This window comes from Magnolia sinica, chromosome 10 (genome assembly GCF_029962835.1).
Source record: "Magnolia sinica isolate HGM2019 chromosome 10, MsV1, whole genome shotgun sequence".
Lineage (NCBI taxonomy): Eukaryota > Viridiplantae > Streptophyta > Magnoliopsida > Magnoliales > Magnoliaceae > Magnolia > Magnolia sinica.
Window position 1 is genome coordinate 85,584,868 of NC_080582.1, and position 144,179 is coordinate 85,729,046.

The 144,179-nt window shown below is 40.6% G+C and overlaps 5 protein-coding genes across 11 annotated transcripts in view; all 5 read left to right on the forward strand.

The window, feature by feature from the left end:
- Positions 1 to 26,641: 26,641 nt before the first annotated feature.
- LOC131217662 (heat shock cognate 70 kDa protein 1-like) lies at positions 26,642 to 27,692 on the forward strand. Its single transcript, XM_058212612.1, has 3 exons — positions 26,642 to 26,717; positions 27,294 to 27,416; positions 27,514 to 27,692. The coding sequence occupies exons 1-3, from the start codon at positions 26,642 to 26,644 to the stop codon at positions 27,690 to 27,692; spliced, it is 378 nt and encodes a 125-aa protein (XP_058068595.1).
- A 7,440-nt stretch (positions 27,693 to 35,132) lies between these two features.
- Positions 35,133 to 50,836, forward strand: LOC131217267 (DNA-directed RNA polymerase II subunit RPB2). Of its 4 annotated transcripts, XM_058212152.1 has the most exons (26): positions 35,133 to 35,434; positions 35,658 to 35,952; positions 37,292 to 37,513; positions 37,613 to 37,903; positions 38,022 to 38,219; positions 40,621 to 40,685; positions 40,858 to 40,944; positions 41,023 to 41,143; positions 41,234 to 41,278; positions 41,367 to 41,504; positions 41,666 to 41,738; positions 41,825 to 41,901; positions 42,047 to 42,154; positions 42,249 to 42,365; positions 44,645 to 44,800; positions 44,890 to 44,991; positions 45,288 to 45,413; positions 45,591 to 45,668; positions 45,773 to 45,868; positions 45,993 to 46,108; positions 46,221 to 46,290; positions 46,374 to 46,427; positions 46,845 to 46,988; positions 47,154 to 47,453; positions 49,485 to 49,907; positions 50,057 to 50,836. In XM_058212152.1, exons 2-26 carry the CDS (start codon positions 35,713 to 35,715, stop codon positions 50,174 to 50,176), a joined length of 3,567 nt encoding a protein of 1,188 aa, XP_058068135.1. In that variant the 5' UTR covers positions 35,133 to 35,434; positions 35,658 to 35,712; the 3' UTR covers positions 50,177 to 50,836. The 4 variants fall into 4 exon arrangements, with proteins under 4 accessions (XP_058068135.1, XP_058068134.1, XP_058068136.1 ...); XM_058212151.1 differs by having other exon boundaries at positions 35,133 to 35,952; XM_058212153.1 differs by lacking the exon at positions 35,658 to 35,952.
- Positions 50,837 to 62,467: 11,631 nt separating this feature from the next.
- On the forward strand, positions 62,468 to 79,276 carry LOC131217268 (trans-Golgi network-localized SYP41-interacting protein 1-like). 2 transcript variants are annotated; one of them, XM_058212155.1, is made up of 9 exons: positions 62,468 to 62,797; positions 62,950 to 63,678; positions 63,846 to 69,848; positions 69,978 to 70,866; positions 71,325 to 72,010; positions 73,144 to 73,261; positions 73,375 to 73,456; positions 73,546 to 73,663; positions 78,853 to 79,276. In XM_058212155.1, the coding sequence occupies exons 1-8, from the start codon at positions 62,747 to 62,749 to the stop codon at positions 73,646 to 73,648; spliced, it is 8,661 nt and encodes a 2,886-aa protein (XP_058068138.1). In that variant the 5' UTR covers positions 62,468 to 62,746; the 3' UTR covers positions 73,649 to 73,663; positions 78,853 to 79,276. The 2 variants fall into 2 exon arrangements, with proteins under 2 accessions (XP_058068138.1, XP_058068139.1); XM_058212156.1 differs by lacking the exon at positions 62,468 to 62,797 and having other exon boundaries at positions 63,543 to 63,678; positions 63,835 to 69,848.
- Positions 79,277 to 99,365: 20,089 nt separating this feature from the next.
- LOC131217270 (B-box zinc finger protein 32-like) lies at positions 99,366 to 100,662 on the forward strand. The gene has a single exon (XM_058212157.1). It carries the CDS (start codon positions 99,652 to 99,654, stop codon positions 100,411 to 100,413), a length of 762 nt encoding a protein of 253 aa, XP_058068140.1. The 5' UTR covers positions 99,366 to 99,651; the 3' UTR covers positions 100,414 to 100,662.
- Positions 100,663 to 134,881: 34,219 nt separating this feature from the next.
- The window catches only part of LOC131217271 (5'-3' exoribonuclease 2), a 12,544-nt gene continuing 3,246 nt past the window's right edge, over positions 134,882 to 144,179 (forward strand). Inside the window, exon 1 of one of the 3 annotated variants that reach the window (XM_058212158.1) lies at positions 134,882 to 135,932. In XM_058212158.1, coding sequence (XP_058068141.1) covers positions 134,931 to 135,932 — 1,002 coding nt within the window. In that variant the 5' untranslated portion in view covers positions 134,882 to 134,930. The remainder of the gene's footprint in view (positions 135,933 to 144,179) is intronic. The other 2 variants (XM_058212161.1, XM_058212159.1) reach the window with 2 other exon arrangements.

Sequence of the window (144,179 nt, forward strand, 5' to 3'; positions counted from 1 at the left end):
ATTTTGAAATGCGTTCTAAGTCCTGTTTGGATGGGTGGTATCATTTTTCTGCATTGTAAAAGAAATCATTTTCAACATATGTTACATTTTCCAGTCTTTGTAAAAATGAAAGCACCTATCAAAATCAATTTTCATTAAGAAAAGAGCAATTTTCATTTCCAAAAAAGCTAAATAATATGGGGATTTTCATTTTTTCTAGAGAAAGGTCTTAACTTTCTAATCATTTAACCATCCACATTTCAATGTAAAACATGAATCTCGAAGTAAATGGGTTATTTCAAAATCTTTTTTGTAGATTTCCTTTGATGTGACATTTTCATTCGCAGATCTACTTCTTGGATTTTAAAATTCCCAACATGACTTAAAATTCCAATCCATCTCTTACAAAAAGATATAAACCATACGCAATCATGTATTTAGGTATTGCACCAATCAAAGAGTGGCAGGTAGAGTCTAAAAATTACTTTTGAGATTTTCTTTTACTTTTTCCTTTGAAGTGCAAGACTCATCATGGAGTATCATGTATGGTAAGAGTCAAGTCCACCAAATCATTTCCTTTTTCTTTAGGTAATGTAAAAGAAATGAAATTACAGCTGTGAAGAGGAAGAAAAAATAGACAGAGACAATGAAAGATCACAGTGCTTGGTGGGTTTTCTCAATCACTTTCACATTCTAATGAGGATATTATGTTACAATTTATAGAGATTTGCAATAGATGTTTACATAATGAGAGGAGATGTTTATTGCCAGATTTGTGGCAATTTCTTTAGTTGGTGGTTTAACACCTTTTATATGTAGTAGTCGAAAAGGGAGATGGTGAGGGAGAGAGATTTTCCTTCATTTTCTCTTATTGAATATTTCATTTTCGTTTATTGATAAAAGGACGACCGATGAAATTGGTGAGGATTATCTGATTTACATGTATTTTGAAGAAGCATTGATGAAATAGATGGATCCAATTGAAACATCAATTGTTGTGTATCATAGTGAAATTACTCTATTTTGGCTCGTTGGGGCGAGGCTTGGCTCAGGCTTATGTTGAACAATGCAGGTTGGGTTTAAACAGAGCTTCGTTGGGTCCTATTCAGCCGTTGACACTCCTGGGCAAGATCCAGGTCATTCGATGTGTATCTATCTTCACATAAAAGAAGAAATCTGATGTATCCATAATGTTAGATAAGGTACATCTATCTAAGATTTGAGGCCAGTTGTAAGTGGAACCCACTCCTAAGATATTCTTGCCAGAAAGTCAAGCCCCTTCACTCATGCCCTTGGTCAGTGCTAGGAAAGGCTTGAAAGCTCGGCCCAGTTTCTAGGCTGGGCTGGGCCTCTAGCCCATCCCAATCATCAATCGAGTCATCATTATGGAGAGTTCAAGAAAGAATGGTTCCCTCGTGACTGTTCCTATTTAACATATACATGTATTTTGAAGACACTCGTTGGATAAAGCGTCATGTTTTATTAATTTTAATCATTTGTAAAATGAAACTTATCTTAGATGTGAGTGGATTTCAATAAGGATCCTGAACATATTTCGATACGGGATTTATCTCTGGTAGATCGAGAAAGACTTCCAGCCACGTACGTCTTTCCTCTCCTATAAATAGAGATGTTCCCAAACAATGTAAGGTACGCACACTTAAACTCTAAGACTAGACTGGTGACTCTTTTCCAAAGAGATCCTACCCCTTTAAAGACCGTAGAGATCTGACTTAAGCATCGGAGGGTCTCTTGTGCAAGTTAGGGTCTCTCTTGTTTTTTGTTCTTTTCTGTGCAGGTTCAAACGGGTTAGCTAGGGAGGGTCCGCTAGAAAACTGCATCAACAGAATTCATCTTAGATGGAATATATTAAGAGAAAATTCTTAGATTGAATAAATTCAAATCTTTAACCATTTAACTATTTTCCTTACAATGTAATCCCTAGTCATACTTGGCCTGGTGGAGACCAGGACAGGCCTTGTGAGGCTAATAATGCAAGTGACAAAACTAAGGAAAATACAAATATCAGCTTCATCACAACTTTTGTTGCCCCCAGGAATTTTTTTAACGGTGGGTGTTCAATACCCCCTGTTTCCATTAGCGTGGTCCACCTGATATTTGGATATGCTTCATTTTCTAGCATCAGCTGGCAAACAGATGGATGGCCTCAATGTAAAACAAATACATTCTAGTGGGCCCAAGGTCAAAGATCCACCGAGCTCCGAATCCACATCCCAGGTGTGGTGTGCACATGGGCAGATAGAAATGCAGAATCTATGATTGTATGTCCAAGTCGTTCAATAGGTGGGGCCTACAATGCATGTGTCTCTTCACAGGAAAGAGTAAACACTCAGGCATTCTTTAATCTTAGATGAAGGGAGCATTTTGTATGAGGTTTGAGGCCAGTTATATGTGGGGTCCACTCCTAAGATGATATTACTTGGAAAGTCAAGCAAATTGACTCCTTTAGAGGTCATTAATCTTATTAATGTATTGTGTTGATTTGAATGTGTGTCATTGAATGGTCCACTTAATTTTTGAAAAGTTGTATTTTATTAATCTCAAGTTGTCTTTAACATCTTTTAATTGAATATAAAAACTTTAAACAAACGGAGAAAAATAACAAAAGTGTGGGAGAATATGACTACGCGTCGACACCGGTTCACACGGTAAGACTAGGTAAATACCTCACCTAAGTCATGAGATTCAACTTTTAAACCGTCTAGACATACCTTAGATAAAACCACACTTAGAGCCCGTGGGATATCTGACGAGATTTACAAGCAGAACCCGTAACTCATTTTAAACTAGACTATTGGACCTGATCAAGAGATTTTCAATCCTCGGCCCCTCAATCAGAACCAATAATTGGCACCTACTTAGATCCGTGACCTAGGCAATATTTCAATAAATGTGCACTTATCTACCAAGGGAAGCAGCAAAAACGGATCAGAAATTGCATCTTCGGTAAGCTAAAATCTGTAAATTTGGCTTTGAGGTCAGAGGATTGTAAAATCTTTAGACCTAAATGACTATGATGATTTGGCCTACGACTAATAGGTTTAATAAGGGTTATGGTGACAAAAAAAGCAGGGGTTAAGCACTATTTTCTTCCTACACATCGTGCGGTCTTTACTTTATTGGATATATGACTTTCAAGTGAATTTAAATTTATTGCAAAACAATCAAAACTAATGAACTAGTGGCAACTCCCAAATTCTAAATCACACCCCTTTTTGGCTATCTTTGAAAGATAAGACCAATGAGCAGCCAAAACAAATCATAAACACCTTGCACCATACCAAATAGCGATGTGTGCCCGAATTTCCTCGCACTCTCTTCGTGATAGGGCTACGTCGGTACAAGGGTTGAGCCCATGCGGCATTCCCAAACTCATCGGCTCGAACTCAGCCTATAATTTGATCAAATTACTAGACCATTCAGTTGCATTTCGTTAGGTTTTTGTTTTTTTTTTCTTTTTTTTTTTTTTAAAAAATGCTTGAGAAGAGAGTTTTAAGATTCGGCGAACAACTCGATATGACTCGGCATGGCTAATTTCCAAAACCATAAAGGAGGCAGCTATAATCAACCCATGAAAAAAAGGGGACCCATGCAGCAGAAAAAAGGGCCCACCACAAGCTTGACTCAGACCTATACTTTAGGCCCCTGGGCCAGTCGTGGCTCTTGATTTAAAGCCTGATCTAACCACATTTTATTCTGAGGCCCAATATTAGCCCAGATCCAAGCCCGTTATGATTTCTATAGGTGGGTCTAAGCCCAATTTCAAGCTTGATTATAAAAGGGCTAGGCTCGGGCCGGCTTTCAGACCTTGCAATCCGGCCATTGGTGACGATCTATCACGTGGAAGATCCGAGTCGTCCATCAAGTGGGCCTCATTGCGTACATGCACTGTTCCAAATATCAAGCAGGTCAAGTAGTCGAATGAGAAAAAGCCTATTCGTACAATCCAAATAACCGCGATGTCCATGTTACATCTACTCCGTCAATTTATTTTCCCAACTCATTTCCACACCGTCCAAAAAAAAAAAAAAAGAGGCAGTTTCAAAACACAAGTGGGTCACACCACAGAAACATCAGGGATTGAAATCCCACCGTTGAAACCTTTGTGGGGGCTACTGTGATGCATATTGGCCGCCGTTAGGAACCTCAAATGAGGTCCCCACTCCAAAGGTATATATATATATGTACCACTTGAGTCTTGGATTATCATAATTTTTTAGCCATTTTACTTGATGGACGGCGTGGATTTCATCCAAGCACATCCACTTTGTGCTCGGTTGACATCGTTGTGTCACGGAATTTGGAGAGAGAGAAAAAGATGGAACCTTTTGGTTGTTAAATACTCTGTTAGAGTATGACAATTGATATATACGCCATCACTAATAAATTGTATAGGGATTTTTAAAGCAAAATTCCTCCAAGGAATTGGATTTTGCTAAATAGTGCGTCCAAAAATTAGTTATCCTTAGCAGTGCTTTAAAAGAGAAGAAATTATATTATTATCCTCTTTTACTTTTTCTTATGGATTATGGAAAAATTGAAAGTTATAGAGCTCATGCGATATGTGTTTCACATTCAACCGTCAAATAAATGCACACCAATATTATTATAAGATGAACTAAAAATATGATAGATCCAATCATAAAATGGACTAATTCATAAAAAATAATATACTCAAGTATAGCCCATTTAATGACTTAATTAATCTAATGTTTGATTTGTGTTATCACTAGAGATGTACATGAACCGAGCTAGCTCAGTTAGCTCGCTCGACTCGACTCAAAAAAGCTTGATTCGATTCGGTACGAAGATAAGTTCGAGCAGGGTCGAGCTGATTTTTTTAGCTTGAAAATGAGTTTGAGCTGGCCCCAGCTCGACTCAACTCGGATCGAACCCAGCTCGAATCGAACTCAGATCGAACCAATTCAGTGACTCGGTTACTTTGAGATTGATGTTGCTCACCATGTGTTTGATGAAATGACTCAAAGAAGTGTGGCTGGTGGCAAGGAAGGTATGTATATGAGACCAACACTCTTTTTTTCTTTTTAAAATTTTTTTTTTTTTTATGTTACTTAGAAGGTGTTTGATAAAATACATGTAAATGTAAAGCCCGTATCCTAGCCTGTACCATTCTGTATGCCTCTGCGGTCCTCCCGGTCGAATTCCGGCAACCCGCGACCTGTAGATTTCATTTGCGCTCGACCATGAGTCACACCCTGTACACCCAAGTCGGTTCGACCCGAGACCTGTGCCATTGCGACCATGTCGTCGCTACGATTCCGATGCCGCGTCTCATGCGTCAATCCGACGTCTAAATCCCAAGATATGACCCATGCACGATCATAGCAGTGGACCGCACGTTGCGGGCCATGGTGTATATGTTTCCCCATAATCATAATGAGGATGATGTCATCCTAGGGATGACATCACCCTATTCTACAACCTAACCTACCCCCTCTACCTAGCCTACCCCATAAATGCTCTCTCTTTTTTCAACACTCATTATTGCAAGCTCTTACAACCCATCCTTTCACTCTCTCTATCATCTCACTTTCTCTCTCTTCTTCTTCACTTCCATTGCTAGCCATGGACGTCCCAAGCAAGCTCCATTTTTCAGCCCTCTTACCTTTAGATCCCTCCTAATCTAATCCTTAGAAGCCCATCTCCACCATTGGAAGGGGTCCTAGAAGGCTTATGAACCCATGGGAAGAAGAAGAAGGAGAAGATCATTGTGGGTGCTTCTCTCTCTCTCTCTCTCTCTCTCTCTCTCTCTCTCTCTCTCTCTCTCTCGACTTTATGTATGATTTTAGCCTGAGGAAAGTGGGACAACCTTGCCGTCCATCAAACAGGGCTCACCCTGCTGACCGTCCGACAACACCATTGTTGCCCCTTTTTGGGCAAGCCCTGGTTAAAGGGAAGCCATAAATAGCAGCTTGATTCTAAGCTGGGTGGGCCACCTATGCGGACCCCCCTTTGATGAATGCGTTGTATCCATGCTGTCCCATTATGGGACCCATCTTGTTGACGTCCAGCAGCATTGCTGCCTGGATTGTTTTGGGACAGATCTTGGTGGAGGGAAAGCACAAATATTATCTTGATTCAAAACGAGTGGACTGGCAGGCCACACGACGTGGCCCACCATGATTTATTTATTTATCACCACCGTCCAGATTTCTGGACGGTGGGCTGCACTGTGGGCATGGTGTTTTATCAACACCGTCCATTTGTGGTCCCAACAGCATGTAGCTGACTGTAATTGACGTCAACAAATGTTGTGGGCCCCATCATGCTGTATATGCCTGAAATCCAGACCATCCACCATTTTCAGACAGTGCTGGATGTGGACCCACTTGATGGACGTGTGTATACACACCATCCATCTACCGAACAGATTCAAATCTTTGGTGGAAAACCACCTTGATGCACATGTTTTATCCACGGCCGTTCATCCATTTTGCTGGTGGGTCCTACACGTGTGAACCCACCTGTCACGTGGGACCCACACGTGTATGTGATTTATCCAACCAACTGTCCAGGTGGGTTGCACTGTGATGTACTGTCCACACCGTCCAATCCACTGGACGTTTATTGCTGGACCTTATTTCCTTGAAAGAAAATATTTATATATTTATACAGATAAAATAATACAAATATGATAATAATATATATATTTTTATATGTGATATATGATGGTGGCCCACCCACGTGGTACCCACCTGATGATAGCAGATTGGCTGGTGTGTTTCAACACCAGCTATGTAGCTGCTGGAGACGTCAGCATGTGGGTCCCCTTTTTTTGTATGTACTACACCCACTGTCCACGTGGACGGTAGGGCCTGCATGTGATGTGTGTGGGGTCCACACCATCTAGATGGATAAGATGGTGGGACCCATACAATATGTGTGTATTCGTCCACCCACCTTTCTGCGTATATAATAATAATACTAATAATAATAAATATAAAATATTATTATATATAAGTGGTGGGCCACGTGCATGTGGGACCCACCTTCCTCCACCGTCCAGTCATGAGGCGTGCTGTGTGGGGCCACCTGGACCGTGCAAAGAGGGGGCCACCGAGACGTACTCAACCATCCATCCGTTGGCAGCCGTTGTGGCACCAACGTGATGTATATGTTTTATATACAAACCGTCCTTCCATTTGGAGGTGTGGGCCCACCCCACGTGTGGCACGTGTGGGGGTGGGACCCACCTTGGTGAATGTATTGTATATCCATTACGTCCATCTGACTTGGATGGTGGAATGGATTCCACGGTAATGCACGTGCTTATGCACAGTCTATCCATTTTAATTGACATGGGCCCACCCCACATGTGCTGCACGTGTGGGATGGGACCCACCTTGATGATGTGTTGAATATCCGCTCCGTCCATCGCAGGTGGGACCCACCTTGATGTATATGCTCTATATCCATCCGTCCATCTGAACGAATGGCATGAGGCCACCATAATGTATTGTTATATCCAATTTTCCGTCCACTTGAGGACGTGAACCCCACTTGAATGTATATGGTTCTCCAGCCATCCAGGGTGGTGTGGGAACCCGCCGTGATGTATGTATTCACCACGCCACCCATTGGCATGTGGGGCGCACCATGATGAATATGTTTCAACCACACTTTTCATCTGTTTTGCTAAATCACAGGTTGCCTCATTTGGCTCACTTAATATATATGAGGCCTACCTGTCGTATGAGGCCCATGTGATGGGGCTCACCTGTTTTGTACTTGAGGCTCATATGCGGGGTCCACCTATTGTGTATTTAAAGCCCACTTGATATGTATGAGGCCCATTAGTGTGGCCCATTGGTGAAAGGCCCGTTGTGATATGTATTGGGCCCATTTGATGCATATGAGACCCGTGTGTAGGGCCCACATGTTATGTATGTGAGGCCCATGAGCAGGGTCCACCTGTGGTGTATATATGCCCATTGATGCCACCCACTTATTGTATTTGAGGCCCATGGGTTGCGGCCCATTATATGTTTGGCTCTATGTGAGCCATTCCTTGGGGGTGATGTTGGTTAAATGTCCAAATTGATGGGCAATGATGGTTGAATGTCCGCATTGTGACCTTCCATTAGACCTTGTTATGCCCATTCTTACCGATTTACAGATTTGATTATCGATCGATCTGATTGTCGTGATCGATTTGCCAACTCTGATTATCGATCGATCCCAATTGTCGTGACCGATTTGCCGATTTGATTATCGATCGATCCGATTGTCGTGACTGATTTGCCAACTTTTATTATCGATCGATCCTGATTGTCATGACCGATTTGCCGACTCTGATTATCGATCGATCCCGATTATCGTGACCGATTTGCCGATTTGATTATCGATCGATCCGATTGTCGTGACCGATTTGCCGACTTTTATTATTGATCGATCCCGATTGTCATGACCGATTTGCCGACTCTGATTATCAATCGATCCCGATTGTCGTGACCGATTTGCCTATTTGATTATCGATCGATTCAATTGTCGTAACCGATTTGCCGACTTTGATTATCAATCGATCCCAATTGTCATGACCGATTTGCCGACTCTGATTATTGATCGATCCCGATTGTCGTGACCGATTTGCCGATTTGATTATTGATCGATCCGATTGTCGTGACCGATTTGCCGACTTTAATTATCGATCGATCCCGAATGTCATGACCGATTTGCCGACTCTGATTATCGATCGATCCCGATTGTCATGACCGATTTGCCGATTTTGATTATCAATCGATCCCGATTATCGTGATCGACTTTGCCAATTCTGATTATCGATCGATTTCGATTGTCGTGACTGATTGTCGATTGACATGACCGATTTGTCGATTCTGATTATCGATCGACCCCGATTGTTGTGATTGATTGCCGATTAACATGACTGATTTGCCGATTCTGATTTTCGATCGACCCCGATTGTTGTAACCGACTGCCGATTGACGTGACCGATTTGCCAATTCCGATTATCGATCAATTCCGATTTATCGAGGCCAATTGTATAGGCCGATTCTGATTGCCGAGGTCGAGTATCGAGGCCGGTTTCGAGTGTCGAACCTGATTGTTAAGGCTGATTTCGATTGCCAAGGCCTATTGTTGATGCCTACATAATGCATATGCGACCCATAGTTGAGGCCCATTGTGATGTATTTGAGGCCCATGGGCAAGGCCCATTGTGATGTATTCGTGGCATATGGGCAAGGCCCATTGTAATGTATTCGAGCTCCGTGGGCGTGGCCCATTGTGATACGTTCGAGGCCCTTGTATGGAGCTCGATGTGATGTATGTGAGGCCCATGAGTGAGGCCCATAAGTGATGTGTATTGGGCCATTGTCTGGGACCATGGGCCCATTATATGTTTGGCTCTATGTGAGCTATTCCTTAGGGGCAATGTTGGTTAAATGTCCACATTGTCGAAGCCGATTGTTGAGGCTGATTATTGATACTGATTATGAGTATGTGACAGCATAGCATCATCATACATGCCCATACGCATCATCTGCATGTTTGTTATGAGATGTGGTTGACTATTGCATATGTCATTGGACAGATTGTTATGAGACTCCCTGATAGGCGGGGGTTATCTCACATGAATGCACGGTATGCGTAGGATTGATGCATGACTGTATTGTATGACTCATGCATCTTGCATTGTGTGCCCTAGCGACATTAGGGCCGTAGCCTGCACAGGCATATCGTGGATGGTCAGATGGGACACCGAAAATATTTGGTTCTAACATACAAGAGCCACAGATGTCCCTGGGTGAAAATCCCTAAACCTCCGAGGCCAGGAGACGCCCCAACGTCAAGATCGAGTGGATACATGAGCGCCCGAGTGCCAAATACCAGGAGGCCGCGTCTCCCACTGTGTCATGGTTGGTTGGGAGGGGGTGTGGCCTTACCCACCAGAGGGTAGGGGGCATTACTAGGCTGAGTTTGACCAGCTTGTGAATGGGTCCACTATCGACGTGCCGGATAGGTATTAGCAGACTATTGGCTAGGCAGATAGTGAGGTTTCTTACGCTCACTTAGACTGTGCTGCTGGGAGAGAGACGGTGCCGTTTGGAGTGCACTAAACCCCGGTGATGATCCCAGAGATGAATTATACTGATATGTGGATTTAGTGAGCAGGAGTTGCATACTCATTCATGCATTCATTCATTCACTATCCACTCGGGTTGGTGGTGCGTAACTATTTGTTACGTGTGCCTTCGCAATGGCCAGGATTTCGGTTGGGACGCGCGACTAACCTGAGATCAGGAGTTTACCACTTGAGTCTGACTATCCAAATTTAGGTATGGGACTGGTTTGGATAGAAGTCTCTTGTGATGGACCCCATAGCCTGTGATACTATGTACTACCATCCCGATTTCACACTTCAGCATGTCATTCCATTCGCACCGCATATTGCATTACATCCGCGGCATACGACATCTTGGGTTACTGTGCTTTTGCATTTACATGGTCTAGATATGGCTGACGTATTTGTAAACACATAAGGAATTATATATTACATTGCATTCTCGGCATTTGATATTTAGCTCTTTATGACTCCTCGTTTGAATAGCTGTTATATATTGCGTATTCTGATATTGATTGGCTCATGGACTTGTCCGTATTTTCGCTTACTCTATTATCGCATGATTTATGATCTTGTTAGTATTTCTATTTACTCTGATAATTCCTGCTCTTGTCAGTATTTCTACTTACTCAAATAATTCATAATCCTGCTAGTATCTCTGCTTATTCCGATATTGTACGATTTACGGATTACCAGTATTTCCAGTTTGTATAATAATGGCATTGTATTGAATACTTGGCACTTATCTTGTGCGCACACTTACACCACCCTCTAAGCTTTCTATAAGCTTATGCACGATAGATGCGTGTAGGTGATGTTATGTTGCAGCAGAGTTGAGCTTGAAGCATGCATCGATCTTCTGGAGCTTGGTTTTTATTTATGTATTTCCTTCCAGCATTGTACTCAACTGATTATATTAGTAGATATGTGATGATGATGTTGCCTTTGTGAATTGGGTAATCTTGTGGTTATGCTTATTGCGAGTTAAACGAAGATAAAAAAATAAAAAATAAAAAAATCCTTCTTGTAAGATCCCAGGATCGGAATCTGGCGTATGGACGCTGGAGCCGAGAATGGGGTACTACGGAGGCTGTCGGCACCGAATTCGGCGATCGGGATTCATGTGAATCCGATTTTCGAGTTTGGGGCGTGACATAAAACCATCGTTGCTGTCTCAAATACAATGAGATTTTGAAGGTGCAGTCTAGGTGTTTGTGAAAATGCTGCAACGACGAATTCGGCTGAATCTTGGCTTGAGCTTGGCTCGAATTGGCCTAAGCTACTGACCGAACCGAACTGAGCTGGCCATTCAAGCTCGAGAACCGATCCAAGCTAAGCTTGAGCTGAGGTCAGCTAGTGGCCGAGCCAAGTCGAGCTGAGGCCAGCTCGACTTGATGTACACCCCTAGTTATCACCATGGCGTGGTGCAGATATTTAATGAGTTGACCACGTGGGCCTCACAATTCTTGAGTTTCACTACTTTTTAATGAAAACAATTAAATAAGAGTATTTTTGTAATTTCATCTCCCAAAAAGCACCTCCACATAACTTGTACTTTGGAAGCATTATTTAGTAAAATATAAATTTGTCATAAAGTTTTCAATAAAACCTCCCAAATTTACACATGGCATACATTAACCCAATGGATGAACAACTCTCACAACACACATGAACATTATTTGTTGAAAATTCATTCTCATTTGACAAGCAATTTCATCATTTATAAATTTTTTTTAAAAAAATGTTGCATGCTTATTGTTAGAAAATTTAACTGAAAGTAGCTTAATGAAACTTACCTTATTTTCAAAATACGATCAATCAAACAACTCTATTATCATATACATGAACATTATTTGTTGAAAAGGCATTGTCGACATTGGAAGGGCAATTTCATCATTTTGTAAGAAATTGCCCCTCAGCTCGATGTACCTACCGTTAGAAGAATCTAACAAAAGGTAGCTTAATGAAACTTACTTATTTTAATAAGGTAGTTTAATAAGAACATTTCACAAAAATGTACTAAAGTGTAAATTTCACAAAAGTTAGGTAGTGTGTTATAAAGATTCCCTTATTTTAACCATTCACATTAGATTACACGATGCATGGGTTTCCAATTTTGGCAAGCCATCGTTTCAGTGATCCAGACCATTGATATGTCGGATAATATTGCAGATAGAAAATGCTACTGAACTTTTTCTATGTGGATTTTCTGGGATCCGTGGGGCCCACCATGATGTATGTGTTTCATTCATTCTGTTCATCCATTTATACAGATCATTTTAGGGCTTGATCCCAAAAATGAGAGGGATATAAATATACGGCGGACCACACCACAGGAAAACAATAATGATTGGATATCCACCATTAAAATTCTCCAAAGGCCCAATGTACTTTTTATTTGACATACAATCTATTGATTAGGTCATACATACACAGATGAAGGGAAAAAACAAAGATCAGATTGATCCAAAAATTTTATGGCCCCCAAAAAGTTTCTAATGGTCGACTTCATTCAACACTGTTTCCTGTAGTGTGGTCCACTTGAGATTGGGATATATCTCATTTTTTTATCAGATAACATAAAATGATCTAAAAAAACAGATGGACGGCATGGATGAAACACACACATCATGGTGGGGCCCACAGAGCACCAACCACGTGCCATTGGCTGGTGGCAGGGGGAGTAGCCAATCCGTTTCCATTGGCGGTGGTCTTGGGCTTCCCTGACGTGGCTACCACTGTCGGGATGCGAATACCTTGTGAAACACTTCCGCAGTTCCTGCACACATAACCTAAGTGGGGCCTTACCATGATGCTTTTTGAGAAATCCACTCCATCCATCCGTTTTTACAGATCATTTTCAGGCATTATTGTAAAAATGAAACATATACAATGTCACACCCCGAAATTCAAGTACCCGAATAAGGTCTTCGGGACCCGAATCCCAAGGTTTATGAGTTATAATATAACGATATTTATTACAATCCACGTGATTTAATAAATATTCAACGTCATCTAAAAGAAAGTATAGCTGAAATGTTTATTAAATTCAACTCTCTTGATAGTTTTCCCTTTTTACATCGAAATTTAAAAATAAATTAAAACTAAACCTAATTTTCTAGAAAATAAAACTAATAATAGAGGCCCGATTGCTCGTAGTATTACAGCTTTGCACCTGTACATTTTTTTATAGTAGGGTGAATATAACAGTCCATTAGGGTCATTTCTTCCTCAAAATTTAATATGTTCAGATAAAATCAAAATTTTATAACAATGGAGGAAAATATAATACAGATAATGAATTTAAGTAACAGAATTGTGAAAATACGATGCATGTGGTATTTTCCATGAATACTCATAACATTTATATCATTTCTTACAACACCATACCCAAGTGGATGGTCACATTGCATTAACGCCCACGCACTGGTATCTCATGGTGATGGACCCATTTATATGTTAGCTAGTCAAACTACTGCTCCAGTTGTACCTCTGACGTATGTCCACGCACACAATTGTACTTATATACCGTACACAAAGGAGACTCCAAAGGATCCAGTGGGTTCTAGAGCATTTCACTCAAGGGACACAATTTTCCTACTTGCTTGCTTTAGGGTCTCTCACCCAAGGGACACGATTGCACTACTTGCTAGCTTTAGGGTCTTTCACCCAAGGGACACGATCACCCTACTTGCTGATACAACTATATATTTTTCTCACAATTAAATAATCAATATAGAAGCATAAATAACATGAACAATTCTAAAATTAACAAAAATAAATAGATAATAATTTAATAAATCAAATTTCTATACTATAATGCAGGTTCTATACGAGGTGCATAAATTCGATGTTATTAAAATTTAGTTTCTGAGATTATTGATTTCTGTAATAGTACTGGAAAATTTACAAGAACTCTTAAAAATGCTGAAATACCAATTTTTGTCTCAAAATTTGAATTTTGAATTTATTTACTTATTTACAATGTAAATAATTTATTTTATTTGAAATTTAAATTCTTATTTATTAATTTATAAAAGTTTAGTTGTACCTTATATTTAAATTATTATTATTAATATTATTATTTTATTTTTATAACTTAAACTAGAGTTTAAATTAGAATAATAGTTAAAAGTTTGAATTAATATCATATTAAATTTTGACTTAATTAATTTAAGAAATAATACAAGTCAGAGTTCATAATACTCACCAAATAATTAAAATTTTGAATTATAATTAATTATTTTTAAAACCTTCAAAGTCACCTTAAATTTATATTTACATTAATTTAATTCACAACAACAATAATAATAATAATAATTTTTAATTCCCAATTAGTATAATTAATATTAATTCTCAAACTCTAAAAAAATTTAAAATTTTCATTTAACTGCTTGTTAACAATTTAATTTTAACCACTTTACTTTAAATTAAATTAAGAAATCATTTTAATATTTGAAAATTCACTTGATCTAGATTAATTTAATTAAATTAATTATTACTTATGAAATTCAATACATATCTTAAACAAGGCTTAAAATTTACAATTTAATTTAAGTTATTAATTATATTTTTTTCTAAAAATAATTTTGAGTTAAATTTAACAATTATGATATAAAATAATAAAATCTATCTACATATACTATATTACATCTGACTTAAAAATTCATGACTTAATCTGAACATATTCTATTTTTAATAATTTACCTTTATATAAATGAATTTTAAAATTTAGGAATAACTCATTTTAATTTTAATATTAACAAATATTTTTTATATATAGAATTTCTAAATTAAAATATAAACTTAGATAAATTGTTATTTTATTCTGTAAATTTATTTTATTTATTTACATATAAATATATATATATATATATATATATATATATATATAATTTATTTCAACATTAAATATCATAAATATATAAAATAGAAATTCATAAATGAGTAAGATTTCCTACACAATAATCAACTGACAATAATATTCCTATCAAAATTTTGAAATAAATAAGCATAATAATTAACTGAAAATGATAAACCTTAAGGTATGATCACTTACCTTAAAAGTCTGATGATCCAGCCCCGCTTTAATCTCTCTCTTTTGATCTACTGAGCTCTCTCTCCCTCTATCTATTTTGATTTGATTGTTTCCTTCATTTTTTTCTCTCTTTTTTATTTATTTATATAAATGGGTGCATAATGGAATGGAAGAGAGGGATTGTGAGACAATTTCATTTAGTGGGAGGGTTTGGCGCCGATTACCGTACGAAAAGGAAGGAAGAATGGAGAAAGTGGTTTAGTCGGTATGCGGAAGATATAATTTTTATTTTTATTTTATTATTATTTTTTAAGATATGGTGGGTCCCACTAACGATAATATAAATCTACTCCATCCATCATCTCGGCCTGACCAAGAGAAGATATAAGGCCAAAAATGAGGCTGATCCAAAACTCAAGTGGGCCATACGTAAGCAGACAGTGAAGTTAGTTCTCACAAAAAATGGGTTGTTACATTCTACCCCCCTTAACAAAAATTTTGTACCCGAAATTTAACATACCTATCATATGAAGAGATGAGGGTACTTCTCTCGGATTTCATCCTCTTACTCCCATGAAGCTTCGTCCTCGCCATGATGCTCCCACTGAACCTTCATGAGTAGTACTGATCTTATTCGAAGTACTTGCTCCTTCCTGTCGAGGATGCGAATCGGTTACTCTATGTATGAAACTCCTCCCGGATTTCCAGCAGCTCCCAGTCAATGATATGTGATGCGTTTCTCTCGTACTTCCGAAACATAGATACATGAAATAAGTCGTGAACGCCAAAAAGCTGAGGAGGTAAGGCTAGTCTGTAGGCTACGAGATCTACTCTTTGCAAGATCTTGGTCCAATGTAGCGTGGTGCCAATTTTCCTTTCTTCCTAAATCGCATAACTCCTTTCATCAGGGATACCTTTAAGAACACATGGTCTCCTATGGCGAACTCCAAATTCTTTCGGTGATTGTCGGCGTAGCTCTTCTAGCGACTCTGAGCAGTACGTAAACGTTCTTTAATGATAGCAATCTTCTCATATGTCTCTTGCACTAATTCTGGTCCTAACAATGTTCTTTCACTCACTTCGGTCAAACAACTTGGTGATCTGCAGGGTCTTCCATATAAAGCTTCGAATGGCGCCATGTCAATACTGGACTGGAAACTATTGTTATAGGCGAATTCTACTAAATAGAAGTGGTCATCCCAATTTCCCTTAAAGTCAAGAATGCAGCTGCGAAGCATGTTCTAACGCCCTGGAAATCGGGGGTTGTGCATACGCTCGACTCCCGAGTTCTCGGGGTCACTTCTAACCGGTTTTCATGAATATGTGATTAATCCAGTCTAAATGCGCATTCTGAAATTTCCTGGAACATGAAACACAACCACACAAGTCTATTAAAATGAAAGAAAATCAACTATACCTATATATACATGTCCAAAAGAATATAAACGGGCATACAAGGTGACGCCCAACAAAATCACAAAAAGAATGGCATGTCCAAAAAGAATAAAACTGAGCCGCTGCTTGGCGATAATCTACTAATCCGACGGGGTCCCGCTCATCAACTGGAAGTAAGGGAACTCGTCCTCCTCCTCGAGACTCGCATCACCAGGTTACACATAATCTGTACCTCTTGCATCTACGAGCGGGTCTGGTTGGTGTTTTAAAACACCATCACAGAGTGGGAGTGAGTGATCAACTCAGTGGGTGTTATTAGTCTCAAGTTATCACAGGCATCAATTATAATATGATCTTAATGAAAAGATGAAAAGCAGTCAATCATAAACACCTAACTAGGTGCATGTATGCAGGATGATATGATGCATGCCCTCGCCACAACGCTCCCTCGAGCGACTCCATCTAACGATCGCAAATGACAACACTCCCTCAGTGCGACCTCGACTGCCGAGTCGCCACCCTAACTAGTACGATGCAATGCGATCATGTTAGTCGAGTTATTAGTTAGGTCCATTCATCCAGCAGATTGGGGAATCTGGTACACCCCACGTATCAACGCCCTAATCTGGTTGCGAGGTCAAGACCCCCTAATGCGTGAGGCCGAGACCCTGCGATCCGTGATCCCGTTGGGTTCCTCATCCCCGACTTCAAGCACATGAGGAGTGCCGAGAGAAAGGGGTCGTGTGCGGTCATTACGGGGAGGCGCGGTACCCCAGCATAAGCTGGAACAGTGTCTCATTCCACCATGCTCGGCTTACGAGGCTGTGGACCAATTTCAAGTGGGTTATTGATGGGCTACACGGTTGTAGAGTATTCCAGGTTCCTTACATGTGTGAGCAAACAGGGTTAACAATCAAGGTTGGTCAGACAGTAGGCTAGACCGCACGAGTCAGGCGAGCATGAGGCGAGTGACATTAGACACGAGGGACCCATGTAGTCGAACTACAGCCACCCGAACACACCCGCCCAAACCCATGAGTCCAACCATAGCGTAGTCCTACCGATGGGACTACCGTCTTTCCTCAAGTTCCTGACCAACCCAAGAGGGTGAGGGAACCCATAACATGTCAACTATCCAAGTAATCAACAAGCATAATAATATCATATTCCCAGACATCTTAACCATACAAAAATGGATATTCTCGCAAGCAAGCGAACATTCTCAAGATCAAAGTGAATGTGATAGTGTAGGTTTGTGAGGAAGTTAAACACTTCCTCCATCTTGAGAAATCATATGTACAAGGGAAATAAATCATACATCCTATGAAGCAACAACACATGAGGAAAATCAAATAAGGCATGAACATGTAATCATCCATACACCAAATCATGTGAGAGGCAAGAACAATCATCATAAGAGTCAAACCAACAATTCCTAAGGTTTCTCTAGATTCTCCGAATATGACATCCAAGCAATCAAAATTATTAATCTTGTACTAAAATTGGTGCTAGGCTACCTAAGAACAATAGTCCGCACTTATGGATCGTTGAAGTCTTGGAAAACGACCTAGAAACGCCGAACCCGGTGTCGATCAGCCGGAATTCTAAGACATTTCACTTGCATATTAGAATCTCATGCAAAACATCTCTTACACAAGAGTTTCAAGAAAAAAAGGGTGAGGGTTTACCTATGCAAGCAACGGAAGCGGTTCTTGGTTGTGGTGGAGGGTTTGTTGAGGAAGAGGTGAGGAGTTACAAGAAGCGGACTCCCTTGGGCCCCACTTTGATCTTTGGCCCACTTTCACTCTCTTCACACTCTTTCTTCTCTCTTTACTCTCTTTGCTTCCTCCTTCCCCTTTTTTTTTCTCTCCTCTCTCCCTTTGTTCCACTTAGGGTAAATTCGTATGGAGAGAGGGGTTGCCCAAATAGGGCCTTTAAATAATGCCAGGTTTGGTATAAATGGCCCTAAGGGATGGGTTTTTACCATACTAGCCCTAGGGGATGTTTTTCTACCATTTTGGGGCTATTACAGGGCGTAGGAATCGACACCCACCGTTGGATAATTGACCCTAGCGATGATCTACATGTAGACACGAACGGCCTGTCATTTGGATGCGTCGATCGATGGGTAGGATCAGAATTCAGTTCAACGGTCACCGACTATCGATCAGGGCCGCGGCTATACGGATATGAGCAGAGAAATACCCTCACTCCACGTGTGAAGTTTGGTCGTAAACCGACGGTCCAAAATTCTCAACTTTGCATAAGAGTGGACGACTTAATTCACTTAAGTTCCAACTCCTTCCTTTAGGGTATTTGACTTCTCATGCACTCATCCTTTGGCTTAAGTTGATTGGTTTTGGACAGTACCCTGGTTCGACTCCCGCGATGGGTGTCAAGCCTAGTAAGATGGACATTATTCTATAGTTTTGGAACTAGTGGCCTACCAACGAGCGGTCTAGAGTTTGTTTGGAGAATCGGGGCAGTCCTGGTGGCCCTCTGGCCATGAAACTTATATAATAGGTGCTCCATGGCCCGATGAAGGGCCATGCAAAATTTGAGGACGATCGGATATGGGGTTTGGTCGCACGGGTCCGATTCGTGATCAACGGTCACCGTGCCATGATCAGGACCCAGATTTTGTGAACGGGCGTAGACAAATACATTAGACCTTTATTGTAAATTTGGAAGAAATCTGATGGCTGAAATGATTGAAATCCTAATTTTATTTACCAGTGTCAGATTCTAATTCTGACATTGGTAGGTTGCATTTGGCAAGTGCCGTTGGGACGGCCTGAATAGTTTATTTCTAGGTGTCCACTGGGTCCATGGTCCGCGATGGACCATAAGCCCAGTAAGATCTATATTTTTTCAAATTTTTAGATTTTTTTGACCTTCCTCGGCTGCTGCACGGCCTATGCAAGCTGTCGCTGAGTACAAACCGATCATCTGACTTGATGGCCTGCACATAGTCTGATCATGACCAGACTGGACCACTCGTGTATAAGCTAATGTTGAGTGCTAACGGTCAGTAAGTGATAATATAAGTTAATTAAAAAAAATTTCAAGGATTTTTGAAAATTCAAAACAGTGAAAATTTAGGATGTTACACATATCTTCGAGGATTTAATTTACCCGCTCCGTTTGTCCGTCAGTCTGCGGATGAAAAGTCGTGCTGTAGTTTAGTGTTATTCCCAATGCCTTTTAAAGACTCTTCCAAAAGAGTGATGTAAACCTGAGGTCTCGATCGGATACTATGGACACAGGAATGCCGTAAAGTCTAATGATCTCCTTGATATACCGTTTACTTAACTCGTCTATGGATGAAGAAATAGGTATAGGAAGAAAGTGTGCTGACTTTGTTAGCCTACCCACGATCACCCATATCGCATCATGATGACACCTTGTTTTCGATAGTTCGATAATAAAATCCATCAATATGTGCTCCCACTTCCACTCTGTGACCTGTAACGGTTATAAAAGTCTCGACGGCTTCTGATGCTCCGCTTTAACCTACTGACAAGTAAGACACCTTGCAACGTAGTTGGTTATCTCCCTTTTCATATTACTTCATCAATATTGACGTTGTACATTACGGTACATCTTGGTTCCTCCTAGGTGAATGGTGAATTTTGTACGGTGCGCCTCATTTAAGACTTCTTGCTTCAATTTAGATGTCTGGAACACATAACCTCCCTTGAAATCTCACCCCACCATTAGAGCCCACTCCCCACTCTGAGTTGTCCTTTCCCGTTTCTTCTGTTATTTTCTCTTGTAGCCTTGCATCATTCTTCTGCGCTTCTATTATTCGTCGCACCTAGAAAAAAAAATCATGAATAACTACATCTTAATATAAAAATTAAAAGGCTAATTTAAATGGATAATTAAGAAATTACTAACCAGAGTGGGTTGCACCACTAAATTACTGATATAAGCTCGAGGTTCATCGATACGAAGTCTAACTTTAAAATCTTTAACTACATCAAGCATCTCCCATTCTTTAATCATTAAACTCGCCACCAGCTTGCGCGTCTTCCTGCTTAACGCGTCGGCTACGACATTCGCCTTACCTGGATGATAGCAGATGTTGAAATGATAATCCTTCAAGAATTCCATCCATCTCCTCTGCCGCATATTTAGGTCCTTTTGATCAAAAAGATACTTTAAACTCTTGTGATCCGAGTACAATTCAAATTGCTCAGTATAAAGATAATGCCTCCAAATTTTTAAGGTAAACACTACAGCTGCAAGCTCTAAGTCGTGAGTGGGATAATTCTGCTCATGAGGTTTCAACTGCCTTGACGCGAATGTTATTGCTTTACCACTTTGCATCAGTACGTATCCCAACCCTTGATAAGATGCATCAGATATACCAGAAATCTTTCCCCTTCTGCTGGTAAAGAAAGTACTGGGGCTTCTATTAATCGCTTCTTCAATTTAGATAAAGCCTGCTCACAATTTTCATTCCATTTAAAAGAAGTGCCCTTCTTGGTCAAGTTAGTCAACGGCCTTGCTATCTTAGAGAATCCCTCAATGAACCTTTTATAATAACCAGTTAATCCGAGAAAACTGGGCACTTCTGTCACATTGGTAGGCCACTCCCAATCTAACACTGCTTCGACTTTCGATGGATCTACCGACATTCCTTTTTTCGATACCACGTGCTCCAAAAACTTTATTTCATTCTTCCAAAAGTCACATTTTGAAGCTTTGGCATACAACTGATTATCCTTTAGAGTTTGAAGAGCTATTCGAAAGTGTTTAGCATGATCCTCTTGCGTCTTGGGGTAAATTAAAATATCATATATGAACACTATCATGAATCGACTTAAATACGGTTTGAAGACCCTGTTCATGAGGTTTGGAGCATTCGTTAATCCGAAGGGCATCACTAGAAATTCATAATGGTGGTACCAAGTCCTAAAGGCAGTCTTGGGTACATCTTTATCTCTAATCTTCAACTGATGATATCCAGACCGTAGGTCTATCTTTGAAAAATATTTAGCTCCCTTCAACTGATCGAATAAATCATTTATCCTCGGCAGCGGGTACTTGTTCTTAATAGTCACCTTATTAAGTCGACGGTAATCGATACATAGACTCAATGACCCATTCTTCTTTCTTACAAATAATACTGGTGCACCCCACAGCGATATACTACCCCTAATGAAGTCTTGGTCTTGGAGCTGCTGAAGTTGCTCCCTTAATTCTCTCAATTCAATAGGTGTCATACGGTATGGTGTTGTAGAGATTGACGTAGTCTCAGGTACCAGATTGATTGTGAAATCAACATCTCTCTTTGTCGGTAATCTAGGGATATCTTGAAATACTTCTGAAAATTCATTAACAATCAAAATTTGTTCTACTCCTTGAGGTTCAACTTCCGAGATGGTTGAGAAACTAATCGGTGCTCCCTTCATTCGTGTCCCATGGAATTGTAACGGTGCTCGCCCATCGATATTTAATATGATTATCTTCCTAAAACAATCAATTTTTGCCCAATATAAAGATAACCAATCCATCTCCAATATAATATCATATTCTTGCATCGGCATAACTATAAGATTAACTGGTAAATTTACGTTCTCGATCATGATCGGATGGGATTTACAAATCTGACTTAGGTCCACTGAATTCGAGGCTGATTCCGATTCCAATTGTCGAGGCCGATTATCAAAGCCGATTCCGATTCTGATTGTCGAGGCCGATTATCGAGGTCGTTTTCGATTGTCGATATCGATTCCAATTTCGATTGTCGAAGCAAATTGTCGAGGCCGATTCAGATTGTCGAAGTCGATTGTTGAGGCCGTTTCCGATTATCGATACCAATTCCGATTCTGATTGTTGAAGCCGATTATCGAGGCCGATTCCGATTGTACGTCGAGGCCAACTGTATAGGCCGATTTCAATTGTCGAGGCCGAGTATTGACGTCGATTCTAATTGTCAAGGCCGATTGTATGGGCTGATTCCGATTGTCGAGGCCGTGTTGAGGCCAATTTCGAGTGTCAATTTCGATTGTTGAGGCCGATTTCAATTGCCGAGGTCGATTGTCAAGACCTGTATAATGTATATGCGGCCCGTATTTGAGGCCCATTGTGATGTGTATTCAGCCCGTGTTTAAGGCCCAATGTGATGTATATGAAGCCTATGTGATGAGGCCCATTGTGATGCACTTGAGGGTTAGGCGATGGAGCCTATTGTGATATGTGTTAGGCCCATCGTGATGTGTATTAAGCTCTTGAGTAAGGCCCATGGTATTGTATATCAGGCCCTTTGTGAGGCTATGGGTGCACTATATGTTTGACCCCTATGTGGGCCACCCCTTGGGGGTAATGTTGATTAAATGTCCACATTGTCAAAGTCGAATGTCGATGTCGATTATTGAGGCCGGTTATTGATACCGATTATGAGTATGTGACAACATAGCATCATAATACATGTCCATACGCATCATCTGCATGTTTGTTATGATATATGATCGACCATTGCATATGCTATAAGGCAGGTTGTTCATGGGGCTCCCTGATAAGTGGAGTTGCCCCACATGAGCACACGACATGCACAGGATTGATGCATGATTAGACTATGTGACTCATGTATCTCACATTTGTCTGATATGACCACCATACGCCCTAGCGACATAAGGGTCGTAGCCTCCACATGTATTTCGTAGATGGCTAGATGGGACACCGGAAATTTGTTCTATATGAAGTGCTATAGATATCCCTGGGTGAAAGACCTTAAACCCTCTTAGTTCCAAAGGCTGCTCCAACATCTAGACCGAGTGGATGTATGAGTGCATGTGGGCCATATACTATTAGACCGCGTCTCCCACTGTGTCGTGTTCTGTTGAAAGAGGGTACAACCTTACCTGCCCAAGAGGAGGGGGCAATACTAGGTTGAGTCTAATCAACTCGAGGAATGGGTCCGTTATTGACGAGCCAGGCCCGATATTGGCAGGTGGATAATGAGGTCTCTTCCACTCACCTTGTTGCACGTGATGAGATGACAATCTGGTTTGGAGTGTAATGACCTCGGTGATTTCTCAGGGAGGAACGGTACTGATATGTGGTCTTATTGAGTAGGACTTGCATACTCATGCATTCATTTTATTCACTATCTACTCGGGCTGATGGTGCGCAACTAATTGTTGTGTACCTTCGCATGGCCAGAATTTCGATTGGGCGCGCGACTAACCTGAGATCAGGAGTTTAGCACATTGAGTCTAACTATCTAAATTTAGGTATGCGACTGGTTTGGATAAAAGTCCTTTGTGGTAGACCCTGTAGCCTGAGATACTATGTACTATCATCCCGACTTCACATTCCAGCTTAGTCATTTCATTAGCATCGCATATTGCATTGCATCCTTAGCACATAGTATTTGGCTTACTGTCTCCGCATTGATCTACATTACTTCTTCAGTATATGATAATGGTTTATTATATTTTGCATCGCATAGTCTGGATAAGGCTGATAGTATTTATGGGCCTATTAGCATATTTTTCGCATTATTCTGATATTGTATGACTTATGGGCTTGTCAGTATTTACGCTTACTCTAATTACTTTGATAATGCTTACTTGGCACTTACCTTATGCACACACTCTCACCACCCACTAAGCTTTCTACAAGCTTATGCATGATAGATGCGTACAGGTGGTGTTAGGTTGCAGTAGCGTTGGTCTTGGAGCATGCAGCGGACCTCTGGAGCTTTGATTTTTTGATATATGTATTTTCCTTTCTGCATTGTATTCAAATGATTATTTTAGTGGATATGTGATGATGATGTTGCCTTTGTGATTTGGGTAAACTTGTAGTTATGCTTCTTACGAGATAAATGTACATTAGAAAATTCTCCTTATAGGATTCCAGGATCGGAATCTGGCATATGGGCGCTGGGAGCCGAGAATGGGGGTACTACGGAAGCTATCGGCACCGAATTCAGCGATCGGAATTCCTGTGAGTCCGATCTCCGGGTTTGGGGTGTGATACCAGGCCTACCAGATTTTGGCCCAACAAGTGGCCCAAACTGTCCTGGAATCCATCCATAAACAAGACCTGAACCGGGCCTAGTCTGCTAGGTCCAAAAACAAGCCCAAAGTTGGGCTGGGTTGGTCGTCCCAGGCCCAAAAATGGACAGCCCAACTGGGGCTTCAATGGACCTGGGCTTTGCACAGGCCCAATGTGCTTGATTTTGGCCTGGACTTGGGTCGATTTCAGCCGGTTTCTGGGACTGATTTCGGCCTAGTTTCAGGGCCGATTTCAGCCCAGCAACAAGCCCTTGTGAGGGAAGTTTTTCAGTCCCATATCCACGGCCTACCCGGGGCATTTTACCCACCGTTTTCGACTAAGAATTTCGGCCCATCTGAAGGCCATTTTCAGCTTAACTCATGGCCTAGCTGAGGCCTGTTTTTAGCTCAAATCCAGGCCCTGCTGAGGGACGTTTTCAGCTCCATTCATGACCCAGTTGAAGGCCATTTTTAGTGCACTGCACGGCCCAAATGAAGGCTCGTTTTCAGCCCTCTACACGGCCTGATGAAGGCCCGTCTTCAGCCCCTTTGCAAAGCCTGATGGAGGCCTGTTTTTAGCCCATTCCTGGCCCACTAAGGGACTGTTTTCAGTCCATTTTTCACAGCCTAAATGAGGCCTTCTTCAGCCCAGTTGCAAGGCCTTTCTGGAAGCCATTTTTGGCCCGACCGAGGGACGTTTGCAGCCCACCCTTCTAGATTGATCTCAGCCCAGAACATGGGCTGGTTTCGGCCCACTATCTAGCTCATGCATGGCCTGATGAAGGCCTATATCTCGGCTCTATTCCTGGCCTGATCTTGGCCATGTTTGTGGTCCACAGTACAGGTGTAGGGCGTGGCCCACTGAGCTTGAACTCAGGTGCGGCTCACCCTGTTACATGGTGTGGCCCACTTAGTCGTTCGACTCAGTCATGGACTGCTGAGTTGGGAGAGACAATGGGTTTCCGAGTTGCACCTAATGGTAGAGTGCATCCAACGGCCCAGATTGATCTCCAGCTTGGAGAGTTTGTCAGGGGGCCCTCACTGACCTGACTCAACCCAATACAGGTGGGTTGACTCATTGCAGTGAGTCACGCAGCCACACCCAACTCTCACTCGCACGCTCTCTCCCTCCCTTCTTTCCTTCTCTCCCCCTTTCCTCCTCTCTCTCTCTCTCTCTCTCTCTCTCTCTCTCTCTCTCTCTCTCTCTCTCTCTCTCTCTCTCTCTCTCTCTCTCTCTCTCTCTCTCTCAGCTTTGGTGTGAATCCGAAGAGCAACAGTAGCTCCTTTTATAAGCATGAGAGAGAGCCATCCAACAGTTGGGAAGAAAACAACGTTTGCAACGGCCGTTATCGAAGATCCGTTATGCATGGGGTCCATCTGACCCTGGGGATGGATTTCTGTTGCAATGGCCCACCAGAAAAGTACATTTTTAGCCCTAGTGAGGCCCATTTTATGATCATCCAACGGATGGGTTAACGGAGAAGATGAAGTGGCCATCAATGGCAAATCACCATCTACGGTATTTCAACATGATCTGGTTCGTTTGAGCAGACCAGATGGGACTGCTGATCACTGCAGGGCCCACTTTTTGGGCCATTCAGGTGAGTTTTGGAATATCTCACGAGATATTTCAATACTCGCCGTTTTCTCGTGAGATGAGGTGTTTCTCTTCATCTCGTACCGCCCTACAGGGAGGGACTGAGATTGCTCCACGTGGCCCAGGGAACGGCCAAAACTGCTCGAGCTCCCATTTCCCGAAAGGAAAAAATCCCTTTTTGCTTTTCTTGTTGCAGATGGCTGCCCAGCCGTTTTCAGCAACGGGAGGGCGTGTTCTCTAATGGGCCAGTGGATGGCTGGGATTTCCCGGCCAAACTGATCTTGGATCGCTCGTGTGGCCACACGTTTGCCTACCATCAGATGATCTTGGCCATAAACATCGTTTTGGCTGATCCCGAATCGGCGTCCCGATGCATGGGTCCAGTCAGGCTATAAGATTTTGGTCGGTCGGGCCCCACAAACCCGATGGACGGTCCAGATCAGTCAAGTAGTGGCCGAGGTGGCCCGCCTAGAAAACTGACGTCTGTCTGTTTAAAAATGGCGTTGGCGGGAGAAATTCTTGATTTTTCTTTAAAGGTCGGGTCAGCGCTGGTCAAACCAGCAGCCATAGGGAGTATTCAGTGCACTCGCACTTCGTGTGGGGTCCACCGTGATATTGGTGATAAATCCACTCCGTCCATTCACCTTGTAAGCCCCACTCAAGGGTCCTGGCCCAGTTTGGGTCTGATCTAAGGCCTAGGTGGGCCGTATCACACGTTCCAGGTCCTTTTACAGCCAATACAGCTCAATCCAACGGCTGGATCGGCTTGATACTTTGTTTCAACAGTTAAATGGGAATTTGAGAGGTAGTGAGTGCCTGGTTGGCTATTTACTAGCCCTCGAAGGTCGATCTCTAGTGCATTGTTCCATTTCTTTACGGCTAGCTGATTTGAAAACTGTTTTAACTTGAGGTTTTTGGTTAATCTTACCCTCACGACTGTTGGAGGCTCCAACTCAGCTCTTAGGATCCCTGATGGACGACTTCAATGATGACTAGAAGCCCCATATTGCTGCATTCGTTGAATTTAGGTTATTCATTAGACGAGTTTTGAAATCCCATTGTTACGGGTTCAAATGGTAACACACGCGTATAAGAAGTGCGGGGTGCTACATGCATGCCTGAATTCATGTCTTGTATTTCTGTTTTCAGATGCCAAGCGATTGATTGGAAGGAGATTCAGTGATGCCTCTGTCCAGAGTGACATTAATCACTGGCCCTTCAAGGTCATTCCCATACCTAGTGACAAGGCTATGATGGTCGTCCAACACAAGGGTGAGGATAAGCAGTTTGCCGCTGAGGAGATCTCCTCTATGGTCCTTATAAAGATGCGAGAGATTGCGGAGGCCTATCTTTGCTGGTGTCATTGCAGGCCTCAATGTCATGCGTATCATCAATGAGCCCACTGCTGCTGCCATTGCCTACGGTCTTGACAAGAAAGCCACCAGTTCTGGTAAGAAGAATGTCCTCATCTTTGACCTTGGTGGTGGCACCTTTGATGTCTTCCTGCCGCAACTTCTAGCCCCATTTCTCTATTGCTGTAGAAGTTAAAAAATCCACAGATAGGTGTTTGATTTTTTTTTCCTTCCTTTGTTTCTAGGGTTAGTGTTTTATATGTTTTCTTTTTTTGAAGGATGGAATCCATGTACCAGAGATGATTACATGGATGAAGAATGGTTTAGATGCTCAAATAAACCCCACTCAAATCTGCCTACCCTTCCCTTTTTTCTTTGCTTTACAGGTATGCTTAGATTAATGCAATAGAGAGTAAATCCCTTGTTGACGATATGAAATGGCTCACATATTGGGTTTTGTACTCCCTGATAACCTTCTTCGAGCTTACATTCGTAGATGTCATTGAATTGTAAATTTAGATACTCAAGAATCTGTAGTATTCTAGAATGGTTTGGAAATTTCCTCTTTTTTCGGTCTTGCAAATGTAATTTTTTCCCTTTTGAATTAGAGATAGGATATTGAATTTCTGGTTTTTACTGTTTTTTTATTCTCGAATAATGCAACATGGTGTCAGAATGTGTTTTTGGTTTTTTTTTTTGTTCTTAGTAAAACAGAGTATGTTAATGCATCTTGGGGAACTGTGAGTAACTACCCTGAAGTAAAAAAACAAAAAAAACAGGGCACTTTTGTCATTTTTTAATGGATACTTATAGCACATAAATCACAGAAATAGCTCCAATATCGGCCATGTGATCTTTCAAAACCAATCAAGTCCATTTCACTAAATTGAAATGGAAAGGAGTTCATGACGTCCACATGTAATAAGACATGGAATGGGACTACTTTTCATCACCCAGGTTGTGTTTGGACGTAAGATGAATTGGATTTTGAACATCCATATAATTGCAGTGGAATTGGACATACAGTTCAATATATATACTAAGAAATGCAATCGTGGTTTGATTATTTCAACTTTATAAGGCTAGTTACTGTAGTCAACTGTATGGTGCATAGTTAAGATTGCTTGTGAAATTAGAAGCATAGCATTGTTATCATTAGTTTTACATCCCACATCTTGGTTTTCATATCCCTTGAGACAGAGTTTAAATGGCACTTTAATTTTCTAGCATGCATTGTTATCATTATCCATTCACTTTCTTTTATGCCTGAACCATACAGAGTCTATTATTTATTTCTTAGTGAAATTGTATTGGCAATCCTACTTGCAGGCAAACATACCACTGCAGCACGCATTTGCAAAATCTGGTCCAGTCATCAGGCAGGCCCTACCGTATGCGTCCCTGACTCAAAAAATCAGGTCAGTCTGCTCACCCATGGGTAACACATGACAGAACAGTAGATGGTTAAAATATTTTGACAAATGGTCTTCATTGGATTCAACATACAGGCACGGGCTACTTGACTAGTGACCGAGCCTGATTTTGGGCCAGGGAAGATACTGCAGGGCTCACCTGATGACAAAGCAGGATTTCACATACATTTGCTTGCAAATAGCTTTTGTATTTTATTTTATTTCCCATTCTGACCTCTCAGCCATGGATTCGTCCTCTGATTTTCTATTATGTCGATCAATTACTCCATATCTGAAATTGGAAAAACTCTCAGGGGGTTGTATTGAGACTGGGATTCATATATGGGAAACAAAGAGTAGATGGCTTTGAGATCCCGCTCAACTTGATAGGAGAACCATTGGAGAGGTTCCTGAGTGGAGAGGAAAATTTTACGAGGTGACAATATTCAGGTATTTCTGCACCAATGTTACGAAATAAGTGTGAATGATTGTGTGCTGCACTAGATATGGTAGCTCTACTGCCAGGTTTATGTTATCTTTGACCTATGTTATTAGCTTCTGGTTGTTAGCAATGCATTTGGTATTTTGCAGATTGACACGAAGGATATTCTCTTCACATGCGGCGGTGCTTTTATTGACTTAGAAAAGACAATCTCAGAAAGGTATACGGTTAAAATGAGAAAGCCAACTAATGTGCTTGTGCTAATTGCCTTGCGTTGGTGGTTCATTTATGGAATTTTAAACCTGTTTTTGTCCATGCCCAGGCATCAAGATTCTTCTATAGGGTTTGGAGCCCCGGTACGTGCAAACATGAGTGCTGGTGGTCTAACAAATGCTGCTGTGACATCATCTCTACTAGAATCAGTGAGTTCAAAGCAGTTGCATTTCATCGCTTCTTGCTGCAAGGTTTGTGGCTTTTTTTTTAATTATTTTTTTAGTTCTATTTTCTTTTTATCATTTGTTTGGTATGTATGGCTTTCACACTTCACTGACTTTCTTTTGATGATTGATTGTTGTGGTGTTTACACCATTACTTGTTATTGGATTCTTGATTATTTCTTTCATAAAATTGACACTACCACCTTCCCTAGTACATTGCAATTGTATTCTCTGTAAGTGTAGAGAGAGAGAGAGAGAGAGAGAGAGAGAGAGAGAGAGAGAGAGAGCCATGGGACCAGGTGGGCTCCATCTAACAGTGTCGAGTGTGTACATATTTCTCTAGTGTATTTGTGTATCAACATAAGAAAGACGTATTACTATATTTTTTCTTCTCAGACTAGTTTTTTACTTCCATTAGTGTGTTTTCTGTAAGGATGCTCTTCTTTCCCAATTATCCAACATATGGCATGTCAGCTATTAGATCCAAACTGTTTATTTAGTGGGCCCTAACTCTAGATGCCTCTCTGTAGCAGGATTTTCCTGCCTGTGGCAAGCAGAGGACTAGGCCTTGGACAGATGCATCATGTTTCTGCAATTTGAATAGGTATCAGCTGAGCATCCAACAGATGTGCTTTCATACCAATTTACAACATTTGAACATGACCCCATGGGGCCCAATAGGCAGGATATTGTGGAAAGCTCTTTTAAAGGCAATGTTGTTGTGCATTTGGGCTGAAAGGGACTCACATATTTTTGGTGACAGAAATGCATGTCGTTCTTTTTTTTCGTGCATGTGAATGATATAAAGCATCATAATTCAAGGTCCTTGTAATCTGGATCTGATGAATTAATAATTGGGATTGTGTGATTTGTGGCATTGCTGTGATTCTGTTTTTTTTTTTTTTGGTTTAAAATCGTTACTAAAAGAGGTATTCTGGAAATTGAATATTTGCGACGGCTTTCAACCGTCCCTATTTTTTTGGAATTTGGAACGGTTTTAAACCGTCCCTAATTTTTTGCGACGCCTTCACGAGCCCTGGTTTAAAACCGTTCCTAAATGGTTTAGGAACGGTTTTAAACCGTTTCTAAAGAGGGATTTTGGTCTTCTTTCCCTTGGGCCAGATGACACGAAATTGGTCTTCCTCCTGCCTGTCCACCCTTTTCTGAGTTTTTACTAACACCTTTACTAAGGACACGGACGTAAACACGAAAGTAGGGTTTCTATTTCTCAGAGGATCAAACAGTTGGGGTTTCTTGTTGATCGATTTATCGATTCATAATACGGAGAAATGTATAGTGGGGATGACAACGATCCATTGGTCGATGAGATGGAGGAGATCACGTAGGAAGATGCGTGGGCTGTCATTAGTGCCTACTTTGAAGATAAAGGCCTCGTTAGGCAGCAGCTCGACCCCTTTGACGAATTCATACAGAACACACGATGCAGGAGATTGTTGATGAGTCCGCTGATATCGAGATCCGTCACGAATCGCAGCACAACCCTGGCCGCCAATCGGATTTCCTTGAGGTTCGGTCTTTCCAGCTCCACTCCCTTTTCTTTTGTTTTCTTTCAAGAGCTTGTTTGGCGCGTGGATTTGAATTCCCGTGGAATTGTGTAGATTTGAATTCAGAGCTTTGAGGTGGGACTTCCAAAATAGCTCTTTTGGAGGATTTGGATCCCTCTCAAATCCAATTCCTTCGGATTCCTAGCTACCAAATGCCCCAAAATCAGCTAATCCCCAAAAATCCTTCTGATTCCATGCTGCCAAATGACCCCTAAAATTTAGGTTCTCTTTAATCAAGTGTTTGAACTACTGCTATACCAGATTTTATTTCAGTCCGCTGAATCTGTATTGCATTCGGAATCTTGTGTTGATTCCGTTCCTGATGGAGCAGACAATACTAAATGACATATCTTTTCATCGATTGAGGAAAGATGATCCACGTCCTTCATTGATTTGGATACAGATCGCTTCTCTATAGATAAATCCTATTAGCATGCATTAAGCTTGTCAAAAACACTTTTTTTTTTTTTTGAGAATTCCATTTGGTGGGGAGTTTCAGTTGTCAGGCTGGATTCACTTGTTGAATTTCATTTTTTTCCCCTGGTTAGGATGTTGTAGATGTCAGTTGTAATATTGGTGCTTGACATCACTGCTATTCACTTTCAAACCAATTGAGCGATTCTATGAAAAAAAATTATTGCAAGAGCCTTTTGCAGGGAGTCCCTGCGCTGGGAACCCAGGTGGGGCCCACTGTGATGTTTGTGAGAAATCCTCTCCTTCCATCCATTTTGTGAGTTCATTTCAGGACATGATGCGAAAAATGAACTGTATCCAAAGCTCAAGTGGGCTGTACTAAAGGAAAACGTGGTTAAGGAAATTCCTACCGTTGAAACCTATTTGGGTTCGACAATGATGTTTACATGCCATCCATACCATTAATAACTTCATTCCTACTGGGATGAGCTGAAATCACAAATATTAGTATGATTCAAAACTTCTATGGCCCACGAATATTTCAACTGTGAACATTCAGTTATCACGTTTTCAGCCCACTTAGCTTTGGATACAGTTCATTTTTGACATCATGTCCTAAAATGAACTCGCAAAACGGATGGACAGGGAGGATTTCTCACAAACATCACAGTGGGCCCCACCTGGGTTCCCAGCGTAGGAATTTGCTGAGAAAAAACTTTTGCAGGAAATCCTTGTCTGTGAAATAAACAAGGTAGTGATTCAATGGATCCTATGGGAAGGGCGGAAATTGTCACCGGCGTACTAAAGATCCTGGCCATTCATCAATCATGGTACAATGTGAATTATACCAAAATAAACGTTAGTCTGCTGATCAAGGAGAGCCTATTGCGAACCGACAAACACTGTGGGGTCCATATGGGATGTATATGTCTTATCCACGCCGTCCATCCATTTTCCCATACCATTTTAATCATAATCTCAAAATTGAAGCGTATCCAAAACTCAAGTGGACCACACTAGAGGAAATCTTCTTAGAGCCACTGAAGTTTTGGATCATGCTAGCATTTGTGTTTTTCCTTCATCCATGTCTCTGTGACCTTATCAATAGGTTAGATTACATATAAACATCACTGCGGGCCCTAGCCCTAGGAAACATCACTGTGAGCCTTGGGAAGGTTTCAACGGTGGAAATCATCATCCTCGCGATTTCCTGTGGTGTGATACACTTGAGCATTGGACATTCTTCGATTTTGGGCTCATCCTAAAATAAGTTGTTAAAACGTATGAACGGCGTGGATGAGACATATACATCACTTGTGGGCCCCACAGAGTTTACTCAGTATGCTAAAGCATACAAAGTTATTAATAAGGGATACGCTCTCCTGATCAGGAGCACTTAGGAAGAATCCACTGCCCAAATTGTACGTACATCTGTGGCCCATTTATAAGTGCACCAAACTGATTTTTTATACATGTCACGTTCACGGTGTGAAATACCTAATGGATGGTCCGGATCTCTAACAGGGTTGCCATCTGACGTAGAGACCAGCCCTCGCATGGAGCAGTCATGCGGGTTTTCATCGCAGCTGCCTGTCCCAATTGCCTTCACCCTCGACTGTATAAACCCCCCTCCCATCGCCACATTCACTTTTGCTATCTATCAGGCCAGAAACACACGAAATTCATCTCTCTCGCCTCTCCACCCTCATCAAGGCTTGTATGGGTGCCTGTAAGTTCTTTTAAGTTGTAAGTTACTTATAGATGAAAGTTACTTACAAATAATCTGTTTTGATGTAAGTTATAAGTCACTCACAAGTAAGTTTTTTCTGTTTGGATAACCTGTAAGTTACTTACAGATATAAAGCTGTATATTCACACTGAGCAAAGCTTAAATTAGAGAATTGTTATAAAATGTTATAATTATATAAAAAAGACATGGGATCAATTATGTTATTTTGTTAAGCTCATTAAGATGAATATTTGAGATAATTCTTAAGCTAAACCAATCGTCAAGTGGGTAATAAAAGTGTGCTTATGAGTTCAGAATATCTATAATATAGAGTAATAATTTAATTTAAGCATTGGAAAGAGACTTAAAAACATTAATAGAAAATCTAATAACTGTATAAATTACATTTAAAACTTTTTACTTGGAAATTCATCCCTTCTAACCATTTATTTATTTGAATAGAACTTACATGATTAAGGAATGTAGATGCAAAATGCAGTATTTTCGTAAGAAATGTGTAAGCCCAATATATCATGTCAGTATAAATGATTGTCATATTTTCAAACTTGTCCCACAGTCTTCCTACTGTTTTAGTTTTGGAGGAAACATATTCATCCATTGGTCCTCATCAGATTTGGAACAACTTAATTTTTGGGACCACGTCCTGAAATTCCCCGCTAGCTAAACCGATGGGTGGATTGAATATATCACACATCATTAAGGCGGGCCCACGGCAGGGGTAACACCCACTCTGACTAGGTAATAAGTTGCTGATATGCTTTTATTATACTAACTAAATTTAGTGCACCCACCGTAAATGTTTATGGTTTATCCAATCCGCGCATCCATTTTTTCATGGAAATGTATATGTTGAGTCATAAATTTAAGCGTATCCAGAGCTTTAGTAGACCATACCACAAGAAATAGTAGAAATACTAATTTTGATAGTTGAAACCTTTACAGTGCTCATAGTGATCTTTATTTGTCATCCACCGTGTTCATACAAAAATATAAGCTTGGTCCATAACTTCCGTGGCCCCTTAGAAATTTTCAACGGTATACACTCAATTCACACTATTTCCTGCGGTGTGGTCCACTTGATCTTTGGATATAGTTAATTTTTGGGATCAGGCCTTGAAATTAACTATTAAAATGGATGGACAGTGGGATCAAATACATATATCATGTTGGATCCCAGAGTTTACTCATTACTTGGTACGCAATCCCTTCCCGCGAAATACTCATCTTCAAACCAGTTGGCAACAGCTCTCTTAAGAACTTTTTGAGAACTCATCGTATGTGATTTGAGTCCAAAATCTGAACGGTCCACATGATGCAGAAACCCATGAAACCTCCATGACCCAACTTTTACTTTGATCAAAAACATTAGTGGGCCATGAAAAAAGAAAACAGTTTCCTCCCTTGATTTGTATTTCTCTCTGTTATGACCCAGTAGAGTTTTAAGTCAGGGGGAAAATTAAGCCCTGATAGCTTCATGAGATTCTGCATCACATGGACGGTTCGGATTAGAGTACCATGACACGTGTGAAAAAGTGAGCACGTGCGCAGGTGCGTAGGTGAGCTTACCTTATAGAGTAACGTCCTAAACGACTCCCGTTTTGAAAAGAGAAAAACAAGGGTACATTACGATGAAACCCTACCGTTTTAGGAGGAGACGAGACGGAAGGCGGTAATTTGCAGAGAGATTGCAGGGAGGGAGAGAGAGAGATTGCAGAGAGGGACGAAACCTTCAATCTCCTTTTTATAGAAGCTTATCAATGGTGGTTGTTGGTTTGGTAAATGAAGCTCTGATGCGGTAATAGTGTTGTAGCGTGTGGATTGGCTGCACTGCTGCAAGGCTTGCTGGAGTTCCTTCAATGGCTAGTGCTTCTTCTTCATTGTCTGGAGCTTCATGGCTGTAATGGTGGTTGGTGGGTTGGTGCGTTTCTCCCTCTTCCCCCATCCCCCTGCAGTTTTTTGGTAGATTTGCCTGTAAGTGACTTACAGGTGATTTTTCTCCCCCAAACACCACCTGTAAGTCACTTCCCACTTACCCAACTTACAGGCATCCAAACAGGCTCGGAGGTTTATCCTAACACACGCACCTTTACAGAGGACACAAGAACGCAAACACGAAAGTAGGGTTTCTATTTCTCTCACAGGATCAAACAGCTAGGGTTTCTTCTTTATCGATTTATCGATCCATAATACGAAGAAATGTACGGAGGAGGGGATGACGACGATCCGATGGTCGATGAGATGGAGGAGATCACGCAGGAAGATGCGTGGGCTGTCATCAGCGCCTACTTTGAAGATAAAGGCCTCGTTCGCCAGCAGCTCGACTCCTTTGACGAATTCATACAGAACACGATGCAGGAGATTGTTGATGAGTCCGCCGATATCGAGATCCGTCCCGAATCCCAGCACAACCCTGGCCGCCAGTCGGATTTTGTTGAGGTTCGGTCGTTACAGCTCCGCCTCTTTTTCTTTTGTTTTCCTTGAAGAGCCTGTTTGGCAGCATGGATTTGAATTCCTGTGGAATGGTGTGGATTTCAAATCAGAGCTTTGAGGTGGGACTTCAAAAAGAGCTCTTTTGGAGGATTTGGATTCCTCTTAAATCCAAATCCCTCTGATTCCTAGCTACCAAATGCCCAAAAATCAGCAAATCCCCCAAAATCCTTCCGATTCCATGCTGCTAAATGACCCCTAAAATTTGTGTTTTCTCTTCAATCTAGTGTTTGAACTGCTGCTATCCCAGATTTTATTTCAGTCCACTGAATCTGTATTGCATTGGGAATCCTGTGCTGATTCCGTTCCTGATGGAGCAGACAGTACTAATTGACAAATCTTTTCATTGATTGAGGAAAGATGAGCCTCGGCCTTCATTGATTTGGATACAGATCGCTTCTCGATTGATAAATCCTATTAGCATGCATTAAGCTTGTCAAAAAGACTTTTTTTTTTCCTGAGAATTCCATTTGGTGGGGAGTTTCAGTTGTCAGGCTGGGTTCACTTGTTGAATTTCATTTTTTTCCCCTGGTTAGGCTATTGTCAGATGTCAGTTGTAATGTTGGTGCTTGACATCACAGCTATTCACTTTCAAACCAATTGAGCGCTTCTATGAAAAAAATTCTATATGCCATGAGGCGCAAGTGTTAGACGCTGTCCATTTACACGTGTAAGTACATGTTTTCTGTGTGCACAATTTGCCTGCCTTTGTTGATGCTGGTGTAACTTGAAGTGGACAGCTGCCACAAATGTATCATTTCATTTCAATCTGAATCTGATCAGATCAAGTGCTTGAATACTTTTTTCCCTTAAAATTTATGTTTTGTCTTCAATCCAAAGCTTGAACTGCTGCTATCCCAGATTGTATTTCAGTCTACTGAATCCATATTGCGTTGGGAATCCTGTGCACTTTCGGGATTCTGTTCCAGATGGAGCAAATGCCAAATGGTACTAATTGAGAAATCTTTGTCTGTCTACACCCTCGAGTACCTGTTTTCTGTGTACACAATTGGCTTGTCTTTGTTGATGCTGGTATACTGGACATTGTCACAAATGTATCATTTCATTTCAATCTGAATCCGATCAGTGTTCTCTTCCATCCCAAATCTAGGATGCAAGATCCTCTGTTCTGTCATTTTTGAACATTTTCTTTTTATGGGTTTGTTGTGTACAATGTTTTCTTATGGTTACTAGATCTGAACACCTTCATCAGCTCTTAAGGTTTTGGAGGTCCTCTTTTGCTGCTAACATTGTTAATATCTATGTAAATGTATTTGATTCGATGCAGACAATCTACAAGATCAGCTTTGGCCAAATATACCTGAGCAAACCTATGATGACGGAGTCAGATGGAGAAACTGCAACTTTGTTCCCGAAGGCTGCAAGGCTGAGGAACCTGACTTACTCTGCACCATTGTATGTGGATGTCACAAAACGTGTCATAAAGAAAGGGCATGACTGTGAAGAAGTCACAGAGACACAGGATTTCACCAAAGTTTTCATTGGGAAGGTAAAATTTGTGCTATGAACTAAGGATTCAACCCAGAGCATGAATCTTGGTTGGCTATATGCTTATTGTTTCCTTTATTATACTGGTATTATGTTTCAGGTTCCTATAATGCTGCGGTCTAGTTATTGTACGTTGTACCAGAACTCAGAAAAAGATCTAACAGAACTTGGGGAATGTCCATATGACCAAGGCGGATACTTTATTATCAATGGGAGTGAGAAGGTTCTTATTGCCCAAGAAAAGATGAGCACCAATCATGTCTACGTGTTTAAGAAAAGGCAGCCTAACAAATATGCCTATGTTGCTGAGGTCCGGTCCATGGCAGACTCCCAGAACAGGCCGCCCAGCAGCATGTTTGTTCGCATGCTTTCTCGGGCTAGCGCGAAAGGGGTTAGTTTTCTTAATATGTAGAGCCGTCCCTTCTCTATACAGTATAGATACTGTGACTGATTCCGTCTTGTGCCTAACCATGCCAGTGCTAAAGTTTGGCATTCCTTGTGGTCTGCAGGGCTCTTCAGGGCAGTATATTCGGGCTACTCTTCCTTATATTCGGACAGAAATCCCAATAATTATTGTGTTTCGAGCATTAGGGTTTGTTGCTGACAAGGATATATTAGAGCATATATGCTATGACTTTTCTGACACTCAGATGATGGAATTACTGCGGCCATCCTTGGAAGAAGCATTTGTTATTCAAAACCAACAGGTATTATGTTTTGTATTTATTATTATTATTTTTTTAAGAACTGCTGAAGAAAATTGGGTTGTCATTTCTGGTTATGTTTCTTGATTTTGGAGTTCCTACATGTATACTATAGGACAGAGGCACTCAAATAACTAAATAAGGAAGAAAAGGTAGGTAGAGGTGGAACGTTCTGGCCTCTCTTTGCCATTGACACATTGGAATATGTATGCTTGTCAAATTTAAGACACATTAACAGTTGAGAGGAATATCTTCTACAAGACTGAATTATCAACTTATTACTGTATTGTAATTAGATTTTCTGTGGAATTTGCAAAATTGCAAGAATTGGAGTTTTTTTTTTTTGGCAGCCAACTTAGTTTTAGGGTTCGTATTGTTAAATTTTTTCGAAAGAGTGACTTTTTACACCCCCCCCCCCCCAAATGTGCTTACATGTATATGCAATCCAAGCCATACAGACCTTTCATCTGGCTTGGATGAAAGGTCAGTAAAAAAAATCATGCTGTTTTGCAACTCAGGTGGGCCCCTTGAAAATCAAGGCTGGCATCACCTCATGCTTTCCTGTGTCTCACCTGATTTCTGGGCCCTAGGGGTTTCATGAAGTGATGCGTCTAGGGCCTGTTTGGTGCGTGGTATTGGGTCGGATTAGGTAGTATGGAATTGCATTTTGCTCTCATGCAAATTCCATCAAATGTTTGGAAACAACAGAAAGGATTGGATTAATCCCAGTATCATCTCATCCAGAGCCAACAATAGTTACTTGTGGATTTCAAAATCCACTACATATATAGGCCCCACGTTGATACATTTGTTTTATCCATGCCGTTCATCTATACGTGCCCTTCACACATGATATTCAAGTTGCATATGTGTACAGGCGATCTGCATAGTTGTGAAATGCGGTCTGTGGATTACAATTCCATGGTCCACCAAACACAGGCTTCACTTCATACAGTGTACTTCCGAGGGGAAGAATTTGATCCCAAACTTGGGATTGGATGGTCAAAACACCATGGTATTTCTAGATATGTAATCATTGTGCAATAATGGTGTTAATTCCATCTTATGCAATTCCTTACCATTTAATCCTGTGGTCCAAACAGGCCCTAGTGGATGGATTGGATGTCATGCACAAATATCATGGGATAAGTGTTCACAGGCAAGGTGTTCCAAAATGGTAACGGTAGCTATAACGGCCACCACCATTACCGTTATGATATGGGCCACGTCCTTTTTTTTTTTTTTTTGTAAAAACTCTTACAGGACTGTTATGTGGCCTTTACGGCTTGTTGTTTCTGTAACAGCCATTTCGACCCCGTAATGCGTAATGGTTATGAACGTTACCATTACATAACGGTCGTTATGTAACCGATTTTGAACACCCTGCTCTCACAGGGTTCTCATGAGAACTAGATCCTAGGAGAAAATGTCTTTTTGGTGCACGTAAGATTGTCTCTATAGTCCACACACACACACACACACACACACACCGTGGAAAATGCTTGCGGCGGCCTAGTTACCAGGGTCACTTTCTCTAACACGGTGCTTAATGTGCATGAAATCCACCCTTCCATTATGTACATCACCCTTATTTGTCCTTTATTCCCAAAATCAGGCCAATTCAATATTCATGCAGGTCATCGCATAAAATTATACCTAAAACCCTTTAAATTCACGTGGTATGGTCCACCTGACTTTTGGAATATTTTGATTTCTTTGGACAATTATTTCATCCTGATGAGGCCCATCCAATGAATGGATTGGATGGCATATAAACACCATGGTTGGCCCTACACGAAACCATTGGTAGGCATCCGATCCCAACTTTTTCATAACTAGCAGCCTGCTTGAGTTCGAGACAGTCATGATTTTTGTTTCCAAGGTGAACTTGCAAAGAAGGGGAAGCGGCTGCAACCATTGTTTTGGGTGGGAAAAATCGGGACTGTCCCTTGCCAGTTGGGCAGAAAAAAATAAATTTTAGAATAGGCCTGGCTCAACAGGCCTGGCCCAAAGAGTTCATAATCCAGGTTGAAGCCAACCCAGGCCCGGCCTGTTGATAGTCCTACTTGCCAAATGACTATATTTTGTAAATGACAATTTTGCCCTAAGTTAAAGATTAAATTCCTTTCCTATCCCCTAATAATCGAAGCTCCGGATGCATCCAAGCAGAAATTGTGAGGGAAAAAATGTCCAAGGCTCACCGCATTATAGATTGTAGAGATGATGATTATTTATATATATAAAAGAAAACAGAGATGTATACAACCCTGAGATTGCCCAGTACAAGTTTAGATAATTTTGCAATGCATTGTGTTAGGATTTACTCATCGTTGTTATTAACTTTCTTGGTGATGGCAAAGTATCTCAACTAACATGGGCCTTACATCTGCACTTCTATCTTTAGGTTGCGCTGGACTACATTGGGAAGCGAGGACAAACTGTTGGTGTGACAAAGGAAAAGAGAATCAAGTATTACATTGCTCCTTTTTTGGTAGCATAGATATCAAATACTTGCTCAAAACTTCAAATAGACTATTTCATCGTTAGTAGTTTTGCTTTGGCTGCTTCATTTTTACTGTGTGCTTATTTGTATGTCTTCCAGCACCATCACAGGAATCACTTGTTATTGTTTCCTTTGCAGGTATGCCAGAGAAATTCTTCAAAAGGAAATGCTGCCTCATGTTGGTGTTGGGGATTTTTGTGAAACAAAGAAGGCTTACTATTTTGGGTAAGTTCTGCTCTCTCTGGTGTTTACATTATTGTAGTTGCTGATGTACATTTGACATCATGCTGCACTCTCTGCTAGATATATCATTCATCGACTTCTGCTATGTGCACTTGGCCGAAGGCCAGAGGATGACAGAGATCATTATGGCAATAAAAGGCTGGATCTTGCTGGTCCTTTGCTTGGAGGCTTGTTCAGAATGGTTTGTTATCGTCAGGCTTGGAGGAATCAGTATGAAGTTTTGATGATTCATATTTGATCACAACAATGATTGTTCCTTATCTGAATGCAGCTTTTCAGAAAGTTGACCAGGGATGTGAGAGGATATGTCCAGAAGGTTCCATTTCTTTTCCATAACTTGGTTTCATGTTGTTACTTTTGTGTAGTGTGGTTCTCATAGGTCATTCATTTCTGTCCATGAACAGTGTGTTGATAATGGAAAAGATGTTAACTTGCAATTTGCAATCAAAGCTAAGACGATAACTAGTGGCCTTAAGTACTCCCTTGCCACTGGAAATTGGGGACAAGCAAATGCAGCTGGTACAAGAGCTGGAGTTTCACAGGTCTATTATTTGCTCATTACTCCATGCCATTCTCTCTTTCAGTTTGCCATTTGTTTTTTTTTTATTTTTTTTTATTTTTAATTTTTTAATGTTTATTAGTTATTTACATATGAATTACTCCAAACATAAGCACATGATAAGTTGCACCTTACATCGTGCAGGTGTTGAATCGCTTGACGTTCGCATCTACTTTGTCTCACTTGCGAAGGTTAAACTCTCCCATAGGGCGTGAAGGTAAAAAGCTTCTTGGTACTTTCTAATATTTGTTTTGATGGTGTTGCAACTCAAATGATAACAGCCCCTCCTCTTTATGTAACCAGGAAAATTGGCAAAACCCCGGCAGTTGCACAACTCCCACTGGGGAATGATGTGTCCCGCAGAAACTCCAGAAGGACAGGTAATTATCCCATGTGATCCTTTTTCCTTTCTTGCTAGATGACTAGCTGTAGTACTGTTGGGTCTCTACTTTCTATAAAATAGGTAAGCAGGAGTTATTATTGTGAAATTTGGCATTTATGGATCCTTTCTGAATGTTGTTATAGGCCTGTGGTCTGGTGAAGAATCTAGCATTGATGGTGTACATAACAGTGGGATCAGCGGCAAATCCTATTTTGGAATTTTTAGAAGAGTGGAGCACTGAGAACTTTGAGGTATTTCTTCTGAAGTCAGCCCAAGTATGCGTCGAACTGTATGTATTTCTTTCTTACACTTCAATTCTCGTATGTTTCTTTTTGTTTTTTGTAGGAAATATCTCCTGCCGTTATTCCTCATGCAACCAAAATTTTTGTCAATGGTTGCTGGGTTGGCATTCATCGTAATCCTGAGCTTTTGGTGAAGACTTTGAGACAGCTTAGGCGGCAGGTCTGTGTTCAGAAATTTCAGAAATCAAATCTTTTCTACGATAATGAGTCTATCCACATCAGGGCGTGATATGGTTTCTTGTTTGCTTAACCTACCATGTTAAAGACTCAAAGGTCTCCTTTTGTCTTTATTAGAAATAATAATTTTATTATTGGGAGCTTAAAAAGGCAAAATTACATCAAACCAAAGGAAACTAACTAATTACCAGTAGACATGGAAGTGTGACTATGTCCCATTCACCACCTACATGACTATTTATTTATCCTTGAGGCAATATGGTGAATCTCATAAACAGCTTCCACAGTGATCGTCGCCTCTCTGGGCTCAACAATCACATTCAAAGAATCCTGTTTGGCTGTTGCTGAACCTGAGAGCTTTTAGGCAAGGAGGCGAAGTCCTCTCAAGGCGAAAATCATTGCCTTCACAAACTGGCCCTGGAATGAGATAGCAAAAGCTATCCTATTTTGTTATGCTCTCCAGTTGACAATTAAGCTCATTTTGTTATTTTGTGATGATTGATTGATTCCTGCGATTTGGGTGTGTTATTTTGTTCGAAAGCTGCATTCCTTTCTGTATAAGTTGAACATGTAATATTTATATTGGTTGACCTGTTCCCCTGCCAAGCATCGTCATCTCACACCTTCCCAGTTCCGATATTATTTCTACTCAAAGCATATTTTCTTGAAATGCTGTTTATTGGCATATGCTCCTGAGATTTCATCCCAGGATTGGGGTCAGGGGTTAATGATGATCTGGCATATGCAGGCTGTGAACCTGCTACATCTAAACGTGCTTGTAAAATTTTTGTTAATATGTTATTTATTCTTAGATGAGTTTACTTTTTCTCACCATATTTAACTATTCAATTGCACAAGGCACAACATTTGGTTGAGCTTTTTTATCTTGGGCACCATGCACATTGCTAGTTACCTGTGCTTTCGTGTATGGGATGTGGAATAATGATTAGGTGATCTGAACCATACATTGATGATAGGTCCTGCACTAGATGGGCAAGGAACCAAATATAACAAATTAGACAAACCTAACTTTCTGATGCCTACCTATTTCTGGTTTGATGTAGACCGTTGCTGATATTCCTTTCAATCATCCATTTGTAGGCCAACTGGTTGTTCAGTTAAGAATGGGTCAGTAAATTTTTTTTTTCAGCACACGACAAATGGTTCAGTGCGGAAAGGATTAAGGTTCCATTTTGAGACTAAAACTTTGACCACAGCATACAAAGTTAGAGTTACAACAAGAAATGTGCATACGTGTAGTTTGAATTTTTTTATTAACCAATAAGTGGGTAAAAAGAGTTGAGAGATGTACATGATTACAGCTAGTGTTCGAAATATCGGTATCGCATTACGTATCACACCCTTGGGATATGGATACGTATCGGTTATCGCATGGGATATATTGGTTGTATCGTGTTACGTGTAATGTGTCGCTATTGTTGGAAACACGGGGAAACATTGGAAATTGGTCGATTTTTTCAATGAAATTTCACTGATTGTTAAAAAAGACATCAATACGCAATTACAAATTAAAACAGTACAAAAATCAAGTGCGCATAATAGGTTTTCTTTATATGAGGTCCTAATCTATGGCGTTGTCTAATTGAATTGATGCAAGTATATTCAAAGTTTATTCATATAATTTCTAAATGTAAGAAGACGTGTGGAAACACAAGCATACATTCAAAAGCAAAAGAAGAATTACTAAATTAGGTTACGTGTTTGATTTTATGTTTGGACACAAAGATTGTAACCGATTTGCGAGAAATTGGGAAAATTTTAATTTTTTCCAATTTTCAACAACTTGATCCTTCTCCAAATCTCAAAATCAAAGCTCCCAACCATGATTTTTCATGCAAAACATGAAAAAACATGGATTTGTAACAATTTGACACTGATTTACAGAAAAAAGGATCGAAAATAAAAAATGTTCACCGGATTGAACATTTGGGATATATTCCACTATTTGTGTGTTTCATATCGCACATCTGGGATACAAGAAATATCGCGGGATATATCGGCCGATATCGTCGATATTTAAAACACTAATTACAACACTAATGACATGCTATCTGGAAAGTATTCTTGAGCTGTTGAAGATGTCCAAGGGTTCACTCTTCTCCAACCATTCGTTTGGTTTTTAATGTTGTGTTAGGCAAACTGCCTCATGATGAATTAGCATGGTTGCTATTCAAAGTATTGGTAAATAACACACTGCTTTGTGGTCAGTTGGAGAACTGAGTTTTGTTACTCCTTTTACAGGTTGATGTCAATACTGAAGTGGGGGTTATTCGAGATATCCGCCTGAAAGAACTACGACTTTATACTGACTATGGTCGCTGCAGCCGTCCGTTGTTTATTGTGGAAAAACAAAGGCTGCTGATAAAGAAGATGCATATTCGATCTCTGCAGCAAAGGGTTTGAACTATTTCTGGATCACATGTTGATAGTGTTCAATTGCACTGTGAAATTATTCAATTTTGCTCTTTCTTTCTCCCTCACCCCAGGAAACCCAAGAAGAAGGCTGGCATGATCTTGTTGCAAAAGGATTCATAGAGTATGTAGATACTGAAGAAGAAGAGACTACAATGATTTCCATGACCATTTCTGTGAGTATGTAGAAAATTATTAATTCAGGGGCATGGTCCCCACCTTTACATATCAGAACAGGCTAGGACCTGATTATTTCTGTATCCAAAGCTGTTGTTTGTATGGTGAATGCCTGGCTCCTCCACTGATAAATGAGACAAACCAATTCATGTAGGCTTCAGAATGCATTCTTTTGGGATTTGTACATGCATACACAAAATATATGAAGAACATTTCATACAATGCTGCTTGGGGCTGTGGTTCCAAGCATGAGTTGGTGCATCCATAATATCTAATTCGTTTATATGCATCACAGGATCTTGTAAGTGCAAGGCATAATCCAGACGAAGCATATTCCGAGACCTACACCCATTGTGAAATCCATCCATCATTGATATTGGGCGTGTGTGCTTCTATTATTCCCTTTCCTGACCACAACCAGGTTAGTTATCATGTGACATAAATCTGTTGTATTCATACCATCATTGATATTGGGCGCGCGTGTGTGTGTGTCTGTCTGTCTGTGTCCGTGTCTGTGTCTCCGTGTCTGTGTCTGTGTCTGTGTCTGTGTCTGTCTTTTCCAGTCACTGCCTCAATTCTATTTGGCAAAACAATGCAGTCACCTCGTAATACATACCAGTCTGCAATGGGCAAGCAAGCAATGGGAATTTATGTTACCAACTACCAGTTACGAATGGTGCGTATTTCATGTCTTTTTATACATTATATCATGGAAGGTTTTCATTTTCATTAAATTCCTTTTCTTCTTCGTCCAACCTATATTGATTCTCTCTATTTCAGGATACACTGGCCTACGTTCTCTACTATCCACAGAAGCCACTTGTTACTACTCGTGCAATGGAACACTTGCACTTTAGGCAGCTTCCAGCTGGCATTGTAAGAACTTTGAATTTGTTTAGGCTTACTTCCTTTTTTCCCCGCATTTTTTACTGCCCTTTTTCTCCTTCATTTGGCCACTAGCTTTGATTGACCATTTCCTCTGCTGATGGTTTTGTTAAAGAATGCAATTGTTGCAATTGCTTGCTATTCTGGATATAACCAAGAAGATTCTGTTATAATGAACCAATCGTCAATTGATCGTGGTTTCTTCCGGTCATTATTCTTCCGTTCATACAGGTAGATGTGGTTTTTATTTTATATGTCATTGTTTATCAATTCCTGCTTTTAAGTAGACTTATTTGTTACTTTTATGCTCATTATTATATTGATCTTGACGTTCCTTCTCTAGAGATGAGGAGAAGAAGATGGGAACACTTATCAAAGAAGATTTCGGGCGTCCAAACAGGGAAAATACAATGGTGAGTGCCAGACATTGGTTAGAATTTGGTACTTTATTTGTTTGTGGGAGCATTGTGGTCAAATTCACCTGTTTCTTTTACAGGGCATGCGGCATGGATCTTACGATAAATTGGATGATGATGGTCTTGCACCTCCTGTTAGTATATTAATAAACATATTCTTATTATTCCTTTACTTTAGAGACATCTGTCAAATAACCACTTTCTCTAAAAGCTCGAGCTGTTAGAGCATGGCATATCAACGTTATATTGAGGGACTTTAATACTCTCCCGCGCGTGCGGGGTGGAACTCCACACAGGAACATACTGGGCGAGGGTGGAGGCACACTCACAACTCACACCATAAACAGCCCCCCATGGGAGAATATATCATGGAGGCATATTTGTTACTTCCGGGATTCTAACACGAGACCTTTCGCTTTGATACCATGTCAAATAACCACTTTCTCTAAAAGCTCGAGCCGTTAGGGGATGGCATATCAATGTATATCAAGGGACTTTAACAACCTCAATATAATTCACCTCATGTCAATGCATATTTTCTCATGCATCAGGGCACAAGGGTGTCAGGTGAAGATGTCATTATTGGAAAGACAACTCCCATTGCTCAGGATGAATCTCAAGGACAAGCTGCACGATACACACGACGTGATCATAGCACAAGCTTACGACACAGTGAAAGTGGGATGGTGGATCAGGTAGGCTAGTTACTACTGTGGAGATTACCTCCTTTTTTTTTCTTTTTCTACATTTAGATAAATGGTGCCTTGGCATCAGATTTTTTTGTCTTTGGTGGTGCCTTGGCATCAGATTTTGGCTGTTGTTGTTCTCTTTGTAGCTCAACCAATTGGGTTCTTTTGCAGGTTCTATTGACAACTAATGCTGATGGGTTGAGGTTTGTGAAAGTAAGAATGAGATCTGTCCGAATTCCTCAAATTGGTGATAAGTTTAGCAGCAGGCATGGTCAGAAGGGAACTGTTGGCATGACTTACACACAAGAAGACATGCCGTGGACCGTGGAAGGCATCACACCAGATATCATTGTGAATCCACACGCCATTCCTTCTCGGATGACAATTGGTCAGCTTATTGAGTGTATCATGGGGAAGGTGGCAGCTCACATGGGAAAAGAGGGTGATGCAACTCCTTTTACTGATGTCACTGTAAGAAAACCTCTTATTCCTTTGAAACTGTCTGAATTAAAGCTTGTGAACATCCTTAACCTGCTTCTAGTTCAGAAGATTGTGAATGCCCTCCAATGGTCAGATGGACGTTCCTTGCATCTTTCTATCATCTATTGGCGAAAAAAAAACAGAAAAAAGAAAAAAAAACTGGAGGTATCGAGTCCAGTAAGTTTGGAAGATTGTGAGCATCCTCAACCCATTATTAAAGCTTTCCTGCTTTAGGAGATGTGCCATGGTTGTGAAATACAAGGTCTGTGTTTGTATGCACAGATGTATGAATTGGAATCATTCAGTTTGGTCGAGCGGGCATGTGCTGTTGCACTCGTTTCAAGTGTAGTTGGCCTCATAATGGGGAAGAGGGCCCCCAAATTGCAGTTGCACTTGCTTCAAGTTCAACTTGAAAGTAACAGTTTTGCAATTTAGAGCCTGCATTCTCAATATAAAGGGAACATCAATGATATATGTTTATTTCTACTTTTATTAGACTGACAATTGAGATTTAATTTGATACGGCATCCAAACAACACCTGGGGGAAAAAAAAGCCCAAAATGGAAACCTTTGGTCCCAAGCCTACTGTTGCTGTTGACACCCTTTGCCTCAGTCTTCTACCTGGTTAAGGGAGGAGCTTGTAGTGGGAAGAGGTTCTAACCTTTCTGCTGGTGCTACTAAAGTTGAGGCCTTTTGACTAACATGATAACCCAAGTGATGTATTCTTTTGATCTGTAACCCTTTAGTTCTTGGAATATCAACCCTGAAACCTGATGGAGTATTGCTGACCTTTGAAAATAGAGAGCTTAACACCATATTCAGAAATGCCAGGTTCACAGAATGGCTGACCAGAGGACAGGGAGTCGGCCTTTTGACTAACATGACAACCTAAGTGATGTATTCTTTTGATCCATAACCCTTTAGTTCTTGGAATCTCAACCCTGAAACCCGATGGAGTATTGCTGACCTTTGAAAATAGAGAGCTTAACACCATATTCAGAAATCAGAAGTTTGCTAAGACCACTTGCTTCTTTAAGATTCCCTGTCCTCTGGTCAACCATTCTGCGAACCTGGCATTTCTGCCCGAGATTGAAGTTGTCATCAGGTGGGCCCACCATGTAGATGACGTCCCAAGAAATTCAGGCTGGAACACCCATGAGATGGGCCATAGTGTTCAAGACAAATGGACAGCTGAAGAAAAGCTTGTCAAGCTTCTAAGCTCTGGATTTGTTTGGAACTTGTACAGGCCTGGTTTTTTGGGACAGGTCATCTCCATGGTTGCAACTACCTGATATGGGCAAGTTAGATTTTGTGCATATTTTCCATGTGGCATATGTTGTGGCATGTAGCTGGGCTGCTTTTCACATGCATGTGGGCTTAGCAAAGTAAACTGGTTCCTTGGATCTAATTCCTCAAAAGCGAAATGTAATTGTAAGAATGGCATATTAATAGCTCATTTTGGAAGGAGAGGCGGAGCTTTTACTCTGATATGGCTGGTTGTCAAGTCTACACCTCAACAGCTTAATATGAGATGTTAGGAGCTTAAGCAGAGGCATATAAAAGCAATAGTTTCTTATAAAATATCACAATCTTGAGTTCTTATCTGAAGATCTCAATACCGAGAAACCTTGAACCTGACAATAAATCATGAAGATCTGGTATTCATTGAAGCAAACTGTTGTAGTGTAGTTGGGTAGGATACTCAGCTCTCCCAAGAGACCCAGGTTCGAGTCCCGGCAACGGAATTTCCTTGCATCTTTAATTATCTATCATAGATAATTAAAATACAATAAACTAAATGTGGACTTAATGATGCTTTCAAACTCAGATGCCTAAACCTTGAGAGGATACAAAATCTAACTTCGGAACTTCTAATGTCTAATCACTTTACAAAACCAAAAAAGATGAAGAAGAAACTCGTAGTGTGTAATCTAAACGGCATATCTTGATTCATGAACTAATATTAGTCCCATTATCTCATTGCCGATGGGCATTTCTTAATGTGTCTGTTAACTCTTCAGGTGGACAACATCAGCAAAGCTCTTCATAAATGTGGATATCAGATGCGCGGCTTTGAAACCATGTACAATGGTCACACAGGACGTCGGTTGACAGCTATGATTTTCCTTGGTCCCACCTACTACCAGAGACTGAAGCACATGGTGGATGACAAGATCCATTCACGAGGGCGGGGCCCAGTGCAAATCCTCACGAGGCAACCTGCTGAAGGGCGCTCCCGTGATGGAGGCCTGCGCTTTGGGGAGATGGAGCGAGATTGCATGATTGCCCATGGGGCTGCACACTTCCTTAAAGAAAGGCTGTTTGACCAGAGTGATGCCTATAGGGTTCACGTCTGTGAATGCTGCGGGCTGATTGCTATTGCCAACCTTAAGAAGAATTCCTTTGAGTGCAGAGGTTGCAAGAACAAGACAGATATTGTTCAAGTAACTCCCACTTCCCCCATTCTATCTATAGAAGTATTTTCTATTTGTATAAAAATTTCCCGTGGATCATCTCTTGCTATTGTTCCTTGCTCATCTTTTCTACAAGGCACTTGCGAAATTATCTAACTTGCCTTTGTGTGATTATCTAGGTCCACATACCTTATGCCTGCAAGCTGCTCTTCCAAGAGCTCATGGCCATGGCCATCGCTCCTAGAATGCTTACAAAAGAAGTCAAACCATCGAAAGACCAGAAGAAGAAAGGAGCCTGAAAAGAGAGATTATTGGAAGAGCTCATGTTTTTTTGTGTTCAGGGCTGTCTATTTGAAACAGCAACATACTATTTACTGGAGACCGAATGGGACTTGCTAACCTTGCTTTACATCTGTTGGTCCTTTGGAGGTGATTTGCATCTGATCTTCTTTTCGTGGGAAGTACACTGACAAAGAAAGTCATACCAGAATCCATGAATAAATAGATCTATCATTCTTTAGCTTACAAACTCGGTTGCTGGGCCAGCAGCTGTTAGATCATCTCGGAGGATTGAACTAGGATTGTAATATGCAGCTGAGCTTGATGCAGCGAAAGGATGTGTAACAAAGATACAGTCCGACTTAATTCTCTTGTGCAAATGCTCTAGGGAAACTGTTTGGCTTTCTACTTACGTTTGTAGTCCTCTAGTACAGAATTCTCTTGATGAGACGGAAGTATTTAGAGATCCTTTGTACAAAACTCCCTCTTGATGAGTTCTCTCAAAAAAAGAAAAAGAAAAAGAAAAAAAAAAACTCTTGATGAGGTGAAGCACGTGTAGACTTATTCTTTATAGAAAAAAGCAGATTTTGCTGTGTTATCATATGATCAGAGATTGATGAACCTTTGTAAGAAATTTGATTTTGATTTATTTATTTTTAACAATTTGAATTTGAGGTAAAGTGGATGGAAACCTGACACGGTCAGCAATGGCTCTGCATCACCCCATACATGACACGTAGCCAAAAATGCATACTGTAGAGCTGTACGATCTGTTTTTTCTGGCTAAACCTAATTTCCCACCATGGACAGGATGTTGGGCAGTTAGGGAACAACATGTTCGGAGTATGTGTAGCTGAAACAAGGATGTTGAGTCGGATGAGAATTCCCCGAAGATTACCGAGAAATGCACAATAATTGAGGTGGTTTATGTGTTTAGTACACATAATGTGACTATATTTAAAACTTAGTATTACAAGACATAATTACTAATTACATGTTATATAAGGTTAAAGAAGTACCCATTGTGTTGAAATCCCACTGTCGTGTGAGTGCACGGGTGGAAAAATAAAAAAAATATGAAGAGAACTACAGTACACTTAAATTTTTTATAAAATAATCTTTTAAACATTAACATCCAAATAGTTACAATAAAATCTACATGTTCATGCAGACATGATCTTGATTGATAACTACTTTCTATATCCTTGATGCAGTCAGGATACTCTACCTGAGACTGTAGTTTATCCTTTTTTCTTTAGAAATTAAACTTGAATAAATGAGTAATTACTCTTCAGATCACCCTAATTAGTCATTACCAACTTCATTTTCTGTTCGCATAATGAGTAACTACTCTCTGAATCGCCCTGATTAGTCATTGTCAACTTAATTTACTTCATAGAAAATATAATAAAAATAAACGGTAAGCTTCAGTCGATCCCTTTGAATCTTCATCCATTATATTTTGACCTGACTATAAATTTGAGTATCCACATTCTCTTGATTTTGAATGGTAAGGATATTTAAAATCACAAAATCAATTTGTCTAAGGAATTGAAAATTTGTTTGTAGGGAATTAGAAATATATACATTTTATGCAAAGTACAACATTTGAGATACAAGAATTTTATTGGAAGATGTAGGCTGGTTAGCGACATGTATTTTCTCTCGGTGGCTCATCCGTGAAGACTTCATTGTGAAGAAATGTTATAGGAAAACGGTCAATTCTAATGCAAAAGCTGATTTTCAAGACATGGTTAGTCAGCATGCACTAATTGATGTAGGTTATATTAAGTACATGGTGTAAAAACTAAAGAGATGGTAAATACATTTGGCTTATATTGGACTGATTTTACATTAAATTCTTATCAGGTTAGTTTGTTTCTACCTTTATTGAAGATACAGGATTATAGGCTCTTTTGATTTCAATCAACTTTAAATATTGTATGATGCTAATGAAGTGTTTAAATTTCAGAATATATGGATTCAAAATGATGGCTTCCTTACTTTGGTTGAGTATTCATGGTCTCTTCTAATACGAGGAAAAAAGGTTAAAAGATTGGTTTAGAAAATAGAATAAATGAGTATTTAGATATATTTTTTAAATGTTAAGAGAATAGAAGAAATAATTTTCTATGTTGAAATTAATTATGACAAGTTCATTCAGAAGCATAACTATTTTTAAGGTGAAGGACTATTTAATATAGGACACTTGCATGCAATCTTAAATAACAAATCAAGATAAAGTACAAATTTAATTTTACTTATGGTCATTTCTTTAGTTTCTTCTGATATTTTAATTATTTTAAATTTTGATAGATAAATAAAAAATAAAATTAAAAGTTAAAAAACGATACTTAAAATGATACTCAAATGTTATAGGACGAATCTCAAACAGAAAAGGAAACATAAAACTTGATTAAAGACATCAAATATAACATTGTTGCCCACCTTTGAAAGATATTACAAAACCAAAAAACATCGGAAAACAAAACAAATCATAAACACCTTTCACCATACCAAAGAGTGGTGTGTGCCCAAATTTCCTCACTCCGTGGTAGGACTGTGTTGGTATAAGGATTGAGGCCGTGTGGCGTTCCCAGACTCATCAGCTTGAACTCAGCCCACGGCTCGATCAAGTAACTGGCCACCCTACAAGGTCTAGCAATGCGAGAGCTGACCCACCACAAGCTCGGCTCAGACCCATACTTTAGGCACCTGGGCCAGTCTTGGCTCTTGATTTAAAGCCCTATTTAATAAATGAGTGGGCCTGATTTCATCTAAAGATTATGAGGCCCACCATTAGCCCAGCTCCAAGCCTGTTATGATTTCTATAGGTGGGTCTAGGCTCAATTTCAAGCTTGATTATAAAAGGGCTAGTCTCGGGCCGGCTTTAGGACCTTACAACCCGGCCATTGGTGATGATCCATCATGTGGAAGATCCGAGCCATCCATCAAGCGGGCCACGTTGTGTACATTCACTGTTCCAAATATCAGAGGCCTATTGGCACAATCCAAATAACGGCGATGTCCATGTTACATCTACTCCGTTAATTTCTTTCCCCAACTCATTTTCACACCGTCCAAACAAAAAGAGGCAGTTTCAAAACACAAGTGGGTCACACCACAAACATCAGGGATTGAAATCCCACCATTGAAACCTTTGTGGGGGCTACTGTGACGCATATTGGCCATCCAAAACTTCTGTGACCACCATTAGGAACGTCAAATGAATGGATTGTTGACATACAAACACCACGATGGGTTGATAGGGGAGGTCCCCACTCCAACGGTATGGATCGTCTTGGATTATCATAATTTTTTAGTCATTTTACTTGATGGACGGTGTGGATTTCATCCAGGCCCATCTACTTGGTGCTTGGTTAACATAGTTGTGTCAAGGACCTTGGAGATAGAGTGAGAGAGAAGGGAACCTTTTGGTTGTTAAATACTTTATTATAGAATGACAATTGATACACAATCACTAATAAATTGTATAGGGATTTTTGCAGCAAAATTCCTCAAGAAATTGGATTTTACTAAATAGTGCCTCAAAAAATTGATATACTTTAGCATTGTTTTAAAGGAGAAGAAATTATATCATTATCCTCTTTTGCTTTTTCTTTTCCATCATGGAAAAATTGAAAGAAAGTTATAGAACTCGTGTGATATGTGTCTCACATCCAACCGTCTAATAAATGCACATCAATATTATTATTAGATAAACTAAATTTACAATAAATCCAATCTTAAATGGGCCAATTAATAAAAAAATAATATACACCATTTAAAATATCCTAATTCAAGTGTAGCCCATCTAATGACCTAATTAATTTAATGTTTGATTTGTGTTATCGCCATTGCATGATACAGATATTTAACGATTTGGGTGTTATAATATATAGACTAGGTGGGCCTCACAAATCTTGAGTTTCACTACTTTTTAAAGAAAACAATTAAATAAGAGTATTTTGATAATTTCATCCCCAAGAAGCACCTCCACGTAATTTCTACTCATGAAAGCATTATTTGGTAAAGTATAAATTTGTCAGAAAGTTTTCAATAAAAACTCCCAATTTTACACGTGGCATGTATCAACCCAAATAACAACCGACTAAAATTTTAAAATCACTCTACTTAGCTATATTTCTCATTAAAAAAAAAAAAACCATCCATGAACAACTCTTGCATCACACACATGAACATTATTTGTTGAAAAGTCATTCTCATTGGACAAGCAATTTCTTCATATATATATATATATATAAAATGTTGCATGCTTATTGTTAGAAAATCTAATTGAAAGTAGCTTAATGAAACTTACCTTATTTTAAAATAAGATCAATCAAACAACTCTATTATCATATACACAAACATTATTTGTTGAAAAGGCATTATCATTGGAAGGGCAATTTCATCATTTATAAGAAATTACCCCCCGCCCGATATACCTACCGTTGGAAGAATCTAACAGAAGGTAGCTTAATGAAACTTACTTATTTTAATAAGATAGTTTAATAAGAACATTTCACAAAAAGGTACTGAAGTGTAAATTCCACAAAAGTTAGGTAGTATGTTATAAAGATTCCCTTATTTTAACCATTCACATTAGATTACATGATGTTTCAGTGATCAAGACCATTGATCTGTCAGACAATATTGCAGATAGAAAATGCCACTGAACTTTTTTTCAGATGGATGTTGATTATTGTTATATTTCTCTTTTTAACCGTCTATTTTTGGGCTAGAAATCAAACGTTTAAGAGTTTTCCTATCAATCCACTGTGTGACTCAACTGATCAACGGTCTAGATTAGGCAACCACTGATCCAATAGCCAGTGTATATTGTGCAAAGATCTGTACATCACACGCTTCTAGCACAAGATACATGCATGCAAGACTACAACTTAGAAAATAAAAAAGAAATAATAATTTTACTAGAAAAATACTTAAAAGAGTTATCCAGCTTGGCCCATTTACAGCCACAGGTTGTTTGATTTTGACTTGTGATAGGTATCTATTGGGCTCAGATCTATGTTGAATAATGCAGGCGGGCTTAAATAATCTTGTTGGGCTCTAACAGGCTGTTAACATACCTGGGTGAGATCCAAGTCGTTGGATGTGTATCTAATTGCACATGAAATGAGAAGTTTGATTCGTTCATAATGTTAGTATAAGAATTCTATAAGGTGGTCCTTATTGATCAATGATTTGGATTATCCTAAGGGTTGGATAATGTGATCAGGTATACTAGTGGGCCCTACTAAGTTGTGATACATTCATAAATTCGTATAAGGGGTGGAGTGCTACAATTGTGATACACACATAGTGTTTTAAAGGAACTAGGATTATCAAATTCGTGTGGAACCATAGGGAAAAGAGTTTTGATGGGTTTCAAACTCCTCTGCCCTCTCTAACTATAAAACTAAGCCTGGTCACCAATCCAAAACCATTGACTGAAGTTACAGCTCTATCACAACTTCTCTAAAGGGTGTAAGGAAAGGAAGACCTTAGCATCCTATCTTCAACAATGATGTCCCAACAAGGTAAGTTATCCAACCCTTCACATCTCCATATCCGATGCATAGCACGGCCCTTGCAATTCTGCATTGATGTAGAACTTACAGTTAGATGAAAGGAACAATCTATATGAGATTTAAGGCGAGATGTTCTGGCCTGAAAGTCAAACTAGTTAACCCATATACTTGGTCTGAGTACTCGAGCAGGCTTGAAAGGTCGGCCCAATGTATAAGCTGAGGCCGGTGGCCCAACCCAATCATCGAGACTGTTTAAAGACACTTATGATTGTTCCTATTTAATATATGCATGTATATTGAAGATACTTATTGGCTAAAGCTAGACTTGTTAGCCCAACATAGGCAAAGGCTAGGGCTTCTTGGCCTAACTAATCGGCATAGCCCAAGCCTGTTTATGGTGTGAGTGTCCTTCCACACTTGTCTATTATGTTCAGTGTGAAGTTTCACCTTACAGTGTATGCTCTGACAATTTGAGATTTTAAAAAAGTGGTTGTTTGATTTGGTATCAAAGTGTTCTATATTTTAATCCCAAGAGTAGCAAATAAGCCTGGGGCGTATATTTTTGGCCAAAATATACATTGATATACTATCCTCTAATTGCTTAAGCTTTTAGTGAAAGTGGTGATTTTACATGATTTCAGAGTAGAATGACCATATACCAACCACGTAGGCCACACATCTATATTGAGTATGGGCATTTTCATTTCTTCAAACCGTTGATTTTCCACACACGTGTGTGTACTACTCGATGAGTTGACTAGTGTAAAATTTGACTCAAATGAGCAAAATATACGTATGAGTCTGGTTTTTTATTCTTGTTTTGTCATCCTTATCTTATAATAAAGAATTTCTTACGAGTTCCCTTGAGGATTCGTTAGAATCTGATCCAACAGGAATTCATAGTATTTAAATAAAAAATAAAAAAAATTCTTGTTACAAGTGCACCCTATGAGAATACTATTAGGCAAGCCTTATTGATTAACGGTTTAGATTTACCTAAAGGTTGGATAATGTGATCGGGTGCACCAATGGGCCCCACTAAGTTGTGATACTAGAATTCGTGTAAGGGATGATGTGCTATTATTGTGATATGCACACAGTATTTTGACAGAACTAAGATGAACTAGGATAACCAATTCGTGTGGAGCCTTTTAAGAGAGGAGTTTTGATAGGTTTCAAACTCCTCTACCCTCATTAGTATAAAACATAGTTGGATCCTCAATCCTACACCATCGACAATAGAAGTCACAATCTCATCCCGTCTTCTCTAAAGGGTGGAAGGAAAGGAAGATCCCGGCATTCAACAGTAATAGTAAGCTATCTCCTTCTTTTGATCTCCATATCCAATGCCCAGCAAAGTCTTTTCTGCAAAATCTGCATCTAAACATTACGCACCCTACCCAAGGTTTGCAGTCCACAAATTGAATGGTTCGGATTAGGGGTGGCAACGTGTGGGGCCCAGTTGGCAGGTGTGTCAATTTGGGGTCATAAAAATGGGTGGTGGGGTCTGGCTTGGGTGATCGTAAACATGAGGCCCACTTAGGGCCTGTTTGGACATTACTCAAAATGTGATTTCTGAAAAAGACAAATCCTTGACAAAAGACAGAATGAAAATATTTGGAATCTATAGATATGACAAATCTCTCGATCCAAACAGTCCATTAAAAAACATCTAAAAGTCAATTTAAAGATCCAAGGTATACAAAATTCAAACAAATAATGAAATGATTGCAGTAAAAAAAAAAAAAAAGTTCCTTTTAGGAACCTTCTAATGATTTATCAGGCGACTAGAAAGAAATGTGCGGTGTGTGGTGCACTGTATGGAATTTGTGCAAGATCCAAGTCGTTCAATAGGTGGGGCCCACAATCTTCACGAGTGACACTGAGGCATTCATTAATTTTAGATGAAGGGAGCATTTTGTATAAACATTTCAGGCCCATTATGTGTGGGGTCCACTCCTAAGATGATATTAGCTGGAAAGTTAAGCAAATCAACTCATTTAGTGGTCACTAGTCTTATAAATGTATCATATTGATTTGAACATATGTTATTGAGTGGTCCACCTAATTTTTGAAAATTTGTATTTTTTTCATCCTCGATTAGAGGTGTACACGAACCGAGCTAGCTCAGTTGGCTCGCATGACTCGACTCGAAAAAGCTCGATTTGACTCGATTCGAAGCTGAGTTTAGCCCGAGTTGAACTGATTTTTTGAGCTTGAAAATGAGTTTGACCCGAGTCAAACTGGCCCTAGCTTGACTCGACTCAGATTGAACCCAGCTCGAATTGAGCTCAGATCGAACCAGTTCGGTGACGTGGTTACTTTGATATTGATGTTTCTCACCAAGTGTTTGATGAAATGACTCAAAGGAGTGTGGATGGTGGCAAGGAAGGTATGTATATGAAACCAACACCCTTTTTTTTACTTGATTTTTATGTTGCTTAGAAGGTGTTTGGTAAAATACTTGTAAAACCATTGCTCCTATTGCAAATACAGTGAAATTTTGAAGGTGCGACAAAGTGTTTGTGAAAATGCTGCAATGGTGAACTCAGCTTGATCTTGGCTCGAACTAGCCCGAGCCGCCGACCGAACTGAGCCAAGCTGGCCAGTCATGCTCGAGGACCGAACCGAGCCGAGTTCGAGCTGAGGTCAACTAGTGGCTGAGCTGAGTCGAGCTGAGGCCAGCTCGATTGGGTTCGACTCGATGTACACCCCTAGCAACAATCAACCCATTGAAAGAGAGGGGGGGGGGAGGGGGGCAGACGGGTTTAGGTCCGTTCATGGCTCTTGATTTATGGCCTTGATTAATAAACATGTGGGCCTGATTTCATCTGACAACATTTTTTCTTGAGGCCTACCAAGAGTCCAGATCCAAGCCCGTATGATTGCTATAGATGGGCTTAGGCCCAAACTTCAATCTTGATTATTAAAGGGCCAGCCTTTGGCCTGGCTTTCGGCCGAGTCCGGTCCAATTGTGTCGATCTATCACATACGGAAGATTTGAGTTGTCCATAAGGTGGGCCTCATTGTGTAATGGACGAATGAGACAACCTATCATAGAAATGGATGGATGTAGTCCTTCGGACATGGCATCTAGACAGTGCTATTTGATGGATGGCTTGGATCTCAGGAAAGTGTGGCATTGATTTGGACAGCCTGCTAGATTAGCAGCAACTATTTTATGCCCGAGCGATTAGGATCGTCGAAACAGTTAATTGTTAGATCCGTGACCGATAATGGTGGGCCAATCTCGTGCAGATAGGCCCACTAGACTGGTTCGAAATCTAGCTAAAATTATCCAAGCCCAGCCCATTGATTATAGCCCTATGGTTGTTGGTACTTCCTTTAGAGTGGACCAGGCAGGACCATTTGGTTTTGGGTCCTGACCTGAGAACGCCCACCTCAGGCCTGTAATGGATGCCTGCAATCATATATGGGCCGAGACTTCCCAAAAGCCGGGCCCAGAACCATGGTCCCACGATCAGAGCCCAAGAGCGCGAGAACAAGCCATTGATGATGTTGATTGATGGGCCTGGGGGAGTGGGCTTTAAACGAGAGGCCCAATTTCTAAATGGGCAATGCTCGGGCCTGACATTTGGTTCTGATTGACCGACAAGTAGCGTGGGGCATCGAGTCGAGTCGGACCAAGTTAAGGCTGACCTCACTCGATTTGATTTTGAAATAGGCTTGACCTGAACTTGACCCAACTCGATACCAAGTCGAACATACTTGACTCGATTCAAGTCTAGGTTTGGCCTGGACTAATTCAAACCAACCAAGTACTGACCTTGTCACAAGTACCAAGTTAGGTAAGAGTATCCATGGGCTGAAAACAACACTCAAAATCTAGATTCACTTGCTAGATTTGCAACCTCTCCATCAACTTAGCGGCACCTCATATCTAAAATGTCATATTTAAGTTTTTTTTTTTTTTTTTTTGTAACTTTTTAACATTTACATATGAGTTGAGACAATACCGAATTGGATTTCCGGTCGAACCAGGTCAAGTTACCGGATGACCCGAACTCAACCCGATTTAAGTTCATTTTAAACAAAGTCAACTCACCCAGTCCGTTCGTATCGAGTCAGATGTGAACAGCCGGGTTTATCGAGTCGAGTCGTCCTTGCCCAGCTCTACGTGTGACAGGTTAGATAATCCAGACCATCCAAATTTGTGTGGTCCATTGTATGTGGAGCCTCTAGAAACTCGGACCAATTAGATGGTCCCTAGTCCTCACAGCCCAACTAGTGGACATCAAATGGACGGAGTATATTATATATCTAATCTGGGATCCATAATTTGGACTGTTCATTTTGCATTACTTGCATGCCACGGGTGTAATTTGTAGGTGATGCCTGCGTATCATCCATCACACTCTGCTGGAGTATCAAAGATTCTCTCAGCCCAAGCTCACACGCGAGTACAAGGCATCCCATCAACACGCCATTACCTTTGTCATCACAGCACACAAACACAAGATCCAATCCATCCATCAGATGAGACCCTTTGCCTATTATCTTTGACTGGAGAATCAGACAAGTTCACTAGTTTTGCTAGCTACTACCGTTCACAAAAGAAATGGATGGCTGTAAAGACCTTTCATATTTTTTTTCTCTTTCATCCGACTTTTTCTCACTTTGTGGCCCACCTGAAGAATGAACCACCATGATTTGTGGTCAAGATCAATTGAAAGGTCAGAACCTTCTATGGACGGCTTGGATCTCGTTACTCGCACATGTAATGGCGTGTAGGTGGGATGCCTTGTCAAAGCGTGTGGGCGGAGCAAACCTCAACAAACCAATTCATGTCATTTCTCGGTGTCTTATTGCGGTGGTTATGGTTTTGAGAACGGATCACCTACAACTGGCTGCATGCTAATCTAGCATTTAGCTCCTTTTTTATTATAAAATCTTGATTTATTATAGAATCGGATCCAAATAAAGAGTGTATCCCACCATGAAAATCATCCTTCTATAGAATTAGGCCAATCCACTCATTGGATGGGCCACACATATACACCGAGTTGGATTATCGGTCATCCTTTAATGTTGATGGCGTGGCATTTTCTGATGAATGGATCACTCTGATATTTTTCAAAGAAATCTTCGTAGTGGTTGGCACTTCTTTCATGGATGGGATGTATAACAAGTCTGCAGGAAAATGGGCTGCACACGAACTTAGCATACAGCCTGCTGTATGTTGTATTTTCCTCCTCGTGGGCATGGCCTGTGGTAAGAAGTTATGCGGAGCCCATATAGATGATTGTGATAAATCCAGTCCGTCCATCAGTTTATTAATATCACAATAGAGCAGAAGTCCAAAAATCACTAGGATCCAAATCTCACCTAGGCCACACCACAAGAAAAAAGGAGATTGAACGGTCACCAGTGGAAACTTTGTGGAGCCCACGTAAGTTTTCTTTATCAGAGTGATATTTCTGCCTACAGTTTATATAAGTGGTAATGACCCTATGAGCGGTTTCGATCATGGTCGGCTCCGGTAAGGTTTCAGCTGTGGACGTTTCCACACTGTTTCATGTGGTGTGGTCCAACTAAGTTCTTTATCTGCCTGATTTTTGGACTGCTGTCTTATTGTAATCTTGAGAAACTGATGGACGGAGTGGATTTATCACAGGAATCTATTTGGGCCCCACATAGCTTCCGACCACATGAACTTCATGTGTTCCGGGGAACAAGCAATTTGCGTCCGATCTACACCGTCCACTCGCATCAATGCCGACGTGGGGTCCCTTGTTCCCGTGATCTAAATGTTCTATCGGATCAAATGGTGGATGGGAGAAACCCCAAAAACCACTACCATCTGATCATCATAAAGCTATTCCATTTTCGCCCCTCCAATGAGATTTCTATGGATGGCTAGGATCCTCTGAAAGGAGAGATCATGGGACGCCCATGATAGGCCCACCATGTTAGCCGATCAAGTTAATAAGCGGTGGATCCAACCCACTAATATTAGAACTACACGGAGGGAATCCACACCACCCATCAGGCAGGGGGTGGGTCCACTGACATTCCCTGGTCCAATAATCAAGAAGATCCATTCATCAGGGAGACAACACGTGGACTTCCAAAGTAGACCGTTGGATCTTCGGGCACGTCTGCCTGATGAACGGACCGGAATAGCCTACAACACCTACTTTATTCAGCTGCGTAAAACTGTCCAAGCAGTGTGGGGCCCATCACGTTGTAGTTGTAAATCCACCCAGTCCATCAGGCGAGAACCCTTATTTGAACCGTACATTCAAAAGATAATCTCAATAAGAAAACTCGGGTGGGCCATGCCAATGAGAACAATGTACAGTTCTATCTAATACCACTGAGTTCGGTCGGTGTGGTCCACCTGAGTTCTATATCACAATGATTTTTGTATAATCACTTCATCACAGTGCGTTACACGTGATTAACGGGTCTGATGAGAGATATACGCTATAGTGACCCCACATACAAACTTACGGTTATCATTCCTTCCCATTTTTCCTTACGGTGTGGCCCACTTGAGTTGTGGATCTAGCTGATTTTATTTCCCCTATGGAAGAATCGATAATATAACCTGATGTACGGAGTGGATTCCACGCATACAATTGGTAGGACCCACAGATGTTCGAAACTTTACGTAAAACAGGTGTGGCGGAGGATTCCGGTCTCCTGATGAACGAGCTGGATCTTCCACACGTACGGCATGCGGTACGTGTTCGAATCACCCGCTCTTAGAGTGAAAATGAATTGAAGCTCTTGCGTTAGATCTACGAGTCGACGCAGAACGGCAGAAGGAAGAAAGAGATTATAATAAAGAAGAAAAAGACTCTCTCTCTCTGTCTCTCCATTTTGCCCTTGCCAATCTTCTTATTTCCCATTTTTACCCATCTGATCTTATTCAAATCGTAGCGAGTCTCTGTAATTAGGGTTAAAATGCAAAAGCCGTTGAAATTCTTGCATTGAAATTAGGTTTTTTTCTCTCTCTAGAAATCGGAAGTATCTGATGAGGATCTGTTGATTGAATTGCTGGAGTGCGTCGAAATCGGCGGTGAGATCGAGATGGAGAGGAACAAGAATCGTACGGGCATGCTTGCGGCGGGCCGCAAAAAGGTCAGATTTCGATTGTTCGATTAGAAAAAGGAAAACACAATTCATTTGAAACCCTAGTTCTTTTTTATTATTTCTTTGATGATTGTTTCAGATTTTGTAAATTAGGTCAAATCGAAGTTTAATTTTTGTCAATTTTTATTTTTTCGGATCAGCTTGAACAATTTAGACAGAAGAAGGAAGGCAAAGGTAGTAGTAGTACTCGAGGAAAGGCCTCTGATAAATCTAGTAAAAGTGGGTCCAGCACCGATGCTGACCTGGCACCAGTTGCTGATATGGTGCCTGTGGATGATTTTTCAGCGTCGGATTTGGCCGAGGGTGGGAGTATACCAGTTCTAGATGCCGATGTGGCATCTGCTGGTGGGTCAGTTGTGGTCACGGATGCTGAGTTGGCAACTGCTGATTCGTTGGTTTCTGCTTCCGCTTTGGGCGAGATGGGGGAAGGGGAAACTGGCATCATGCGCGCTGCTGCTGATTCGGTTGATGGAGGAGCAGCCATGGTGAAAACTGGTGCTGACCATGTTACTGTGGATTTGTCGGTTCCACTGGTTGTGGAGAAGATGGATGGAGGGGCTGAGTTGGATATAGTTGATTCGTACCTCCCACCGGCTGCACCAATGGTGGATGGAAGGGATGAGGAGTTGGTGCCTGCAAAGGTGGATGAGGGGGATGTTGAGACTGATGATTCGTCAGCTCGGTTGGTTGCAGCAGAGGTGGATGAGGGGCATGACAAATTGCCACCTGTTGATTCATCTGTTCCACCAGTAATGGCAGAGGCAGATGAAGAGAATGCTGAATTGGCATCTTCGGTGGAGGCTGGTCAAGTGGGTGTGGAAATAGACAGAGTCGGAGTTGCACAACTGGATAGAGCAGTGTTAGATGAGGTAAGACTCGTTGCTTATCTTTGTTGTTTTGGATGCTTTCCATTGCAGGTTTTTATTTTCTGGAGTTTAGTTATGATCAGAAAATGCAGGTCAGACTTAGATTAGGTAATGTAATTTTGGATTCGATGTATAATTACATTCTCATCTGTTGGATAGGGGCAATGCAGGAAGCTCAATGTTCAGGTTTGGATCAATGTGATGGGAGCAGCGATGTCAGTCATGGGGCTTTGCAAGATTGTGGCGAGAGCTCTGAAGTTGGGTCATCGAGGATGGGAATTGAAAGGGATGGGAGTCTTGCTGTGTCCAATGCTGTGGTGGGAGATGTGGTGAGTACAGCTCAAGAAGCAGATGGGCATTCTGTTTTGGACGACATTATCATGGAGGCTGAAGGAACTGCTGCTGTCATTGAGCCTGGAGAGACATCAGGCTCTAAGGGTGAGGATATTGGTGGGAACTATGATCGTGGTGAAAATATGGGTGCACCATCTTCATCCCAAGATTTTGCAACTGTGCAGGAAAGGGGAGTTGGGTCGTCGAGGATGGAAATTGAAAAGGATGGGAGTCTTGCTGTGTCTGATGCTATGGTGGGTGATGCGGTGAGTACTGCTCAAGAAGCAGATGGGTCTTCTGTTTCGGACGGCGTTACCATGGAGGCGGAAGGAACTGCTGCTGTCATCGAGCCTGGAGAGACATCAGGGTCTAAGGGGGAGGATATTGGCAGGAACTACGATCGTGGTGAAAATATGGGCGTGCCATCTTCGTCCCAAGATTTTGCAACTGTGCAGGAAAGGGGAGTTGGTGAAGGAGTGCACAAGCAGCAGCATTTTCCAGAGGATGCTACTGTTATTGTCAGTACAAGCACGGAAGAGCTTCTGGAAGAACAAAAGGCAAGTGCGTTGGGAAGACAGACTATTTCTCTGGCGAAGGTACTGGAGGGGCTTGAGGAAGAGGAAGTCCGGTTCCTACTTAAATCAAGAGAATCAGCTTCTATGGCAGGTGTAGTTGGTATTGGTAACAGAACTCTACTTGAAGCTAGCTTTGCCAACAGCGTGGAGAATCTTAAACAGCAACTTTTCTTGACAAATGTCGAGAAAGACTGTCTCCATTGGCAGCTTGCTGAACAGATTGAGGTACAGATGGAATCTGATCAGCATGATAGGCAGTTGCTTGATGAAGTATCCAAGCTTCAAGCTTTAGTTAAAGAATCTAAAGAAAGGAATACAAGCATCAGTGAAGAACTCATGCAGTGTAGGTCTGAGCTCCAGGCTATGGCTGCTGGAAAGGAGGAGCTTGAAATCCAATTCCTTTCTGCGAGAGGTGATATTGAGGAACATAAAGGAAGGGCTTCTGAGTTGCAGGATAAACTGGAACAGTCGCAAAAAGAGGAGGCACACCTGTTGGTGGAATTGGCTAACTGCAAGAATTTACTGGGAATGTTACAAACGGAAAATGCAAGGTTAACTGGGAATCTCATTTCAGCAACGGAGGAGAGAAAGAAGCTTGAGGCAGAGCAAGAATACTTTGCGAGCGAGAACAAGAAACTTGCTGCAGAGTTGTCCGAGCATAAAGAACGTTTGGTTATCATGCATGACACACAAATGCAGCTTGAGGCTGGCCTTGAAGAAGCCATGTTGAGCCTTGAACGACTCACTGAAGATAATAACTATCTGTCTAGCAGTTTAGATTTACACAAGGAGAAGGTAAAAGAGTTTGATGACAGGTATCAGCAGTTAATTGCTCAAGCTGAGGAGGCTGGGAATAAACTGGAAAGCTCTGTTGTGCTGGGTGTCATCAGTGATAAAGCAATTGAAGATTCTCAGCTAGTAATTGAAAATTTTTATGGAGATGATGTCTCCAGAGCTGTCCAGGAATCTGAAATGCTTAGCCATGCACGGGGGTTGTTGCTTCCGTCAATTGAAAGGAAAGATTTCGGTGATTCTGTTGGATTGCATGCCTTAAAGGGACACATGGAAGAGGCTAAGGAAGTGGTGCAGAAGCTTGAAAAGGCAATTCAAGGGATGCACTCTCAGTCAGCATCCTTAAGGTCAGGTGGTAAGACCTCTGCTTCTGGAGTATCAAAACTAATTCAAGCCTTTGAGTCGAAGGTCCAACAGGATGATACAGTTTCAGATGATGTGCCTTTGACTGAAGGAAAACATTCTGCAGATCCATTCGAGTTAGCACAGGAACAGACATCAAGTCTTAGAGCAGTGCTGGAGCGGTTTGATCTGGATGTGGAAAAGGCTAATGAACTATTTGAGCAAGAGCAGGACAGCAAAAGACTTGCTACTGTGGCATTGAAGGAGCTCGAAGTTGAGCATGAAGCCCAAAGGCAACGGAACAACGATATTGAAGGAAAGAGCAGTGAACTTGTTGAGAAATTGGCTAAATATGAATCGGTAATTGATGATCTTCTGAATCAGCTTAATGAAATTCAGAGAAGTGCTGATGAAATGGCTGGCATCATCTTAAATAATGCAGAAAGTCTGCGGAAGGAGGTGGCTGATAAGACATCTGTTCTTGAGCAAGAGCAGATGTCTCTTACTGGTGCTATTTCTGAGGCCATTGAAAAGCTTAACTTGTGTATTGGATTGGTTGTCTCCCCAAGTTCAGCCAGTTCTGAGAAGCCAGATGTGGGTGCCCTTACCATCAAGGTGGTTGATGCCAGCATAAAAGCCATTGAAGGTCTGCACAAGAAACTTGAAGCAGCTTATCTGGAGCAAGAAAGAATCTTAAAACAAGTAGAAAGCCTGCAGAAGGAAGTGGCTGACAAGACATCTATTCTTGAGCAAGAACAGATGTCTCGTATGGGGACTATTTCTGAGGCCATTGAAAAGCTCAACTCGTGTACCGGGCTGGTTGTCTCCCCAAGTTCAGCCAATTCTGAGAAGCCAGATGTTGGTGCCCATGCCACCGAAGCAGTCAATGCTGCCATAAAAGCCATCGAAGGTCTGCACAAGAAACTTGAAGCAGCTTATCTGGAGCATGAAAGAATCCAAAATGCTCATGAGGAATTAAATCGGAATTTTGTTGACATGCAAGGAAGGAATGAAGCAGCTGTTGGTATACTGAATCAGATTTATAGTGGCCTCAGGCAACTTGCAAATGACTCATCTGGAAATGTAGAGGCAAGTGAAACAAATATAAAATATGAGGAACTGCTAGATCTTGTACCCAGTAATTGTAAAAGGCTTATGGAGCAACTACAGAAGTTGCTGGATGAGAGGCATGAACTCCTGTGTTCAAAAAATGAGCTTGAGTCTGAGCTGATGAAGACAACCCAAGCTATAGGAGAGTCGAACCAAAGATGTGTTGATCTAGGTAGTAAGGTGGAAGAGCTTGAGTCTGAGCTGATGAAGAGAACCCAGGCTATGCAAGAACTGAACAAAAGATGTGTTGATTTAGGTAATAGGGTGGAAGAGCAAAAAAGTAATGCACATCCAGAAGCCATTGCCCAGTTGGTCAAAGATGTTGTGGCTATAATTCATCCCGAGGATATGGCAATTGACTCGGAAATGATACCGATAAGGCGTCTAGAGGCTTCGGTTGCTTTACTTCTACAGAAATACAGAGAAGCAGTGGAGCAGGTCAGCTTGTCGAAGGACTGCTTACGGGAGTTTATCTCGACACCGGAGTGTTCTGCTGAGGATGGTATGGTTCCATTGCATACCTTCTTGAAGGAAGAGGTTGGTTCGAAGTTGATGGAATTGAATGAGTTGAAGCAAAAGATGCTCCAGTTGGACTCTTCGAATCTTCATGAAGATGATGAGGTGTGCATTCTCAAGGAAAATTTAAGTAAGGCCGAAGAGGCCCTCAAAGTGGCTCGTTCAGAATTACACGCTAAAGGAACTGAACTCGAACAATCAGAGCAGAGGCTATCATCTGTCAGGGAGAAGCTCGGCATAGCTGTTGCAAAGGGGAAAGGTTTGATCGTGCAGCGGGACAGTCTAAAACAGTTGTTGGCAGAGAAGTCAAGTGAGCTTGAAAAGTGCATGCAAGAATTAGAGTCAAAAGATGTCATACTTCATGAGGTCGAATCAAAACTCAAGGCCTATTCAGAGGCAGGTGAGCGTGTTGAGGCTCTAGAAACTGAGCTGTCATACATTCGGAATTCAGCCACCGCATTGAGAGAATCCTTTCTCATTAAGGATTCTATTCTTCAAAGGATTGAAGAGATATTGGAGGACTTAGAGTTGCCTGAGCATTTCCATTCCAGAGACATAATCGAAAAAATCGAGTGGCTGGCAAGATCAATCACGGGGAATTCTTTGCCTTTAACTGACTGGGATCAGAAAAATTCTGTGGGGGGATCTTATTCTGATGGTGGTTTTGTGGTTATGGATGCCTGGAAGGAAGACTTACAACCAAGCTCAAATCCAGGGTTTGATGATTTGAGAAGAAAATATGACGAGCTCCAAAGTAAGTTTTATGGCTTGGCTGAGCATAATGAGATGCTGGAACAGTCATTGGTGGAAAGGAACAACCTTGTGCAGAGGTGGGAAGAGGTGTTGGACAGAATCGATATGCCTCTGCAGTTGAGGTCAATGGAGCCAGAAGAGAAGATCGAGTGGTTAGGAAGAGCACTTTCTGAGGGTCAGCTCATTAGAGATGCTTTCCAGGTGAAGATTGAGAACCTCGAGATCTCTTCGGATTCACTAATAGCTGAACTGGAAGAGTCACAAAAGAAACTGGCCGATCTTGAGGCCAAGCTTGCAGCTGTTACACGTGAAAAAGAGCTTCTTTCTGAAAGCATGGAGAAGCTTACATGTGAGAATCATAAAATGTCAGAGAAGGCAGTTCAAGACGAATCTGGCAAAAGCAATTTGCTCAAGGAAGTAGCTGATTTGCAGGAGAAATTGGCTGAGAACCTTGAAAATTATCACTGTATTGAAAGTGACATCAAGAGATTACAGGGCTTAGTGAATGACGCCTTGCTGGATCACGATCTGGCAGACAATGTTGTTGGCATCAGTAATACCGAGCATTTGGAAGGACTGCTTAGGAAGCTAATAGATAACTACATGGCCTTCTGTTTGGAGAAATCTATGCGTAAAGACACTGAGATGGAACACGTTACTGATGAAGCTGGTACAGCACCTGCTGAACAGGGACTGAAAGATTTGCTGGATACCAAGGAGCAGGAATTATTGCTTCTGAAGGAAGAGCTTGAGGTGGCTTTGGGTAATTTGGTCCTTTTGAAGGAGGAGAAGGATACAACTTTGCAGAAGTATCAGTCGTTGATTTCAGAAAGAGAAGCAATCTGTAAAGAGAGGGATGATCTGCAAGAACAACTCAAGCAAGAGGAGCAAAAATCTGCATCTGCAAGAGAGAAGTTAAATGTTGCTGTTAGAAAAGGCAAAGGGTTAGTACAACAGCGGGATGGTTTGAAACAAACAATTGAGGAGATGCATACTGAACTTGAACGCTTAAAGAATGAGTTTAGCCAGCGAGAAAATACTCTTTTGCAGTATGGACAGAAAATCCAGGACTTGTCAGCCTACGCAGAGAAGGTCGAGGCTCTGCAAGCTGAAAATTCAATATTGAGGAATCGGTTGACAGAGACTGAGCACAGTTTGCAGGATAGTGGCCAAACCTTGAGTGGTTTATTGACTGCATTACATGCCATTGATGTTGGGGGTCAGGTGAGTTCCAATGACCCTGTGCAGAAGATGGAAGGGATCGGGAAACTGAGTCGCGATTTGCATGCAGCAGCAGTTTCCTCTGAGCACGAAGCAAAGAAATCTAAAAGAGCGGCCGAGCTACTTCTTGTGGAGTTGAATGAGGTTCAGGATAGAGCTGACAGCCTCCAAGAGGATCTGGAGAAAGCACAAGCTGCAGCTACGGAGCTCTCCAAACAAAGGGAGAAAGTGGAGACTGCAAGAATTGAAGCTGTTTCGAATCTCGAACAGTTCATCACTGCCCGTGAAGTGGAAAGGAGAAGGCAACATGCCGACTTTATGGAGTTGAAGGCTGGTGTTGATCAACTGCTGGAGGAGTGTTTTGGGTTTGCTAATCTTCTAAATAATGTGTTTTCAAAGGACCTGGAGCTCTTGCGCAATGTTGAGGTTGGTATGGTGTCTTTCTTGAAACAGATGAATAGCATGAATGCTGTCAGCCGGCCTCTCCAAAATGCATCTGGAGATGCCTTCTCTAGTATTCCGGTAAATGAGGTAACGTCTATTCCCTTCGTTCTTTCTTCTAAGTACTACTTTTGAAACTTACAAAATGCTTCAATATTGTTATAGGTAAGTATGATCCCCATTTGTCCGTGTTTTCTCAAATGATCTGTGTTTTTTCAGGGGAAGATTTCTGGATCTGGTTCTTTCTTAGATCTGAATATGCAAGATGGAAGTGCCATAACTGAAGTTGTTGGTATTGTTGGCCATGGCTTGCGAGAATGCATGAAAAAGATCAATGATCTGAAGAGAAAGTGCCACACATATTCTACTGCTTTTGAGAAACAAGCTGCACGCCTGCCTGAAATCATGGAGACTATTCGAAGAGAAGTATCTTCTCAAAAAGAATCTTCAGAATCTTTAAAGAAAGATGTCACTCATCTTGAGTCATTGAGAACGGAAAAGGATGCTGAAATCAATATGGTGCAGAAAAACATTGCTCTGCTCTATGAAGCATGCAGCAGGTCACTTTTGGAAATTGAGAATCGAAAAGCCCATATGATTGGAAATGGTTTGACCTCCGGAGTTCATTTATCAGGAAATACTGGGACGACCTTGCTTATGCGCTTTGACCGAAAAGAAACTGTTGATGGACGAACCCTTTCTTTCACAGAGGAATCTATTAGGACAATGGCAGATGCCCTTTTGTCAGCTGTAAAGGGGTCAGCAAATACTCAGGCAGAACTTGTAGAGAGCAATGAAAGGGAACTGAAAGCCACCGTATCTCATTTGCAGAATGAACTTCAGGAGAAGGACATCCAAAGAAACAGGATTTGTTCAGAGCTTGTAACTCAAATCAAGGAAGCTGAAGCTACTGCAAAGAGTTACATAGTGGATCTTGAATCTGCCAACACGCAGGTGCATAATTTGGAGAAGCAGTTAGAATCAATGAAGAATGAGCAGAGATTACTTGAGACAAGAGTTAACGAGCTAAGGGATTATGAGTCCACGTCAAAAGGGTTACAGGAGGAGATCAGATCCATGAATGGTGCTCTAAGTGCCAAAGATCAAGGTAAAAACCATTTCGAGCTTTTCATTTAAAATAGCCCTTCCAGCTGAACTCGTGTGCTCTTGGCAATGCACTTGTGGAGCATATATACCAAATCAATGTGTGAGAGATCCAAGCTGTTTTTTTGTCAGGGTGATCCATCATTTAGGTTCCTTGGTCCAAAGGAAACAAAGCTGGTCATCAGATTGGCTGCTCATTACAAACAAAATGGATGTTGAAAATCAACCGTCCATGTCCCCACACATGGGCAGACCAGCCGTCTTTTGGCAAGGGCATAATATAGTGGGACTGCCTTAATAATGACTTGGATCTCAAACACATGCCAAGTCTCCTATGAGCCACGAGTGGTTCCCATTTGCATTGCTTTATTTGAAAATTAGGGTATTTGAAGTTCTCTTTGGTTTGAATTGAGCAACTTGAAATCTGTATACATGTCTAAGCTGTAATTTGGAACTCTGCAGAGATTGAGAGCCTAATGCAAGCACTTGATGAAGAAGAGTCACAGATGGAAGATTTGTCCAGCCGGATTGAGGAACTGGAGAAGGTTGTGCAACAAAAAAATCTGGCACTGGAGAACCTTGAAGCTTCTCGGGGTAAAGCTATGGCAAAGCTTTCTACAACTGTAAGCAAGTTTGACGAGTTACATCATCTGTCAGAGAGCCTTCTCTCGGAGGTTGAAAATCTTCAAACACAATTGCAAGGTCGGGATGCAGAGATCTCATTCCTACGTCAAGAGGTGACTCGGTGTACCAATGATGTTCTAAGTTCGCAGGAGAACAGCAAGAGGAATTCAACTGATGTGCAGGATTTAATGACATGGTTAAACATGATGGTTTCACGTTTTGGGGTGTATGATGTGCATCTTGATGATCAGAAGGGAAATCAAATTCATGCATTCACTGAAGTTCTAGAAAAACATATTACATCAGCACTGTCTGAATTAGATGATTTAAGGTTGCTTGCTCAAAGCAAAGATGCTTTGTTGCAAGCAGAAAGGAGTAAATTTGAGGAGCTGTTGCATAAGGGGGAAATTCTTGAGATTTCTCTACATGAGAAGGAATCCCAACTAGCATTATTGCAAGGAGCAGGAGGTTCTGGGCAACCATCTAATATGAACACCTCGGAAACATTGGATGTTGAACCACTGGTATGTCACAATTTATTTTTGGTTCTAATTTTTTCCCCTGATGCTGTTAGATGTTTCTTTTGTTTCATGTTTACCTTCTCTGGCCTGCCTTTTGGGTTATCATTATCTTTATTATTATTATTATTATTTCAAATCTCAGATAAGCATTTGTTGCTATTTGGGTTTTGTTTTTGTTTTTTGTTTTATTGTTTTGTTTTGTTTTTTGTTTTAGTATTTCAAATCTCAAATAAGCATGCAATCACTATTCATTATAACTTTCCTATTTGTGGGTTTGGAATTCCCTGGGTATTTGGGTCTTTAAATGGCATGCATTTAATTGAGCTGGAGCTAGATATAAGCGGTGGCCATTTTTGTTCCTTTTCAGATGCCATCTTAAATGGAATGCTCCCATTCTTATTGAGCATTTACTTGAGCTGGAGCTAGATATAAGCAGTGGCCATTTCTTGTTCCTTTTCAGATGCCATCTTAAATGGAATACTCCCATTCTTATTGAGCATTTGAAAGTCTCATATTGAATCAGAAAGGTTTCTTGCAGTGACCAAACTGTGGCAGTATTGAGCAGTTGACACTGAAGATATTGATATAAACCAACCTATATAAAATATGAATCACATTGAGGTTTGCTTTTTTTTAATTTTAAATATTTGGTTTTTTCGTTATAAAATCACAGAATCACACTACCTCAGTACAGGTTACTTGTATTCCATATCTGCTTAATGGTAGCATGATGGCATCTGGTTGCAATATATTGAACGGATTGTGCCTCATGATACGTCTTTTACAAGCTTCGAGTTTATGGTGTTATGGACATTTTTGTGAGCATTAAGAATAAGCGTGGTCCTTTTAAATCACTGCAAGGACTTTGAACTGTTAATCTCCAAAGTTATAAGCTGGTTAATCTCTAGAGTCATAATCTTAAATACATTAGCTAGATGTTTCCATCAACAAGTTATTGTTTTGTTGCCTTTTATTATTGATTTGTGGCAGGTTAGGTTGTGATGGAATTTGGAAGTATCTGTTTTTATTAATGCATTTAAACAAGCTAATCCCCTTTTAGGTTGACCTATAGACTTTGTGATGATTTAAACTGAAGACTTCACTTTCGATTTACGCTTTGCGCATATTTGGTGCAGATAAATAAAAGGGTGGGCCCTGTTCGCAGTATTCGCAAAGCCAACAATGACCAAGTTGCTATAGCAATAGACACGGAGTCTGGTAGTAGTATGTTAGACGATGAAGATGATGATAAAGGTCAGCTTGTTCTGCCGCCCTCTCTTGTTTTTATGGAAGCATGCCGTTTCACTGTGTTGAAGGAATCTTAGTGGCTGGAATATTCAACAATTATCTTTTCTTGCTTTTTTTAGTGCATGGCTTCAAGTCGCTTACCATGTCAAGGATCGTCCCTAGAGTTACGAGACCCATTGCAGACAAGATCGATGGGATATGGTAGGCACAATTCTAAATTTTCATCTTCAAGATAATATTATCTAGGCTATTTGCCGGAGCTAAAATCTTTTGTGTTGGTTATCAACCAGGGTCTCAGGCGAGCGGATGCTAATGAGGCAGCCTACTCTAAGGCTTGGAGTTGTAATCTATTGGTTTATGCTACATATATTACTTGCAACATCTATTTTTTGAGAAAGAATCCTACAGGTGCGTGTTGAATATCTTACTCTTTTCACTTTATACCTTTTTAGCCAACCACTGTTCATTGGAAAAATAGGATCATCTTCCAAAATCTTGTACCCTTCATTTGCAGTAGGCAGGATCCCTTTGCACATTTAAAAAGGGTCTGCCCACCATAAATGGATGGTGTGAGATATTGAATCATAATATCTTCTGTTCCAATTGGGCCTCTGCTACCGATCCTGTGATGATTGCCCCCCTTGATTCTTTGACCCTCCTGTGATTTTACTGATCTTTTCTCCTATACTGGTTGATTTTGGTACTATAGATATCTGCAAAGTAATGCAGAACTATATTGCCTTTGATGTATATTGCTGTATCTGGAAAAATCGAGTATAAGTAGATCATCTGAATTCTAATTGACAGCTTGACTATATTCTTATATTGATTGAAAGTTACAGCGTAGGTTCAGAGTTCAGAAAATTCCCCAAATGGACAAACGGTTGCCTTTTTATGCCTTGTGCTTGTGTCGTCTTTTGAAAAAATGAAAAAATAATAATAATAATAATAAATCTTCAGGCTGAGAGATTATACAGTCATCACCATCACCACCACCATCATCATCTAAGCCCTGTCCCAATTAATCGGGTACATGAATCTTGTTCTGCCATTACACTCTGTCATGGACCATATCCTGTCAGGATTCATGATAAAAGGTTGTCACAAAAGTTTCACACCGTCTGCCAACCTGATGCAACCACCCTCCTTTATCTGGGCTTGGGACTGGCAATGAGAGCACAAAACTGCCACTGGCGTTATTAGAGATTGTACAGTATGTTTGGGTTTTCAGTTTGTACAAGTGGTATCCATGGTTCAGTGATCCAAACATTGATATGATGGCACTTACCCTGGATGGCACACGCACCAAAATGGAACTGATCACCTACAAAATGCAGCATGGTACAATTCTTTTTTATTTTTTTATTTTTATGCCTCACTGAATCTTGTTTTGTAAATGCTGGCAAACACGGTTGTGGGTTAAGTTAGCCTACGATCAGCTGTAGGTGGTCAGTTCACCAAAAAAACCCCAGATTGGAAGATGAAGATCCTAGCTATAGATTATTCAAATCGTATTGTACATGTATGTGATATGTGTTACCCCAGTGAGAATGTTCTTTTCTTTTTGTGTTTTAGCTATAACTAAATTGTCTGGCACAGGTTACCTCCTATTTTGACTTTTTGGCTTGTTCAGGTGTCTCAGGAACCCAAATCTTGCTGAGTTGTTACATGCTGATGTGATAATGTTGAAAATATTATTTTATGTTATTATTTATGTCACAATAAATAGATCTAAGACAAACTATATAAATGATGGATCTTATATATCAACGAAATTATAAATAAGAATCTTTTTTTTTTTTTTCCCTAATGGACATGTTGACTTGTGTTTGACACAACAATTCTTGAGAAAGTGAGGTGTCCTTGTTAGGTGCTTTCATTGATTTAAATATCGGTTTTGGCGCACGTATCACACCCTTGGGATATGGAAAGATATCGGTGTTGCATGGGAAATGTTGCATGTAACCTGGAATGTATCACTGTTTTTGGAAAACATTAGGAAATTGATTGAATTTTTCGATGAAGATTCAGGGGATCTTAAAAATGCATTATTATATAAAACCCAAAAGATCACAAAAAACAAGTACGCATAATAAATTTCTTTTGTATAGGGTCCTAAATTGTTGCTCTATCTGACAAAAGTGATGCAATTGTATCCAAAATGAGTTCATATTGTAAATCATACAAGACAAGTACGAAAACACAATCAATACATTCAAAAGCCAAAGAAAAAAGTAATAATGTACCTATACTAATACAACGCGTGTATTAAAAAAATATGCTTCCAAAATATGTTTTTTTTAATGATCTATAAAAATTAAATTTATTAAGATCAACATCACTCATCATTCATCAATACACAAATATATTAGGAAATGATTTTGGTTGGCCATTGTAATTTTTAGAAAATATTAATTTATTTTCTATATTTTAATTTTAATTTTTTCCTTTTTTTTTTTTTTTTGAAAAGTCACATATTATATTATATAAAAGAAGGAAAGGAACAAATAAAATAAAGAAGCCTGCACCGCCGCACAGGCAACTAAGATCCTAAAAACAGCAAATTACAGCCCTTCAAATTTTCTACATTAACAGTCCATTCAGCGACTAGAAATCCGGCTCTGGAAGCGACAGAGTCAGCAGATTTGGATATCCCGTTGAAACCCCTGTCATTTCTTTCTTCCCAAACAGCCCACCAGACAGCGAGAATCGCCATTCTCCAAAGAGACAACTTCTTGTCAAAATAAATGCCATGCCAAGCCTTCATAAAAGTACCAGTCGAGGGAGGAGCTGTCCACTTCATTTCAAATCGAAGAAGGATATCTTTCCAGTTATGACTAATGAAGGTACAGTGAATAAATAGGTGATTCGCTGTTTCCTCATTAGACATACAACAAAGACATACATTAGGGAGGATCATCCCTCTTTTTGTCAAGTTATCGATTGTGAGGACTCTATTCTTGGCCACTAACCACGTAAACCCTATTATCTTTGGAGGAGCTTTGTACTTCCATATCTTATTGGTGTAGATCTCTTCTTTCTTATCCACCCCTTTATCAATACACCTGTAGAACGATTTTACCGAGAACTTTCCTGATTTGTGTTTGATCCAAACTAACTTGTCTTCATTTTCCGAATCTATCTTGACATTGTGAATACAATTTAAAAGCGCCATGTACTCTTCAACCTCGTTGTCGCGGAGATTCCTTCTGCACTCAACATTCCAGACCACCACTCCCCCAATCACAGAATAACTGGCTGCTACAGAAGTTTCCTGATTAGTCACCGTACAGAAGATGCAAGGAAACTTATCTTTTAGCACTCTGTCCCCTACCCAGGAGTCATACCAGAAACTGATCCTATCTCCTCTCCCTATTGAGAAGCGGAGATGATTAGAGACTTCCACCTGAGTAGATAAGATCCCTTTCCACACCGCTGAAGATCTGTTTAAGGATGAAGGGTTAGTCCACCAACCCCCTTTAGATGACCCATACTTTAGCTTTATTAGGGTGTTCCACAAACTACCATCTTCGGATCCCAACCTCCAAATCCACTTTCCTAGGCGAGCCCTATTCATTTTCTTGAGATCTTTTATACCAGCCCCTCCATCTTGGATATGCTTACACACCTCTTTCCAATTCAAAACATGAAACTTCTTTTTATCTTCCTTACCGTGCCATAAGAAATTTCTCCTTAGCTTCTCCAATTTCTGTAAGATCGCACCCGGGCATGAAAACAATGACATAAAGTATAAAGGGAGATTGGTGAGGGCTGCCTTTATAAGTGTAATACTTCCGCCTAGAGAGAGGAATCAGCATTTCCATCTAGCGAGGTAAGACCCAAATCTAGAAATTATCTTATCCCACATGAATAACGGGGGTTTTCCAAAGCAGAGGGGGAGGCCCACAAATGTAGTCGGAAGAGAACCCGCTTCACAATTCCAAATGCTCAGTCAATCTGTAGATTAGCCTACATGTTAAATGGGTGAGATTAGGAGAATTTCGGATTTTCTCAAAATTCCTTCATTTTCTCCAAAATCGAAAATTGGAGGTAAAAATCCATAATTGAGCATGCAAAACGTGCAAAATCACAGGTTAGTAACTTGGTTCCACTGATTCTAAACCATTTAAATGGGAAAAAAACACTTTAAATTAAAAAAATAATAATCACTAATTGGGTTTTGGCTTGTCTCCACTCTCTGAACTTGATTTTGCCACCCAAATCCTCTTCTCTCCAAACCAACTCACAAGGATTGGTCAAAATCTTCTTAGGAATCTAATCCATATATATATATATATATATATATATATTATTTTCCAATTCTTTCATCATCTATTTTCCCTTCTTAACATGCAAGAACTCTGTTCCTACTTCCTACAGAGACCACTCTGTGTCTCTGTCAGCTCCCGTTTCTCTCATCCATGTTGTCGTGGCTGGTGTTGGTTAAGTTTCTTGATTCCCTGAAGCTTTCCCTCCATGACATCCCTTAACTTGCTGCATTTTTGCTGTATCAATAAATAGTGTTTTCAACCTGTGTTTGGATAGGCCCCAATATTGAAACAGGTGGATGGGTTGGAAAACTTCAGCCAAGGTACATTTGTTTTGCTAACTGTGGCCCACCTGATGAGTGGATCAACCAGATACTTGTGCTAGGGCATCAATATGGTGTTGCCCTTTCAATGGATGGATTTGATCTTGGACCTATCGTGCCATGCTGGCATGGGGCGTGTACATGAGCTTTATTGCACACACGTGTGCTTAGGAAAGATCTACGATTAATATGGATCTAAGTAGTTAGTTCAATTAATTGGAAATAAGAAAAATGTTATAACCGTCTATCACATTCGTAATCGGTAGTCCTCATTTGCTGTTACATTAGAGTTCAAATTCATTTTGCCGGTGTCGTTTGGGAATCAGGGTCACAAGCATGTGTTGCCCTATGGAGCCCACATGCAGAGACGTTCTCAGAATCTTAACATCCATCTTATGGGTGCTATTTTGATTACTTAAGCTCCTGTAATCAAAGTGAAAGGAAAACCTTACCATCGACTTGTGGAGTTGAGTGGGAACCATTAAACAAAACATAACAGTGGTCTGAATCATCTGTTCAATGTATGCTTTTTAACGTGGCTCGTCTTAGTTAGTGTCCAGAACACGAGTAGTTGCAATCATCAGGCCATTTACACGTGTGCCCCATGGAGAAACGCACGCCAATGATCCCGGGCCACCACATAGTCAAAACAAACTCTTCATGTCATTGCAATTATTGCAATGGAGGATTGAATTTTGATTTTGGCGTATCATAATGGTCACCACCGAAACCAGGTCGCATTGCCCTGTATTGTGCTGTTCCGGACCAATACAATTGTATTGTTCATGGACAAAACTGGTCCCTGTCGGGCCGTATCCAGCCATTTATACTAGTTTTGGATGATAATTCAACCTTTCATCCAAGTTCTGCAGCTAGAACAACTCTTGCATTTCTGTCGTTATTAGTTTTGTTTTTGTTTTTGTTTTTGTTTTTGTTTTTGTTTTGTTTTTTTTTTTTTTTAATTATTATAAATAAACGGATTGACCATTTATTTATCAATTTGCAGGTAGGCTTCAAGTTAGGCAAGCAACGATGAAATGGGTCACCCCTTGGAAAAAAAAAAAGAAAAAAAGAAAAAGCCTCTGAATCATCTTGTGTAAACAACGATTTTGTTTTATTAGATTAGATATGACCTGGTAATTTACATTATTTTGGCCATACAGGCAGCTGTGATTTTCCTCCTCTTTTTTTGGGTTGTATAAATCTCAGTGTGCCCTGGTTTGCTTTCAATAAAAGCGCGCGATTCCATCAGCGGAGCCCACTTCAGCTATTCATCTCACACTCAAAAGAGCCATACAAGCAAAAACCCTATCAGTTGGCTCTCCTTAGTTGTGTACATCTGTTATACATTTTACATCTCTTCCTATATTTTCTACACGCTGTTATGAATTTCTTCTTTCTTGGAATTCATTTAAAGGTTGTCAGCTGCATTGTGGGATTTGTAATTTCGGATTTTTATTTTTTTTTAATATTTTGACCAGTTCTCTATTTTATAATTTCATTTCTTTTTTCTTTTTCTTTTCCAGGATGGCTATGATCTGTTGCCTTGTATCAGGAAGGAATGTTAATTGCCCAATGCTCGTAATGTGGCAGGTTGGGAGGTAGATCATATCCGTACATATAGTGGGAGGTGGGTGGGATCCCTGACCGTGGGGCCCACTGTGATGTATGTGCCTTATATCCATGCGGTCCATCCATGTTGAAAACTCATTTTAGGTCATGATCTTAAAAATGATGAAGATCTAAATCTTAGGTGGACCATAATACAGGAAATATGGTGGTACCCGACAATTAAAAACCTCTCGTGGGCCACGAAAGTTTTGGATCAAGCTTATATTTGTGTGGTCTCTTCATCCATGTCTTTGTGACCTTATCAACAGGTTGGATGGAAAATAAGCATTCTGGTGGCCCCCATGAAGTTTTTAATGGTGGGGAGTCAATCACTGACTGTTTCATGCGGTATGGTCCACCTAAGATTTGGATCATGCCTTAAAATCAGCCATCAGAAGGGATGGACGGTGTGGATGTAAGGTGCATACATCACGGTGGGCCCCACAGGGATCCGGCGGCCCCTGCAGCCATACTATGAAAATAGTGTCCAATGGATGATCCCGTACATTGGTTTCTCATGTTGAATCTATTTTTAATCTCGATCATTCATTTGAAGGCTGCTTTTCGGATGAGGGAGATGATATTTTAGAGCCAGGAGAACTGGATGACGACAGAGCCTCCCCTTCGTAGTATGCCTGGCAGAGTTATTAGTTGATCGGTACCGTTCATATAGTGGTCCCTACCATGGATGGCAATTGGTTCAAAATACACTTAGATTGGTTTATCGTAGCCATATGAATGTGGGCCCTCAAAGCTACAGTGACAAAAAAAACGGTCAAATGTTCAACATTGGAGTGCTCGAAGCTGAGGAAAATTGATTATCTGGTTAGTATGAATTTTGAAACGTAGGCCATCCATACTTGTGAGGCCCACTTGCCTGGACAGTTCAAACTAACCACCCGCATGGATGGCTCTACCATTTCCAGTTCATCCCGCATCATCTATTTATCTTCCCCATCATGTATAAATTAGGAATTGGGATCGTCCAATTCAGTTTGATTTTCAACTGCGTACCATTTGTGCAAAGGAACTCTAAATGGACGGTCTAGATTCAATGCACCTAACTGCGGGACATTCATGGCAAGACATCTCTTCTTGTTTTTTTTTTTTCCACGTGGAAGTTCATTAGTCCGCAGCAATCATGGAATTCATTTATTTATTTATTTTTATTATTATATCCTTCTGTTAGCTGGTTAGTACACCCCACCGTCAGTTCACACTTCACTGTGTTAACCACCCCCACTAGGGATCGATACCAAGACCTCAGTGATGAAACGAGGTATCTTTCACTCAGTCATGGAATATGTGTTCCACTCCAAGCTGTATATGTGGGGCCATGTTTCAGTGATCCGAGCCGTTCATCTCATGGACCCCACATCCGTAAAATATTCCAGAATGGTGAATGTGGGTGAAATTCACCAAGACTCAATAATATTTAAATACTACCGATTAATGTAGAAGGAAAAAATAAAAATAAAAAATGCGAAGGAACCACCCTTGTGTTGCTCGAGGTGGGCCCACTGTGTAAGATGTCTTAGCCCGATAATCAGGTCAGTCCAATACTCGGGCGGCAGGCCGCAGTTTGCAGAACGCATGCACGACTAACAATTCGAATATCGTCTTTGCATGCCCTTTTTTTTTTTTTTTTAACACACGCACACACATCCCCACACACTCACGCCGTAGTGGGATTTCACTACCTATGGATACTCAGAACCCTTGTCCGGGCGTTGAAACTCGTGACAGTCTACCACCCGAGCAAGAGTAAGGATCCGGTCGTCTGTGCATGCCTTGCTGGTGGCAAGACCTCAGGAAACCTCGTGGAAATACATGAACTTAGAACCACAAGATCGGTGGGGTCCACGCGCCATCACCATTTGACCCATGACGAGACCGCATGGAGACCTGTGCTCGACCGAAGTACGATGGACCACAAGATCGGTGGACCCCACCCGCCATATCCATTTGACCATATGCGGACCACATGACTGCAATGACCCTGTGGCGGTGGTAGTGTTAGCGTACACTGCCTGCCCACAGTAGTCGGTACTCAATCCAATCTCATCCGTACACGAGGCACATGCAATCGTCGATCTATTCCATCCAGGTGTCCGACCCTATGTTGAATGGGCCCCTCTACGCACGCGGTTCAGTTTAGAGACGTATGGCAACGGGTCCCACAGTCACCATATCTGTGGTCTAATGCTCACCATCGGATCATTCCCTAACAGTTGGTTCATTTTGTGTGATGTGTGGCCTGTAAATCGCCACGTGTTGTATTCGCGATGGGCCGGGCCATTGGTTCGTGTGATTTTCGAACCACTAGGAGATTGCCATCTTTGAAAAAGAAATCTACGGATAGAAAACCCACGTGAAAGTGACGTGTTGGTAACAGGAGCCGACACTCACGTGCTAGTTTTGCACCGTTTGGAAAAATGGTGGTGACTCATCGTCCTTGTCGGTGATGGAAATGGGCCCATCATATAAACGGTTTAGATCATTAGAACATGATTGAACTGAATCCTGACAATGAATACCATGATACAAAGCGGTTTGGATCTTGTATCATTAGCACATGAACCGGTTCCAAAGAGTCCTCACAAGTGTGTTGAATGATAACTACCAATAAACGTTTTTAAAACCGCCCATTCTTTTTCTTTTTCCATCATCATTTATTTGGACGGTCTGGATTGCCCTAAAACCATGACATGTGTAAGTTTCAGAAGTCATAACCATTTTTAAATGGTCCAAAACTCATATGATAGTTAACCGCATAGGTCATTCATAGATTCCTATTTCCAAATTCCTTAATTAGAGAAAATCCATGTGATGCAACTGAAAGAATCTAAATTCACATGAAATCATAAGACATCTCCAGATTTTGTGAAGATCCGATGGCCCTTGGTGGGCCCCACACCAATGGCATTAGAATCCAGAAGAAGATATGGGTTCTTGATTTAGGAGGACATGATACATCAGACCTTGTAGCGTGTTTTCATGTTTCCAGTCACTGAAAGTGGGGCCCACATTTATTTTAACAGCGGCCTCAAAATAGATGGTCAAAGATTAAGTAGACCAACAGTACTAGGACTGGGCCCACTGGGGTGTGTTAATGCATCCAATCCGTCCAGCAGGCTGGCCCCACCTTAAAATTTGGACGTACCCAAAATCAATCTGATCCAACCATCAAGCGGGCCACTGAGTGAATTTAGAGGGTTTTGGATGATTATCCATTGTTTCCTATGGTGTGGATCATCTAATGATTTTTGTAGGCTGATTTTTAAGATATCTCATCACCATAGTGCATGGGTTAGATGGTATATGCATATACTCTCCCACTAAAAAAAAAAAAACCTCTAAATTCATGTGGGGCCCACTTGATGGTTGGATCAACTTGATTTTTTAAGGCATCCAAATAGTGGGGCAGCCCTGCTGGATAGGCTAGATGCCATGAATACATCTTGATGGGTCACACGTGTAACACTTGTAGAAAATCTTATTGCATGGAGGACTTGCAAATACTAAAGAGACAGATGGATGGCTAGGATCTTCTAATTTGGAAGACTTTTTAGGGCATCTCCTATTTATGGGGGAGATGAACCTATAGGGTCCACCTTCCCCCATCCATGGTGGGGCCTGTTACATGAACGGTTTTCATTACCCGTAACTGCACTTTCATAACTAGGCCCGTCCTGAGTGATGCCAAACTCCATCCTGACCGTGGATCTAAGCCTAGAGAATCAATGTTTGGATGGGCCCATCACCGTGCATCAATACCTATCCAATATCAGAAGATCAAAACCGTTGGATATTGGGCCAAAGGTTGAGATTAAAGAAACTATTGAGCAATTCACGTACCAAATATTGGATGGTCGCGATCTTCCAATCTAAAAGATTGATGGGGTATTTCCCATCAATCGTGGGGCCCACCTTTGAAGATTTATTCCCGTTGGCGAACATGGAACGTAGAGCTTTGTTGAGCCCACACGCAATGCACAGGCCACCTTCTATGCCAGCATGGCATGCAAATGAAAAATCCAAGCCATCCATCATGTGGAACTAACCATTCAAATTCTTCTGACAAAAGATAAATGTGGACCACTCAGTAGTTATTCCATGTTGTTAGAAATAAACGGACCGGTTAGAAAACCTCATCCAATTTTTTTCACAACCGTACATTTTTAAGATAATTGTGGTCTAATTGACTAGAGGGCCCACATGATTCTCGGGTGAGGTAATCTTAATAGTGGCTCCTTTCTGATGGATGGCTGGGATATTGCATCGTTTTGCCACGTTGGCATGTGTGGTGGCGTGTGCATTAGTCAAGTTGTACGCGCAGTAGTAGATATACCTAGAGGTGGGCATGGGACGACCCGATCTGATTAACTTGATTGGTCTGGCTTGGTCCGATCCAACTTGACCCAAACCGAATGGGTGAGTCGGTCCGAACCAAGTAAGCTTCGCCCAATCCGAACTCAAACCGAATTGAGTTTGAGTTACCCAGTAACTCGACTTGACTCAACCCGAAACTCGATTTGCTTAGAATCGACTCGATCCAAAACCCGACTTGACCCAACTGTCTAACCCTACCCCGACCCGATCCCAACCTCTCTCTCTCTCTCTCTCTCTCTCTCTCATCCTCCTCTTCCAAGCTCGGCAACCACCTACCACCATCACCCTCCTCCTCCTCCTCCTCATCTCTCCTTTCCAGTCCCTCCCTCTTCCAAGCTTGGCAACCACCTACCACCATCACCCTCCTCCTCCCCTCTCTCCTCTCCACTCCCTCCCTTCCTAATCTTTCAATCCAAGTCGACCCGACTTGGTACTTCTAACTAGATCAGACTCGGTCCGGAATAGTCCAGGCTAGACCAAACTCGGATCAAGTTAGGCATGCTGGACTCGATATCGAGTTCGGGTCAAGCCTATTTCAAAACTGGATTCAGTCCAGCCAGCTCTAACTCGGTCTGACTCAACTCGATGCCCAACTCTAGATATACCGACAATCACAAACATGATTTTCCTAATTTCTTGCAATGTCATTGGTCCATGTCATCACTTCTCAATGACATTGTCAACACTACTATATTAAATGTGATATGTGATGATGTGGCCCAATCACATTGCAACAAATAGAAAAATCCTATTTGTGGCAAACATATGATCCGAATTCTTCCAAGAAATAAACACCCTTACTCAAATTTTTCCTGTTTATTTTATTTTACTGAGAAAAATGCTGAGTGTTGCATCAGGTCATTTAGACCATCCAATCAATCGATCTGAACCGTCTATCAAGTCAAGAAGTCATTTTACCGACTACCAAGAAAAAATAATCACTTAAATCGGATGATCCAATCCATCCTTGATTTGGCCTTTTTTAGTCATCTAAGATCCAAGTTATGGATTGGATGTCTGGGATTGCCCAACAAGAGCAATTCTTTAGAATCATAAGCAATCCATGATGGTCTTATCATTGGTCTATATATTTTTAATGATCTTGACCACCTATGTCTAAAGCAAATTATCTAGTGGTTAAGAATGAATATAAATTTACAGCCCCAAAATGTGTCAACATGGGTTCAATTGATGGATCAACCATTGATTGACTTTAGTCAATGTCCAATCAAGCTTGTACAATAAATGGAGACAAAATAATGGAGAGTTGATAGGGATGGTTTAGTCAGGCGGTGTAGGAGTCTTCGCCCAATAAAAAATTGGGAAGGAAAATGTGATCGATTCGTCGAGACTTTCAAAAGGTGGAAGATTTTTCGTACATCTCTTGTTAGAAGTAGGGCCCATCGGGATTTATTTTTATTTTATTTTAGGACTTTAAATTCTTCGTCGATGAGGGTAATGTTTTAGGTGTGTTTGTACTCGTTATGGGAAAATCCGAGCTAAACTCGACAAAGGTCGATTTGGAGAAGTCGACGAGCAGAGCCTCGGGCTGATAGTAGTTCGGCCGCACCAACCTAGCCATAACAATCTAGGTTGAGCTTTCAAGTTCTTTTGTAGAGCTTTGACACCAACCTGAAACCCGGAAGAAACCATTATACTTCCATCCGTTGGCTCTGACCAGGATTAACTCACCCATGAGCTCGGATTGTCATGAGTGAGATTTAGATTTCAAGGTCGGCTCGGATGAGAACATGGTTAACAATCACTTTGATGAATTAACTTCAGTAATGTACGTGAGGAGTGGTTTCTAGCGCACGATCTTCGGATAACGGCCAACATCAGCGCATGCACCATTCTCGTTCAAAGACAAAGATCGTGCCGAGAATGACGAGCACGTTCATCTCAGGAAAAAAGTATAAATAGGAGGCCTATTTACAAGAATAGGTACGCAATATCTGATACCCTAAGCCTACTTTATACAACTTAGACCCAAATTCCTAGCCTGACTTTGGCATCGCAGGGTCCCCTGCTTTAGCCAAGGTCTCCTTTATCCTTCTCTTGGGCAAGCTAACATGGCTCGGTTCAAGTGCTCAGAGCTTGGCGAAGGGTGAACTAGATTTTATCATCAACAATACTTAAAACTTATTTAGACATATTTATTTTAAATGTGATATTTTATTATTTTGTCATGTATGATGCTTTTTCACATGATTAAGCATTGAAAACATTCACATGTGCATGATAGTAACTTATACGCTATGGCATTTGAAGAAGAATGATTGAATATGTAATATATTGTGAACACTGAAAATCGGTGCCCACGCTGATCTGGTAATCTTTTGGAAGTGGTTTTGTCTTTTGGGGTGTGTGTGATGTCAGTTTAGAGTCGCCACTAGTCACTTAATCTTAGAATCCTACAATCGGCTAGAACCCGCAGAATACTCAAAGTTGGAGAAATCTGAAGATTCTCCTACCTTAGATTGACTCTTGGTTTGCAGTCCAGGATTCTGGGTAAGGGACCTTAGTTACAAAGACGGAAGATGTTAGACACCCTCTCTACTCGTATGAATGTACGGTCTTTACTCGGTGTGGTAAGGAAATCTCAAGGGTTGAATGATATAGTCGAAATGGGACTAGGTACACGTGGATTTCTAATGCGGCAGATTCGAGATTTCGGCAAGCCACAGAGCATACATCCAGCAATATGTCTAGAAGGGGGTGTGATGATGCTTATGCAAAAAGGCAAAGAAAAACAGACTAGATCACCAGGAATTTCTGATGTGACAGAATCCAATTTACGGCAAGTCACAGAGCATACGTTCGCAAGTGATCTAAAAAGCAGGGGGGTTGAGAAGGAAATAAACGTTATGATGAATTCTTATATGTAAGGAATGTGAAAAGATCTTTGGCTCGATCTTGAGTAGGCTAAGACATGTATTGCACCATGATTAATCCGAGCTAGACTTGGAGGTTGAGAAGGTTAGGAGGAGGCTAAGGGGTGGCTGAAAAATCTAAACTTGGAGGCTTGGGAGCTCCTTCTCACCTCCACTCTTTTCCTTTCTCTCTCTCTCCCTCCCTTATTTGTATGCTTTGGCTTTGACAATAGTTTGGTGTTTGGGTTAGGGTTTAGGTTAGGGTTAGGCTGAGATTAGGGTTTGGTTTGGATTAGGATTTGGCTGTTTGGGCTAGTGTTTGGTTCAGATTAGGGTTTAAGTTGGGAGTAGGGTTTGGTTCGGATTAGGGTTTGATCATGGTTTCTGGATTGTCTTAGCTTTTCTCAAGATACTAGCTTAGGTGGAGTGTCTATATATATATATATATATATATATGGTGTTTAAAGATTTATGGTAGTTCATGAGCTTGAAAGATAAAAGTGGCACTTATAAAGCACTGAAAGATAAAAAACAACAATCATAACATATGAAATACATGTAATATGCATGTGTAAAAAATAATACTTTAATGACTATAATCATTCACAGGACTTATAATCAGACCATTATTGTTTTCAAGATCTCTAATTGGACCATAATCATTCATGATGCTTATAATCGAATTATTATCATTTTCAAAACTTATAATCAAATAGTAATTATTTTCGAGACCTTTAATCGTATCGTAAACATTTTAAAAACTTATAATCAGACTGTAATTATTTTCAAGACTTGTAATCATACTGTAATAATTTTCCCTAGACCTATTATCAGATCCTAATTATTCTCTTATATCACATCCAATATATTCAGAAAACACATCTTTTGAAGAATATATTATGCACTCGTGACACAAGTAATGCATCTGACACACAAGTATACAAGAAATAAATTTTCAATTGAACTTCGTGGAGGAGTGATGCAGGACAATTAACCACTTGCTCTAAAAGCTCGAACTGTTAGAGTATGGCAAATTAATCATTTTATCTCATAGCCCAAGCCCCACATCTCATGGGTTAGGACCTCGGCCGAACCCCCTTCGTGGGCCCCAAATCACATGGGCCGCCCACCTCGAGTGTATCCCCGCATCCCACGGGCTACCCCACTTCAGTCCGGTGTGAAATGCACATTAATCACCCTTGGTAAGGTGTCTCGAACACGAGACCTCCCCCTTAGGCCCCAAATTGCATGGGTCACCCACCCCGAGTGTGCCCCTGCATCCAACAGGCGACCTCACTCGAGCCCAGTGTGAAAATGCCCCTACATTAATCACCCCCGGTGAGGAGTTTCAAACACGAGATCTCCCGTTCTGATACCAATTTGATGCAGGACAATTAACCACTTGCTCTAAAAGCTCGAACTGTTAGAGTATGGCGAATTAATCCCTTTATCTCATAGCCCAGGCCCCACATCTCATGGGTTAGGACCTCGGCCGAACCCCCTCCGTGGGCCCCAAATCATATGGGCCGCCCACCCCGAGTGTGTTCCCGCATCTCACGGGCTACCCCACTCGAGCCCGGTGTGAAATGCGCATTAGTCACCCCTAGTAAGGAGTCTCGAACACGAGACCTCCCCCATGGGCCCCAAATCGCATGGGTCACCCACCCCGAGTGTGCCCTTGCATCCAACAGGCGACCCCACTCGAGCCCAGTGTGAAAATGCCCCTGCATTAATCACCCCCGGTGAGAAGTCTCGAATACCAAATTTGATGCAGGACATAAAAATTAAATATGATATGCGAGATTTCAGGCTTAAGATCACGTTAGTTTAGAAACAATTACACAAATTTCATATCCCACATGAAAGTCCAAACATTCATTAAGGGGAATCTATGCGGGTCCAGGCCTACACATGATAGAGCTGGATCAATAAAAATTATGAATCAAACAATACTCAAAGATAAGAAATAATCATCCACACATGCATAGTAATCAGTCCCTAATCCAAGGGATTCAGAAATTTCAATTCGGGGAACCTTAGGGTAAGAAAATTGACAAATAACTTAGGAAAAACGTAATCTAAGGCTAGGATTAATGAAAAATGGATATGAGATGATAAAAGAGGATAAAAACCTGAGCCAAAAGACGATCCCGCGTGTGGACAACAATAATGGCCAGACGGACGTGCGTGTGATCCTAGCCGTACGTGTGTAGGGCCTACTATTCAGAAAAAGGCCACCTTTGCCCTGGTCAGCCAGGGATGGTCTCCAAAACTCCCAAATCTCAGCTCGATCCAATGTATGGTTTGTGCGTGGTGCTCCGCCGAAGTTTCAGCTCGCCTGTGGACCGAAATCTGAAAACCTGCTGTAATGAAGAAATCTGATGCAACAAAAGGACGAATTCGAAGTAAGGATGGTGGGGGAAGATGGAAAAAAAAGATGATAGAGGATGGGGGTGAATCAGGATCGATGTGGCTTCGCACCACGGTAGTTAGCCCTTCGAAAATGGAGGGCTTCGCACCCACTTTTGAATTCTTCCACAACTTACGAAGAAAGCAGAAAATAAAGCAGAATTTTTTTTTATTAACTTCAATGAATCAAAAGAACTACAAGAGGTACCTATTTATAGGAAAAATCCTATACTCAAAACTCACACCATGTGTGCAACCTATTACTTGGCGATGAAGTAAACTAAAATAAAAACCAAACAGAGAAATCTAAAGCGTTCACAATGTTCTAAATAATAACAATAAGCAAAACCTAAAATATGAAATCAATCCGACGAGTGGGCCACGATCATGAGATCCCATGATGGACTTTTTTTGATTATCAGGCCCAATCTTTTGAACTAAACTTCGTCTTCTAGGTAGGAGGCCCTCCCTGGACGTCGTCATCGAGACAGATCAATGGTGGGGCCCTCCTGCTCTGTACGTACGTGCGTAGGTGAGGCGGGATGCGTGCGCGTATGCGCAAGATGTCCCAATCAAGGAGCGTTTGGACAATCATTTAACAACAAATCATCAATAGGTGAATTTTTCATCACAAAAACAGGTAATCTCTTACTCTCTTCTTGCGCATCTTTTTTGAGTGTTTGGATTTTGTCATGACTGTCTCTTTTATAGAGATTGGGATCATTTTCTGTTTTGAGATTATCAATCACTACTAGAAACCCACCCCCCCACAAAAAAAAAAAAAAAAAAACTATTTTCATCTGTTACCAATAGAGGTGAGGCATTTCAGCTGTTATTGGAGAGAGGGGGTAGGAAACACATATTTTGTGGAATACACTAACCATTAAATGAGATATTTTTGGACTCTTCTATCATCCATGTTATTGGATTCTGTTCTCCAAATGTACGTAACAAATCATGTTAGAAAAGTCCATGCATCACACTCATAGGCGTGTTTGGTACCACTAAAAATGAATTTTAACATGGTTTTCTCTCTATAGGCGTTGACAGGAAGCATACCAACGGTTGGGATTCAAACGAGGATAGAGGCCCACACAAGCATCCAACAAGCCTGTTGACAGTTGTTTTCACGTGGAGAATTCTTTGCAGATGCTTATCACTTCCCAAATAAATCCTCCCCAGTTAATCACCACCGTTCAAAAGGCATTTCTTAAAATAAATAAAATAAAAAACGTTTTTGTGTGTGTACGTGAGTGCCAGAGCGGGCATAGCTCGCATCTACCTGTGGCAGAAGTCCTGAATGAAACACGTGTGCATGATTTGAGCCTTCCATGTTGTTGAATATAATGCTTAGATCTTCTCCCTAAGAAATCAGACCGCTTCACTCATCTTCAAGTGGGCCAAAATACACAAAATAAACGGACGGTCAAGATATTTTTTAATTGCTGTCCTGTCCATTGCTTTGGATGCTTTAGCTTACCTGAGGTGTGAAACAATCTGATTTTCAGGCTACAAGATCTAAACAGCGTGGCCCACCTGATTGAAAGATCTGATCAAGCACAATTATTTCACACTTGCACGTGTGCCTGCGTGTGGGTATGCAGGCTCCGAACAGATTAGCAAACCTCAGTTCTATAACAAATGATCTAAAGACACCGCACGGGAATCTTTTTCGTAAGACTTTGGGGAATTATTTGATACTCTGGCCGCTTATGACACTTGATACTCAGGCACTTAGAAATGGTACACATGGCGGAAACCACATTCACTAAGTTACAATCCAAACATCAGATTAGTTTAACAATCCTGACCACTGATTCATGGACACTAATTCGTTGAAATATGAGTATCATTGGATTTTTTTCATGTTAACCGTCTAATAAATGTCCAGCAATCTGATAGTTAGATGATCAATAATCATAACTGTTGGTCCATAATACATCAAAAAGTGGTACCCATAATTTGGACGGTTGAATTTCGATGACTTGTATTGCACCTCTGCAATTTCTATATTCCTGAGTATCATCCATCACAGTCCGCCAGAGTATAAAAATTTTGTCGGCTTTAATCTCCAACCAGTGATTTGTTTTCTACGACTTTAAAGCACGGCCACTAGTAATCATGGCCCACCGAAAGACTTCCGGACCCTACACCATCTTTTAATAATATCAGTACACACTCACATATTTATCTTTTGCGACAATAAAGAGACATCTGCTTCAGCCTCTCATTCATTGCCCTTTTTTTAAGTTGTGGTGTCTGATGTACGTGCATGTGACTACTATTCAAGTCGTGGGCCCCATTTTTTATGGGGTGTATATCAAAAAACTACAAATTATTTAAATAAATCCTAGCCTTCTAATTGCAATAGGTTTATTTCTAGCCGTTCTTTCATTTGCTACCCACTAGTTGGATTGTTAGGTCCGTTAGACGAGTCTGATCTTGAACTACATTCTGTCTTAAGTGGGCCCTATTATTTGAACGGTCTAGATTGACCGCTTGTCTAAAACAGGCACCATATAGGAGACACCTTCGTTTCAAAGTGGTGGTGAACGAGCATCTAATCATTTATATCATCCAAATTATACCAACTGCATCGAATCTACCCTGAGATCGAACGGATGCGATCTTTTGAGCAATGCAATTTTTGTGGTGTCGTCCACAATGTCCGTTCATCAGGCGGGCATGACTGTTTAGGTAAATCGCCAGGAAAAAGAAGCTGATCCGTTCATCAACGAGGGCCTTATGTTTCTATGAAAATGGGACGTTGGTTAGCTTTTCTTATCTGCCTTATTCAAACGCATGGCCAGATGGACCTTGCATTTCGGCCCAGCACATCAACAATCGTATCCCTCCAGATCAACAGATCGGATCTCACACAAGCTAATTGCATAGACACGTGTCAGAGTCGAGTAGGATTTGCATGGCCAGTCCCGCGAGTAGCCATCGCGCGTCTGGATAACCACCGCCTCGTTTGTTTTATTCGATGATAACTGATGCCACGCGTCCACATGTTGTGGTAGTGTACCATTTTTCCCACATACTTGCCAGATACGAAAGGAATCATGACCGTGAAAATGGTAGGCCCCACCACGAAAATTACATGGTTCAAAATTCAGGCTGTTCCATTCATCAGGTGAGCCACACCTTTGGAATCAATGGACAACCGACGGTCGGATTCAGCATACAGATATCGCCCACCTATTTATCGTATCAGCCTTTTTTGATAATATCGATCTCAATGGTGGGGCCCACCATTTTGGTGGTAATAATGTCCCACACAAGTGGCATGCTGGCATTTGAACGTACGATTCTGCAAGTTGAAGTTGCGTGCGTGTGATCACCTTTGTTATTCGATCCTAGCAAAGCACCCAACGGCCTCACGCCTGGGATCGGATTCGGTCAGGTCGGGATGACACCGACTTCGGTCAGGTCGTGACGGTGGGGCCTACCTTGACGTATTTTCTATAAATCCACGCCGTCCATCTGTTTTTCCAGCACATTGTAGGCATGTTCCAAAAATGAAGCAGATCAAAATCTCAGGTGGACCAGACCACTTGTAACAGTTGTGGTTGGACGTTAAAAAATTTTTGTGGGTGACGAAAGTTTTGGATCAAGATGGTATTTATTTTTCCCCTTCATTCAGTCCTATGTGACCTTATCAACAGGTTAGATGGTAAAAACACATTACTTTCGACCATAGGAACTTTTTAATGGCGGGCGTCCAATCACCACTTTTTCCTGTGGTATGGTCCACCTGAGAATTTTATATCCTTTATTTTTGGGACTATGGCCTAAAATGATGTGTAAAAACGGATGGACGGTGTGGATATACAGAAAAACATCAAGGTGGGCCCCACGGTCACGGCCTTACCGAAGTCGGTGTTACCCCGACCCGACCGAATCCTCTCTCCAAACGGTTTTACCATCACACGTTCGGAGCCAACGGCTCTTACCCACGTGGCGGTTAGCGAACGGTGCAGATGCTGGAGAACTTTGCGTGGAGGTTACGTGGGAATGTTGAGTGGAGGAGAGAGATTGGAGAGAGAAGCCTTCTTTTATTTCTCTCCGTATCTTGCATCGCCACGTGGCGACACAATGTCGGTTGTAGATACGACCACGTCATCATTAGCTGTTATTGGTGGGCAGGCGGATATTCCGGAGGTAAATGCCGGTGAGCACGTCTGGTCTGTTAGCTTTTCAAAATGACGATTTTGCCCTCGTAAATTTCTTTCATGTGAGAAAAACTACGGACTTCGGCGCTTGATTGACACTCCTGCGTCAAATTTATGACAGCTAATACATAGGGCACGGTTCAACACAATCTGAACCGTTTATCTTATGGGCCCATGAAATCATTGTCCAACTGATGCATATCCTATTTTTCCCATCAATTCCGTCAGAGCCGATCTCCTGGCTTTTATATTCCATCATACTCTCATTAGACAAATTCAAGTCCTTTTAAGTTTTATGCCTGTTTGTTAATAATGAAATAATGAAATTTTTTACTTAACGGATAATTGGGAAAGCGCTCGATGTTTAGTGGTGTTTGTGAACAATGATTAACAAGGAAAGTGCTCTGTCATTTTATGTTGAAAGTTTTTTTATGACCAAGGTCTAGCTTAATGGTGAATTCAGAATGTGCTCCGCAAACCTTTTTTAAAAATCTAAAATTACCCTACGGGACAGAGATGTTCTCATTTATATAATACATAAGTAAACTTTTAACATATGACACTTCTCCGGGCCCACCATGAGTTATGTGTTACATCCACACCGTCCATCAACTTTTTATATCATTCTAAAGCATGATCTCAAAAAATAGTCACATCTGAAGCTCAAGTCAAGCACACTACGAAAAGTAGTGGGAATGGAATGACTACCGTTAAAACCTTTTTAAGGTCCACTGCGAAGCTTATTTGCCATCTAACATCTTCATAAGGTCATATGGAGCTGGGTGAAGGGAAAACAAAAATAAACTTGATCAGAGCCTTCCGTGGCTCCAAGAAGTTTTCAATGGTAGGAACCCAATTCTCACCGTTTGTTGTAGTGTGGCCCACTTAAGCTTTACATTTGCTTTATTTTTTTTAAATTTTTTTTATTTTCTAAAATGATATGAAAAAAATGAATGGACGGTGTGGATAAAATATATACATCACGGTAGGTCTCACAAAGCCCTTGACTGTCCGTCTTTAACTAGATCGGGGGTGGTACGTGAGCCTTTAGCAAGAAGCTCCTACACTAGAAACCTGGGTGGGACCCACCGTGATGTTTGTGGTGAATCTAACGTGTCCATATGTTTTTTGAGCTCATTTTAGGACTTGAGACAAAAAATGAGCAAGATAAAAGACTCAAGTCGGCCGCACCAAAGGAAAAAGTGGATAGGAAAATTCCTATCGCTGGAACCTCCCTTGGGTCGACAGTGATGTTTACATGCCATTAATATCATTTATAACGTCATTTTTATTGAGATGAACTGAAACCACAAATATTAACCTGATTCAAAATTTTTGTACCCCCACGAATATTTTAAGCGTAGACATTTAATCCATTTCGGCCCATTTGAGTATTTGATACAGGATCTGGCTCATATTTGGGCCCATATCCTAAAATGATCTCGCAAAACGGATGAACATGGTAAATTTATCACAAACATCATAGTGGGCCCCACCTAGGTTTCTAGCACATGAACTTCCTGTGAAAGGTTTCACAGGAAATCCGCATCCCGGATCAAGGGGGAGCAGATTAGGTGCGACCCCATATCCACCAAGGTGGGTGGGACCCCTGACTATGGGGACCATTTAAAACTTCCTGTGGGCTACAAAAACTTTGGATCAATATGTTATTTGTGTCCCTACATCAAGAGGTTGGATGGCAAATAAACATTTCAGTGGAATCCATGAAGGTTTTTAATGATAGGGATTTAACCACGATTATTTCATATGGGTTAACATATTTCAAACATTGATTAACGAACTGGTTGTTCTAGATTCACTACTAGTTTTCTGATTTCTGATTCAAACTATAGATTATGCAGACTTCGTATCTAAGATTTTACAAACAAACCATTATATATATATATATATATATATATATATATATATATATATATATATATATATATATATATATATATATATATATATATATATATCACACCCTGAATGATATTTCATTGCGTTTGAAGCCCAAACTATCTTTTGAATACATGTATGGCCATAAACTTGCATGAGTGGCAAATACAAATGTGCCATAACTAAATATTCAAGCATTTCACATGTATCACATTCAACTTTAAGCGCCCCACATGTGACATGTGTTAATGTGCATGCTCAAGTGATGAATATATGCTACCGTGCATCTTCACATGCGTTACATGTGTCTGAATTATATGTGCATTTGTATATCTTCGTATACTAATATGCATTATGTGTACAAGAGCTATACATGCTTGTTAGTGTTTGAGAAACAGCAATCACTAATTCAAAACAGTTAAACAGGTATTAGCTAGATAGATGTATCCAAAAATTTCTGTTCAAATAGCACTTTGATGGTAACTAAATGAACTCTTAGTTATATCATTCAAACTTTCCATACATCCATCTCAACATTCTCCATTTACACCACAACAAGTAAATATCTTTCATGCTAGTTTCTAAACATAAGCGGCAAAAATAAGACATTAGCAAAGTTTCATAAACCATTAATGTTAGAAAAGTAAGTGTTTCTTGTACATAACGGAGGATAGAAGAAAACGATAACGAAACGATTAGATCTATCGGGTTCAAGGCTCGACTTGAATGGTCAATTTCTCAAGACAGATTTGCTGCCCTTTTTCTGAAAATTTCAGCAAGTGCAAATGAAGGAAATCTGTAAATTGTCTTCAGGATACAATGAACTCTCAATCCGATTTTCAACACAAAAATTTGCACATTTAAGTGTTGAACAGATCTCTAGTTTTGACACTGATATGCCTTAAGATGTTCAGAAAATATTTAGCAAAAGATTAGATCTAGAGTAATTGCACAGAAAATGATATAATATCAAGGATTAAGAGTGTCCTCTTCTGGATTATAGTATCCAAGATTTATATCAATTGAAAGGTTATGGATTTCTTCCTGAAGAGGTGCTAAAGTGCCTCTTCATGAAATTCATACCCATTCACAGCAAATAATTATCTTTTCATGAAAGGACATAACTCTTTGTCCTATGACAGTTATTTCTATACCCATTCAGACAGGAGCAATTATTCAACAGGAAAAACTGTATCCACATAAGCGACACATGACATAGGTGACACATGTACAATTATGTCACAATTACTCTCAATCAACAAAAAAGGTAATAAAACATCAGGGTACCATAGCCCAAAAAAGATGAACTGAGTGCCAAAAAGACTACGGCTCTCGCGCCTAATAAAGCGCCAAAAAGTGCCCAAGCAGCCCTACAGCCCACGCTACGTGCGCGCGCGACACCGTCCTCGAGGAGATTTGAACCCTGGTTGCATAAGCAAAAACCCATTCTCTTACCGACTGGCTATACACACTAACAATAATTAGAACCATGATTTGGATGGTTAAGATTGGTGTGTGTGTGTGTGTGTGTGTGTGTGTGTGTGTGTGTGTGTAAAGTGGATTTAGTTGCTAGAATATGACAATACTATGTAGTTTCATAGTTGGTAATGGCTTAGTCCTTGGCTTTCATAGATAGTTAGGATGCCTAATAGGAATATGTTGTTGAAAAGCATACACAATTGATATGGATAAAGAAAAAGAGCGAAAGTCATATGCTAAAAGCCAAAGTCAAAAACTAGAAATAAGAGGTGCAAAAATTTATGCATTTTAGTTTATATTTATATGTACAAGATGATAACACGAAATTTTTTTCTTCACTAAATCAAGATATATATATATATATATATAAAACTTATTTCCCTCTTACCTTTCACCAGTTGAATAACTTTCCATCTAATAAGTATTTTAGAAGAATATACTTTTTGAATACATGTTCTTCTTATATATACAACACCACATTAGAGAACATGTATAAAGTTCTAAAAAAAAACTAAGCTTTATGTGTACGTACTTATGTATATAGAATAAGAAAGGAGAAAGGGAGAAAAAGTGAGAGAGGGGTCCAGCTCCATGACTGTAGTAGACAAACTCTCTTGAGGATCGAGTGTCCATGTGGGGGTGTGTAGAAAAGAAAAAAAAAAAAGAAAGAAAGAAAGAAAGAGAGAAAAGAGACGGAGAGATAAGGAGAGAAGTGATCTCCACCATCTCAACAAACAATCTAACCCATTTAATATCAAGTATTGAACTTGGATGCACCTGTTGTACTGTATCTCTGATCGCTTTTGGAAAACTCAATTGAAAGGACACGTGCTATAGCAAAAGAAAGATATTGTAAGCTAAAGATCTCTAAGTATGCTCGAAGTACTTTTTGTAGAATCACAACTAACAGGATGATAAGATAAGGAGCAATTGAGATGAATTCAAAAACAAATTAAGCAGCCGACCAAGCGGCCGATAGCTAACCAAATGGTCGACAAAACGACCGATAATACTCATTCAGGAGGCCAATCAAGATGTCGAATGTCATCCAAGAGGTCGATCAAGTGGCCGATTTTCATCCAAGCGGCCGATAGCCATACTGGAGGTCGATCAAGCAGTCAAGTGTCATCCATGAGGTCGATCAAGCGGCTAAGTGAAATGCGGTTGAGTTATCAAGGAGGCCTAAAGTGGTTCCCGAGACATATGCCAAGTTTAGAAAGAAGCATCTACAAGGCCAAGTAGTACTGAACAATTATAATAACCATCAGAACGTGGGAATGATCCAAATGGCCTGATCAAGGCTATGAATAGCAAATGAATTTAGTAAGAAGGTCGTCTCATACCAACAAAATCAAACCAAACATTATCTTTCAAATATATTTCAATTACTGATTTTTTTACATTTCACAGTGTAATCATTTACTTTTCTTGCCAAATAAATTATATTTCTTAGTATAATCATTTACTTTTAACCTATTGCCTACATTTCATAGTGTAATTCGTAGTATTAATCAAATAGTTGATAATTTTAACTATTATTTGAGTTTACACTGATACATTAGATTCAGTTTTGCATATATAAAAATAATAAGTATTTTGCAACTATTCTTTACAACCGAATATAAGAATCCTTTTATTATTTCACCTTATTTGTACTAAAAAGTCCTTTAATATGGAAGTCAAATGTGTAACCCATCATCAGTGCACACATTGGCCAAATGAGTGAATATGCATCTAATCTCATCAAATTTCAGTCATACACTACATATCTATTTGCCTATTTTGACACTTGACTTCAATTCAGACTTAATTCCAATTCTAAGACGCCCATGTTCCAACTGCCTAATGCCAAACCCAGCACCAACCGCACCAATTTTAATTATCCGTTTGACAGACGCAACCATGGACCATCCAAGATAGGCCTACGGTTCTGACGATTTTGATTGTCATGTATTCCATATCTAAAATGGTTTAGGTCAATTGCACAATCGCACACCTGAGAAGCCTAAGCCGTCGTTCTTAAAAATAATAATAATAATAATCAGGGGCATTTGGGTCACCTGAAAGCCTATTCCCGACGGGGTCAACCCATGCCACGTGTCCATCTACGAAACTCCTATCCTTCTTTCTTTTGCGTGCGACGCACCACGAAATGGACCCACATTAGCAACCAGATATTTTGCCCGCTCGTCAGCCCCACACTATTTTTGTGAAAGGCAACAAAGAAAGAGGAAAACTTAATACTCTAAAGAGCGTAATGGATAATACTCAGGCAGTCATAAATTACTCACAACTTACATACGTGGCATATAAGTAAGTTAAATTAAACTGTCCAAGTTAATATTCTCAGTCTTAGATGTATCATGATTCAAAAATCAAGCTTAATTAATAAATTAAATATTGGATTAGTGGATATTTATTGGACGGTTAAAAATAAGAAATCCAATGGTCCTATTTTAACAAAAGAGTGTCCTTAAATCAGGGGTTGTAATTGTCTAACCAATATGATCTTGGGATTGTATCTTAATGACAGCTTTTTCGATAGGTTCATCGGTTTAATTTGATGCGTCATTTTCCACGTGTACAATTTCATGGTGCTGTGTATCAAGTTTATACGCTGCCCGAGTATTCTATAACTACATAGAGAAATACTTCAGCAGTTCGAGGCAGACGAGGTTTGTGGCCAGGGAGGCTGCTCCCCTCAAAACCACTTGTGGTTTTTCAAGACCGCTCCCAGTTTCCCAAAACCGCTCCGTGTTTTTTTCTCGCTATTTAAGTCCCTTCAATCCCGCGAAACCTCAACATTCTCTGGCCTTTCCCGCGATCTCAATCCCGCCGGAATCCCGTCGCAATACCGCCGGAATTCCGCCTCCGATCGCTGGGAAACTAACAGGAGGTACGGTTTCTGACCGTTCTAGAAGCGGTTTTAGGCCTTTTTTAATTTCTAGGGTTAGGGTTTCGCCAGAGATGAAATCTAGGGTTTGCGAGCTTTGCAATGGAAGAGCTTCTCTCTACTGCGAGTCGGACTCGGCGTTTCTCTGCTTCGATTGCGATCGCACGGTCCACGAGGCGAATTTCCTCGTCGCGAGGCACGTGCGCCGGATCGTATGCCGCCGGTGCGGTCAGTTCGACGGGGACTGCATCTCCGGCGTAGGATCCCGGCAGATCCGGCCGATCTGCCGGCCTTGTGTGGAGGAAACGGGAGATTCCTGCTCGAGCGCGTCTTCTTCCTCCTCGGCTTGCATTTCCACGGCGGAATCGGTAACGGGCTCACCGGAGGAGCGGAAAATCGCCGGGAATCGGAGAAGAACCCGGAGAATCTCCCGATCCGGGTCTGAGTCGGCGATCTCAAGCGAAGGATGCGCGAGGAGGAAGAAAATCGCAGGAAAGGAGATGAGAGGCACTCTACACGCGCGGGCTGAGGGTATTTTGGTAATTTGGGCGAGGAGGCTGGGGCTGAGTAACAGGCGTTGCTTGGCCCTTGCCTTGCATTCGTTCGGCGTTTGTTTGAGAGAATTTACGGTTTTACCCTTCCGGGCCTGCCTCGCTTCCTCTCTGTGGTTCGCGGTGAAGGCCAGCCGTACACGTGGCAGCCTGAAGAAGCTGGTAGAATGCAGTGGCGTCCCAGCGAAGCTGATATTGCTGGTCGAATCGAAGCTTTCTCGGATAATCGAGCTCGGGAAATCTGATCAAGATGATGAAGAAGGATGGGCCGAGTGCTCGGATTGATAGCACGTGTGGAAGCGTTCAGGCGACACGTGTATAGCATCTCCATCGTTCGTAGCGAAAAGAGATTGAAAAAAAAAGGAAAATAGGAAAAGAAAAGGGGTATAAATGAAATTTATTTGAAATGTGAGTGTATTTACGAGTCTTTTTGTATGTAATTAGACTAACCTTTGATTTATGGTGTGGTTTTGAGGGGATTAATTTTAATTTGTAATTGAATTTTGTTGTTTAGAGATTATGTTGGTCTGTAAATCCGTGATTTTTTTTTTTTCTGTAGACCCAAGAGGGCCCCACCTATTATTATGGTGGACCCCACAAAAAATAAACATAATTGGATAATCTCAATTTAAGGGCTTAAAAAATGGACGGTAGGATTTCCTGGTAAACCCACCTAGCATTGCTATAGACCATTTGGATTTGATGGTCCAACATGGATTGCATATGGCCCAAAAATGACCGTTATTGGATGGTTGCGATCATACAAAATGGACGGTTCGGGTACATTTAACATCTACCGTTCATTTTGCGTTGTATGATACGGAGTCCTGCACGTCCACACATTATTGTAAATCGCTGATTAATTTCTTCAGGCACTTGTGGTTGAGAACTGATCCATTCCTCTAGGCGATGGTGCCGTACCATCTCTCCGGCTAACATGTCACACGTGCGAGACATCCTGACCGTGTAAACATTCAAGCCCTGCCGTGAAGGTTGCCTAGCATGAAAATCTGGCCGCTCCTGTTGGGATCAAGAGACGAACGGCCATCTGACTGAAGACGCATGTGTGGCCCACCTAGTGAATGGATGAACCTGATCTTAAAGAAGGGTGATCTGATGGTGGGACCTACTATTTTCAGGGTGAGGACATCGTACACAGGTGGCATGTTAGTGGGAAAGATGGTACAACGACCACAAGCGATGGCGTGTGTTTGCGTGTAAATGACAAATTCTCCTTGTGGCCATGGTTTAACGCTGTAGTAAACAATTAAATAAATCGGACGGTTGTCTGCATGAATAAGTGTGTGGTTGATAACGATTTAAGTTCAAGAAATTTATTTATTTGCTAACAAAATTAATTTTAATGATAGAAGTGAAAATCTACAATGGTATTAATAATAATAATTAATTAGTTTAATCAAATTTGGATTGACACTTGAAAAAGAATATCCCCTATCTTGAAAGCTACTTTGTGGCATTATCACGATCGCCACCGATGATACAGATAAGTCACCTTGGATATGGGGTTTGCGGCATTGTCAGAATTGCCATTGATATGGATAATCACATCTGAAATGGAGCCCACAGTTGAAACCCAATCCTAAATATATTTTTAACTTATCCCTAGGATAGAGAAAATCCTTATTCTTATTGAGAGGTGCTTGCACGATAACGTGGGTGTGATTAAGCTATCTCAAGTTTGGCCATTATACCTCACATCTGATTTAGATTTGAATTTGGACATGTTGGGCATCTCAAAATATTACTTGTTGAGGAAGAAATCTAAATAGCCTTTACTGGATCTTCAAATACTGGCATAAGAAGAAGACAAAAAGAGAACTTAGCTACGGCGAGGACCCTCCTGTACATAAGTTAAGTAGGGAATCTAAGTCTGATCATAAATCGAGTTTTGAGTTCAAGATTGTGCGTTCCTCTCACCATTGGGGTATTCCTATTTATAGTTGATGAAATGCGGTAGCGTAAAAGATATTTTCGTATTGTAGAAGGATTTGGATTCCTGGCATGTTGCGAGGATCTTCTAAGTTCGTCGGCAAAGGTGTCAGGTAGTTCCGTGTAGCGATCACCTTCCTAGATTTTCGGATGAGATTTTGAATAAACATTGTCGGGACCAGGTCGAAATTTGTAAAAGAGAGTTTGTGGCGACCTGGGTTTATACCGACCTGATGCCTTTAACGAGTAATAGTTGAGTTGTTTTTGGTGTCATGCAGATCAATAGGCTTTTCGACCTGTTGTCGAGGATCGAAGAAATATCAAGGCCGGCCTCATTTCTTACTTAGATTAGAGCTAGAAGTTGAGCTTTTCGTTGTATTAGTTGTTAATTGACTTAGCGTAGTGTACGGAGTTCCAACCTGACTTCATCTTATTGGTTAATCCATTTTTTTCATAACATTTATGATATAATCTCCGTTCGTATTATAAGTTTATACTGATTGGTTAATCTAGAAATTACTAAAAATAGGGCACAACGCTATTCAGCAACGTGGTTGCTAGTCCCATTGTATTAGAATGGGATCCACCGTCCCAACCATTGGATTTTTAAAACCCCATAGTGAAATGCCCCTTCATACTTTCAAAATGTTAATCCACACAAACGATTTTCAAACAATAAATAGCATTTATAATAACAATGTAAAATGAATTTAAATATCTTAATTAGTAGATGATTGTGGTGGATTACCCAGTTTCCAATACAAATTGTCATGATCAAATAAGCTTCATGGTCATTTATCCAACATTCGATTGTGTTTTCCATCCTAGATTCGGATCCATGATAGTTGTTCATGTTCAGAATAACGGTAACATTCGTCTATACATAAATGGTCCCATAAACCAAAAAATGTATTTTTTTAAAAAAAATTTAAAGATTGAGTTTTGACAAGAAAAATTTCATACCTAGAATCTTTTTTTAAGAAGGAAAAGACCTTACAATTCAACCCACTAAAATAAAATTTGAGAAATAAAAATTTGGGAGCACACATATCACTTATATGAGAGGACAATCACGTGCACTACTCACACTCCAGATTGATCCAAAACAAAACAATGTAAAATCATACGTAAAGCCTCTCAACTGAAGTAGTTTGGCCCACTTAAGTTTTGAAAATAACGTGATATTTAGAGCTTTTTGTTTTTACCCTCTCAGTGGATGAGGTAGGTCGGATGAATGTATTTAAAGGCATATATACACCACAGTCTACTCCACACAAGATATTGTTTTTTTTTCCCTGTCAGTGGATGAGGTAGGTCGGATGAATGTAGTTAAAGGCATATAAACACCATAGTCTACTCCATACAAGCTAATGATGAATGCCTCATCTGATTATCTTGTGTGCGAGCCTACTTGAGTTTTAAGTAGGTCATTGAACATCCGTAACAAATTATATATATATATATATAGACCTCATGGGAACTTTTCATGAGGTCGAGCTGTGTGGGCCCTAGCATGATGTGCGTTGAACATCAACACCGTGCATTTCACGGGTCCCCTTAGGGTTATTGGATATCCCAAAAATCAACTATATATGAAACTCAGGTGGGCCATACCATCTAAAACCATATGAAGACATGCATAAAACATATAAAAGCACTTTGTTAGGCCCACCTTAGTTTTGGATGCAGCTGAAACTTGGACGGATCCCTCGTCCAATTGAGACACACATGATGGATAGTTTGATTTTGTGAACCACATCTGGGTGGGTTGAATAAATAATTATGAAAGTATATATACAGTAAAAAAACAAAGATAATAATGATTTTCTTTTAATTTAAATGAATAAATATATGAAGTCCACACCCTTAAAGAAAAAAAAAAATGTAACCGCTGGGATTATCCTAAAATGAGTTGTGTGCGGTCCAACCAGAGTGCAAGTTGACAGTGGCTTCCTTGAATTTTGAGGACATTATAGTGTGTGTGGACTTCTAATCAACTAACCACTCTTTTTTCAATTTTTCTATCTTTTGTTGAATGGCTACCTATATAAAGTGGGCCCACTAACTTTTTTCAAAGTTTCTATCTTTTGTTGAATGGCTAGGTATCTAAAGTGGGCCCACCAACCTTCCAAAGTCCATGTGATCATCACACACCTTGGAACTTTCCTTTCTAGTGAATTTTAGATGCCTTGGAACGATATTCCAATACAAGTTCTCATGAGAGATGGAAGATGTGATTTGTAGTACACTTGCCAACTTGGAACAGGTTTTGGGCCGTTCATCAGGTGGGCCCAGCAGTGAAAATGATCCGGTCTAAACATCAGGACAGTCCGTTCATTCAGTGGGCCACACGTGTATCAGAAAAAAAATGATGAGCAGTTCTCCATATTTAATGTACAGTTGTCAAGTATCAACCTCCTAATGAGCGGTTAGGCCCGAGTTTTGAGTCCAGGTATGTTAGTAGTAGACGAATTTGTTGAACGGTCTGGATCTTCCACATGTGTGCCACAGTGGTTCAGTTGCCGTGAATAGTCTCTTGAGTTTCTACTCTCGCATTTCTACTGTAACCGTATCCTTTTATCCCCCCCTCCTCACCCTACAAGAGATGTCGGGAGCTCGTGCAACAAAAAAAGCTCTATGAGGCCTTATGTGATGTATGTGTGAAATCTACTCCGTCCATCATTTAATCAAGATCACATTAGTATGCAGTACTAAAAATCAGGATCATCCAAAACTCAAATTAGCCACACCACAGGGAAAAGTAAGGATGACATGACAGTCGCCAATGAAATCTTGCTGGGTCCCACCAAGATGTCTACCTTCCATCCAAATCGTCCATAATGTTAGTACCACTAGGATGAAAGGAAAAATCAAATATCAGCCTTTCCAAAACTTTGGTCGGCCCTAAGAAGGTTTCAAAATTAAGCATCCCCATCCCCATATTTTCCTTGTGGTGTGGCCAACTTTGAATTTTAAATAATTCTTATTTTGGGTTCCATATCTCACACAAGCTGTCCCAAATGATGGACGGAGTGGATTTCATATTAAAATCACAATGGATCCCACAGAGCCTTTTGTTGCACGGATTCCAAATTGCACTCCTCACCTTTGGGTGTGATTTTCTTGTGGTTCACAAGTCACGTGACATGATATTTGCCTAGCCACACGTAGACGTAGTGGAGAAGAAAACTACAACAGAAGTCTCGCCCGCCAGGCCGCCACCTTACACGTAGTATATTTACGTGTATGGTGAACCGTTGATTTGGTGGGCCACATTGTAAAGGCCCAAAAGGAGTGGCTAAGATCATCTGATGACCACATTTTAGGATCTGGCCCATGTTCATGATGGCTAAATCAACGTTCCTTGCGATACTTCACATGGTGCATGTTTGTTGTGTAAATGGATAGAGTACATGTGGTATATATGCTGATCAGGACCGTTGAAATTTCTGCCCAACCGTAGATGGTGCAGCCAAAAACTTGGATTGAGATGATCCTATCCATTTCATCAACGGTTTCAGTCACTTGAAAATGGATCTTGCCACGTGGCACCGTCTTAGATGTCTCCACAGTCCAGAATTGCATTGTCCCATCATTCGACAGGGAAACGGATTGGCTACCACCAGCCCGTTGGCTGATGGTCGGTGATCTGTGGGCCCCACGATGATGTATGTGTTTCATCCATTCCGTTCATCCATTTTAAAAGATCATTTTAGAGCTTAATACCAAAAATGAGAGGGATATAAATCTCAGTTGGACCACACAACAGGAAAACAATAGTGATTGGATATCCACCATTACAATTATCCTAAGGCCCACTGTACTGTTTATTTGAAATCCAATCTGTTGATTAGGTCATACAGGCCCAGATGAAGGGTAAAAACAAATATCAGCTTGATCCAAAACTTTTATAGCCCCCAAAAAGTTTTTAATGGTGGACGCTTATTCAACACTATTTCCTGTAATCTGGTCCACTTGAGATTGACATATACCTCATTTTTGGTCTCATTGTATAAAATGTTCTGGAAAAATAGATGGACAGATTGGATGAAACACATGCATTATGGTGGGGCCCAAAGAGCACCGACCACAGGCATTGGCTGGTGGCAGGGGGAGTAGCCAATCCGTTTCCATTCGATAGGTGACACGTGGCTTTAAGAAAAAAAATAACGTGTGAAACGGAGTACCCAAATGCATGTGCCATTTGTTTCCCTTGGCCATCATCATGCCACGTGTCGAATAGTTAACGGCTTAACTCAAGAACGAGAAAAAATATCAAAGAAAAAGAAGCAGAATTACGAACCTGTGGCTAATGACACATGCATCTGTTGCTGTCGTTTGGCGAGGAATTTCTAAGTATTGTCCTTGTCCGGTCGTACTAGCCAAGGTGGACCGGTCAAGAGATTTTCAGCCGCTCATTTGATTCAAACGTTTTAGGCCGTTCATCTTGCGGTCACCTCGATACATAATTCTAAAACTTGTTGAGTCGACTCGGAAGTCGGCTGAGTTGCATCGAGTCTACTGAGTTTTCGAGCCAATTAGGCAAGCGGGCAAAGGATGTAACATCCTGGATTTTTACCGTTTTGGATTTCCAAAAATTCTTAAATTTTTTTTTAAAATTAACTTATATTATCACTTACTAACCGTTAGCACTCAACGTTAGCTTATACACGAGTGGTCCAGTCTAATCACGATTAGACCGTGTGCAGGCCATCAAGTCAGATGATCGGTTTGTACTCGGCGACAGCTTGTGCAGGCCCTGCAGCAGCCGAGGAAAGTCAAAAAATCTAAAAATTTGGAAAAGCATAGATCTCACTAGGCTTGTGATCCATCGTGGACCACAGACCCAGTTGATACCCAAAAATAAACTATTCAGGCTATCCCAACGCCACTTGCCAAATGCAACCCACCAATGCCAGAATCGGAATCTGGCACTGGTAAATAAAACTGGAATTTCAGGCATTTTAGCCGTCGAGTTTCTTTCAAGTTTACAGTAAAGGTCTAATGTATTTGTCTACGCCCGCCCACAAAATCTGGGTCCCGATCGTGACACGGTGATCGTTGATCGCGAATCGGACTCGTGCGACCAAACCCCATATCCGATCGTCCCCAAATTTTTTCATGGCCAGAGGGCCACCAGAACTGCCCCAGCAATTAGAATGGACCCCACAAGGTCATTTAGAGACCAGAACCATATGATCAAACCCCATATCCGTTAATCCGTTTATTCCCAAACTTTGCATGACCCCTCATCGGGCCATGAGTCACCTACCCACCAAATTTGGTGGCCAAGGGGGGGTGCTAGGGCCGCCCCTACGCCAATAGGTAGTCCTAGAGGGCCATTGTGGGCATTTTAGGATAGTTGGGCTTAATGGGCCTAATTATAGGAAATAAACCCTAATTCTCTCCGTCATAACCTCCACCATTCTCCAACAACCAAGTTCTCTCCCTCATAACCTCCACCATTCTCCAACAACCAAGTTTTCTCCCTCATAACCTCCACCATTCTTCAACAACCAAGCTCTCTCCCTCATAACTCCCACCATTCTCCAACAACAAAGCTCTCTCCCTCGTAACTTCCGTCATTCTCCAACAACCAAAGAGAGTAAAGAGAGAAATAGAAAGTGAGGGAGCGCAAGGTGGACCCTAGATCGAGGTGGGGCCCAAGAAAATCAAACCCCACAACTCCCTACCTCTTTTCCAAGAAGAAACCCTCATCCACGACCGCCCTTTCATTCCGTTGATCGTTTAGGTAAGATCCATCACCCATTTTTCTTGAAACCCTTGTGATGAGAAGGGATTTACATTGAAATCTAACATACAAATATTTGCTTTAGGGATTCCGGCCGATCGACCCCGAAATCCGTATTCCTAGGTCGTTTTCCAACTCTTCAACGATCCATAGGTGCAGACTATTGTTCTTAGGTGACCTAGTACCAATTTTAGTATGAGTTTAATGATTTTGCTTGCGTGGATGATGCATTTGGAGAATCTAGACGAACCTAGGGAAGACCCTACCCTTGATCCTATCGATTCACATGGAATGGTTATGGAATGTTGTTGCCTTTCGTATGATTTGGTTTGAATGGATGATTATATGTACTTATCTTGTTTGATTCTCATATGATGTTGCCTCATAGCATGTATGATCCATTAACTCTTCTGTAATTTGGTTCTATTAGGTATAGGAAGTGCTTAGCTTCCTCACTAACCTACACAAAACACATGCACTCTTGATTCATGATATTGGTAGCTTTGCTTGATAGGAAAAATCTAAATTGTATGTTGAGAAAATATGAAACATAATATTGTTTTATGCTAGATGATAACCCTGCTAGTTGGCATGCTATAGATTACTATCAAATTATTGGGTTAGGAATATGAGGAAAGTGAAGGTGGTCCCGTTGGTAGGACTGCCCTGAGGTTAAACCCATGGATTTGGGCGGGTGCGTGTGGGCGACAGTAGTTAGGCTACATGGGTTGCCCGTACCCAATGTCATCTGTCCCGTACTCGCCTAAGCTCCTGAGGTTTAGCCTACTTACTGACCAACCTTGTTTGTTAACCATGTTTGCCCACACCTGTATAGAACCTGAAACACCCTTAAACCATTGGAGCCCATTGCCAACCATTTGAAATCAATCCACTGACTCTAGAGCCGGGTATGGTGGAATGAGACACTATGTCCGAGCTGTCGGCCTACGCTGGGGTGTCGCACCTCCCCGTAGTGACCACGAGCGATCCCACATTTCAGCACTCCCCATGTGCTTGAAGTCAGGGATGGGGGAAACCCGACGGGATTAAGGATCGTGGGGTCTCGGCCTCACATGTTGGGGGGCCTTGACCTCGCAACCAGTTTAGGGCATTGATACGTGGGGTATATTAGTTTCCTCAACCTACTGGATGAATGGACTTAACTAAGAACTTGGCTAACACGATCATTGCATCGCACTAGTTAGGGTGACAACTCGGCAGTCGAGGTCGTTCTGAGGCAGTGTTGGTCATACGCGATCATTAGATGGAGTCGCTTGAGGAAGTGTATGACGAGGGCATGCATCATATCATCCATCATGCATATGCGTTAATAAGATTAGTTAGTTGTTTATGAATGATTGCTTTTCATTAAATTCATATTATAATTGATGCTTGTTACAACTTAAGACTAATAGCACCCACTGAGTTGATCACTCACTCCCACTCTAGGACGGTATTTTAAAACACCAACCAAACTCGCCCGTAGCTGCAGGTGATGCTGAGAATGAGAAGCCTAGTGACGCGAGCCTCGAGGAGGAGGACGAGTTCTCCTACTTCCAGTTGATGAGCGAGTCTTCATAGGCTCAGTAGATGGGACGTTGGATCGCTGAGTAGTAGACTTAGCTTTATTCTTTTGGACATACTATTCTTTTGTGATTTTGTTGGGTACACCTAATGCGACGCATGTATATTTTTAGACCGGTATATATATATATATACTTGATCTCTTTCATTCCAGTAGACATGTGTGGTTGTGCTTCATGTTCCAGGAAATTTCAGGTTGCGTATTTAAACCTGATTAATCGTATTTTAATAAGAAAAATCGGTTATAAGTGATACCCGAGAACTCGGGGGTCGAGTGTATGTACGACCCCCGATTTTCAGGGCGTTACAAGATGGTATCCGAGCAATGATTTGAAATCCCTTGGGCCATAGGTCACGAACTCACTAATGCGTCCGCTGACTTGAGAGGATATGTATTATAAAACACAACAGGGACTTAGAACGCTAGGAACCATCCCAGACCCTGAATTAACAATTGTAGACATAGGGTAGGACTTCCAAGGAGTTAGGAATAGGTAGCAAGAGTAAGTAGTGACGCTAGGGAATAGGTCCGAGAGCCTTACGAAGGGCTTGGGCTGAGGAGAGAGAACATAACAATATTAGAATTCGACCTGGTAGCCTTACGACACATTTCAGCCCATTCTTGGGCTAGAAGTCGAGAACTTAATGGCAAGACCCGATCCGACTAACTAGAAAATTTAGGTAGTCTAGGCCACCTAATCCCTAAGGGCCCGTTTGGCCAACTACGTTAGGTGGGATTAAGGTGAATGGAATGATAAGAGTAACAATACATACATGTGTAAGGTATTGTCCCTAGATTGTCTGTATCCCATGTTTTCTAATACCAAGTTTAGGATGCATGCAATTAAAGGTAAATCGCGGGATTTCCTTTCAAATTACACTTGAAAATCCCATATCACACCTTCCAACACAAGACTCATTCTACAAAGCCTAAGAAATAAGTTTTAAATTCCGTCCCACACCCATTCCACACATGTCATTCCCAAATCTTGAGTTGAGAGTAGCATTGCAACCCATTTAGTACAACTAAATGCCCTTAGCCAGACAGGCCTAAGTCGAAATTTCTCTTTCCAACATATCTCCTTAAATATAAACCTGACATCACTCTATTCTTGAACTTCTCCAATACATTGGTAAGAACGAGTCGAAAATTAAAAGATTTGACGGTCGGAAACATCGTTCTAGACCAAATTAGTGAATATCGGGCTAAATTTGGTAGTTTCAACCCATTTAGGGGTAAAGAGTTAAGAGGCGAACAAAAATTTACCAAAAATAGTAAAACTGGAGAAAAATTGGGGTTTGACCCCTAACTGGGAGGAATCTCGTGAAACTAATAGGCTCACTACGTAGATCGGCTTCTCCTACCTCAAATTCATATATGACACATCAAATAACTCATTCTGGTTGGCGAGATATACGTGTCGAAAGACTTCAACAACCTAGGGAGCCAGAGGCCCGCGTTGCCCCCCGGCGGGAAGCCAGAGGCCCGCGTGGCCCCTGCCAACCCGCGTTGCCCCCCACCGATCTGCGTTGCCCCCGCTGGAATTTCCTCCGATTTGGGGTTGACTTCAAAAATTCATATCTCCTTCGTTATAACTCCGATTTAGGTGATTCAAAAGTCAGATTGAAGCTTGATGAGTCTAATTTTATATAAAAATAAGAAAATAATAAAATAAAAATTATAAAATAGTTACAAATTAAGATGTTTTACCAACTATGTAAAAATTATTAATTTCATACAGTTGTTGCTCCTAGAATTTTAATAATTTATTTACAACTCTAAATGATATGAAATTTTGTGAGATGACTTAAAACCTAATGATAAATCATCATAAAAATTTTAAAAATAATTTAGTTACTAAAAGTATAAGAAACATTACAAGAATTAGATACGTTTTAGTATCTTACAGAAAATTGTTGGTTTCGAATGACTTATGTTTCTAAAATTTTTATAATTTTTATGGAACTTGAAATAAATTGAAATTTTGTATGAAAAAGGGTCAAATTAATGATGAATTGCCATAAAAATTATAGAAATTATTTGGTAATTAAAAGTGATAAACACTTTATGAACAAAAGATGTATTGAAACCGAAAGTTTCTACAAGTAAAAGTTGCCAATCAACCAAGTGTATTTTTTTTTCATATTGGAATTTTAATATTTTGTTTCTTTTTAGAAATTACTTCTAACCATGATAGAAATCATCTTGTATGATTAAATTAGATTATTTTTAGTATATTTTTCTACTTCAAATAGTTTTTAGTATGGTTGAACTTCGACTCTTCAATAGTATTGAGTTTGGTTGTTTAATACTTTCGAAGTTCATATTCGATGCAAACTTCACTAAAATATTGTAAGTTTTCTTATTTTCTGATGTAATCATGATTCATACCACATTGAGGGGATGCTGTTCTTCCTCTTTCCATCCCCGCGGCCTTTCTAGGGTCACCATCCCTTCAAACCTATGAAATATCCTAGAACTTTCAGTTATTTATTCTTTCTCATTTCACTACAAACCCTCCCAAAACCTCTAAAGAAACCCTCTCCCTCTCCAAATTTCAAACTCAATCTCAAAAACCCATATCTCAATCTCCCATCTTCCTTTCCTTCACACTATCCCTTTCTCTCTATTCATTTCACTCCATCATTCCCAAGGGTCATTCCCAAAACCACTTCCAAAACCTATCTCCAAGATCATTCTTAAAACCCATTCTCAAACCCGCTTCTAAAACTCACTCCTAAGAACCATTTCCAAAACTCATTTCTAAAGGTCATTCCCCAAACCCTTTCCTAAAACTCAATCTCAAGCCCCTTCTCAAAATCCCTTCCTCACATCCAATCCACCTCTAGGCAAGAAAGATAACCTTGCAGCCATTGCCTCCTTCTTTTCCATCTCGGTGATCCTTTCCCTCATAGGAAAGAAAAGACCGACTCACGAGGAGGCGGGCCGAGCCAAGAATCGTCCTGTATAATTAAATCAGATTATTTTTAGTATATTTTTATATTCCAAGTAGTTTCTAGCATGGTTGGATTACAACTCCTTAGAAGGATTGAATTTTATTACTTAAAATCTTGCAAGTTCATATTCGATGCAAACTTCGCTAAAACATTACGAGTTCCTAAAACTTTTTCTTCCTTCCCTTTTTGCATCGTTCTCAGTGTCATCAGCCCTCCAAATCTCTGAGATATCTTAAAACTTTTGATTCTTCCTTTTCCTGAAATCAACGAAACCAAAGCATGATTCGCTGATAACCCACGCCCATACGATCAAGATGACAATATATAGAAACATGTTTAGGTCATAGGAAGCCTTCCTAAGATAATCGTTTGACCATAGGCACCGTGAGAGATTTAAATTACTAAGTTAGACAGGAATTAAAACGAGAACTCTCTTGGAGCAAGACTCAAAGGACGACCTTATAAATAGAAGATTTTAACCTTTTAATGATGTGTGATTTTTCCTTAAACATCTAGATTGATCGAACTACGGAATTACGGAACCATACATTTGTGAAGTATTCACGGCCTAACCCGATTCTCAATCCTGAGCGATTACCAATGGACTCACTGCTTTGACCAAGCAGAAGACCGGGATCCACTAGGACGAAGAAGGGATACGATGAGCCTTCTACCCTGGTCAGGTAGATGATCGACATATCAGGTTCAAGCCCACTACATTCGTCTCTCCGTATTGGTCTAACATTGAAAATAAATATTTCACTCTAGATAGAGGGAAGCCATCGCCATGAATCTAAATCTTTAAAAATAAATAGGTAAATAAATAAATTTTAGTAAACCATTAGGGTGAAAAAGTTTTAAGGGGGATAAATCACAATGAGCTAGGGTAGCGTATTTATTATATACCCTAAAACGTATATAAACCCGAAACCAACAAAACTTAAGCAAACGAACTGATAATATCTTTATTTATTACTCTTAGACAATTTCGGGGACAAAATTGTTTTTAAGGGGGGTAGATTGTAACCTCCTGGATTCTCACTGTTTTGGATTTCCAAAAATCCTTGAAATTTTTTTTAATTAACTTATATTATCACTTACTGACCATTAGCACTCAACATTAGCTTATACATGAGTGGTCCAGTCTGGTCACGATTAGACCGTGTGCAGGCCATCAAGTCAGATGATCGGTTTGTACTCGGCGGCAGCTTGTGCAGGCCGTGCCGCAGTCAAGGAAGGTTAGAAAAATCTAAAAATTTGAAAAAGTATAGATCTTACTGGGCTTGTGGTCTATCGCGGACCACAGACCCAGTGGACACCCAGAAATAAACTATTCAGGCCGTCCCAACGCCACTTGCCAAATGCAACCCATCAATGCCAAAATTGAAATCTGGCACTGGTAAATAAAATTGGAATTTCAGGCATTTCATCCGTTGAGTTTCTTTCAAATTTACGGTAAAGGTCTAATGTATTTGTCTACGCCCGCTCACAAAATCTGGGTCCCGATCGTGGCACGATGACCGTTGATCGCAAATCACACTTGTGCGACCAAACCCCATATCCGATCGTTCCTAAATTTTGCATGGCCCTTCATTGGCCATGGAGCACCTATCCTATAATTTTCATGGCCAGAGGGCTACCAGAACTGCCCTATCAATCAGAATGGACCCCATAGGGTCATTTAGAGACTGAAACCATATGATCAAACCCCATATCCGTTAATCTGTTTGTTCTTAAACTTTGCATGACCCCTCATCGGGCCATGAGTCACCTACCCACCAAATTTGGTAGCCAAGGGGGGTGCTAGGGCTGCCCCAACGCCAATAGGGAGTCCTAGAGGGTCATTGTGGGCATTTTAGAAAACTTGGGGCCAATGAGCCCAATTCTAGGAAACAAACCCTAGTTCTCTCCCTCATAACCTCCACCATTCTCCAACAACTAAGTTCTCTCCCTCATAACCTCCACCATTCTCCAACAACCAAGCTATCTCCCTCATAACTCCCACCATTCTCCAACAACAAAGCTCTCTCCCTCGTAACTTTCACCATTCTCCAACAACTAAGGAGAGTAAAGAGAGAAAGAGAGAGTGAGGGAGAGCAAGGTGAAACCTAGATCAAGGTGGGGCCCAAGGAAATCAAACCCCACAACTCCCTACCTCTTCTCCAAGAAGAAGCCCTCATCCACGACCGCCTTTTCATTCCGTTGATCGTCTAGATAAAATCCATCACCCTTTTTTCTTGAAACCCTTGTGATGAGAGAGGATTTACATTGAAATTTAACATGCAAATGTTTGCTCTAGGGATTCCGGCCGATCAACCTCGAAATCCGCATTCTTAGGTCGTTTCCCAACTCTCCAACGATCCATAGGTGTGGACTATTGTTCTTAGGTGGCCTAGCACCAATTTTAGTATGAGTTTAATGATTTTGCTTGCTTGGATGATGCATTTGGAGAATCTAGATGAACCTAGGGAAGACCCTACCCTTGATCCCATCGATTCACATGGAATGGTTATGGAATGGTTATGGAATGTTGTTGCCTTTTGTATGATTTGGTTTGAATGGATGATTGCATGTACTTATCTTGTTTGATTCTCATATGATGTTGCCTCATAGCATGTATGATCCATTAACTCTTCTATAATTTAGTTTTATTAGGTATAAAAAGTGCTTAGCTTCCTCACTAACCCACACAAAACACATGCACTCTTGATTCATGATATTGGTAGCTTTGCTTGATAGGAAAAATCTAAATTGTATGTTGAGAAAATATGAAACATGATATTGTTTTATGCTAGATGATAACCCTGCTAGTTGGCATACTATAGATTATCATCAAATCCTTGGGTTGGTCAGGAATATGAGGAGAGTGAAGGTGGTCCCGTTGGTAGGACTGCCCTGAGGTTAAACCCATAGATTTGGGCGGGTGCGTATGGGCGACAGTAGTTAGGCTACATGGGTTGCTCGTAACCGATGTCGTCTGTCCTGTACTCGCCTAAGCTCGTGCGGTCTAGCATACTTACTGACCAACCTTGTTTGTTAACCATATTTGCCCACACCTGTATGGAAACTGGAACACCCTTCAACCATTGGAGCCCATTGCCAACCATTTGAAATCGATCCACTGACTCGAGAGTCAGGCATGGTGGAATGGGACACTGTGTCCGAGCTGTCGGCCTACGCTGGGTGACGCGCCTCCCCGTAGTGACCGCGAGCGATTCCACATTTCAGCACTCCCCATGTGCTTGAAGTCGGGGATGGGGGAAACCCGACAGGATCAAGGATCGCGGGGTCTCGGCTTCACACGTTGGGGGGCCTTGGCCTCGCAACCAGTTTAGGGTATTGATACATGGGGTGTACCAGTTTCTCCAACCTGCTGGATGAATGGACTTAACTAAGAACTTGACTAACACGATCATTGCATCGCACTAGTTAAGGTGGCGACTCGGCAGTCGAGGTCGTTCTGAGGGAGTGTTGGTCATACCCATCATTAGATGGAGTCGCTCGAGAGAGTGTTGTGGTGAGGGCATGCATCATATCATCTATCATGCATATGCATTAATAAGATTAGTTAGTTGTTTATGAATGATTGCTTTTCATTAAATTCATATTATAACTGATGCTTGTTACAACTTAAGACTAATAGCACCCACTGAGTTGATTACTCACTCCCACTCTGGGGACAGTGTTTTAAAACACCAACCAGACTCGCCCGTAACTGCAGGTGATGCTGAGTATGAGGAGCCTGACGACGCGAGCCTCGAGGAGGAGGACGAGTTTTCCTACTTCCAGTTGATGAGCGGGTCTTCATCGGCTCAGTAGATGGGACGTTGGATCGCTGAGTAGTAGACTCAGCTTTATTCTTTTGGACATACTATTCTTTTGTGATTTTGTTGGGCACGCCTGGTGTGACTCATGTATATTTTTGAACCTGTATATATATACTTGATCTCTTTCATTCCAGTAGACATGTGTGGTTGTGCTTCATGTTCCAGGAAATTCCAGGTTGCGTATTTAAACCTGATTAATCGTATTTTAATAAGAAAAATCGGTTATAAGTGATACCCGGGAACTCGGGAGTCGAGTGTATGCACGACCCCCGATTTCCAGGGCGTTACAGGGGTGTACATCGAGCCGCACCGAGTCGAGCTGAGGCAGCTCCACTCGGCTCGGCCAATGGCTGACCTCAGCTCGAACTCAGCTCAACTCGGTCCTTGAGCCTGATTGGCCAGTGTTGGTCGGTTCAGTCAACAGCTCGGGCCAATTCGAGCCGAGTTCGCCATTGCAGCATTTTCACAAATACCTGGACTGCACCTTTAAAATCTCACTATATTTGAGATATCAACAATAATTTTACAGGTATTTTATCGAATACCTTCTAAGCAACATAAAAATCAAGAAAAAAATGGTGTTGAGTCATTTCATCAAAGACTTGGTGAGCAACATCAATATCAAAGTGACTGAGTCACCAAACCGGTTCGATCCGATTTCAATTTGAGCTGGGTTCGATCCAAGTCGAGTCAAGCTGGGGTCAGCTCGAACTCGGCTTAAAACTCATTTTCGAGCTCAAAAAATCAGCTCGACTTGGCTCGAACTCAGCTTCGAACCGAGTCGAATCGAGCTTTTCGATTCAAGTCGAGCGAGCTAATTGAGCTAGCTAGGTTGGTGTACACCTGTACAAGCGAGTAATGCTAGTGAGCGAGTTTCCATGAGACTTGGCTCAAAATCTAGCTGAGTCGAGTGACTTGGACGAGTTTTAAGTTGACTCATCAACCTTGTAAGTGCTATAGTTTATATCCCTATCTGTTGTCAAATTTGTGGTGCCAAAATCACTGTTATGTTATATATAACTTGCTTAAGTGAAGCTCTCTCAAGGATCAACATTCATGAACAAGCTAAGCTCACAACAAGCAAAGCTCACAAGTACAAGAATCAATCGTGAATGAAAGAACTGCTCACAAGACAAGACTCAAGCTGCAAGACTTCAAGAAGAGTTCAAGACAGTTTGTACACTTTCAAGATTGAGCTACATCAAGGTTTAAGCTACATCAAGATTTAATCTACATCAAGGTTACAAAGCTCATACTTCAAGGACACAAGTTTCGAATGTTTCAATGTCCATACTTCTTGGTTGAAGTTTGATTGACCATAGGTTGACCTTAGAAGTAGGTCATTTTGGATACATAAGTCGAATGTTATTTGACATGTGATTGGTCTGTTCTTCGACTAGTCCTAGGCCTTCTTCGACTAGTCCTAGACTTTCTTCGACCAGTCTAAGAAAATCTTCGACCAGTCGTGAGTTTGTTACAAATTCCGGATAAAATCTGTTAGCCTTCGACTAGTCCAGGAATCTCTTCGACCAGTCGTAAGAACAATGTCGACTGATCTTCGACCAGTCGTACAACCTTCGACTCGAAGTCCAGCGATGGTTTTACAGGACCTACGACCAGTCGAAGGAAACCTACGACCAGTCGTAGGTGACCTACGACCAGTCGTAGGAGAGCTTCGACCAGTCGTAGAACGGTCAAAGCATATCCCGCCGGATTTTTCAAATATCTGTTATTGCTTCGACTAGTCGAAGAGCACTCTAGACCAGTCGACGACCCGATCTTCTCACCTATAAATAGTGCACGAATCTCAGAAGAAATTATCGATTTAATTAAAGTATTCGAGCCAATCTTCGTCGAACTTCTGAGAGATAATTCTGTGCTCCATCTAAGCTAAGTATGCTTATTTAATATTCTCTTTCCTTAGCTTTATTTTAATTGATTTTGTTTCTGCTATTCCAATCTGATTTGAAAAGAGGAATTACTATTCCCTTTCTTTGGAATCAAAATCAATTAAAGCAAGCCCTATTTGGTTTAATTTAAAATCTATTAGAATTAGAACCATTGTAATCGAGTACTGGACATTGAACTTGGACATTCAATCATCTACTTTGATTTGGTTCTACCGAGCTGCTACAACGAAGGAGATATTTAGGTATTTTACATATTGTAAATTCCTTTCTATTATTTTGGTTTCTTTCAAGATTTGCCAGAAAAATCTTATTATATTGGTTATCTGAGGAAAGCCAGGAAAACTCAGAAGTGGGGTTTTTTTTAATTGTGTAAGCCCACATACAAAGACACAATTGTAAGGGTTTTGGGTGAACCTGGGAAAACCTATTTTTAGTGAACGCTAATATCCCCTGTGTGAGGATATTAGGAGTGGAGTAGCTTTTTGTGTGGCTGTTGTTTAACAGTTGGTGAACACACAGGCGAACCACTATAAACCCTTGTGTTTGATTGTTTTATTCTTCTTTTGTGGGATGTATGTATGGTGGTGAATGTTGTAATTATTTAATTCAAGCTTTGTGAGAATGTTGTAATAGCTTAGAATTTATTTTCTGCTATTCCTTTATCGCTTGATTTTTCAATTTCATTTGAAAGTTGTTCCAGCAAGGTTGCCCTGCCATTTTTATGGTGTATGGCTGTCCTTAGAACAATACATTTTTAATTACAAGTTATTTCAATTCAGTTTATATTTATTATTGTATTCCTCTTCGGTTTGATACTTGATACAAAGACCTTTCTAGAAATAAGGTTGTCCTACCATAAACTCTGTTTTTGGTGTAAGGTTGTCCTTAGAACAACGTTTGTATCAACCTCTCAAGATCTGAATTTTGAGGTTACTTTAATTTACTGCATTGTGATTTACTTTGGCTATCATTTTTTTTTAAATTCCGCTGTTATAAGTTTTAATTTGGCACTGTCCTATTCACCCCCCCTCTAGGACATATAGCTTGGCCTTTTCAAGTGGTATCAAAGCCTAATAGCTCCTTTTTAATTCTTAGATTTAATTTCTGAGCTAACGATTTAAGCTATTTAAGATGTCAAATTTTGATAGCCTTTCAGTCACAAGGCCTCCACCCTTTGATGGCTCCAACTATGCTTATTGGAAAGCCAGAATGAGGATCTTCCTCAAATCAATGGATGAAAATGTGTGGCAAGCCACAATGACTGAATGGAATCCTCCTATCATGGAAGTTACTGGGGTTGATGGTTCAAAGTCTATGAAAACCACACTATATTACCAATGGACCATCCTTCAGAAAAGTGAGAGTAGTGCAAATGCTAAAGCACTAAATGCAATTACTTGCGCACTATCACCGGATGAGTTCAAAAGAATCATTTCCTGTGATACTGCAAAGCAAGCTTGGGATATATTAGAAATGACACACGAGGGTACTACAATTGTCAAAAAATCTAAAGTCCAACTCCTCACAGCCAGATTTGAAGAAATTCATATGGAGGAAAATGAAATGTTTATGGACTTTTACACTAGATTGAATGACATTGTAAACTCAATGTGGGGTCTTGGCGATAAAATCCCAGAAAGTAAAGTGTGTGCAAAAATACTACGCTCACTTCCTGAACGGTTCAATTCTAAAGTAACCGCGATCCAAGAACTTCGTGATACGGATAATATGAGGGTAGAAGAACTAGTTGGTTCACTACAAACCTACGAGTTAAACTTTAAAGCTCCTAAAGGAAAATCTATCGCACTAAAATCTTCTAAATGTAATTCAAAAGAAAATTCGATTCAGAAGATGATATGGCTCTTTTAGCTAAAAATTTTACAAGATTTTCAAAAGCAAGAAAAGGGTTGATTTTCAAAATCAAATGACAAAAAGAAGTTTAGAAACAAATCTCGAAAATCTTTGAAAGATAGTCAATGTTACAAATGTCTAGAATATGGGCACTTAGCAAATAGATGTCCAAAAAGGGACAAAACAAAGAAGAAGGGTATGTTGGCTACATGGGATGAATCATCGGATTCTGAAGGTTCTAAACTGAGTCGGGCAATGAGGTTAAAGCTCTTATGACTCTAGCCAAATTCACATTTTCAGATAATGACTCTACAAGTGAAGAAAATCTGAATAGTGAATGTGAAAATGAAGATGATCTTCAAGATGCTTACAATGCCCTATATAAGGAAAGTTGTAAAATTGTTGTCAAACTTAAACTTCAAAAAGAAAAGTTTTCTAAACTCAAAAATTGTTTTGAATCACTTGTCTTAGAAAAATCACAAATTTCAGATTGTTTTGAAAAATCAAAATGCGATTTGGAATTCAAAAACTCACTAATTGTTGATTTAAAATCTGAAATTGAAAATCTTAAAACAGAAGTATCTTCTCTTTTGAGTTTAAAGGACACATGGAAATATGCCCAAGGTGATCCAAAGTTAGAGAAACTTTTATCCGGATCAAGAAAATGTGGCGATCGATCTGGGTTGGGCTATGATAAAAATTTATCTCCTAAACAAAAGTATACTCCTCCTATGTTTATTAAAGGAGAGTCCTCAAACTCAAAAGGGAAAAGTACTTATCAAGATTTTTCTAAAAATTCAAAAACTTTTCAAAAACCTAGAAATAGCTATGTCAACTTTAATCAGAAACGAAATCCACTAGCTGAAAAGATAGTTGATTTATTCAAGGAGCTCTTAAAATCTAACTCTATAGGTCATTCCTACAAATGTACACAAAAGAAGACCAACTATGTTCCTAAACCCAAAACAGTTATGAAATGGGTTCCTAAAGTCACCTGCTTGGTTGCTCACACTGCTTTTAAAGCAACAAGTCATTCAAAGTGGTACCTAGACAGTGGATGCTCCAGGCATATGACAGGTGACAAAGCTTTATTCACCGATCTGAAAGATATGACTGATGGTTCAGTCACATTTGGTGATGGAAGCAATTGCAAGATTATAGGCCAAGGTACGGTTCAACTTTTAATCTTCCTGTGTTTAAAAATGTTTTATACGTTGAAGGCCTAAAGCATAACTTGCTTAGTATATCACAAATATGTGATAATAACCATAATGTTCGGTTTTCTAATCAAAGCTGTGAAATATTAAACAATAAGGGTTCTATAATATTAATTGGACGTAGAACGTCTGAAAATTGCTATATTATTAGCGAATCCAGCTCATATAATCAAACATGTTACATGGTCCATACAGACGAGACTGATTTATGGCACAAACGTCTTGGACATGTACATTATCGAAATTTATATCGATTGAGCAAACGAGAACTTGTAAGAGGTTTACTCAAACTTCAGAAATTAGATAAAATATGTGGTGAGTGCCAGATAGGCAAACAAACAAAGAACTCACACAAAAAGGTGAATTCAAATACCACATCAAGACCAATCGAACTTCTCCACATGGATCTGATAGGACCTACCAGAACAGAAAGTCGAGGTGGGAAAAAGTATATCTTGGTAATAGTTGATGACTTTACCAGATTCAATTGGGTAGTCTTCTTAAGGGATAAATCTGAAACCCTTGAAGAAGTAAGAAAAGTTCTCAAAAGGATTCAAACTGAAAAATCTTCTCAAATCAGTAAAATTCGTAGTGATCATGGATCTGAATTTGAGAATAGCAATTTTGAGAAGTTCTGTACCGACCAAGGAATATTACATGAATTCTCTGCTCCCAAAACTCCACAACAAAATGGAATTGTTGAAAGAAAGAATCGGATGCTTCAAGAAATGGCTAATGTCATGTTGAATAGCATGAAGCTCTCTAAAAATCTTTGGGCTGAAGCAGTCAACACAGCTTGCTATATTATTAACCGAGTATACACTAGAAAAGATAATAATAAAACGGCTTACGAATTGTGGTTCAATAAAAAGCCTACTGTTAAATACTTTCGAGTTTTTGGCAGCAAGTGCTATATTTTACGTGATCGTGAAAATTTGGAAAAATTCGATACAAAGAGTGATGAAGGGATCTTTCTAGGATATTCCTTAAACAGTCGAGCTTATAGGGTCCTAAACAAAAGGACTGGTATGATTCAAGAATCCATTAATGTTGTCATTGATGATCACTTAAACACACTAATTTCTAATTCAGATAATGATGAAGTACTAATCATTGATAAACCTGATACTTCATCGAATCAAACTGATTCTGAGTTGAGGACTGTTAAAGATCATCCAACCACACAAATTCTTGGAAACCCTTTCACCGGTGTTCGCACCCGTAGACAACTTGAAGATATATGTAATTATGTATGTTTTACATCCCAAATTGAACCATCTAACGTAAAAGAAGCTCTGGCTGATGAGAACTGGATTGTTGCGATGCAAGATGAACTTAACCAATTCGTAAGAAATGATGTTTGGTATCTCGTACCAAGACCTAAAGATAAACACATCATTGGAACAAAATGGATTTTCAAAAATAAGTCTGACGAATGTGGAAATATAATTAGAAACAAGGCTAGACTGGTAATACAAGGTTATACTCAAATCGAAGGGATTGATTTCGATGAAACCTTTGCACCAGTAGCATGTCTTGAATCTATCAGACTATTTATATCTATTGCATGTTTTAGAAAGATAAAGATCTATCAGATGGATGTGAAAAGTGCTTTTCTAAATGGCGATTTACATGAAGAAGTCTATGTTGAACAGCCAATGGGTTTTGAAGATTCCAAAAATACTGATCATGTATATCGGCTTAAAAAGGCACTTTATGGATTAAAACAAGCACCTGGGGCATGGTATGAGAAACTAACAAAATTTCTTTTAAGTCATAATTTTCAAATGGGATCTGTTGATAAAACTCTGTTTGTTAAGAAACATAATGATCATATCTTAATGGTACAGATTTATGTTGATGATATCATTTATGGATCAACTTGTACTAACTTGACTACTGAGTTCGCAGATTTGATGAAATCACAGTTTGAAATGAGCATGGTTGGGGAATTGACTTATTTCCTTGGATTGCAAGTAAAGCAACAACCTGAAGAAATATTCATTTCTCAATCTAAGTATGCCTTGAACCTAATCAAGAGATTTGGATTTGAAAATGGCAAAAATTTTGATACTCCTATAAGTACTACCCTGAAACTATCAAAAGACTCTAATGGTAAAAATGTTGACTCAAAACTTTATCGGAGTATGATTGGTAGTTTATTATATTTAACTGCTAGTAGACCTGATATTTCTCTAAGTGTTGGTATTTGCGCAAGATATCAATCGATCCAAAAGAATCTCACTTGATTCCTGGTCCAGCGAATTATTAGATATGTCGCAAATACTGTAAATCTCGGTCTCCGGTATCCTCATGAAACCAATGTCCAATTAGTTGGATCGGCTGGTAATATAGATGATAGAAAATCAACCAGTGGTGGTTGTTTTTACATTGAAAATTGTCTAGTTTCCTAGTTTAGTAAGAAACAAAATTCTATATCACTTTCAACAGCTGAAGCTGAGTATATCGCAGCTGGTAATGCATGTACACAGCTTGTTTGGATGCAACGAATGCTAAATGATTATGGAATTAAACAGGATTCTATGTTATTACATTGTGATAATTCCAGTGCGATAAATATTTCAAAAAATCCTATTCAGCATTCTCGTACTAAGCATATTGACATTAGATTTCATTATATAAGGGAATTAGTAGAAGAAAAAGTTATATCTCTAGAATATATTCCTACTGAAGATCAACGAGCTGACATTTTCACAAAACCTCTCGATAAAAGCAGGTTCAAAAAGATGAAATTTGATCTTGGCATGTGCATTTTAAATTGATAATTTATGCCTTCTTGTATAATATTGTATATATTTGCTAGATTGAATTTCAATTTTTGTTTAAATTGCAAGAAATTTAATTTTTTGGGGTTTGTTCGACCAGTCGTGAGTATACACGACCAGTCGTACTACGACCGGTCGTAGATACCCACGACCAGTCGTGGAACACGGGTTTCACTTCAAATTGGGGATTTTTCACTTTCTTCCTCATTTCTTCTTTCTTCTCCTTGGAGCCGAACTTCGACTCATCGAACCCATCCTTCAAGTCCTTCAAGGTTAGTGTTCCAAATCCCGTTTTTCTTGCATATTTGTGTCTAGATTGCTTCCTTTTCTCTCTTGAAGCTTTCTATTTTGAAAATCATTGAGATTTGGGGTTTGGATCTTGAAAAATCTGTTTTGAGAAAACCCACTTCTCAATCCTTTGCAACTTCTTTATTCCTTTAAATCCTTGTTGCAAATGGCTTCTAGAGGTAGAAAAACTACTTCACGTGGTCCTTCTTCTTCCTCCAGATCGACCGCTATCTCTAAACATCATCTTCTTGTTCCTAATGATGATCCATCATATGTTAGGGATATTAGATCTCGTAATGTTATCGTTGAACATCCTGTTGATGTTAATCACATTACACCTTTTGACATCCTTCCTATGCTTGAAGCTGTAGGTTGGGTTGACTTATTGCATTGGGGTGGGCCTGCATACCGTCCATTGCCCAATCCATGTTTACTTGTATTAGTGCATTTTCACAGGATAATTTAACTTTTCAAATTTCTACTAGAGAAGGGCCTTTTGACGTTGATCGTCATTTAATTTCAGCCCTTATGGAAATTCCTGTGAATGATGAGGGTATTCCTATTCATAATTTAACTGATAAACCCTCAATGGCTGAAAAACGCATGCTCACTAGAAACTTGTGCAACATGGATGTTCAATGGACTCAAAAAGGGATTGCGCTCCCCGCAAGGTATTTGTTACCCAAATACAGAATTCTCCACAGAATCTTTGTGTCTAATCTGTATCCTCGTTCGGGTAATAAATCTGACTTGACTTCGTTTATGGTTCGTGTTATCCATGTTATCTCAAATGGTACTCAGATTTGTTTGCCTTCCTTAATCTGTCATTTTATTCTTCAGTTTCGACTCCATCCTGGTCATAGTGACATTCAATTTGCCTATTTTATGACTGTATTGGCTACACATATGTTAGTCGATATGCCTGTTGATGAAGCACCAATCCATCATCTGATCTTCAACAATACAAATATCAATAAGATGAAGTTGGATCTGCTTCCTGAACAAGGTGGTGGTGGTGGTGGTCATGAAGAAGCTGGTGTTGACATTAATATGGATGACATTTTTGAGGAACTGGATTCTGACTCAGCAAATGATCCAAATTTTATACCATCTGATGTTGATGCACGTCTGAGTGCATTAGAGGGTAAAGTTGAGAATATAAATGTTAAGTTGGAAAACATGTCTGTTGCTCATGATTTGCAATTCAAGTACATGCGCAAATATCTTAGGCGCTTGAACAAAGGCATGCACCAACTTGATCCTTCTATTCCTGCTCCTTCATCAAGTTTTAGTTCTGACTAGTTTTTATGAGACTTCTAGTCTGTAATAACTTTATTACTTAGCACTTGTTTGCTTGAGTTTGAGTTGAATTTTAAGCTGAATATTTGTTCTTGATGTAATATTTATGCTGGATATATGTAATGCTATCTTGAGTATCTCTATGACTCTTTTGCTATACTCTCTCACTTCCTCATGTTTCCTCTCATGACTTCCTTTATTTAGTTCTCCTTTGTCATATTGTGACAAAAAGGAGGAGAATGGTTTGTTCTTAATGTGATTGTGAGAGGAGTAGCATTGGTTATGTTACTCAGGGGGAGTGGGGAGTCAAGGGGAGTATATGTTTGATCTTGTTGAATGAAACTGGTTGAATGTTGAATATTGATTTGCAGGTATTAACCAGTTGTTTTACTCTTGTTTATCTTGATTATGTGTTTTGTCACTAATTTGACAAAGGGGGAGATTGTAAGTGCTATAGTTTATATCCCTGTCTGTTGTCAAATTTGTGGTGCCAAAATCACTGTTATGTTATATATAACTTGCTTAAGTGAAGCTCTCTCAAGGATCAACATTCATGAACAAGCTAAGCTCACAACAAGCAAAGCTCACAAGTACAAGAATCAATCGTGAATGAAAGAACTGCTCACAAGACAAGACTCAAGCTGCAAGACTTCAAGAAGAGTTCAAGACAGTTTGTACACTTTCAAGATTGAGCTACATCAAGGTTTAAGCTACATCAAGGTTTAATCTACATCAAGGTTACAAAGCTCATACTTCAAGGACACAAGTTCCGAATGTTTCAATGTCCATACTTCTTGGTTGAAGTTTGATTGACCATAGGTTGACCTTAGAAGTAGGTCATTTTGGATACATAAGTCGAATGTTATTTGACATGTGATTGGTCTGTTCTTCGACTAGTCCTAGGCCTTCTTCGACTAGTCCTAGACTTTCTTCGACCAGTCTAAGAAAATCTTCGACCAGTCGTGAGTTTGTTACAAATTCCGAATAAAATCTGTTAGCCTTCGACTAGTCCAGGAATCTCTTCGACCAGTCGTAGGAACAGTGTCGACTGATCTTCGACCAGTCGTACAACCTTCAACTCGAAGTCCAGCGATGGTTTACAGGACCTACGACCAGTCGAAAGAAACCTACAACCAGTCGTAGGTGACCTACGACCAGTCGTAGGAGAGCTTCGACCAGTCGTAGAACGGTCAAAGCAAATCCCGCCGGATTTTTCAAATATCTGTTATTGCTTCGACTAGTCGATGAACACTCTAGACCAGTCGAAGACCCGATCTTCTCACCTATAAATAGTGCACGAATCTCAGAAGAAATTATCGATTTAAGTAAAGTATTCAAGCCAATCTTCGTCGAACTTCTGAGAGATAATTCTGTGCTCCATCTAAGCTAAGTTTGCTTATTTAATATTCTCTTTCCTTAGCTTTATTTTAATTGATTTTGTTTCTGCTATTCCAATCTGATTTGAAAAGAGGAATTACTATTCCCTTTCTTTGGAATCAAAATCAATTAAAGCAAGCCCTATTTGGTTTAATTTAAAATCTATTAGAATTAGAACCATTGTAATCGAGTACTGGACATTGAACTTGGACATTCAATCATCTACTTTGATTTGGTTCTACCGGGTTGCTACAACGAAGGAGATATTCAGGTATTTTACATATTGTAAATTCCTTTCTATTATTTTGGTTTCTTTCAAGATTTGCCAGAAAAATCTTGTTATATTGGTTATCTGAGGAAAGCCAGGAAAACTCAGAAGTGGGGTTTTTTTTAATTGTGTAAGCCCACATACAAAGACACAATTGTAAGGGTTTTGGGTGAACCTGGGAAAACCTATTTTTAGTGAACGCTAATATCCCCTGTGTGAGGATATTAGGAGTGGAGTAGTTTTTTGTGTGGCTGTTGTTTAACAGTTGGTGAACACACAGGCGAACCACTATAAACCCTTGTGTTTGATTGTTTTATTCTTCTAATTTTTTATTCTTCTTTTGTTGGATGTATGTATGGTGGTGAATGTTTTAATTATTTAATTCAAGCTTTGTGAGAATGTTGTAATAGCTTAGAATTTATTTTCTGCTATTCCTTTATTGCTTGATTTTCAATTTCATTTGAAAGTTGTTCCAGCAAGGTTGCCCTGCCATTTTTATGGTGTATGGCTGTCCCTAGAATAATACATTTTTAATTACAAGTTATTTCAATTCAGTTTAAATTTATTATTGTATTCCTCTTCGGTTTGAGACTTGATACAAAGACCTTTCTAGAAATAAGGTTGTCCTACCATAAACTCTGTTTTTGGTGTAAGGTTGTCCTTAGAACAACGTTTGTATCAACCTCTCAAGATCTGAATTTTGAGGTTACTTTAATTTACTGCATTGTGATTTACTTTGGCTATCATTTTCTTTTTAATTCCGCTGTTATAAGTTTTAATTTGGCACTGTCCTATTCACCCCCCCTCTAGGACATATAGCTTGGCCTTTTCAAACCTAACCTGGTTGGGCATCAAGCCATGTTTTCAAGTTTTTGAACCGTGCTTCATAGAATAGCATGGACCTTATGCCATCAGTGTCTCTTTAATAGACAATGGAAAATGAGGATGCAGTTTGACTGGTTACTTGAACACCAGCCAGCCAGCTGGTGTCAAAGTTCTGTGGGCCCACCATGATGTATTGTTTAATGAGGTTGTCCATCAATTTTATTGGATTATTTAAAAACATGAGCTAAAAAATGAGACAGATTTAAAGCTGAAGTGGACCAAACCACATAAAACAGTGGTGATTGAACACTTATGGTTAAAAACTTTTAAGGGGCCCACTGCTAGGGGTGTACATGGAGTCAAACTGAGTCGAGCTGGCCTCAGCTCGACTCGGCTTGGCCACTAGCTGACCTCAGCTCGTACTCGGCTCGGTCCTCGAGCCTGACTAGCCATCTTGACTCGGTTCGGTCAGTAGCTCAGGCCGATTTGAGCCGAGTTTGAGCCAAGATCAAGCTGAATTTGCCATTGTAGTATTTTCACAAACACCTGGATTGCACCTTCAAAATCTCATTGTATTTGAGACATCAGCAATGGTTTTACAAGTATTTTATCAAACACCTTATAAGCAACATAAAAACCAAGAAAAAAAGGGTGTCGGTTTCATTTACATACCTTCCTTGCCACCAGGCACACTTCTTTGAATCATTTCATCAAACACTTGGTGAGCAATATCACTATCAAAGTAACCGAGTCACCGAACCAGTTCGATCCTAGTTCGATTCGAGCTGGGTTCGATCTAAGTTGAGTTAAGTTGGGGCCAGCTCGAACTCATTTTTGAGCTCAAAAAATCAGCTCGAACTCAGCTCCGAACCGAGTTGAATTGAGCTTTTTCGAGTCGAGTCGAGCGAGCTAACCAAGCTAGCTTGGTTCGTGTACACCTCCACCCCACTGCAATGTTTATTTTCCATCCAAGTATGTGGATGAAAAGAAAACACAAATATCAGCTTGATCCAAAACTTCTATGGCCCCAAAGAAATTTTCAATGGTAACCATTCAATCCCCACTATTTCCTTTGGTGTGGTCTACTTGAGCTTTGGGTCTGCCTCATTTTTTAGCTCTTGCCCTAAAATGAGCTGGAAAAATGGATTGAAGGAGTGGATAAAATACACACATTATGGTGGGGGCCCACAGATCTTTGATACCAGCTTGCTGGCTGATGTTGGGGTGACCAGCCAAACCTCGTCTGGAAAATGAACATGGTCGACGGTCCGATGGGATAAAAATTAGTTGGGGATGAGGGTCAGGATCGCCCAGTTGGTTGTGTATTCTGAGAATGTGGTCCATCAAAAACAGGGCCCACATGGTGGATATGTACAGGATAGGATCAAGATGGATATTGCATGGCTATAAACAAACTAGCTTTAGCACATGCACCCTCCTATCACACTTTTTATCCGCAGAAGACGTCTGTCAGATGCATGAGGTGGGCCCCACCGTGGTGTGACCATACAGAAAAGATCATGTTGGTCTCATCATTAAGAAAATAAAGGATGGTTTGGGGAAAAAAAAAAAAGAAGATGCCAGCTCTCTGTATTTCGATACACATGTGGCCCACTTGATCAGTGAAACGATCGGACTTTTGTATATAGCCACCTTTCACGATGTGTCCAAAATAGCTAATCTGAATGCAGCTTTGATTAATCAGACGGCCCTAAAAGTGCTCATATTCTATTGAACGTTGGGTTTTGGCCCACTAATCAGGCATCTAATAAAATCAAGCTTGTATTGGGCCCGGGTATTGGTTGGGCTTAGATCCTGATCTAATCCACCCCAACTGGCCTCGAAGGTTCAGCTCGGATATCTCCCAGAGTTGGGCCCGTATATGGGTCAGCAGACCCAATGGAGTACCCAAAGCCAGCCCATTTAGACCTACCTAGATCCGACCCCTTTGTTAAATGGTATGGGTCTGGGTCTAAAAACATACCTAGTTGCTAAACGGGTCTGAATGAGATTTCCTTTATATTAGGCTCACCCCCGACTTACCAGAACCCATTTAGTAATTGGGCGGATCTGGTCTTTTATTGCAACGAACCCATTCAAACCCAGTTTTAAATATGAAAAAAAATGCTTACATATTTTAACAAGTAATATGGTAAAGTGAAAATTTTATCCCATGTTCCGGCACAACTCTTAAAGCCTAGTAAAAACAAAATTAAAATAGGGAAATGATATCAAAGGGTATTTCATAAATTCGGCTTGTGCAACTTGCATAGTTGGGTTGGGTGGTTAAAGTAGCTCGTTCTACCACAAAATCATATATTTTACGCCTAGTAACTAATTCCGGATTGTGAGATACGCCCGATCTAAGGTCCGACAGTCCAGTTCACTTCTGTCATCGACCGGGCCTTTTCTGATCCATCTTGGCCATGAAACTGTCCGCGACCCACTCTACATCATGTGGGCCGCACGAGTTTCAGCCTCGAGGTTCAGCTCAGATATCTCCCAGAGTTGGGGCTGTAAATGGGTCAGCAGACCCAATGGAGTACCTAAACCCAGCCCATTTAGACCTACCTAGATCCAACCCGTTTGTTAAATGCTATGGGTCTGGGTCTAAAAACAAACCTAGTTGGTAAACGGGTCTGAATCAGATTTCCTTTATATTAGGCTCGCTCGGACCTACCCGAACCCATTTAGTAATTGGGCAGATCTGGTCTTTTGTTGCAATGGACCCATTCAAACCAGTTTTAAATATGAAAAAAATGCTTATATATTTTAACAAGTAATGTGGGAATGTGAAAATTTTATCCCATGTTGGGCTGAGAATATAGGAAACAATGGAATTCAAATTGACGAGCTGAAGATGGTGAAATTAGTGAATTAGGATGCGTGAATTGCATATGAAAGGCTTTTCTAAGAATCTCCTACGCTGGGATGGTTTAGAGTCTAAATATCCCTTAACTAGACCCATTAGACCCTACCTATTTATAAATAAGTTTAGGTGGATCTCCCTCTGCTAGACATGGACCCATTTATAAACGAGTCTGATGGGTCAACTTAAATTTGACCTGGACTTAAGCCAAACCTGCTCATTTAATAAAAAGGTCTAGGTCTAAAATTCAAATGGAGACACATTTAGTAAATGGACGGGTTGCCAAACCCAACCATTTACAGCCCTACTCATAGTATACTAAGCTAGGACCAGCTTAGCCCAGGTGCCACACTAAGTGGAATGCATGGTAGCTTATCATACAATGGGCTGTAAGTGAACACTTGTAATTTGTTCTGTCTCTCCCTAGTGGGGATGATCACATTCCATCGTATACCTGTCCACTAGATATACCACCTAATGTTAGGCCTAGATCCCAACATATAGCTTGATGATAACAAAGGTGAGCCAATACCAAAGAGAACAATGGGGTAAGATCGTTTTGGGGACACCCACCAAAGAAACTTCCGTATAGAATGTGGGGTCCACTGTGTTTTGTACATGTCATCCAACCCATTAACCAGGTCAGACCCACCAGGATGAAGGGACAGGCCGAAACTTGTGCAGCTCACATGATGTAGAGCGGGTCGCCGACAGTTTCATGGCCAAGATGGATTAGAAAAGGCCTGGTCAACAACAAAAGTGATCCGGACCGTCGGACCTTAGATCGGGCGTATCTCACCGTCCAAAATGAGTTATTGGGCATAAAATATATGATTTTCGGATAGAACAAGCTACTTTAGCCGCCCAACCCAGCTATGCTGGGTTGCGTAACCCAGATTTGTAAAATACCCCTGGATTGACGATCGTTTCCATATTTTAATTTCGTTTTTACTATAAATAGTAAGTTTTAATTTAATTATAACTCTTCATCTATTAGGCTTTAGGAGTTGCGCCTAATGTAATAAGAGCTTAGAATAATTAGGAGAACAACTTGGTCTGCCCAAGTTTACTATTTATAGTAAGCTGTGAATTCTAAAAGTTTTAGTTATAGTTTGATTCTGATTTCTCTCTTATTGCTTGCTTGGTATCTTTATTTAAAGAGTTGTGAACTTGTTTATTTCATTCGTTAATCAATTTTGAATTTTATAGAATTTATTTTCTATTTTGCTTGTTTTCTTTCTCATAGATTCGAGAAGCCTCTGTTAGGAGTCTAAATAAGTTTCGTGGATTCGAAACTATTATCCTCTTGAGGAAGACGGTGCTTGACCTCTTCATGCTCATCCCTGCGTCACCACATCAAGTGAATATAGGTTCAAGACTTATAATAAGCATGATGCTCCATTTCTCCATGCGGTGTGTCTCACCTTAGTTTTAGATTAGGCTGATTCCTTGGATGTACGGTGAAAGTGAAGAGACGCACCAGATGCACGGTTTGGATTCTGCATAAACATCACGTGTGGGTCCTCCACAGCTCGAACTAATGTGATCATTCACCATCTGAGAGAGAGAGAAGAATGCTCAGCTGCGCAATATGACCCCAAAATCTGAACCGTCCACCTGATGCAGCACTCTATGAAACCTCTAGGGCCCAACTTTTAGCCTGATCCAAAACTTTAGTGGGCCATGACGAAAGAGAAAGGCAAATCAAGGGAGGAAACTATTTCCTTTCGCCTGAAATTGTCTACGGCCCGGATTTGAACTGACGGGTCGGACCTGTCCATCTGGCCCTATTCAGTGGTTCAATTTTGGTTAGCCCAGGGCTGGCCCATTGATAGCCATTGCATAAGACGGGTGCTTGGTCAGGTGGAAACTTCAATATTTAATAAGTCTTGAGCTTGGGCCCACGTGGAGCAATGAATGAATCCACATTGTGGCCCATCCAATCTCCACCATCCATGTAGCTTTTAAATCACCATCATGGTTGGGGTGGCAACTGGATTTACCTGGCCAGCCGCGCAGTCCGAGTCTAGCCTGTTTTTCTGCCGGGTTTGGGCTTATCATCAAGGCCTGTATGTTGCATCTAGGCCCGGTAAAATATCTGTCTGGACATGAGCTTGCTTCTGGGCAGTGGGGCCCATTTTGATGTATTTTTTTTTTATATCTATGCCGTCCAACCGTTTTTCCAGATCATTTTAGATTACCAGTTTTAAAATAAAGCAGATCCAAAGCTCAGGTGGACCACACCACAGGAAACAGTGGTGATTGAACACTCACCATTAAAATCTTCTTGGGAGCAACAAAACTTTTGGATCAAAGGTAATATTTGTGTTGTACGTTCAACCAGGTCTGTCTGACCTAATCAACAGGTTGGATGGAGAATAGACATTACGGTGGGCCCTAAGAAGGTTACAACGTTGTGTTACCATTATTTTATGTGGTGTGGTCCACTTGAGCTTAGGATCTGCCTCAATTTTGGGTCCATTCCATAAAATGACCTGGAAAACAGATGGACGGCGTGGATACATCACGATGGGCCCCACAGCGCCAAATACATCACCATATCCCACACCACCTAATTCACGTTTCTTGCAGGGCCAGCCCAGCCCTGGCTGGGCCTGATTCACTAGATGATGACCTGGCTAATGAACCGCTAAAACTATCCAGAAAGTGAGACCTATATGATGATCCAGACCATTCATCTAAGACCCCGGTTTGTATGGACCACCCACTATAAATTTCACCAATTGAAGATCCTGGCCCTCCTTGCTAAGATGGGGGAAGCAACGGGCCAGATGATGCATCCAGCTGGGCTTTGGACTGGCCTCAGACCTTTTAGCTCGGCCTATAGGATGGGCCTGGGCCTGTATGTGCCAGCCCAATCACTTCAAAATCCGGACCAAACACAGCCCCCGTCCTGAAAGGAGACTCATCCCCGTCCGTGGCTACGTGGCAAAACTTTGTAGGCTCCACTATGATATATGTGCTTTATCCACGCCGTCCATTCACTTTTTCATATCATTTTAGTGCATGGACATAAAAATGAGGCAGATTCAAATCCCAAGTGGACCATACCAGAGGAAGCAGTGGAAATAAGAATCTCACCGTTGAAACCTACTTGGTGCCCAACATGATGTTTATTTGACATCCAAACTGTTCACAAGGTCACAAAGACCTGGATGAAGTGAAAACACAAATATAAGCTTGATCCAAAACTTCTGTAGCCCCTAAGAAGTTTTCAATGGTAGACGTTCAATCCCCACTGCTTTATGTAGTGTGGTCTACTTGAGATTTGAATCTATCTCATTTTTGAGATCATACCCTAAAATGATCTCCAAAAATGGATGGACAGTGTAGATGTAACACATACGTCATGGTGGGTCCCACTAAAGTCAGTGGTGTGTGGCCCACCACCGTATCCGCTCCCAGTGCGGGCCTGAGTCTACCTAATCCGGTGGAGACCCGAACAGCCTACGTTGTGGGCTTTCAAGTACTGGAATAAAGTAGATCCATCTCTCTACATGACACATGGCTATGTTATCCATCAATCCAGACCGTCCAACTAGTGGACCAGATTATAGATCGTTGATTTTTCAAAAATAATAATTATCAGAAAACTGTAGCCATCACTTATCTCTACTTTCAAGAGCTTAATAGTGACCATTAACTGTTTTTCTTTCCCACCGTCCATTCAAAGGCCAAAATTCCATCGTCGATTCAAAGGCCAAAATTCCACCGTCGATTCAAAGGCCAAAATTCAAATAGATAGGATCATCCAAACCATGCGTATCTTGAAGAAATTTAAATCTGTAGTGGGTTTCAGTAGACGAACTATCCTGATTGGAAGATAACCCTGTCACGTCTAACGGTGCAATGTAGCTCTACCATATTCCGGTTCTTACGCACTCTAAGCCCAGCCTTACATGGGCTGGGACCAGAGGCCCATTTAAGCGAAGACAAGGAAGAAAACCTGAGAGTCGCCCCTCTCTCGTCTCCCGAAATTCTCTCTCTCTCTCTCTCTCTCTCTCTCTCTCTCTCTCTCTCATGGAGTCTTTGTTAGCAAACTACGCCTCTGAAGAAGAAGAAGAGGAAGAGAGAGAATCCTCTACTTCCTCCAAACCCACCTCAAAACCCCTCTCTCTCCCCCCACCAAAGCCCTCAAAAACGTCCTCCATCCTTTCCTCTCTTCCTCCCCCTAAATCCTCCTTCTTCTCCTCTCTCCCACCTCCCAAACCCCACCCTCCAAAACCTGCAAATTCCACCTCTACAGATCCCACCCCCAAAAGGGTTGTCCAATTCAAACCCCCTCTCAATCCATTGCTCCTCAAATCACAACATCCCGACATCGAAGACGATGAAGAACAAGCAAAACCCACTAAGGAAATCCCCTACCAAATCCAAAACACCTCTTCGAAATCCCTCTTCTCGATACTCCCCCCTCCCAGGAACTCCCTTGGCGTGGCCCCACCTCGTAGATCCGCTGTCGAAGCCACCACCCCTGCGGCAGCTGTCGATGCGCCGAGGCTGGGCTCTGGAAGTGGTACTTTCGAGAATATGGGGAATTATGAATCATCATCAGCTGCTGTGGGGTTGGGAACAGGCAATGGTAACGGTGGCAATTATGTGAATTATGGGAATTTCGAGGGTAATTCAGTTGATGGGTCATTGGGAGAGGGCGGTGGAAATTATGGCAATTATGACAATTATGGGAATTTTCAGCCTAGTTCAGTTGTTGGGTCCGCAGGGGTGAGCAATGAGGATTATGGGAATTATGGAAGTCATGAGGGTAATTTGGTTGATCGATCTTTGGGGGCGAGCAATGAGAATTATGAGAGTTATGAGGGCAATTGGGCTGATGGGTCGACAGTGGTGATGGGCTCAGGACCGTCGGGAACAGTCGAGAGTGTTGGGAGAATGATGGGGAAGAGAGGGAGGAATGAGATTCCTTCAAATATAGTCGAGGTGAAGCAGGATGAGTTGATTAGCAATAGGCCCAGAGAGGATCAGGTTAAGCTGACTGGGATAGCTTTTGGGCCTGCCTATCAGGTTTGGGACTTGCACTCTTCATTTCTTTTTCTTTTTCTTTTTCTTTTAATAACTGAGTTTTTGTTTTTTGAGTTGTTTGTGTTTTACTACTTCGATACTCTGATTTACTTTTTTTTTTCTTGTTTTTGTGTTTGTGATTGAGATTTCTGTGCCCATGTACAATGCATCTTGTTTTAGACTCCGAATCCCAATGTTGGTGGGTTCCAATTCTCCTCGTTAGATTGATGTTGCAAAAGCGACACTTCGTACTGCTTAATCTCAATCTTTAAGCATTTCACTTTATTAAAAACTTATAGAACTGATAGACCGTGTTTGGAAGTTCAAAGCCCCTCCAAAGTTAGCAGTGTTCGGGTGGCTAGTTGCAATGAAGAAGGTCCTGACAATCCATAACTTGAGGAAAAGGGGTATGGTCCTCACTAATGTCTGTTTGTGCTGCATGGCTAACACGGAATCAATCCATCACCTCTTCATTCATTGCCCGCTCGTCAGTCAAATATGGGCAGCTATCCTCCCTCTATTTGGTATTCTTTGGTCTTTCCCTCGTTCCACTGAGAGTTTGCTCTCAGCATGGCAAGGCACTGATTTAGGAAACCAAAGAAAGGAGATTTGGAGAGTGTCCCTCCTCGCTTTCTGGTGGACAGTTTGGGAAGAAAGAAATGGGAGATGTTTCAGGGATACTTCAAAATCGGCAGATTTTCTAGTCAGTAGGGTGAAATTCCTATTGGTGGAATGGGCCTCTAATGTTGCCTCTCTAAAGGGTTGTAATTTATCTTTCTTAGGAGGGTAATCTGCTCGCTAACTCAGCGGGTTGATTTTCCTTTTTGTTATCTGTTTCTCTTATCAATATAGAATCGTCACTTAAAAAAAATAAAAAAATAAAATTATGGAACTGTCCTTTAAAAAAATAATAATAATCAAGAATTGTGATTAAGTGGAATGTGGAGGTGTGAACGCTCAAGGAAACTTTCCCCCAGGCTACCCACTAGGCGTCCGGGTCGAATCGTTTAATGGTTGCATGAGTTAAACAAGGGATGTATATATAAATATTTATGTGCAATGATAGATATATGAATACTGTATGCTCAGTTGATATGGGCAATGGCATATGAAGGCCTAGATCCGAGGTCTATCGAGATTTAGTGAAACCCATAGCTAAGACCTCCATACCCGAACCTCACAGAGGGGTTGAGAAGAGAGGTTAATGATTTTTAGGAACTTGGTTGATACGGGCAGTAGCACATGAAGGCCCAGATCTGAAGTCTATCCAAATCCAGCAGAACCCATAGCTAAGAGCTCCATGCCCAAACCTCGCAAAGGGGTTGAGAAGAAAAGCTAATAATTATACTTATACCGTTTGTAACCCTTAATGCAACATACTTGTATCCCCGGATGCTAAGCCCCGAGAGGGTGTGCACTTGGTTTGCCATAACCCAGTATGGTTCTGGGTCGTACACTATCTTTCTCAAGATTGATAGAATGGTTTGACTGAGCACTGTTTTGGAGTCGCCATTAGCCAAAGAAAGGCTCAAGAATCCACATTTGGCTAGAATCGTGAATATCACCTTGAGATTGGGAAAACTGAAGAATTCCTAACTCGAGTGGCTCCTGGTTGGATCTACGCTATGGATTTTGGGTAAAGGCCTCGGTTACAAAAAAGGAAGAGGTTAGACACCCTTTTACTGTCCGTGTGAAATAAGGTCTCTATTTTGCCAGGCTGTACCATTTCAAAGGGGATTCAAGGAACTTCCAGTAAAATATTAAGATTTAGATATCTAAGGTACAAAAGATAAACTGGAAATGAAATGGGAACAGTAGAAAAAAGGGTTTTCTGATAGAAGTATGGAAAAGAAAAAGAATACAGAGTCTTTAGTTACTCTTTTAAGTCACGTATTCTGATACAGAAGATCCTTAAGAGAGGCAACTACAGAGCATGCTTTACATGATATTAGAATAGAGCCTACTACCTTAGGTATTGAAAGCAGTAGGGTTTCAATATATAAACTGGAAAATGATAGATCGAGAATACAACATTGGCTTTAAAGTTGAAATAGACTGAAGAGATTGAAAGAATGGAAGAGATTGAAAGAATAAACAGGACCTGGCTTTTGGATGGCAGAGGTCAAGGGAAGAAGCTCTGCCTTTGTTTTGCACTTTCCTTCTCTTTTTGTCACTACTCCCCCTGCTAAACTCTCTCGCCCAAAACTCCTTGGGAGCTCCTCTATTCCCTTTAGTTGTGAGGGTGGGGTCCCTTTTATAGACGTTTGAGGAAGGGACACGTAAGGTTGTGTGTCATGGTTCGGTTGCTTCGAGCCTGAACTTTGGCATCAATGCTAGGGTTGAGCAAATTGAACTACTGCTGAAGAGACACAAGCAACCGAGCCTGGGATGGAGTGCTGAGTCATAGGCTTGGGGAAAGCGAACTAACAAGTGAGCCGAACCAATGACCGAACCAACGAACAAACGAGTCGAGCTAGTGCAAAAATTGTGCCTCCTAGGCTTGGGGAAAGCGAACTAACAAGAGAGCGAGCGAGCCAAACCAACGAGCAAATGAGTCGAGCCAGTGCAAAAATCGTGCCTCTGGTGGAGCGCTCACCAACTTTGAGCAAAACCGACACTCAGCATCCGACACAAAGTTTCGGCCCAATCTAGACCGTTGCTTGCCTTCTTGTGATAATTTTAATTGTGTACCCTCTCCAATCAAGGGCTCCACCTATGTTTACAAAACGAAGTGGTCATTGTTTTGATTGTGGAGTGCCTACAGGATAGTATTGGGTGGGACATTGATAGCGGACGACAACAAGAGTAAAGAAATAAAGAGAAAGGACGAAGATTTAAAGGTTTTAAGGAAAAGATGTGAGGATTAGAAAGAAAGAAGAAGAATGTGGGAGATTAGAATATGGGATTAGAGTAGGAGAGGGGATAGATCTCACCGGAGTCAGCACCGGTGGTGGTCTCGAAGTCAGCACCAAGACGAGGAAGAGGAGTCGGCACCTTTACTAGGGAAAAATTCTTTTGTTAACAAAAAATCAGCTTACAATGTCTTTCGTTTTCCCCAAGAAAATCCTATATAAGACTTCCCGATTGACATAAGAAACATATTACAGAAACACAACTGCAAAAGACTTATTACAAAAATACCCCCTGCAAAAGACTCTACTTAACAAAAAGCACACATGCACTTATTGGGCTCAAGGGGGCCCAACCGCACCACCTAATTGGATCGTAACAGTGGTTGGTTGGCTTGTGGAGCTTGGAGAAGACTCGTGGGTCCCACCCCGACCTTGGTTCTCCTTTTGTAGACTTTTAGGCCCCTATCATCTCTCCCCGTCTTGGAAAAACTCGACCCTGGCGAGTTGGCAGCTTGGTACCTCTCGTACATGCTTGATCTGTTGAAATCTTGAAGAATAAAAGAAGGATCTATCAGTGCAAGTGGGTCTATTTGAATCTACCTAACTAGTGAGTGGTGACTCGTAGGAGATCGGTTTGACCCACATCTCTAGTCCTAATTTTAAGAATACATCCATTTCTGGTCTTCCACTTCAAGAAATTTCTGTCACGAAACCCTAACTGTGTTTCATCCATGAAGAAGGCATTACTCTAGGTCGATCGAAGCTGCTTTTTAAACTGCAGCTACTTGCTTACATTATTGATCTGTCAATTGTCAAAACCTTGAAGAATAAAAGGAGGATCACACACCTGGAAAAACTTGACCAAAGTCATATATAATATCAGTTTTATAGGTAAACAGGTGAGCAATAACTCAGCAAAAAAAACATGCAATTGATCTTCTTGACATATGCATGCACACACTGAGACCTCATTGCTCGGAGAGTGAGTTTATTGTTTTAAGCTCAAAAAGGAAGAAAACCTGCTAGGGAATGAACTATTAATTCAAGTTCACATGACTTGACCATTTACTTCTTGTCCTATTCCTCAATTATAACCATGGAATTAAAAAGACGGTTACGTATTGGCGATGCTGAAAGGAAATGGTCAACCCCATTATGTGATATGGGAGTGAGTTGGCCTGTTATGAAAAAAAGGGCTGTAATGGTTGATGCGGGCTGATACACTCCATATCGGCACCGTTATAGGTGCTGATGCAGCTATAAAGGACCCATTTTGAAAATTATTATATCCAAATTTTGTCAATTTTCATTTCCAGTTTGTCATTTTCCCATGTCTTTCTTCATTTCAACCATAAACGAAGCCTAGAAACTAAATTTAAACTAGATCCAGGCCTATTCCGAGGATCAAAACTCAAAATTTGAGTAGGATTCAATGAATAAAGCGAAGTTGACCATTTTGGAAATATCAGAAGAAGGGGTAACCATTACTTTTTTATTCAGTTTTCCATCTCTCTTTTTATTTATATGTTACAGGCCCTAATCTATCAATCATGCTTGATTTGTGTCCTCGGGCCCCTGTAGTTTCTCATTGGCTTTCTTCCAAGAATTTTGGGAAGTGGCGAAAGGTGATGTCATGAACTTCATTGCGGAGTTCTTTGCTAGGGGTCACTTGTTGTTAGAGTTAGGAATGTCCTTCATTGCCATTATTTCGAAGATGTCAGGGGCGGCCATCTTGTAGGACTTGAGGCCGATTAGTTTGATTAGGGGGCCATATAAGATTCTTGCAAAAACGTTGGTTACCAGATTTAGGGCTATCTTGGCTAGTGTCATCTCCAAGAACCAGGGTGCGTTTATTGCAGGCATACATATGTTATATAGCGCATTAATGGCCCACAAGTATGTTGACTCTCGGTACAATGAGAGAGTTAAAGGTATTGTTTGCAAGTTGGACAAAGAGAAGGCTTACAATCATGTCAACTAAAACCTCCTGGATAATTTGCTGGTCCAGATGAATGCGGGTCGAAGTGAGAGGGGTTGGATGAGGAAGTGCGTCCATTCGGCTAGATTCTCGGTTTTGGTCAATGAGCTCCCCAAAGGTTTCTTCAAGCCATTGGGGGGAATTCAGCCAGGTAAACCCCTCTCTACCTTCCCATTCAATATGGTGACTGAATCTTTGAGCAAGATGTTATTTTAAGTATAAGAGGCAAGCCTCATCCATGGGTTTAGGATGGATAAGGCGAATCCCCCATTCTCCCATCTCCAGTTCGCCAAAGATATAATCCTTTTTTGTGAAGCTAGTGGACAAATTAATGTTAGGATCTACGGAGCCTGATCATCAGAGGTGTGTTGTTCATCTAGCCAACACTTTTACAGGTCGAGCTATGCGCTGAGCTCACTGGGGGTCACTGGGGGGTAGTGCCCTGATGCGGACATCAGTGATGCACCCTTTAGAGTGTATCAGAGGAGGAGGCGTCGTCGACAGAGTATCAAAGTGGAGGAGTTGATGTGGATGGATGTTGGGTCAATCGGACCCATTTTCTGACGCATTATGAGTGTAAGAGCGGCATGACCGCACCCTGACCATAGATCCATGGGTCGGATTTCACACCCTACCACACGAGTGTTTTAGTTTTAGGCATTTTTGTTCTTTTTTCTTATTTTCAGGGGCTTTAGTGCACTTTTACTTTTTCCATAGCTTATATATACGTTGCGAGAAACCCTATTTTCATTATTATTGAATGAATAAAAATTCGTCTCTTTTCTTCCTCTTTATTCAAGAGATTAGGGTTTCAGAATTGGCCCTTGGGTGTTGAGGATTTCACCCCGATTTCAAGTTTCATTCTTTCTAAATCTTCGAGGTGCAGGAAAAGGTAAGAATCATCCTCATTTTCTTTTGACGACAAAAGGACCCGTACTTTCTTCATCTCGAACCCTTCATTCTTCACCCCTTTCGTTCCTCTCTGGATACCCTCTTTCTAGTTTGAACAGAAAATAGGGATGGTTAGTCAGTAGAATCAAATTCAAACTTGACCGTGGACTGACTTACGCTAGATCTGGGATATATTCATATCCATAGGTCCTCCCTTTTTATTGTATACGTGATTTTATGCTAAGGGGCATGATCCTGACCGAATGACCTCATCTTTGTATTGAATTTTACCTAATCCCTTTGATTGGAAACGGTTAGTTGATTCGTGTATTTATTTGAACATTCTTTAACCTGATTACACATGCCTCTAGGATTAGGTCATCACATGTCTCTGCATCATGCCCCCTCCTTTGGAAAATGGTTATAGCTATTCGGGGTAGAGGACTCCTTGTGGAGAGTGGTTATCACAGGAAAGTATAGGCTCTAATAAGGATGATTTTTTTTTTTAATTAATTAATTTATTTATTTACACGCACCTGACACACACCCACGCACGCCGTAGTGGGATTTCAGCACCTATGAGTTTTGAACCCAAGACCTCGTGTTGGAACTCCTCAAAGTATACCACTGAGGCAAGGGCTGGAACCCCTAAATCAAAGCTAATAAGGAGGATTGTGACTTAAAGACTCTTCTCTCAATAGAGCTTCATGGTTATGGAAGGGGATCTCTAGGTTAAAGGCTAAATTCGATTTTGAGAGGATGTGTGGCTCGAGGAATCCCCTCTCTACCTTGCTTACCAGGGGGTGTCCTGCCTTGTCAAAAAATACGCTAGATGAGAAAGTGGAGGAGTTTTTGAGGCTTCTTGATTGTCTCCATCAATGCTTTTTGGTGAGAGAAGACTGGGACAAGATGATATGGTTAAAGTATAATTTGAGTTGCTTCTCGGTCCGGTTTTACTTTGACCTTCAATCTTCAGATGGGGTGGGATCTTGAGCACACACGACTTATGCATGGCATTATGAGCCCCTCTCGAAAGTTGCAATCTTCGGGTGGCAAGTCAAAAGAAATAGAGTCTTGACCAATCTTCAAAGAAGATTAATGGTGCTGCCCAATATGTGCGTGATGTGCATGGTGGTCACTAAGACAATTGATCATATTTTCATCCATTGTACGCTCACACAATGGACGTGGATTTGTTTCTTTAGATTTTTTGACATGTCCTGAGTAATGTCATAATTGGTTGAAGAGCTTCATTCAGTTTGGCATGGAGTGGGGCTAGGGAGGCAAATGATTGGAGATTGGTTTTGCTGGCGTCATTTTGGCCGATTTGGGGGTGTGTGTGTGTGTGTGTGTTTTTTTTTTTGTTTTTTTTTTTTTGGGGGGGGGGGGGTGGCGCGCTTGTATAAAATCTATTGAAGATTTATTTATTTATTTTTCTTCGGTTGTTGTTTTCATGCCATCTTGGTGCCCTTTAATAAATTTATTGTTACTCTTAAAAAAAAGAAGTTAATGCTTTCTAGAGAGGGAGTGATGAGACTACAAGAGGATCACTCATTATCGGTTCCTTGTTGTATCATCATCATCTAAGCCTTATCCGATTTCTTTAGGGTCAGCTACATGAATCTTATTCCCTCCATTCCACTCTATCAAGGGCTATACCTTGAGCTAGACCTAAGGTCATCAAGTCCTTTCTCACTACCTCCATCCACGTCCTTTTGCACCTTCCCTTTGCCCATTTAGATCCTTCAACTTGTACCAACTCACTCTTAATTGGTGCGGTTCTTGGTTTCTGTTGCACATTAATAGACCATCTAAGTCTACTTTCCCTCATCTTATTACATATTAGTGCTACTCCCAAGTTCCCTCGAATGCCTTCATTTCTAATTATATCATTCCTCGTTTTGCCACTCATCCATCTCAGCATCCTCATTTCAGCTACAGTCATCCTATGAACCAATGTTATCAGAATGTAAGATTCACGACATGGATTTTACAATTCATTTCATAGCGTATGGTTGTACAATTTGAATTGTACACCCAAATTGCAAATATTAAATAATTGTATGACCTTCATGCGAATTGTATTGAGTCATACGATAGTACGATAATCATAGACTACATAAATGGGCCAAAAAATTCCTTAGAAAATCAATTTTTTAAAATTTTACTCAATTTTTTCTTCATTCTTTTTTACCTTTTTGCCTATAAAACATGGAAAGGCACTCTCCTATTTAAAAATATCCTCATTTTCTTGAGAGAGAGAGAGAGAGAGAGAGAGAGAGAGAGAGAGAGAGAGATTATTAAAGGACTTTTATATCATTTTAAGGTAATTTTTATTTTATTTTAAAAAAAACGAATCCAAGGGATAAAGAGATTTGGGAATTTTGATATTCACAAACCTGTAACGAAGACATCAAGACATCTTTTCAATGGTATCGAATGCAATTTTTTCTAACATGATTCTACACTCAAGAAAGGTACAAAAGAACAAAATTATTAAAGGACATCATTTTTAAGGATTTATTATTA

Coding starts and splice junctions, on each gene's coding strand:
- LOC131217662 (XM_058212612.1), top strand. CDS start 26,642: ATGGCGTTGGCGGGAGAAATTCTTGATTTTTCTTTAAAGGTCGGGTCA. Junction 26,718..27,293: donor CAAACCAGCAGCCATAGGGA/GTATTCAGTGCA, acceptor TTCTGTTTTCAG/ATGCCAAGCGATTGATTGGA. Junction 27,417..27,513: donor GATGGTCGTCCAACACAAGG/GTGAGGATAAGC, acceptor GTGTCATTGCAG/GCCTCAATGTCATGCGTATC.
- LOC131217267 (XM_058212151.1), top strand. CDS start 35,713: ATGTACGGAGGAGGGGATGACGACGATCCGATGGTCGATGAGATGGAG. Junction 46,291..46,373: donor CAAACAGGGAAAATACAATG/GTGAGTGCCAGA, acceptor TTTCTTTTACAG/GGCATGCGGCATGGATCTTA. Junction 46,428..46,844: donor ATGATGGTCTTGCACCTCCT/GTTAGTATATTA, acceptor CTCATGCATCAG/GGCACAAGGGTGTCAGGTGA.
- LOC131217268 (XM_058212155.1), top strand. CDS start 62,747: ATGGAGAGGAACAAGAATCGTACGGGCATGCTTGCGGCGGGCCGCAAA. Junction 69,849..69,977: donor CTAGTATTCCGGTAAATGAG/GTAACGTCTATT, acceptor GTGTTTTTTCAG/GGGAAGATTTCTGGATCTGG. Junction 73,457..73,545: donor GACAAGATCGATGGGATATG/GTAGGCACAATT, acceptor GTTATCAACCAG/GGTCTCAGGCGAGCGGATGC.
- LOC131217270 (XM_058212157.1), top strand. CDS start 99,652: ATGAAATCTAGGGTTTGCGAGCTTTGCAATGGAAGAGCTTCTCTCTAC.